This window comes from Mesoplodon mirus (genome assembly GCF_964341445.2).
Source record: "Mesoplodon mirus genome assembly, chromosome: 3".
Taxonomy (NCBI): Eukaryota; Metazoa; Chordata; class Mammalia; order Artiodactyla; family Ziphiidae; genus Mesoplodon; species Mesoplodon mirus.
This window is the reverse complement of record NC_138978.1, coordinates 124596026-124721261: the sequence shown is the minus strand read 5'-3', so window position 1 is coordinate 124721261 and position 125236 is coordinate 124596026. Positions and strand designations below refer to the sequence as shown.

The following is a 125236-nucleotide window of genomic DNA, read 5'->3' as shown; positions in this document are numbered from 1 at the left end:
TGTTTCCCTACTGTGGGCAACACATTTCAGACCTCTCTGGGTGAGTTCATGGGCAGCTCCCTTATTAGGCTTGATGAGGAGAGGGTAAACTTTCCAGAACTCCCCACTGTGAGTAAGAATTGTGATGGCGACTATTCACATGGCAAAGAAACCTTGACAGACCTTCTCTCTTCTCCATACTCTGACCCCTTTTTATCTCCTTGATGTGATTTCAGAGTCCAAAAGTCAGGGAACAGATCCTTAACCATTTCCTTTGTAAATTCTGGGTATGATGATCCGGCTTCAGAATTCCATGTCTCTTGAATCATGAAATATCACTTTTGACATCCTGTCACAAGTGCAATTGCTTAATTGTAAAAAATAAAAATAAAATTCTGCCTTCCTGCCTCATTCTCCCTGGACATACCCACCTGAGAAACAGCATTCTGTTGTGGGTCCCACATTTTAAACCAAGTATAGAGCAATTGGAGATGTGCTCAGAAAAGCCAGGATGAGGACTTTCTGGTGGCACAGTGGTTGGGAATCCGCCCGCCAATGCATGGGACACGGGTTCGAGACCTGGTCCAGGAAGATCCCACATGGCACGGAGCAACTAAGCCCATGCGCCACAACTACTGAGCCTGTGTGCCTAGAGCCCGTGTTCCACAACAAGAGAAGCCACCGCAATGAGAAGCTCACGCACCCACGCACCGCAACGAAGAGCAGCCCCTGCTCGCCACAACTAGAGAAAGCCCGCCCAGCAACGAAGACCCAACGCAGCCAAACATAAATAAATTAATTAATTAAAAAAGAAAAAAAAAGAACTCTGAATATTAAAAAAAAAAGGAAGGGCTTCCCTGGTGGTGCAGTGGTTTAGAGTCCGCCTGCCGATGCACGGGACACAGGTTCATGCCCCGGTCTGGGAAGATCCCACTGCCGCGGAGCAGCTGGGCCCGTGAGCAATGGCCACTGAGCCTGTGCGTCCGGAGCCAGTGCTCCGCAACAGGAGAGGCCACGGCAGTGAGAGGCCCTCGTACCGCAAAAAAAAAGAAAAAAAAAGAAAGAAAGAAAGAAAAGCCAGGATGGAGAAGGAACTCAAAATTAGGAACAGTTGAAAACACTGAAACAAACTCTATCTTTAAGAAAACTGAGCATAACCTAAAGAAAACTAAGCATAACCCAAGCAATGTCTTTAAACATCTAAAGCCCTGACAAGAGGACCAGGAATTAGATCTGCTCTGTGTAACCCTAGGAGGCACAATGAGTAGAAGCTATAACAAAATCATTTTGCTCATTATCCATAGGAAGAATTTTCTAATTACCAGAGCTATCCTGAGATAGAGTGGGCTGTCCTTGGGAGGTAATAAGGACCACATCCTCACAAAAAGTCAAGCGTGGCCACATGGCAGGAGAAGTTTAGAAGGTTTCAATAAGTGGTTTCTTGGTTGAACTAAACAGGCTTTAAATTCCTTTCAGATTTTTGAGAACCTCCACTTCAACTCAAAAGAAGTCCACCTTTAGTCTCAGGCTACATGTAGTGTCATATGTAACTTTTTTTCTAGACATTTTAAAATTTGCTTTCCTAGATTTGCTTTTAGGGTGCATTTCATATTTTATTAATTCTAAGAAATAATTTTCTTCAAACTACATTTAACATCTTTGAAACCACGATGCATCTTATAATTGTTGTCTTGTCATAGTTTTCATTGCTTAAAGCAAGCATGAACATTAAAGTACTGGCATCAAAATTTAAGAATGGGTGTGAGCATATTGGGAGAAATTTCTAGAGATGAAGGTGAAATATTCATAGGTTGTGAGGAGAAGTGGAGTGAGTGGTGAAGCAGACATGTTTAGCAACATTCCTGAAGTAGAAGTCAAAAGTAAGCTAACTCCAGATAATTGCAAAACCAACCTAAAAGTCTGGCAACGATAACTTACTCTTGTTATGGCTTCTTTTAAGAAACGCTGCATTACTAATGCTCTTCACAGGAAAGACTATGTTACAAGAATGGGAAAACACAGACTTGGCTAAATCTGAGTGGAAAAGTGTTTCAGAAAAGTCAGACTCTGAAAGTGAAATAGTTTTAGGAATACCTTACCCAATTTATTTCCCTTATGGTGTCCTTTTTTATGAATATTTAGAGTGATTCTGATTTTTTAATTTTCTGTTTCTAATTAAACCTAAAAGACATCGTGTGGCTACTTGGCCACAATTTCCTTTCTTTGTGTTCTCTTTAATGGTGCAACCTACAGTCAACATCATTTTAGATTCAGTGAATTACAGTCATAATAACAATTTACTGCTTCTACCAAGCAGAATCTTGCATAATCTCTTTTAATCCTTCTAGCAGTTCTGTAAGGAAGATACTATTATAATTATGCCTTGCAGATGAGGAAACACAACTTCAGAGACAGAGTATCTTGTCCAAGGCTATACAGCTGGTAAGTAGTAAAAGTGATGTTTGAACCCAAGTCTATTAACTGCTTAACCAGGGTTCTTAATTTCTATACTCTGTCACCTCTAGGTCCAAAGCTAATTAGCTTGGCTATTACAACTTAACACGCTACATTAAGAGCATATTAACTGTAAAGAAATGGGGGAGTGGTCATTTCCCACATCACTGTAATGAGATTGGCTCCTTTGAACTGAAAAAGGCTAACGTGTACTATACCAATTCTTCAGCCTCAGCTGTTAGCTGAATCAGGGATGTACAGTTACATGAGGCCTCGTTATAATTAGAATGTCAAGCATTGAAACCAATTATCTTTGCAGGTATAATGACTGGGGAATAAACTAAACCAATATGGGCAAACTGTAGTACATGTTGGGAATTTGGTGAAGAACCAGGATGACCTGGCTTGGAATAAGAGCTCTACTTGGCAGAAAGTTCTCATTTAATAAGGAAATATAGACAGGAGTACATTTCTCTTAGTTAACTGCAGACCAGCTAACAAGAATTCAGAAGACGGATGGGTTAGGATTACAAACAGGGATATTGACTCTGGAAGGACTGTACTGCTGGGCTGTTGCACAACACAAGGTTAGTAATGTTACCAAGATCCAACTGGAGGAATTCAATAGCAGATAAAGAGTCAAGAGGTTCTCTGGGTCTAATTAAGAAATATTTAAGTATGTTGATGTGCTATCCTGACTAGGGTAAGAGAAACAAGCTCTCTCATGCATAATTTGAAAATATCTATTAAAATGAAAAAAGACTCACATTCTTTGATTCAGCAATTCTACTTAAGTCTAGGAGTTTATCCCACAGATATGTTCAAATATGTGCATAAAGATATAGGTGTAAGAATATTAATTGCAGCATAATTTAAAACAGCAAAAGTTTAAAAATAATCTAAGAGCTCATCAGTAGGGACTGGCAAATGTCATCTCTCTCTCTGGTAAGTGATTTGTGAACCTCCACAGTGAACTTAATGCTCCTCCTTTGTGCTTTTAAGCACCTTAGCATCCCATGTCTTAAAACCTCTAGTAATGAAAAAGTCTGTTTATTTGTCTGTCTCTCTCTGTAAGGGTACTCTTATTTCCCTCTTTTGACAAATGAGAGATCTTGAGCTCAGAAGGCGTGTGCAGCCCACTCCCCACCAATAGAGGTTGAGGCCAAAGTATATGTAAAGGCATGAAAGAGGCTGGTGTGCTGGGGAAAGAGCAAGTGGTCAGTGTGACTGCTCTATATGTCATGATAGGGAGTTTGGACTTTAACCTAGAGGATTTGATTCACTCTTTTATGGAAAAAGTCATAAGTGTAGAACCCAAAGAGTTGAGTTCCTTCTTTCCATAGAGTTAAGTCCAGATAAGAAACTTAAGACTCAGGGAGGACAGAATGAGAGAGTAAAGCTGAGATCCAAATGAAACTTGCCAGAACCCTTTCTGCTCTCTGGTGGAGGACATTTGGGTTCCTTGCCTGGTATCTGGTATGGACTCCCACAGGTTTAGGGTCGAGGTCTGAGTCTGAGACACAGAAGTGATCAGCGAACCAGAGAGAAGCAGCTTCCTCCCCAGGCTTCTCCAGCATTTTGTTGCTACCCTTGCTGCTTGGGAATGAGCCTGAGATTCTCCTTAGGCAGCCTGGGCTAGCCCAATGTTTCCCTAAATGCATGTTGGAACCTGAAACAGGAGCTGGATGAGGACTTTTTTTTTCCCCCCAGAGGAGCATGGCCAGTAAGCTGCCTGTCTGTTATCTCTTGATATTTCCTTAGTGCAGGTCTTCCCGGGAGATCATGAACAGGTATTGTAGGGGAAGATCAACGAGAGCTGGGGGGCTTAAAGACAGTGCAGACTTGAGGGCATAAAACTCACCCTTTCCCCCGCCACACACACATCATTTAACCCATAAGTTCTTATTCTTCCCCACTCCCCATATCCCTAGCCCTAAATGGAGGTATGTGGCAGGACAGGAAGAAAGATATTGTGGCTGCTAACAAGGTGTGAATGAGCAGATACTGAAGAGATAAAACTCTCTTTTGAATGGCTATTTCACTCTTTTGCTCTCTTAAAAAATGATCAACTGAGTTTTTATATTAATTTTTATTGGAGTATAGTTCCTTTACAATGTTGTGTTAATTTCTGCCGTGCAGCAAAGTGAATCAGTTATACGTATCAACTGATTTTTTTTTTAATGACTCGATTCTTTGATTACCTAGACTCTTGATACTAATGCTGGTCACTTCCTGTCTAGTTCAGGGATGGCAGAAACTTCAGGGGCCACAGGAGTAGAGGGGGGTTAGCCAGGGAAGGCTTGCTGGGGGAGAGGTCTGAGAAGTGAGCTAAGCCTACATTAGAAAGGTGGAAATCAGGACCACAAAGACCCTTGTAAACCAGAACCCCAGTACTGGATTATAGGGCCTGGACATACCTCCTCAGGGTTAAGCAAGTGTCCACTGAGATCAGTTTATCTGATTGCTCTTTTGTAATTTTAAATTAGCTTCTCCTCCAGTAAGGCTTATTGATGCCCTGAATAAGGAATGCTTCCAAATATCCATCCCAAATATCCAACAGGTTAAAGAACCTCTTAACAAGACCTTCATGTTCTGATCCCTTCCTACTTCCCCATGTTCATCTCCTGCCACCTTCTCCCTAAAACACCCCCCCCACACACACACACATGCATAAATACACATAATTCTCCAACCACTTTCAATTATTTGCAGCTCTACAAACACACCATGGTCTTTTATGTCTCTTTGCCTTTGCACCCTCAGCCTGCATGCCCTGCCCCTCAATCTTTTCACATCTCTACTTGGTGAAATCTTGCTCTTCCTTCAAGATTCAATTTCCTCCTCTGAATTCCCAGTGTTTCATAGAGCACTTATCACATTGCACTGTAATTTATGTATGTATCCACCTGCCTTTCTCTTTTTTATAATTTCAGTGACTTTGCAGTAATAACATGGTGAAGATAATACCAAGAAGAAAAGGATGAAGTATGTTGATGTTATTCTGGTTAATTGTTCAAAAAGAAATGGGAAATTGCATTATGACTGAGTATGTATCAAGTAGAAGGATGGGAGGGTAGAGTTGTTATCAGTTCTAAGCCTTAGCAGTAAAGGTTAACTGATAAAGGGTAAGGACCCAATGAGAAATAAACCTCCTGGGAATAATTCACACCGGACTTGCAGAAAACCAATAGTTTTAGTAGGCAGACGAGGGACTTATAAAATTGAATTGTATGTTAGTGTTGGAATGGCTCTTAGGGAGGTAAGAACCTGCTAAAAACTAGAATTCAGCAATTTTGAGAATTTGTCTTAAACTTTCTTTAGAGATTTCTCGATGCTAATAGTACCAGTTGTTTAGTTAGGCTAAAGTGAGCATGGCCTGCCTGCTGCCACCAGAGCCCATCAGCCTGTCTAGCTATGTTGGTGCAGGAGGTGCGTCTGGGTGAGTCTAACAGACTCGGAGCTGACCCTTATAACCTGGAATGGAGGCCCACACGAGTCCCTTTCCCTCTCTAAAACTAGCCCAGGACTTTGAAGGTATACACTCATCAGAAACAGAAATGACAGTCTTTTAAAATTTAACATTAAAGTCACGATGAATAATCACAACTTGACCCTTAAATGTTCCAAAGAGCTTAGTACCAAATAACCTTAAGAACCAAAAAGCTGCCTGTGCTGAAATACATGTTGGGTGGATTTATATGAAAAGCTAAGGATGACTAAATTCAACTTCCAAACATATACCTCAAAGTAGTAAATAACAGGTTTCTCCTTCTTACTGAAATCTGTGAGGGGAAGGAAGCCATCAGAGGGAAGGCCTTGTGGTTACAAGGATGTGCTGTGTTAGACTGACATGGCAGCCACCACACTTGATAAGCCACAGTAAGACAGAGGGATGCAAACAGTGATGTCTTTGTAGGGTCTCCACGTGATGGGAAGCAGGAGAGACAAGGGATGGATACGCCTGGAGAGGGGGCAGTAGCCACCCCCTCCCTCAGCTCTCCACAGCAGTGGTCTCAGGGGTTCTCTGACTCACAGCAAAGTGGGAAGCGGGGGTCTCGAGTGTGTCCCTGTGCTCTGGTAAGGCCTGTGGCTCCTTTAATTCCAGGACCACCCGGCTGAGAAGGCCTTTAAGCAGCTGCATTTCTCGGAGCAGAAGGTCCACGTCGGGTTTTAGGGCTCCAGTGGTTTGTTCCAAGGGGGTCAGAGGAGCGCAGGCCGGTGGCCCAGCAGTGGGGGCTCCGCCCGCGGGGAACAGCAGCCCGGCTGAGGTGGTGTTAGGGACAGAGGTGACCGACGGGACCGATCTGGACAGCGGGGGCTTTCTGAAGGAAAGCGGCTTGTTACCGGGCGCCAAAGCCGCGGCCTGTGGGACCGGGACGGTGGTGGACGCCACGTCCAGGGGAGAACCTGTGAACGCAACACATAAAGAACCGCACGGCTGAAATCCTTCTCCCAAGGGCTGCGGGGTAAGGAGGGGGCAAGGGATGGGGGTGGTGGGCGTGGGAGAGAAGCGCCGGGCCGGGGAGGGGAGTTCGGAGAGTGAGGAGGGTGGGAACAGAGGTGGAGAGGAGGGAAGGAAGGGGGAGGCGGGCGGAGATGGGGGATGGAGATGGAAGGCGCGGGGAGAAGCGGGGGCCGGCGAGACAGGCGCTCCAGATGGGCGGACGCGGGACTACCCGCCCGGGTGGGCTTCCGGAAGGGCAGTCACTCACCCCGCCCCGGAAGCTGCAGCCAAGGGCTGCGTTTCCGAACGCTGCGGCTGGCGGTAGCAACCTCGCACCAATGCGATTCCAGCTCCTCGACCTCCGGCTCGGGGACGGTGTACTCGGCGCCCCAGTCGAAGCGGCGCACGGCGCGACTGTACTTGTAGAAGGCGAACTGCAGCGGCGTGTCGCGCTTATGAGGGTGCAGGAGCGTCTCGCACCGCAAGACCACTCCGCCGAGGGCCGCGCCGCGAGCCTCCACCCGGCCCATCACCCTCAGCACCGGCACCTGGAACAGCTCTGCGGAGAGGAGGCCCAGTGGCTAAGGATGCACTTTAGGCCGGCGCAAGGGTCCCAGGGAACCAGGTCCGGCTGGTCCACGGTCCCACGACCCCTCTCCCGGTTTCCCACAAGGGCCCGTAGCTGACCAGGGAGGAGGCTGTGTACACGTGGAGGGAGGACAGTCTTTTGAAATGTGGGGAACGAGTCCATGAGGGAGGGGAGAGCTTGAAAGGAGGCACGACCAGGTATGACGCTTCGTGTCACCTCCCGACTGACACCCAACTCGGGTTCTCCAGCCTAGAAGGGGGTCGCTGTGCCTGCTTCACAAGACGCTCAGGAGCAGTCCCCTCGCCCCAGTCCCACAGTGATCCCACCTACTGCTGCTGTCTTTCTGGCTGGGGCTGCGGAGAGAGCTGCCCCCAATATGGGGGTCTGTACCCGGAGTAAGAAACTGGATGTGTATCGGGGAGAAGGGACACCTGCCCGCACGCAGGCTACAGATCAAAGGCGACTTCACTGAGGAGGAGGAGAGGAAAACGTGTACTTGGTCCCGCAGAGAAATCCGCCATGTGCCAGCTACTGTAACCTCCGCCCCTCCTTTCCCCGCCTGGTTTCTGTCCCAGAATTTCCCAGGGCTCGTTTGCCTCCCTCCCCGGCCCCAAGTCTCCCCCACCTTGCACGGTCACGGCCACCTTGGCGGAGAACATGGGCGCGCTCTCCACCGGGATGCGCATGGTGCCGGAGCACTGGTAGCTCCCGCTATCGCTGGCGCGCGCCTGGGGCACCGTGTAGTTGGCGCTGGAGTGGAAGTAGCGCACGGGTTGGCCATCGTGGTAGTAGTGAAGTTTGTAGACGACCTTGTCGTACCAACCGCGGCAGCGCATGACCAGCGGCTCGCCCTCGAACACCGCAGCATAGGGTACTTGCAGGATCAGCCAGTCTACGACAGTTAGCACAGACAGACTCCAAGAGAAAGTCCATCCCTTGGGGTCTCCCATACTTCTCCGCCTCCCTGCTCCCCTCCTCCTTCCCCTTTCTCCTCACCAACTCCCTCCCCCCTTACTGGGCACCCCAGGAGCCTCAGAACAAGAAGCATCAGAAGGTGAGTGGGAAGGAAAGGGGAAGGCCAGCCTTTTATTAGTACTAAGAAGACAAAGATGCCTGAGACTTGGTTCCAGCCTCAAAGAGTCATGCCCATCAGAGTCCAGTTTAAACTCCTTAGGATGGTATCAGGGCCTTCCTGACCTGGCCCCCGCGTACCTTTTCAGCACCATCTCAGGATTCTCCCCTGCCCCGTGTCTCCTTTTCTCTCTCCACCTTCCATTCCTAATGCAGGCTAAGTCCGTGCATACTGGACTGCTGGGAGAACTGGCCCTGCTCTGAGCCCAGAGGCTTTGTACCTGCCAAGAAGACCCCTTCACCTGCTGTAGTTGAGGCCTACTTATCCTGCAGATCTGGGCTTAGATCCTGTCTCCTTGAGAAAACTTACCTGACCCCACCCCCAGACTTAGGCACCTCCCCCAGCACCCTTATTTACCTGATCACCATCATCATCATAGCCAGCACTTACATAGCCCTAGTGTCTGCTAGATGCCACTTTAGGTGTTTCATATCGAGAAAGAATTCCGCAAGTGATAGCCACAATCTCTGTGTTACTCACAGTTCTGCAAGCAGTGACTACCGTCTATCATATTCAATATGTTATCTGTACTCGCTATCAATTTCCAAACAAGAAACCACAGAGTATGGATGTGAAGTATAAGTGCTAATCTGAACACTGAGTGATGATCTTTAAATTCTGAATACAAAATATAGCCTACCAGGCTAAAATGGCATAATATTCCCTACAAAGTAGCCAATCCTGTGCCCTAATGAACAAATGACTGTTATTTCTCTTATCCTGTTTGGAAATCCTTTATCCCCCAGGGAATTAGTTTCTTAATTGACTCTTATGTACACATGTGTACATGTCTATAATAAAATTCTGCTGAAGTGCTTTCTTCATCTTTTTTCTTTGAAAACCTATCATAATTCATTTTTAATCTTCACAACAACCAAAGAAATAGATACTATCATTGGCCGTATTTTAGTGGTGGGAGGCGCAGAGAAGCATCACACTGGTCAAGCAGGAGTAATTCCCCCAGCTGCATGCAGCCTGCCCAGGGACCCTCACTTTTCCTGCTTTGCTTTGCCCTTTCTCTCCCTACCCAACCCCCCTCCTCAAGTTCTCTATCCAATATACCAGGTCCTTGGAGCCTCTTCTCTTCTGAGCTACTAAATGAACAGAAATAATTATTTAGTGTCCACTGTGGCAGGATGGTAAGGGGACCTTTGGGGCCACACAAGACTTACTGCATCTCTCACATAGTGCCAAGCAGGTCCCTGCCTGCCCCCAGAGACTCAATATAACCCCCTCCTTCCTGCCCCAATGGGAGTGGCCCAGTGTCCTCCCCCACAGGAGGGCCATCACTACCAGAGGACATGTGTGCTGCCCCTCCCCCATGCTCAAACACTCACCATTGGATACAGAGAGGTGGATGGGGTCACTGACAGGTGCTCCCCGTGTCTGGCATCGATACACCCCTGGTGTCTGCACCTCGATGCTCTTCTTGTGAGAGGGCAGGAGTAGGTGGCCCAAATACCAGAGAGTGCTGATGGGTCGGAGCTCCAGGAGCAGAGGGTGGTACCCATCACACCGCAAGGTTACCCTTTCCCCCTTGAAGATTGTGGTCCAGGGTGGGTGTAGAGACAATATGGGCTTCTCCAGAGTAGCTGGGAGGGTGGGGTATGGGAGGGGGTAATGTGAAAAAGAGAATCAAGGTGAGGTGCCCAAAGATGAGGTCTGAGGTTGGGAAATCTCAGAAAACGCTAGCTTCTAGGACCCATCCCTGTAAGAGGAGAGACCACATTGGGCTACAAACTAGACTGGTCAGCACCATTTCTAAGTGCCAGTGCCTACAGGCAAACTGAGTCACTGGGATTGAAGAGCCATGAGAAGAGTCACTACGCCAGAACAGCTAAGAAGTGGGGAGTACCCAACCAGGTCACTTAGGATGGTTGGAGTGGAAGTTATAGAAAATTTGGATGAAGGATGTGTAAGACTCACCAGCTTGCCCACTGCTTGGAACTGCAAAACAAGAAATGAAAGAAGCAAGAAGAAGGAGAATGTTGGAGATGAGAGGAAAGAAAGGGACTCTCTTGACCATACGAAGGATTCAACAAGTCTCAAGACCTGTTTTTCTTCTGCCTTTATTTCTCTCAGCTCTCAGCCCCTTCCTCTTTGCGTCTCCAAAAATAGATAACGAATCGAGGATTGAATATTCCCCCAACACACACACACACACACACACACACACACACACACACACACAGAGAGAGAGAGAGAGAGAAATACCCTGGCCCCCACTCTTCCCCACACCCAAAGTCCTTATGCCGCTGTTACCTCATTGAGGACTCACCCAGGAGCAGGAGGGCTGTCAGTTCCCACATGATGGATCTGGCAGCAGCAGCTGCAGACCAATGGGGATGCACTGGCATGGGATGGGGGAAGAGAGAGAGAGAAGATGGCCAGTGCTGACCACTGAGTACTTGGAGACACTGCTGCTTCTCCCACCCATTTCTAATTCCTGAAGACGGTGGACTGGAGAGAGCAGGAGACAGGCTGGATAGTGTCAACTGTCAGGTGTCCCAAGCACCAAACATTGTCCCACCTACAGCCCCTGAAGCCACCTCACATCTCAGGCCAGCCCCAACTCCTGTAGAGAAGGCCCGCTGAGCAGAGTCTGTGCCCTTTTCAGCCCATGAAAGCCACACAGAATCCCAGACTCTGGCAGGTGACCCTGCCACCTTCAGGCTCCCCAAAACATCCCACTCCCATCCCACCTCCTCCCCATCCTCCAGCAGGCTCCATAAGCCTCAATTGAGAAAGACATCTTCATGTCCTTGAGGTCTACCCAGGATGTTTATTCTGCTCACTTCCTGGTGACAGACATTGGTGTGAGGCCTAGTGAGGTTGACACTGGATTGTGTGCACCCAGCGTTCACATCCTCCCATGGGTTAATAGACAGGAAAGCATGACTCACCAACCACCTTCTCTGTCACTGTCTTACAGTGTCACAGTCAAGAATAGAAATGTTATGTTTCCCCCTTCTCCCTTCCTGAAACCTTAAACCTTTAGAAATTAGAAAACACTTCTTTCCTACCCATCGCAATGCTCTCACCCTATAGCATCTCCACTCACTTGTGCCTTCCTTCCTTTCATCTGTCCCCAACCATGCCCCAGTTCTAATAGTCCTTACCTGTGTTAGAGAAGTCACTGCATCAGCTCCTTAGAAGCTTTTCAGAACCGTCTTCCCAACTGTACTACTTGTGCTTTCCAAGCCATGTGATCATACCCTGAGCAATGGGGAACCTGAATTCTCCTGTAAATACTTAATGAATTTTCCAACCTGATAGTATGTCTCCTTGGACCGTCTTCTGTCCTCACCCGTGGCTGTTTAATACTGGGGCATCTCCTTCCCTTGGAGCTCTGGCAGGAAGGAGATCGACTATCAGACCCTGTCAACTCTCTTAAAGACAGTCCCTTCCCCTCTTCCTTGCTGATGCCCAAAGCTTCACTCGGAGAATTCCCTCATAGTTTCTCTTAATGTGCTAGTCCTTGTTGAAATGCAGGTGCCCCGTAGGGAAATGTGATTGGTCCTTTAAATTAAGCTGGTCACTTCGGATCCTGTTTTGAGAGCATGTGTTGATAAAAGAGAGATAGAGTCATATGGGTCTGAACAGTAGGGAGGTAATTGATAAGGTGCTCAGGAGTGGGGGAGGGAGAGAACTAGATACCAGGAACAGAGATTATAAACCGCCTGCTTTGGGAGGGCCCAGGCTAGGCAGTGCCCCCAGCTTCCCCACCTCCTGCCTGATGCCTCATCCGGGGCCTGTGTGGGCCTTCCCATATCATTCACAACCTGCCCCCAAAGTCTGACCTCTGCACCAGGTCACCACCTCTATGATAAGAATGTAATGCACCCATCAGCTGTCCCTTAGTCTACACAAGCCGACACTGTTTTGGCTTCTTATCACTCAGAACACAGATCTCAGCCTCTTCACCTGATTCCATAAGAAACTTTTTTTTTTTAAGTCATTGGAGGTGATTCATGTATTTAGGCAGTTGAGTTGGTTTTTTAAAAAAATATTTATTTATTTATTTGGCTGCGCTGGGTCTTAGTTGCAGCACGCAGGATCTTTTTTTTTTTTTTTTTTGAGTTGCAGTTCGCAGGATCTTTTTAGTTGCAGCATGTGGGATCTAGTTCCCTGACCAGGGATCAACCTGGGCCCTCAGCATTGGGAGCACGGACTCTTAACTACTGGACCACCAGAGATGTCCCTCCATAAGAAACTTGATTGTACTCAAAATTGGTGAGGTGTCTGATCTTCCCTGAAAATCTCTAGAATCACCCATAGGGTTCATATCATAGAGTGCTCAAATTTTGGCTTGAAGAATGTCCCACCCACACTTCTTTATTCTAGGCTTTCTTCTGAATTTTTCCCAAATTGGATCTTTTTCTCCATTCAGGACTTTTCCCTGCAGAATTTCTAACTCTTCACGCCTTTACTATGCAGAGAAATTTAACAGTTATCATTTGTTACCTGAGCAATTGTTTTAAGCCTATCATGACATAAGTTCTGGACAAGATACGCTGTCATCTGATAAGAATTCTGAGGAACAAAATGTTTTCAGTGATGGTAGTGGGATATTGCTGCTGTTGCTATTGATGATGACACCAGCTTACTTTCAGTGAGGGCTGCAGCTGTGAGCATGTCGCCTGCACCACGCTAAGTGCTTCACAGATGTTACTTTATTTAATCCCCACAAGGGCCCTTTAAGGAAGGATTATTATAATCTCCATTTTACATGCGTGGAAACTGTGGTGATAGAACTGGAATTTGAATAGAAATCTGTCTCACTCTAAACTCTGCTCTGTCTCTCATGCTCACGGCAGACTGTCATCACTAGTCTTTTCAAGTCTCCTCTCTTGTTTTAATATGATTTTTTACCTTCATTCACATTACCATTCTCTCCCCCACATGAGCACCCACTACATAATGTTTACAATCCTTTATACATGCACATACTTACGCTTGAGAAATAGTTTGTATTATTAATTTACATAAATGGTATTGTGTTTTAGATATTATTTTCTCTTTTAGAACAAAAGCCAGGGTTTAGAGGAATTTGCCTCTTTTTTTTTTTTTTTTTCCTTCCTCGATGATTGAGCTGAGACATCTCACCTCATCTTCTCCAGCCCTTGAACTGGGATTTACATCATTGACTCCCCTGGTTCTCAGGCCTTTGGATTCAGACTGAATTATCCTCTCCTAGGTCTCCAGTTTGCAGACGGCAGATCATGGGACTTCTCAGCCTCCATAATCTCGTGAGCCAATTCCTCATACTCAACTTTCTCTCTCTCTCTCTCTCTCCCCCAGCCCATGACAACCACCATTCTACTCTTTGCTTCTACAAATTTGGCTATTTCAGATCCCACACATAAATGAGATCATGCAATATTTGTCTTTCTGTGTCTGGCTTATTTCACTTGGCATAACGTCTTCCAAGTTCATCCATATTGTTGTGAATGGCAGGATTTTCTTTTTTTTTAATGGCTGAATAATATTCCATTGTATGTATAATATATATAAATATAATACATACAATATATAGTGTATATAATATAGTATATATATACATATATCACATTTTCTTTATCCATTCATTTGTTGACATTTAGGTTGTGTTCACATCTTGGCTATTGTAAATAATGCTGCAATGAACATGGGAATGCAGATGTCTCTTTGAGATACTAATTTCACTTCCTTTAGATATATATCCAGAAGTGGGATTACTGTTCATTAGGCAGTTCTATTTTTAATTTTTTGAGTAATCTCCATACTGTTTTCCATAGTGGCTGCACCAATTTGCATTCCCACCAACAGTGCACAAGTGTTCTGTTTTCTCCACAGCCTTGCCAACACTTGTTATCTTTTGTCTTTTTGATAACAGCCATTCTGACAGGTGTGGGGTGATATCCTATTGTGGTTTTAATTTGCATTTCCCTGATGATTAGTGACATAGAGCACCTTTTTATAATATATACCCATTGGCAATATGTATGTCATTTTTTGAGAAATGTCTATTCAGATTCTTTGTCCATTTTTTAATCCAGTTATTGGGTTTTTTTGCTATTAAGTTGTTTGAGTTTCTTATATATTTTGGATGTTAACCCCTTATCAGATACAGGGTTTGCAAATATTTTCTCCCATTTCACTCTGTTGATTATTTCCATTGCTGTGCAGAAGCTGTTGCTTCTTCTCATAGATGTACAAAGGAATAAAGAAACATGTAATATAACCAACTTAGACTTTTAAAAAGCATCCAATTAAAAGCATTAAAATGATTGACCTGAAGTTGAGGTCAAAATTATTTTATTACACTTAGAGAACTGATTTAGGAATAGAAAAATAAATGGGTTCTTCTCTTCAGAAATGCATAAATATTGGGATTTCTGAGAGTAGTGTCAGGCTGGGCATTAAGAATGATCTAGTTCAATAATTCTCACTTTGGTCTGTAGATACCTGGGGGGTCTAATGACCCTTTAAGGGGCCTGCAAAGTCAAAACTCTGTTTATAATAATACTAAGAGGTTTGCCTTTTTCACTAGGTTGACACTTGCATTGATAGCATAAAGCAACAGGGAATAAAACTGCTAACTCCAAAGCACAATTTAAGGCAGTGGCACCAAACTGTATTTTTCACCGTTATGTTATGCACTCACAGTAAGAAACCAAAACCAAAACAAAACCTTGATGAAATAATTTTTTAAATTAATTTTATTAAATTTTGAGCTCAAAATATACGTTTTTAATATTCTGTGTGATGAAATAGGAAGTATGCACTTCTGTACTGAAATACAAAGGCTGTCTTCATTGAGAGCTGTTACACAATTGAGTTCTGAGCTGTACCAGAACAAGCTACTCTTTTTCTTGGAATACCATTTTTAATTGAAAGAATGACTAAAAAACTATGGTCATTCAGATTTGGGTATTTCTCAGACATTTTCTCAAGAGTGAACAAAGTGAGTCTGTCACTTCAAGGAAAACATCTGACAGTAATTATTGCCAATGATAAAACTCAAGCTTTCAAATGAAAATTAGAATTTTGGAAAAATTTGTATTTATGATCATGATCTTGACAGCTTCCCAGTAATTAAAGACTTTTCTGAAGATATTGGTGGTGATATTACATTCGATTTTTAAAATATTGTATATAGTGAGATGGTATCAACATTTGAAAGGTCTGTATAACTTTGTGAACAAATATTTTCAACCAACCAATTCATGGGTGAAAGATGTGTTTAAAGTACAAGAAGGACTAATGAATTTTAATGTAACAGAGTAAGAAACACTTGTTACTATGGTTTCAGATTCCATAATGCAACTCCTGTTTAAGAAACTACCCCTTGGGCTTCCCTGGTGGTGCAGTGGTTGAGAATCTGCCTGCCAATGCAGGGGACACGGGTTCGAGCCCTGGTCTGGGAAGATCCCACATGCCGCGGAGCAACTGGGCCCGTGAGCCACAACTACTGAGCCTGCGCATTTGGAGTCTGTGCTCCGCAACAAGAGAGGCCGCGATAGTGAGAGGCCAGCGCACTGCAATGAAGAGTGGCCCCTGCTCACCGCAACTACAGAAAGCCCTCACACAGAAACGAAGACCCAACACAGCAAAGATAAATAAATAAATAAATAAATTAAAAAAAAAAAAAAAAAAAAGAAACTACCCCTTGTCGAGTTTTCAGGAAGCATCAAAGAAGAATATCCACAATTATATGAAAAGGCTCTTAAAATGCAATTACAAATCTATGAGGTGGGATTTTCTTCATAAGCTTCCATTGAACTCTCCTTTGAGGACACAGATCATGTTAAATTTGTCTTCTTTTTTTCTCATAGAACCTTGCACGTAAATGTCAAATTAAATGAAGGTGCTTCTGTACTGACAAAAATTAGCTGTCTTGTCTGGCTGGGAAAATGTGTGAAACATCTACAGTCATATCTTTAAGGTCAACAAAAAAATGTTCACCAAATCCAGCAATACTAAGGGTATACTGGGGGCAATCTTTAGTAAGTTGGGGTTACTTGGGGATCAGTAAAGGAAAGAACTACTTCATACTGTAGGTAATAAACTTGACTTCTTATTACTTCTAAGAAAAGACAATGGCAGAAAACATAAAGGAATCTGAAGATGATTTAGAGAAATATATATATATTTAAGGAGGCCTAAATTCCTACTCTGAGATTTTAAAAATTAATAATTTAGGGCTTCCCTGGTGGGGCAGTGGTTAAGAATCCGCCTGACAATGCAGGGAACACAGGTTCGAGCCCTGGTCCGGGAAGATCCCACATGCCACAGAGCAACTAAGCCCGTGCGCCACAACTACTGATCCTGCACTGCAGAGCCCACATGCCACAAATACTGAAGCCCACACACCTAAAGCCCATGCTCCACAACAAGAGAAGCCATCGCAATGAGAAGTCTGTGCACCGCAATGAAGAGTAGCCTCCTGCTCGCCGCAACTAAAAAAGCCCACGCACAGCAACGAAAACCCAATGCAGCCAAAACTAAATAAATAAAATAAATAAATATATGTATGAGTGAATGGTTAAACAATATATTCCTTTGTATAAAGGGCATCACACCATATGGTATCTTCTGGGACTTGCTTTTTTCACTGAATGTTAATATTCCTGATATTCTTTTATGTTGCTGCATTGTAGCTATGGTTCATTTATTCTACTGTTGTATAGTATTCTGTTCTGTGAAGATAGCACAACTTACCCATTTTTCCATTGAACAACTGAATTGACTCCACAACTGAACTGACTCCAAAGTTCTGATTTTACAAATAGTGCTATTATGAACATTATTCTACTTGTCTTCTGGTATACATGTACTCGGCATATATACCCAGGCATGGAATTCTGGGTTATAGGGTATGCAAGTATTTGCCTTTACAAGATAATAGATGTGCTTTGTATCTAATGTTTATTTCAGAGATAACATCCAGTGTAGCTGCATTAGGACCTCTGTGGGTTACAGAATCCTAAACTGCACAGGCCATAAACCCAATCTAGTATAACAATTCCTCTTTCCCACCCCCTCTCCAACTTCCCCAGGACAGGTAGAGACAGATAAATCTCTCTCACTCTCTCTCTCTCTGTCTCTCTCTCTCTCTCTCTCTCTCTCATTCTTTCAGTTATGTTCTTGCCTTCCTCATCCCTGATGATAGCAGATTCTCTCCCTGAGGCTTCCAAGTTCCTGACCTAATCTGGGTCCCCTGGGGAGAATCTGGAGATTTTGCTGATACCAGACATACCACTCATCCTTTAAGGTTCAGCTTAATTCCCATCTTCTTCTCGATGCCTTCCCTTATTATGCTGACCCAATTCAATTCAATGAAACAAAATTTACTGAGAGTTTAAATATGCCTCATTAAACTAGACACCAATGAGTCAATGTGGATCAGAGAGCTCAAGGAGCTCTAAAAGAGCTCACCCTCTAGTGAACAGAAATAAGATAGTAAAAAATTAAAATGCAGTGTGACGATAGAGGTCCACACAGACACATGGATGAGGAGTACAGAAGTGAGACACTTAGCCAGCTGCACCCATTTCTTCCTTCCTTGATCTCGGTTAGCTTTTGTTGTCTGTACATGACTTCCTTATTTAGCATGAGCTTGCAGGATGCGTTCATGAACGTGGTACCATTAGCTGAAATCAATTCCATGTAGAATGGTTATAACATAGTATCTTTGGAGGTCCAGCATAGTCCACTGGCAGCTGAGCTTCCACTTTGGTCATCCACCAAATGACATATCTCTGGTCATCAGTTCTTGCAACTCCCATTCATACAGTTGCTAATCGATCCTCTCATGCTGCAGTGATATTTGCGGACTTTTACCAATTTCCAGTTGCTTTCTGATCTTTCCACTTGAAGGTGTTAGGAGCCACCATAAAATTGGCATTTTAGAGGGAGCTAGGAACCACCATAAAACTCGAATTTTAACATCCAGCATGATTCTATTCCTTTATTTCTTTGTGGCATGTCTGGACCGATCACATGTACATATTTTGTAAATCACTGTGGGTCCAATCTACACACAGAATAAATGGCACAAAGAAAAAGTACACTGGATAACTTCATACCACAAGATTTAGGAGAAACATGGTAGAATGCTCTTTGGCTGAGGTCATAAAATGGTGTGCTAACTCACTGACCAAAGGTTACTGTAGAATCTGGCAGGCTAACTCTCATTGGCTGAGAATGTACAATAGCAGTCCAAGCATAGAAAAAAAAGTATTACTATGGTACCAAAATAGATTTATGTATATTTTTAAAGAAAAATATTTCAGAGATGGATTAAAACAAATAATTGCTGCTCTGGCATTGTTCTACTCGATCACATGTTGCTGAGTCCACTAGGATCTTATGGGAAATTTTTATATACCCTGCTTTAATTGTTTAATGGGTAGGAGTATTACTGCCCCTCCATCCCAAATTGTAAACTTTCTATAGACAGAGACACTGTCTTATGGGTATACTTAACATAGCATCAACTTGGGTATGTAGCAGAGGCCAACAAAATACCAGCACGTAATTAATATTTGCTGAATAAGGCTAGGAGGAGAGAATAAGTAGAAGAAGCAAAGGTCCATCCCAGAGTCCAACACCTCCATTAGGCTGGGGTTTCCCAACCTCAGCACTATTGACATTTTGGACCAGATAATCCTTTGTTGTGGAAGGCTGTTCTGTGTATTATAGGATGTTTAGCAGCATCCCCAGCTTCTACTCACTAGACACCAGTAGCACACCCTCCCCGCAATGTAACAATCAAAAATTCCTCCAGACATTGCCAAATGTCCCCTAGGGTGGGGAGGGATTGCCCTTGGTTGAGATTGCTGCATTAAATCTATCATCTCATTGCTTCTCTTTCAATCACCAGATGCTGGTCTGGGCAACAGGAGGCAACTCCTGGTCTAGATAGAGCAGGAATATGTTGTCATGTTAAGGGAGAATATACAATTATAGCTAAACTCTAATTATCACTTTGTACACATTTATTTATACTCACCTATCCCTGTTACCCTAACAAAACACTGGGCAACTTGTAAAACTACTTATGCTTAAGTATGGATGGAACGGAAAGAGGAAAAATAGAAAGAGTTGGATTTATTGGGGGTAGTTGAGCAACATGGCAGGTGAATTATTTACTCATATTTGGCAGGACCCTTTGTGGTCTGAAGCTTCAGGTGGCCAGACAAGTCCCTCAGCTCCATGACCAGGTGACCAAGGATGACCCTTATATCCTGCATTTGTTTGAGGAGAACACCCATCTGGTGATGCAGATGGGGATCTGGGAACTGCAGAGGGGAAGAGGAGCCCAGATCCTTAGAAGAAGGGGTGGGCGGTGGAGGCAGAGGCCCAGGGGGCTCCGTAGAAGTAGTTTCTGGAGCAGCTGATTTCTGAGGAGCTGGATTCAAGGTGGGAGGTGCAGCAGAGCTGGAGGGACCTGGATTATGGGATAGGAGACACAGACAAGAGTGAAGTCTGACTCTGGCCCTACCCTCATATTCCTGGTCAGTCTTTCTTATTCTCTGAAAATAGCTACGGGGCCCAATGGCAACAAAATCTTGAGGACTCTGGTCCAAATTTGAATCTGAAGCATAGTTACTTTTGCTTGAAAATCTTGCACAATGAGGCCTCATCATTAGAGGGCTATGGATATTAGCCAGTTCTTCCTCTTTCAGTCTAATTCCTTACAATATGCATGTGGTAACTGGCCCTAGGTCAACCTCTTATTGTATATGACATTAGTGTAATTCCTTATCCTTTTGCCAGCCTTCAGTGTTTTGAGGACACCTCTGCTGGCCCCTCGAGTCACCTCCTCTTCAGAATGAGCATCTCCCATTCCTCCCATTATTTTCCTTATGACATGACTCAAGTGCCCTCACTACCCTGGACACCTCCTCTGGGTATACTTCAGGTCAAATGCAGCCTTCTTAATGGGGACTCCCAGAATTGAATAGAAACTCTAGACTACTTCGTCCTCACACTAGATACTATATTCCTACCAATGCCCAGAGGTCATGTAGAGAGTGTAAAGTCTATGGGGAAGCAGCTGTGGAGTTGACTCAGGTCTTCGTTTGATGAGGTATACACCACAGTCTGAGGGAGAAGTTTCCTATTTGTGCTTTCTTCCATCACTAGGGACTCTGGCTTATTGTTCCTGTCTCCCATGTGTCCTTTCTTAACCTGCTTACACTGAACCTTAGCTCAAAAACCCAATTGTCCTATTGCCCCCCACCCCTGCCTTTTCACACACACCAGATATATACACACTAACTCACCGTGCACCCTGATCTTCAGCCTGGGGCTCTGTTTCCAAACTTGGTTGTCCTCAGTGGCTGCTTCACACCAGTAGGACCCAGAGTGTGACTCTGAAGTAGTGGGGATCTGGAATTCTGAGGAAGGGCCCCTGCTACGCACTGTCCTGCTGTCCTTGTAGAAGGAGAAGAGGAGGCGGGCAGCTGACCTCTGCAGGGGTAGCTTTGTCTGACAGCTCAGGGTTACCGGGCTTCCCTCTTGGGGCTCAGCTGAGGGTGTGGCTCTGAGAACCGGGGCTCGAAACAGTTCTGGGGGAGAGATAGGTGAGAAAGAAGAGCTCAGCCATCCTACATTCAGGTGGACCCATGACAGGCAAAGAACCCCAGTCACACTTTCCTCCCCCTATTTCTATCGGGAAGGAGTTCTCTTAGAAAAGTTCCATTTGGACCTTTCAAGTCCTATCTCTCTTCAATAGACAGGACTAGAAAAGATCTAGAGATGGGCAAATCTGACCGTAATCCAGATGCCCAGTCAGTGAACACTGGGAAGCATAGAACTGTAGGACAAAGCAGCAGGAAACATGCTAAACTTGGAGTTGGGCTAAATGACTTGAAAAGGCAATGCTAAGATGCTGCCCCTTTTGAAGCCCAACTTGGACATTTGCCAGCAACCTACTCCTTAACCCTTCAGTGACCTTACCATCTCCAATGAAAGACATTTTTGGTCCCTCTGTCTCTCCCCACCTGCCTCTGCCACAATGACACTGCCTCTAGCTCTTACCTTGAACTGTGATAGCCACGGGAGATGCCGTTTCTGGGCTCCCAGGACCAGGGCTCCTGAAGATAGCACTGCAGTGGTAGTGCCCGCTGTCTGCCTTTTGCACCACGGCGATGGAGAATTCCTTGTTAGGTCCAGGGGGACCCAGGGCTGAGCCATCTTGGTAAAAGGTGACCTGGGTCAGTGGCCAGTCTTGCCAGGCCTGGCAGCGCAGAACCAGAGGGTCTCCCTCAAATACAGGCCAGGTCGGACTTTGGAGGATCAGCCAGTCTGCGGTCCAAAGCAAGAGCTGAGTGTGACCCACTGCCTTCCTTGGGAGCTCCCTCAATGCTGCCCACAACAGACCCCTCTAATCTTTCTCTGAGGGGCCAGGTAACTTCCACCACTGGTTGGGAGTATGGAACAACTTCTCTAGGGCCTAGCACAGAGGGCACCCTGGCTTCTTGGGCTGAAGATGGGGCAGATGATATCTCATCCCATGGCCAGTGTCAGGGGGAAACTTCCTGAGTGGGCTGTGGGGCTGAAAGGAGAACTTTGGGAACTGGGAGAAAGACCTGGCCTGCACTGGTCAGTCCTTCCTGGGACCTCACCGTAGGACACAATCAGATGGAAGGGTTCACTGAAAGTGTAGCCCTTGACCTGGAAGTCGACTTCCCTTGGGTCCGTCAAGTCATCCTCAGTGTGGCAGCTGCTCTCCTGGGTGCTGACAGGTCCTTCGCACTGGAGCGCCTCAAAACTGGCACCTGAGGAGGGCGTGGTCCAAGAAGAACCAGAAAATGATGCTGTGACTGGAGAAAGAGGACAGGAATTTGCTTTCCACAAGTGTTCCTCCTTCTCCTCAGGGAATTATGTTTTTTAGAGTAGAATAGGAAGACATCAAAACATTTTTTCCAAGAGACCCATATGGATCTTTCAGAGGGATACAGCTGACTTGATTCGCTGGCTTCCAGGTGCTGTCAGTGAATGGACTGTGGTTTGAAGAAGGGGTGCGGGGGAGAGAATGGTGAACTCACCAGCATGACATCCAGCTGCAGTGCAGGAAACCAGAGGCCAAAGACAACGAGGACCCCAGGGCAGGCAGACACAGGACAGGAGGGAAAGGGAGATGATCAGATTCTAACATTTGTTGGGTGTTTACCACATACCAGACACTGCCAGGCACATTCACACCTTATCACACAAATCTTGAAAGATTTCTAGGTATGTGATTTCACTCCCATTTTATAAATCTTAACTGAAACAGGTTTAGAAAAGTCAATTCATTTACCCCAATTTAAAAAGAGAATAGGGAGCGGAGCAAGAAACTCAGGTATGTCTGAGTCCAAAATCAGTGTTCTTTTTACTTCATTGTTCAGACGTGATCTACTTTAGTCTTCAGACCGTCCTTGGGGGCTTTCTTCCAAATTTTCATTTCCCCAAATTCACTTGGTTCTTCATCCTTGAATATGTTATCTACAAACTAGCTTTTAGTATCTTCTTCCTTGCTCTCCCTTTCAGGTCTTCCTTTTTCAGCCATCTCTAACTTAACGTCCTCTGTCCCTTGAACTTTCCCTGGCAATGGTAGAGTCTATCCTGTGTCTTTCTCTCTACACCTGAACCGCTACTCCCAGTCTGTACTGGTAACTATGGAACAATTCTTTCTTTGTTTGGGGTTCAGTAGAGTTACAGATTTCGCACCATATGTCTCCTCAACCTATCTCTTAGTTCCATGGTTGACCAAGGCAAGGTAAATTTCTCCCATCTCCATGACTACTTGTTGTCCCTTGTAACGCCTCTCCTCCTTTTCTGGCTCCATGTTCATTAACATGTACTCAGTTCTTCACTCTGTCCTTTCCTATCCTACTTGCTTTTGTTCCCTTCCACTTCCAAAGGCCCAGGACTCTTCTTTGACCTTGTAACTTCCCTTAGCAAGGCCCCTATCTACTTCCTAATTCTCATTACATCAGTACCAAGTGCTTTCTTTAGATCCTCTCTCAGCTCCCTTTGACACTCTGCTACCCATTTTCAGTTCCTCCACTGTCACTCAACTAGACTCAGCCTCCTGTCTTTTTCTAAAATAAAACACTATTGGGCTATCAGGCACTTTCACTCAATAAACTATGTGGTAGTTATTATTATTCTCATTTTTTTTTTTTTTTTTTTTTTTTTTTTGCTGTACGCGGGCCTCTCACTGCTGTGGCCTCTCCCGTTGCGGAGCACAGGCTCCGGACACACAGGCTCCGCGGCCATGGCTCGCGGGCCCAGCCGCTCCGCGGCATGTGGGATCTTCCGGGATCGGGGCACGAACCCGTGTCCCCTGCATCGGCAGGCGGACTCTCAATCACTGCGCCACCAGGGAAGCCCTATTATTCTCATTTTATGGATAGGAAAACCAAATTCAGAAATACGAAAAGTGACTTTTTCAAAGTGGCATAGAGCTGGTAAATAAAAGAAGAGGGGCTTGAAAACAGAGCATGATTCCATGTCTAGAGTTCTCACAACAATATCACTGCTGTATCTTAATACAGTCACCCAGTCCTGTCTCTATGAGTTCAATAAAACAATTCAATAAAACAACTATTGTGCAGGGATAAAGCAGGTGCTGAGAATTCAAAGACAAATAAGAGAAAGTTAAAAAACAAACAAAAAGGCATTGTCCCTGCCTACAAATAACTCTCAGTTCAGTGGATGCACAGGCATGTGAAGAGATTGTTTCAGCACGAGGAAGAGAGTAATATGAAAGAATTATCTCAGGCAGCCATCAAAGCAGAGAGGAGGGTTCAAGGAAGATTTCCTGGTAAAGATGCCACCTAAGCTGAGTCTTTAGGGATGCCCAGAGTAAGTGAGAGAGGAATAGGGAGCAATGGGGAGAGCTCATTTCAGGCAGAGGTAGGCAGTATGAGCAAAACTTTGGAGATAGGTAAGAGTCTGGTGTGTGAATATAAGCAAGTTGGGATTTATTAGAGAATAAATTTCAAGGCTCAAAGGGTGAGAGAAGAGGCTGAAAAGTTTTAAAAGAGGCCAAGTTATGGTGGACCCTTAATGCCATGATAAGGAGCTTAGGCTAGCAGACTTGAATTTTAGAAATCACTCTGGCTGCAGAGTTCAGAATTTATTTCAAGGACACAAGGCTGAGACATGAAGATTAGTTAAGAAGTTGTTGGACTAGCCCAAGACAGAAATGATGAGGGCTTGTCCTAGGATACCGTTAGTTATGTTTCAGGGAAAAGACTGGCTCTAAGACCAACTTAGAAGGTAGACATTGCCAAACTTGATAATTGATCATGTGTAGAAGATGAAGGAGAAAGAGGAATCTAGGTTGTCTCCCAAGTTTTTGACCAGGATATCTGGGTGGATATCATTTACTGAGATGAGAAATAGTGAAAGATGAAATTAGGAGAATTCCCTTGTGGCCTAGTGGTTAGGATTCTGGGCTTTCACTGTCGTGGCCCGGAGTTCAATCCCTGATCAGGGAACTGAGATCCCACAAGCCCGCAAGCAGTGCAGCACAGCCAAAAAAACAAAAAAACAAAAAAAAGATGAAATTAGGAGAGGGAGGGACAAAGAGGACAGAGCTCTGGTCATACTGTGCTGAGATACCTTGAAACATACAGGTAGCTATATCTGTGCAAAGCTTGATGTTTGAATGTGAAACTCAAAAGCATGATTTGGGTTGGAGATATGACTTAGACCTCTTAATTATAGAGTTGTAGTGGTAAAAATTATACAGACGAATAGCTCACTAAGGAGACTGTAACTTAAAAAGTAGGGAGGGAAGGATGCAACTGTAGAAAACACCAGTCTTTAGGAGAAAGAGGGACTTCCCTGGTGGCGCAGCGGTTAAGAATCCGCCTGCCAATTCAGGGGACATGGGTTTAAGCCCTGGTCCGGGAAGATCCCACATGCCGCGGAGCAACGAAGCTTGTGCGCCACAACTACTGAGCCTGCATGCCACAACTACTGAAGCCCATGCACCTAGAGCCCACACTTCACAACAAGAGAAGCCAGTGCAATGAGAAGCCCGTGCGCCAGAATGAAGAGTAGCCCTCGCTCGCTACAACTAAAGAAAGCCCATGCCCAGCAATGAAGACCCAATGCAGCCAAAAAAAAAATTAATTAAATAAATTAATTAATTTAAAATAAATAAATAAAATAAAAATTTTTATTTAAAAAGAGAAAGAGAAGAGAAGCCACCAAAGGGACCAAGAGAGATATATGGAGTACAGGGAGAAGCCAGGGGAGTAGATATTGCCAAGGAAGAATAAGTGATCAGCAGTGCCCAATACAGAGAAGTCCAGCAGGATAAGATTTTAAAAATGTGCCGTGTCAATATAAAGGTCATAGCACCCTGATCAAAACTTCCAGTGGAAGTTTCCAGTGGAAGCCAGACTGCAAGCATTGAGGAGTGAGTGAAAAGTGGGGAAGTGGAGAAAGCAAGTTCAGACTACTCTTTCAAGAAATTTATCTGAGAAAAGGAAGAAAAGAACTGAGGTTGTAGCTAAAGAAGACATCATAGTCAAGGGGACTTTTAGGATGGAAAAAGTTTGAAGATTTTTATATTCAGAAAGAGCCATTCAGTCCTGCACACCAAACTTTCTTATACTATCCTTCTTATCCCACCTGAACATGGCTTCTTTGGAGGGCTGAAGTTAGTCCATGCTTCTTTCCTTTGGGTCTTTTCCCCAAAGTCAGGAATATCTCCATTTCCACACATTCAAAGATTTTACTTACCCAGTAGCATCTGGGCTGCCCAGAGCATAGCAGGAGAAAAGTAGAAGGCCCCAGCCATGAGGACACAGCCCAGCTTCATGGTGACTGTGTTTAGGTCTCCTGCAGCTTCTAACACACTGATTTTCTTCAACAAGATACCTCTCAAATTAGAAAAGAGGAAGTAAACCTAACTGTCTGATCTCCTTTCATATGGGACCTATTTTTAAATTTTATTTACTTATTTATTTATTTATTTATTTATTTTTGGCTGTGTTGGGTCCTAGTTGTGGTGCGTGGGCTCCTCTCTAGTTGTAGTGCGCAGTCTCCAGAGTGTGTGTGCTCAGTAGTTGCGACGCACGGGCTTAGTTGCCCCGAGGCATGGAGGATCTTAGTTCCCCCACCAGGGAACAGACCCTGCATCCCCTGCATTAGAAGGTGGATTCTTAACCACTGGACCACCAGGGAAATCCCTGGGGCCTATTTTCAACTTTGCAATCAGCTTTCATCCTTCAGATTGACCAGGTGGGCTCCAGCATCAACAGCACCCTTAGGGTTGTGGATGAAATGATAGCCTTCTCAATTGTTCAGAAATTCCCCCATAGAGTTCAGAGACCTTCCAAAGCACACAATTGTCTGATATCCCACCAGCCTTCACAGACTCTGGGAAAGGTCAGTACAACAATCATCCATTTCACTGATGAAATAACTGGGGACAGGAGGCAGGAAATTGCTTGAAGGCTACCCAGAAAGTCACAGGGAGAGCAATGGTGAGAATTCAAGTGTCCTGCCTTGTCCTGCTCCAAGCCTTACATGTTTCTAGTAACCAGACTGGAGCAGGACAGAACGGGGAAGAAGATTGGTAATGGCACCAAATTAGACATCAGATTAGTCCCCTGGTATAATCCTACCATCCAAAGCCCACACAAATTTGTACATAAATTTTTCTAGACTCATGCCTCAACTCTCTGTTTCTACAGTATGACTAAGGCTCTTCAGTCTCAGTGGAAATCTGAGTACAAGGCAGAGAGAGTCCCCTGGGAAAGAGCAGAAGGAAAAAGAAAGTCGATTTCCAGAGGACCTAGCAGTAAGCCCAGGCCTCAGGCGCATGGCCAAAGTACAAACCACTGATCCTGAAGAAATTAGAGACAGAAGGCATCCGATAGCTTGAGAAACCTGAGGAGGGTCAGGAATAGGGGCAATATGGAGGTCACAGCATCTCTCTTCAGTTCCAGGGTGCCTTATGGGAACCATTGTCCCTGCCTCCGAATGTTTGCTGTTTGACTGAGGTCTCTTCAATGGCAGGGCCCATGCCTTTTTTCACAGGGACCACACTCCTCTCCCCTCCCCATCATAATACCCACCAGGCCCTCAGATGGTTACTTGGGGATGAAATGAGCCATCATAAATGGGGGAAGGCAGTCCTGCCTGAAGGCAGAAGGAGGGCCAGCATGACCCTTCAACTGTGCAAAAACCACACGTCAGAACAGACATATTAGCAACGGAGGCATGAGAGAGCGGATACTTCTCAATCTAAAATAAGAATTTAGAATACATTTTCCATGATCTGAGAGACAAATGTTTTTGTGCAGGTGGCCCCGGGGAATCTGGTAAGAGTAGGGGGTGAATATGGGTTTGGGGGGAGGCAGTGAGGCAGTAAGCCTTGCAGGTGATGTGAAAGAACCAGCAGCCTCAGAAGAGGAAGAGAAGTCTGGGCCAGACCTAATGAAAATTAAGAAAATGAAATGTGTTTAGATGGACCTCCACCCCTAGCACTCCCTAAAATATAGATTCTCAGAATTAGGTCTTTAAGGGGCTTGCAAACTAACCCAAGAGATCTTTTCCATCTCATGCCACCCCTTCTCCTTAACTGTCCTTACCTTGAGGTACCTGAATAGAGGCTCTCATCTATACGTACCGTCTGCATCAACTCTCACAGGATCCTACTCTCAAAATGGAAAGCAAGAAGGTCTCTGAACATAAGGGACGAAACTATCATGTTCTTTACACTGAAATTTCTACGAAGCTTCTAGAAAATTTTACTCACTTGAAGCCTGATCCATGAGCTATTTAGAACAGATGTGCTTCACTTGGAAAAGAGCAACACTGGGTCTGTTACACGCTTATGGAGTCCAACCTCAGTTTCTTGAGTTAGTTCTGCCCCAGAATTTTCACAGGGCAATGAGGCAAGTCCCCGTCCTCATCCCATCCCAATACCAATTAGATCTTTGATATCATCCCCAAATGCTCCTGGCTTGTCACAAGTGGGCTGATGTTTATTTTTTCTTTATTTTTAATTGGGTAGATAAGAGATATTTATAAAAGATGTGAAGGTATAAAGAATAATGATGCAATGCAGACTTTTGCACCCTCGCCCACTTGAGGAAATAGAGTATTACCATTATCCTTGAAGTACTGTGTGGGTCTCTTCTGATTTCATCCTCTTCCTTCCCTGTGACAATCAACCACAATCCTGATCTTGCATTTATCCCTCCCTTTATTTTATTTTTATTTTATTTATTTTTGCTTTTTAAATTTTATTTATTTATTTTTAAAATTGAAGTATAGTTGATTTACAATGTTATGTTCATTTTCTGGTGTACAGCAAAGTATCACCCCCTTTATTTTACAGTTGTAATAAATAGAATTTTGCACTATAAACTTTAGTAAATTGAATAATATTGTATTTATTGTTCTGAACCTTACCTTCTTCTCTTTTTTCTGTGAATTTCTTTATTAGCCTTTTGGTGGGGACCAAAAGTTCTTAATTCCTTTTCTGGCACACTTCAGGTCAGATGTGTGTGTGCACGTGTGTAGGTGTTTCATGTTTGAAAACTATTTTTTAAGAGTAGTTTTAGATTCATCACAAAACTGAGGGGAAGGTACAGAGTTCCCACATCCCTCCTGCTCGCACACATGCACAGCCTCCCTCTTTCTTGCCAGCTCCCACCAGAATTGGTACCTTTGTTAAAACTGATAAACCTAGTACATCATAATCACCCAAAGTCCACAGTTCACATTAGGGTGCATTCTTGGGGTTGTACATTCTATGGGTTTAGACAAATGTATCCATAATTATAGTATCATATAAAGTATTTTCACTGCCCTACAAATCCTCTGTGCTCTGCCTACTCATCCATCTACTTCCCCAACCCCTGGAAACCACTAATCTTTTTACTGTCTCCATAGTTTTGCCTCCTCCAGAATGCCATATAGTTGAAATCATACACTGTGTAGCCCTTTCAGATTGGCTTCTTTCACTTAGCAATATGCACTTGTTTCCTCCATTTCTTTTCATGGCTTGATAGCTGATTTCTTTTTAGCCCAAAATAAGATTCCAGGGACTTCTCTGGTGGTCCAGTGGTAAAGAATCCGCCTTCCAATGCAGGGGACACAGGTCTGATCCCTGGTCAGGGAACTAAGATCCCGCATGCTGCAGGGAAATCAAGCCTGCGCACCACAACCACTGAGCTCACTCGCCTCACCTAGAGCCCGTGTGCAGCAAACTACAGAGCCCACCTGCTCTGGAGCCTGCACGCCACAACTAGAGAAGAGAAAACCCGCACGACACAACTAGAGAGAAACCCACGTGCCACAACGAAGAGCCAGCGCGCCTCAATGAGAGATCCCACATACCTCCCTCCACAAAGATCCCATGTGCCGCAACTAAGACCGGACACAGCCAAAAATAAATAAAATAATTAATTTTATTAAATAAAGCTTTAAAAAAAAAAGATTCCACTGTCTAGATATACCACAGTTTATTTTTCCATTCACCTACTGAAGGACATCTTGGTTGCTTCCAAGGATTGGCAATTATCAATAAAACTGCTATAAACATCCATGTACTAATCTTTTCATGTATTTATTTACTAACTGTATATATTCTCTTTTTTCCCCCTGTCTAACTGTATATATTCTTTAATGAAGCATTAATTCAAATCTTTTGCCCATGTTTTAAAGCTGGGTTGTTTGTTTTCTTATTATTAAGTTGTAACAGCTTGGGCTTTTTTTTATTCTAGATGTATGTCCTTCATCAGGCAATATGTTTTAGAAATATTTTCTCCCAATCTGACTTGTCATTTTTTTTTTTTTTTTTTGGCGGTATGCGGGTCTCTCACTGTTGTGGCCACTCCCATTGCGGAGCACAGGCTCCAGACGCACAGGCTCAGCAGCCATGGCTCATGGGCCCAGCTGCTCTGCGGCATGTGGATCCTCCCGGACCAGGGCACGAACCCGTGTCCCCTGCATCGGCAGGTGGACTCTCAACCACTGAGCCACCAGGGAAGCCCTGACTTGTCATTTTATTTTCTTATCATTGTCTTTCTTTTTGGAGGGGTATCATCCAAATAATTTGTGTATGTGTGTTTGTGGGGTTTGTGTGTGTGAGGTCCAGTATTTCTTTTCTTTTTTCTTTTTCTTTTTTTAAAATTGATTATTGAAGTATAATTGACCTACAACACTATGTTAGTTCCAGGTGCACAACATAGTGAGTTGATATTTCTGTGCGCTACCAAATGATCACCACTCATTGTCTTTTGAAAAGCAGACATTTAAAATTTTTATAAAGTCCAATTTATCAGTTTCTCTTTTATAGAATAATTTTTTTCTTTTGTATATAGTTTTTAAATCATATTTAATAAATCTCTGCCAAACCTAAGGTCATTAAGATTTTTTTCTGTTTTCTTCTAGTTTTATAGGCTTAGTGCTTACATTTAGATATAGGATCCATTTTAAGTAAATTTTTTATTTATAGTGTGAAATGAGGGTTGAGGTTTAATTTTTACATATGGCTATCAACTTTTCCAGCACCATCGTTGAAAAGATTATACTTTCCTCATTGAATTACCTTGGCATCTTTATCAAAAATAAATCGGCCATATGTTTGTTATTGTATGTCTCACTCTCTTTAACTTTGTTCTTTTTTCAAACTTTCAAAAGCTATTGCATATAAATTTTGCATTTCCATACAAACATTGTTGCACTTTCATATAAAATTTAAAAACAGCATGTCAACTTAAAAAAAAAAAGTGGGGGGGGACTTCCCTGGTGGTGCAGTGGTTAAGAATCCGCCTGCCAACTCAGGGAACACGGGTTCGAGCCCTGGTCCAGGAATGCCACATGCCGCAGAGCAACTAAGCCCATGAGCCACAACTACTGAAGCCCACATGCCCAGAGCCTCTGCTCTGCAACAAGAGAAGCCACCGCAATGAGAGGCCCATGCACCGCAACAAAGAGTAGCCCCTGCTCGCAGCAACTACAGAAAGCCCACGTGCAGCAACGAAGACCCAACGTAGCCAAAAATAAATAAATTTATTTCTTTAAAAAAGCCTGCTGGGACTTTGATTCCATAGATCAACTTGGAGAGAATTGACATCTTAACAATTCCAAGTCTTCTGATCCATGAACACAGCATGCTCCCCATTTAAGTCTTCCTGAATTTCCCTTAGCAGTTTTTAGTATATATATATCTTGCACATCTTTTGTCAAATGTAACCCTAAATATGGCATATTCTTCATGCTATTGTAAATGGTACTTCAAAAAATAAATTTCTGATTGTTCATTGTTGGTATATAGAAATACTAAATGGTTTTGTATATTGACTTTGTAACCTTGCTGAACTCACTCATTAGTTATAGGAGTTTTAAAATATAGATTCTTTGGGATTTTCTACATAGACCATTGGATCATTTTCAAATACAGAAAATTTTATTTCTTCCTTTCCATCTGTGCATTTAAATTTTTTCTCTTATTGCCTTATTTCACTAGCTAGAACTTCCAGGACTATGCTGAATCAGAGTAGTAAGAGCAGACATCTTCACCTTGTTTCTGATCTTGGGGAGAAAGGATGCAGTCTTTCACTATTAATGACGTTAGATGTAAGTTTTTTTATATATGCCCTTTATCAGGTTAAGGAAGTTTCCTTCTGTTCCCACTTATTATTTTTAAAAAACAATTAATGGGTGTTGAATTCTGTCAAATGCTTTTTCTGCCTCTATTGAAATGATTTTTTTTGCTCTATTAATACAGTGAATTACATTAATTGCTTTTCAAATATAAAACCAACCTTGCGTTGCTCAAGATATCCTGTCCTTTTTTATACTGTTGGGCTTGCTAAAATTTGGTTTAACATTTTTTGCATCTATGATCATGAGAAATATTGGTCTCTAGGTTTCTTTTCTTATAATGTCTTTGCCTGGATGTCTGAGTTGAGAAGTGTTCTTTCCTCTTATTTCTGGAAGACTTTGTGTAAAATTAGTATTATCTATTCCTTAAATGTTTGTTAGAATTCACCAGTGAAGCCATCTGAAGCTCGAGGTTTTTATGTGGGAAAGTTTTGATAATAATTTCAATTTCTTTAATAGATATAGGGCTATTGAGGTTTATCTATTTCTCCTTGAATAAACTTGGATCGTTTTTGTACATCCAGGAATTTGTCCATTTTGTCTAAGTTATCAAATTATTGGCATAAACTTTTATTGTCCTTTTACTGTCTAGAACAACACTGTAGCTACTGAGTGCTTGGATGACTATTTGCAAAGCTATAGGATCTATAATGGTGCCACCTGTCTTATTCCTAAGATTTGAAAAAGTATTGCAGTACACTAAGTTACTCCTCACATCTTGACTTAGCTTGTTTTTATATTTCTTTCAAGAGAAAGAAGGAACAAAGGAAGGGAGGGGAGAAATGAGAGAGAGGGAGGGAGGGAAAAAGGGAGGAAGGGGGAGGAAAAGAGAAAGAATACACTCAGGTCCAGTTTCAGGTTGCTCAGATAGAAGCTGGACATCTCCAGACATGCCAGATATGAATTGACATACCCCTCTTTGGATGCCTGTTTCACCTACAATTAGAGGGGGGATTTTAAAAATCATTTATTTATTTATTTTTGGCTGCGTTGGGTCTTCGTTGCTGCACATGGGCTTTCTGTAGTTGCGGTGAGCAGGGGCTACTCTTCGTTGCAGTAGGCAGGCTTCTCATTGCGGTGGCTTCTCTTGTTGCGGAGCACGGGCTCTAGGCGTGCAAGCTTCAGTAGTTGTGGCACGTGGGCTCAGTAGTTGTGGCTCGTGGGCTCTAGAGCACAGGCTCAGTAGTTGTGGTGCATGGGCTTAGTTGCTCCAAGGCACGTGGGATCTTCCCAGACCAGGAATCGAACCCATGTCCCCTGCATTGGGAGGCGGATTCTTAACCACTGCACCACCAGGGAAGTCCACAATTAGAGTTTTAGAACACACATTCAGAAAGCATGTACAAATATGCTCTGAGCTCCCCGAGGCACGAGACCTCTCACGCTACTTTTTCTCTTCCAGGAAGCAGTTCCCTGTTCCCAAATAAAGCCAATTCCTTACCTCCAGGAGACTAGAAGTATGAGGAAACTCACCCTGCTGCCAGGTGGACCTCATTTTCATAAAGAAAACTCACATATTCCTGGAAGATAGTGCTCAGAACTATTCCCTTAACCTGTTTGCTGGCAGCAAATAAAAGAATTAAGAGTATTTCAGAGGATAGTGCCCTGGGCTCTTTCTCCTTGAGAAAGTGAAACTGCTTGAGGTTCTTTGACCAGAGGATTAAACAATATATTTGTGTGCATTTTTACTTACTCTCTTTGTTATTTATTTATTTTTGGCTGTGTTGTGTCCTTGTTGCTGTGCGTGGGCTTTCTCTAGTTGTGGCAAGCGGGGGCTACTCTTTGTTGCGGTGCACAGGCTTCTCATTGCAGTGGCTTCTCTTGTTGCAGAACATGGGTTCTAGGCACGCGGGCTTCAGTAGTTGTGGCTCACCGGCTCTAGAGTGCAGGCTCAGTAGTTGTGGAGCACAGGCTTAGTTGCTCCACAGCATGTGGGGTCTTCCCGGACCAGGGCTTGTACCCGTGTCCTCTAAATTGGCAGGCGGATTCTTAACCACTGCACCACCAGGGAAGTCCCTTACTCTCTTTGTGATGGCTCTGCAGATTGATTCAGCAAAACAGAGTTATTCTGAGCTGGCAAGATGTACATCACAGAAGCAAGCAGGCTCTTGCTGGTGCCCAAAATAATGGTCTATCTGCCTTCTCTTTGCTGCTTTATTAGGGCCTGTCAGCACAGAGCACAGCCTTCAGCTTTCAGCCCCACATGGACTTATTAATGTAATTTGTTAATTAATTGAAATAAGTCTCTCAATGTCTTCGTTGAATGAGACTATCTAGCAGAACCATAGGCTTCTTTCCCCCGACACATGACTGAGAAAGTGCAAGTGTCAATAACTGTCTCTTCTTTTTTTTTTTTTTTCGGTACGCGGGCCTCTCACTGTTGTGGCCTCTCCCGTTGCGGAGCACAGGCTCCGGACGTGCAGGCCCAGCGGCCATGGCTCACGGGCCCAGCCGCTCCGTGGCACGTGGGATCCTCCCAGACCGGGGCACGAACCCGTGTCCCCTGCATCGGCAGGCGGACTCTCAACCACTGCGCCACCAGGGAAGCCCGTCTGTCTCTTCTTTGACAGAGCAATTTTATAAGTATTTATTCTGTGCAGGAATACAGAGATGTCAATTACATTATTGCCCAAGTAACAAATTATGAAATAAGATAACCAAATAGAATTATGCATTTCAGATCTTCTGACTTTTTTTTTTCTTTTTCGGTATGTGGGCCTCTCACTGTTGTGGCCTCTCCCGTTGCGGAGCACAGGGTCCGGACGCGCAGGCTCAGCGGCCGTGGCTCACGGGCCTAGCCGCTCCGCGGCATGTGGGATCTTCCCGGACCAGGGCACAAATCCATGTCCCCTCCATCGGCAGGCAGGCTCTCAACTACTGTGCCACCAGGGAAGCCCAGATCTTCTGATATTCTTATCAAAGTCTTCAGTTTAACAATATATCAAATTGGATTCTTTGAGCCAGCTTTATTAGGCAGAAGGGTAATGCTCCCTCTGTTGATCCAGGAGAGAGGGGACATCTCTTTCTGAGACTTCTTTTATTAGTTATGAAGATGCATTTTTCAGATTAGAACCTGCAGTTTTAATTGTTTAGCACTATAAGCAAAAAGAAGGCTTATAAAATTCTATTTTGTGGTAGAAGTGATGTAGAAATGGATAGGGTTTTACTTCACAATAATAACATAAGGCACATAGAACATCAAGCTTCCAAATATAATTTATAATGATACATGCTAATTGTAGAAAGTGTAGAAAACACAGAAAAAGGAAATAAAGGGAAAATCACACATAATTCCTCCACCTAGAGACTTTTCCTATGGAGAGTTTGGTTGGGAGTTTTTCCCCACAACAAGTTCAGGAGGAAAATATAGCCTATGATTAACTCTATATATTGATAGAAAATATAAGTTTAAGTATGCATATTAAAAATATAATGCTTCAGACATCTTCTGGGAATGTGGGTAAAAGGCACTTTTCCCTATTATTCCTACTAAGCACAAATAAAAGTCCTGGACATTACATATAATGTAATAAGATTCTTAAAAATTGGGAAGAAGAAAGTAGAACAGCTAGAGACTTTGGGACCTGAAGAATGACACAGTGGTGTGTTCCCTGGGTTTTCTCTTTGCTTTATATCTCAAATTTGGAGTTGAAAACCAGAGACCCAGAAATACCAATGACACAGCCAAAAAACGAAGGAAGCCCCAGCAGAAGTATGTTCTCTCTAGCCAAATGACTAGAAAAGGACCAGCTTAGCATTACCAAAAACATTCAGACAATGAATGCTCCACTCCAGCAATATCGCAGGGGAAAATGTGGCCCCACCTTACCCACAAAAGCATCAGATAAAGTAAACTTCAGAGCAGAGGTTATTACCAGAGACAGAGAGGGACATTATATAATGATAAAAGGATCAATCAACCAAAAAGACCCTACATTAATATGTAACAAATAGTACAGCTGTAAAATATGTGAAGCAAAAGTGATAGAATGGAAGGAGGACTTGACAAATCTACAATTACAGTTGGAGGTTTCAACGTCTCTCTTTCAACAATAGATAAACCAACTAGACAGAAAATCAACAAGGATATGGAAGAACTCAACAACACCATCAACCCACAGGATCTAATATTTGTAGAACAATTCACCCGGTGACAGTGGAACACTCATTTCTTTTCAAGTGTCCATGGAATATACACCAAACTGGATCACATCCTGGGAAAAAACAAACAAAAATCAACTCAACAAATTTGAAAGAATTGAAATCATAAAGAGCATGGTTTCCAGACATAATGAAGTCAAACAGAAAAGAACAGAAAAATCTCTAAACACTTGGAAAGTAAACAACATACTTCCAAATAATACATGGGTCAAAGAGAAAGTCTCAAAGGAAATTAAAAAATACATTGAACTGAATGAAAATGAAAATACAACATATCAAAATTTGTAAGACACAGTTAAAGTACTGCTGAGAGGGAAATTTAGAGCGTGAACCACTACATTAAAAAATAGAAAAATCTAAAAAAAAAAGAAAAAAGAAAAATCTCAAATCAATCATCTAAACTCCCACCTCAAAACCTAGAGAAAGGAGAGCAAAATAAGTCCAAAGTAAACAGAAGAAATGAAATAATGAGAAGAGCAGAAAACAATGAACACAGAGAAAAGATAGAGAAAATCAGTGAAACAAAAAAATACAGAAAGTTGATGTTTATTGAAAAGATTAAAAAGAAATGGACAAACCTCTAGCAAGCCTGACCAAAAAAAAAGGAAAGAAGACACAAATTACCAATATCTGGGTGAAACAGGGGCTATCACTACAGAACTGGCATATATCAGAAGGAAAATTTTTAAATACTACAAATAATTTTATACACATAAATTTGACAACTTAGATAAAATGGACCAATTCCTTGAAATGTACAAGCTACCACAATTCACCCAAAATGAAATAGATAATTGAATAGCTCTATAATTATAAAGGAAATTGAATTCGTAACTTTAAAATTCCCCAAAAAGAAATCTCCAGGCCCAGATGGTTTCACTGGAGAATTCTGCCAAACATTTAAAGAAGAATTAACACCAATTTTTTACAGTCCCTTCCAGAATATAGAAGATGAGGGAACACATCCCAATTCATTTTAAGAAGTTACCTGATACCAAAGCCAGACAAAGAATACACACTATTTCTAAGTGCTCATGGAACATGTACCAAGATAGACCATATCCTTGGCCCAAAACAAATACAGGTTTAACACACGTTTAAAAAGAAAATTACAGACTAATAACTCTCATGACTATAAATACAAAAATTCTTAACAAAATATTAGCAAATAGATTTAGCAACATATAAAAAAGAATTACACACCATGACAAAGTGGGATTTATTCCTGGAGTGTAAGGATGCTTAAATATTAAAAAAAATTTTTCAGTGTAATTCACTATATTAACAGGCCAAAGAAGAAAAATCAGATGATTACCAATTTTTAAAATTTTTATTTATTTATTTTCTTTATTCTTTTGGCTGCATAGGGTCTCAGTTGCCGCACGCGGGGTCTGCGTTGAGGTGTGCCGGATCTTTTGTTGTGGCATAGGCTTCTCTCTAGTTGTGGCATGCAGGCTCCAGGGCACATGGGCTCTGTAGTTTGCAGCACACAGGCTCTCTCACTGAAGCGTGCAAGCTCAGTAGTTGTGGCGCGTGGGCTTAGTCGCCCCGTGGCATGTGGGATCTTAGTTCCCCGATCAGGGATTGAACCCATGTCCCCTGCATTGGAAGGTGATTCTTTACCACTGGACCACCAGGGAAGTCCCAGATGATCATCAATTAATGCAAAAAAAAAAAGCACTTGACGAAATCAACACCCATTGAGATAAAAGGTCTCAGGGAAAAAAAAAGAGGAATAGAAAAGAACTTCCTCAACTTGATAAAGAGCATCTATAAAAGGCCTACAGCTAACATCATACTTAACAGTGAAACACAGCTTGATTTCCCGCTAAGATAGGAAACAAGTCAAAGATGTCTGCTCTCAACACTCTTACTCAACATAATGCTAAAAGTTCTAGCCAGTTTACTAAAGTAAGAAAATAAAATTAAAAGGCTTTCAGATTGGGAAGAGAGAAATAAAAATATCCCTACTTGTACATGATGATAGTCTATGTAGAAAATCTGAAGAATTCATAAAAAACTCCTAGAACTAATAAGTGAATATACAGCAAGTTTGCAAAACACAGGTAAAGAGTAAAAAATTAATTGTATTTCTATATATTTAGCAATGAACATGTGGACTCTGGAATTTAAAATGCAATACCATTTATAATCACTGAAAAGAAATAACAGGTGTAAATCTAACAAAACATGTACAGGATTTGTATGATGAAAACTACATACTACTGATGAAAAAAATTTAATATAAATAAATGGAGAGACATACCATGTTTTATGGATTAGAAAATTTAACATAGTAAAGAAGCCATTCCTCCCCAAACTAATATATTGGTTTAACACAATTCCTGTCAAAATCCTAACAAGGTAATTTTGTAGTTATAGACAATATTATTCTAAAATGCACATGGAAAGACAAAGGGACAAGAATAGTTCAAAATAATGTTGAAAAAGAATAAAGTGAGAGAAATAAATCTACAATAATCAAGACTTGATTGGCAGAGGAACAGACATATAAACTAATGGAACAGAACATAGACCCACACAAATATGTCCAACAGACTTTTGACAAAGGTGCAAAAGTAATTCAATGGGGAAAGACTTTTTAAATAGATGGTTGCTTGAGTAGTTGGTAATTCATAGCAAAAAGGGATCTAATACTAAGCAAAGAGTTCTTAGACTTGATACCAAAAGTATGTACTATTATAAAACAGAAATTTTCATTGGATATGTGGAAATAATAAATTGAAGAGTTTATTTGACTAATAGTTAAGTCTTAAGTAATCTTGTTAATATAAATACTTGTATAATTTAAATACTCTGATGAAATTGTGCTTTTCAACAAAAATAAAAAAGAAATTAAGGAATATTTAATTCCAGTGGACACAGGAATACAATAAACAAGAGACTAGTGGAGCAAATATCATAGATAGCTTTATACATATTCTTTGGTATTAAAAAATGTAAAATTAGAAATAAGAAAGGAGATATTATTCAAGAGTAAAAATTATTACAAATATGGAAGAGATTTCAATGTACAAAATAAAAAGCAAACAAAAGACTTGACCAAACAATCAAAAGTTAATTCTGTGAAAAGACCAATGAAATAGACCTTTGACAAGTCTGATTAAGATAAACAGGGGTATAAAGATGTCTCTTTAGTATTCAACCATTTAACAATAATATTTTATTTAATATCTATGAAGCAATGTTGGGATGACCACAAATCTTGGTCATGCTGTTATAGAAAATTGAGTCATAGGGAATTGACTTTATTTCCCTAATGAGGGAAATTGTATTGAGAAGCAAAACAATTTTCCTGGAATTTCCCAGAAAAGTTCAGGAATTGGAGGAATTAGGTACAACACAAGATGTGGATCAGGAATGATTTTGAAAATAGGGGATAGCTGGAAAATCTATAAAAGGAGAAGTTAAACTGTTAGAGCCTCTCTCATATCCAGGGGGAGTAGGTGTTTCCAGGTGACTAATTTTTCTTTACCTTAGTTTAATTCTCAGAAGAAATTGAACCAGCCAGGAAGTGCAGGTGAACTCAGGTGAGTTGAGTGAATATGAGGTTGGGCATCAACGGCATCTGTTATATCACTCACACACCCTTTCTCAGGACACATGGCAAACTTGCTCCAACCAAGTAAATCAAGAAATGGGAATACATAAAATTCAGGAAAAAGGGGTTTAATACAGAAGACAGATGAAGGAAAGTCCCAGAACAACAGCTGTGCAGGGGGCCTAGAGATCAAACAATCCAAATTAGTGTCAAAGAAAGAGATTTCCAGGAGAAACTTCTTGCTGATGGAAAAAGAAGAAAAAGAAGAAGAAGAAAAAAAGAAAATGAAAAACTATTTGGTGCATTTGCCCACATGGGAAATAGCATTAATCTGCTTCAGAAACTTTTCTAAAAATTTGGAAAAAGCTAACACTAGGCACATAGAAAACTAAGAATGTGACAAAAATGAAGGAGTAATTATCTCTAGATGGAAAAAAAGATTATTCAGGAGAAGAAATGTAATCAGAAAATACTATTTATCTCAGGAATGAACAGTAGCCATAAAACAGTGATAAAACTATATTGGAGCACTGAGTAAGGAAAGTGGGAACTGAGTAACCATGGTATAATAAGAACAGTCTTCATATTCTATAGTAGGAAATCAAATGAATAATATCTAACATTTAAAATCAAGAAATCATAGCATATTGTATTATTTGTAAATATGGAGATAAATTAACAGACTACATATCTGAACTTGTTGAAAATGATTGCCTCTGGGGAACAGGACTGAGGAGGTGTGAGGGAAGGTACAAGAATCAGTTATTTCTTGTTATATGCCTTGTATTCTGTTATATAATTCAAATTATGTGTGTATTACTTTAACAGATTATTTTAAATTTATTTAAAAATGAAAGAAAACATTGTCTTCACATACACATCTAAAACATTCACATGCCAAAAAATCATATGGACCACATCACTTTGCAATAAAAGTGGAAAATAACAACAAAAAAGATAGTGCTCATTCCCCTTGGAAAGAAAACAAACAAACAGAATGAAACACTCATTTAATAAACTTTGAGTTAAGAAGGAAATAAAACAAAAGTTATAGATTATTTAGAGACAAATAGCAATGACAGAAATACATATCAAAATCTAACAGATGTGGCCCAGCAATCAGAGAAGAAAAAGAAATAAAAGGAATCCAAATCAGAAAAGAAGAAGTAAAGCTGTCACTGTTTGCAGATAACATGATACTCTACATAGAGAATCCTAAAGATGCTACCAGAAAACTACTAGAGTTAATCAATGAATTTGGTAAAGTAGCAGGATACAAAATTAATGCACAGAAATCTCCGGCATTCCTATACACTAATGATGAAAAATCTGAAAGTGAAATTAAGAAAACACTCCCATTTACCATTGCAACAAAAAGAATAAAATATCTAGGAATAAACCTACCTAAGGAGACAAAAGACCTGTATACAGAAAATTATAAGACACTGATGAAAGAAATTAAAGATGATACAAATAGATGGAGAGATATACCATGTTCTTGAATTGGAAGAATCAACATTTTGAAAATGACTATACTACCCAAAGCAATCTACAGATTCAATGCAATCCCTATCAAACTACCAATAGCATTTTTCACAGAACTAGAACAAAAACTTTCACAATTTTTATGGAAACACAAAAGACCCCGAATAGCCAAAGCAATTTTGAGACAGAAAAACAGAAGTGGAGGAATCAGGCTCCCTGACTTCAGACTATACTACAAAGCTACAGTAATCAAGACAGTATGGTACTGGCACAAAAACAGAAATATAGATCAATGGAACAGGATAGAAAGCCCAGAAATAAACCCATGCACATATGGTCACCTTATTTTTTATAAAGGAGGCAAGAATATACAATGGAGAAAAGAGAGCATCTTCAATAAGTGGTGCTGGGAAAACTGGACAGGTACATGTAAAAGTATGAGATTAGAGCACTCCCTAACACCATATACAAAAATAAACTCAAATGGATTAAAGACCTAAATGTAAAGCCAGAAACTATCAAATTCTTAGAGGAAAACATAGGCAGAACACTCTAGGACATAAATCACAGCAAGATCCTTTTTGACCCACCTCCTAGAGAAATGGAAATAAAAACAAAAATAAACAAATGGGACCTAATGAAACTTCAAAGCTTTTGCACAGCAAAGGAAACCATAAACAAGACCAAAAGACAGTTCTCAGAATGGGAGAAAATATTTGCAAATGAAGCAACTGACAAAGGATTAATCTCCAAAGTTTACAAGCAGATCATGCAGCTCAATAACAAAAAAACAAACAACCCAATCCAGAAATGGGCAGAAGACCTAAATAGACATTTGTCCAAAGAAGATATACAGACTGCCAACAAACACATGAAAGAATGCTCAACATCATTAATCATTAGAGAAATGCAAATCAAAACTACAATGAGATATCATCTCACACCGGTCAGAATGGACATCATCAAAAAATCTAGAAACAATAAATGCTGGAGAGGGTGTGGAGAAAAGGGAACACTTGCACTGCTGGTGGGAATGTGAATTGGTACAGCCACTGAGGAGAACAGTATGGAGGTTCCTTAAAAAACTAAAAATAGAACTACCATATGATCCAGCAATCCCACTACTGGGCATATACCCTGAGAAAACTATAATTCAAAAAGAGTCATGTACCAAAATGTTCATTGCAGCTCTATTTACAATAGCCAGGACATGGAAGCAACCTAAGTGTCCATCGACAGATGAATGGATAAAGAAGATGTGGTACATATATACAATGGAGTATTACTCAGCCATAAAAAGAAACGAAATTGAGTTATTTGTAGTGAGGTGGATGGACCTAGAGTCTGCATACAGAGTGAAGTAAGTCAGAAAGAGAAAAATAAATACCATATGCTAACACATATATATGGAATCTAAGGGGAAAAAAAAAAAGGTCATGAAGAACCTAGGGGTAAGATGGGAATAAAGACACAGACCTACTAGAGAATGGACTTGAGGATATGGGGAGGGGGAAGGGTAAGCTGTGACAAAGTGAGAGTGGCATGGACATATATACACTACCAAATGTAAAATAGCTAGCTAGTCGGAAGCAGCCGCATAGCACAGGGAGATAAGCTCGGTGCTTTGTGACCACCTAGAGGGGTGGGATAGGGAGGGTGGGAGGGAGGGAGATGCAAAAGGGAAGAGATATGGGAACATATGTATAAGTGATTCACTTTGTTATAAAGCAGAAACTAACACACCATTGTAAAGCAATTATACTACAATAAAGATGTTAAAAAAAATCTTACAGATGTGGCCAAATAGCAATAAGAGGAAAAGTTATAGCCTTTTGTGAATTTGTTTAAAAACAGAAGTTTAGGGCTTCCCTGGTGGCGCAGTGGTTGAGAGTCTGCCTGCCAATGCAGGAGACACGGGTTCGTGCCCCAGTCTGGGAAGATCCCACATGCCGCGGAGTGGCAGGGCCCGTGAGCCATAGCTGCTGAGCCTGCGCATCTGGAGCCTGTGCTCCGCAACGGGAGAGGCCACAACAGTGAGAGGCCCGCGTACCGCAAAAAAGAACAAAACAAAACAAAAACCAGAAGCTTAGAAATAAATGAATAAGACAGTAAATCTAAATAAAGTAGAAGAGGGACTTCCCTGGTGGCCCAGTGGTAAAGAATCCTCCTTCCAATTCAGGGGATGCCAGTTCAATCCCTGGTTGGGGAACTAAGATCCCGCATACTCTGGGGCAACTAAGCCTGTGCACCACAACTACTGAGCTTGCACGCCTCAGCAAGAGAGCCCACATGCCACAAAGTACAGAGCCCACACGCCCTGGAGCCTGCACATCACAACTAGATAGAGAAAACCTGCACACCACAACTAGAGAGAAGCCTGCACACTGCAATGAAGAGCCCACGCACCACAAGGAAAGATCTTGCATGCCATGTATATCTAAGACCAGACGCAGCCAAAAAAATTAAAAGAAAATAGATAAAGAAAATAAAGAAATATTTTAAAAATAAAGAAATAAAGTGGAAGAAAGAAATACTACATTAGAAAACAAACAAAAAGGGGACTTCCCTGGTGGTCCAGTAGTTAAGACTCTACCTTCCACTGCAAGGGGCGAGGGTTTGATCCCTGTTTGGGAAAGTAAGATCCTGCATGCCACACAGTGTGGCCAAAAAAAAAAAAAAAAAGAAAAGAAAGGAAAACAAACAAAAGGCAAAGACTTGATCATTAAGTCCAAAGCTGTGACAAGACCAAAAAAGACAGACAAATATTTGGCAAGCCTGATTAAGGTAAACAGATATAATGGTCAAGGTGGTTGACTCTTCAAAAAATCATTCCACCTCAAAATGATTAAGCTAAAGTAGGTTATTCCCCTTCTAGTGATTGATTTAGAAATGGACATGTGACCCATTCCTGACCAATATGATGCGATGGGAGGATTGCTGGAGAAAGGTTTTCTCACTCTTAAGAAAGAGACAGAAGAGAGAGTTAGTTCCTTCTTCCTATAGTCCCTTCTTCCTGTAGATCTTTGGGAGTGATGCCTGGAACTGCTATAATCATCATGCTGCTAGGCCAAGGGCAATGCCCAAAGGATTGTAGAAAAGCGGATCCAGAGTCCTGATGCACTGGAGACACCCTGTCTCTGAACTTTTTGTTGTGTGAGATAATACATTTCCTTATTGTTTAAGCCAACTTGAATCAGATTTCCTGTTATTTCCAGTGGAAGTCATCTGACAAAAAAGCAAGCAAGCTCAAAAGCTAGGTATGAGAGGGGGGATGTAAGTACAGACACAAATTATTACCAAAAAATAGAAGAAAATACAGTGTACAGCTGCATACCAATAAAATGGATGATTTTCTAGGAAAGTAACATTTTTCAAAATTGACTCCAAAAGAGGTAGAAAATCCTGATCAGACAAATAATGACAGGAAAAAAAGTTTGTCAAAGGTCTATCCTAAGAAAGGTATCAAGCCCATAGGATATTATAGGAGAATTCTATCAAATCTAAATTAACTGACATAAAAGGAAGTTGAAGGATCTTAGAAACTATAAGAAACAGGGCCAATTCAGGGCTGTAGGAAGTTAGTCTCATCTGGGCAGTGCCATTGGGATGAATGAACTTCATTTGTTCTCAGTCATAGTGTCACTCTGCTCAAGATTTAAATTCCAGGGAAACAGCTCCTGATTGATCCAGTTTGGGGTGCATGCTCTCCTCTAAAATCAGGCATGAAGTCAGCCCACCTACCCACTTGGACTTAGGGGAGGTAGAGCTATTTAGTCAAAGGGAAATCAGGCTCTGTTACTGGAATCAGGGGAAATTCATGCTGGATAGGAACACTGTCCATTATAATTGGATTGGCAAAAATTAAAAACACTCAACATTGACAGGGTGTCAGGAAATGGGTACCCTAATATGTCCTCCTTTGGGAGGACATGTAAACTGCTTTCTTAAAGATAATATGAGAGTATCCTTTGAGCCAATGATTCTACTGCTAGGAATTTATCCTGCAGAAATACACGTGTAGTCAAAATAATCATCCAAGAATGTTGGTCATTGAAGTATTGTGTATAACAATGAAAAAGTGCTAATATTTAAAATGTTGGTTAAATAAAATATGGCACAGAATTTGTTCTATAGAATACTATATAAACCTTAAAAAAATACTTCCATGGAAGAGCTCCATAATAAACTATTAATCAAAATAAACCAAATGCATAAGCATATGTAAAGTGTGATCCCATTTATGGCCTTAAAAAACTATAAATATGTATTAGATGCATATCAAAAATATATATATACTCCAAATGTTCGATAGTGGTTACCCACAGAAGGGAGAACAGAATGGGGATGGGGGGCAAAGACAAAATGGAACTCTCAATTTTCCTCTTTATATTTCTGTATTATTTGAGTTTTCATGCTCACAGTGAGTATGAGTTTTTGCCTATATGTAAAAATCTAATGTGATCCATGTGTTTATACATATTGCTATAGACAGGAATGTGGATTGACATCTTTTAAACCTTAGCATTAGATGCAAGCTTTTATATACAGAATGGATAAACAACAAGGTCCTACTGTATAGCACAGAGACCGATATTCAATATCCTATGATAAACCATAAGGGAAAAAATATTAAAAAAAGAATGTATATATACGTATAACAGAATCACTTTGCTGTACAGCAGAAATTAACACAATATTGTAAATCAACTATACTTCAATAAAAAAATATTAAAACCGAAAAAGAACACTTAGCATTGATTGTTTGTGATTTGTGAATTTATAGGTAATCTTAATTATCTTTTTTGCTTATCTGTATTTTAATTTTATTTTAAAAATTAGCAGAGTAAAATAATTTACATATAAATAAGTTGCTACCATGTAATGTATAAATAAAGGGACATACATTGTTACTATAAAAATGGGCATGAGTATGTGAACAAGAAAATCGCAAAAGAAGAACTATGAATGGCTAATACTCTTAAATGCTCTAATTCTAAAGCATGTAGTTTGGCATAAAGTAAGCCCCTCAATAACCCAGTAACTGCAATTACTATTCCTTATTATTATAACAATATGTGAGTATAAATACAGTATGTGAGTATTATAGAAAGCTATGGAAACTGCCCAACAAAGGAAGCTGCTAAATCCTGATTGCAAGAATGTTGCACAGTGAAGCTCTTAGAGTCCCAAGAAAAGGAGCCCTCTCCAAGGGCACCAACCAAACTCCCAACGAAGCTTTCAGTCACGTTTCTAACCTACCGGGAACTTCTCTGAGAAGTTCACATCCTTCTGTTAACTATAATAGGAGGAGAGCAGGGCAGAGTCAGCAGTCTCCACTGAGGACTCATCTGAAGTTTGGCTTCCTGAGAACTGGTGTTTATTTGTCATGGGAGGAAGGGGAAGAAGACATGAAAACAAGAACACAAATTCATTGGAAGACGGATATTCAGTTTTTAGAAGAGGGGTACTCGTCCTACACTCCAAATCTTTTCTCTCCCTCACTTCCTACCCATTACTACCTTCCCAAGATTCTTACCATTGAAAAGAAACAGACCCCAAATCAGTCTACACTCCAACCGGTACAGCGTTTAAAAGGTAATGTTGTTAGTGTAGTATTTTATTATAAAAGTAATATATGATCTGTACAGAAAAATTAACAGAGAAAATGAAAAGCACCAATAATTCCACCACCCTGAAACAATCACTTTTAATATATTGGCATATGTTAGTCTATCTCAACATTTTTGAAATCATACATATTTATCTAATTTTTCTCATGTAACCTGTAACATAAGCATTTCTCATGTTTCTACAATCTCTTAATAAAGGTAATTTTCACTGGCTTTGTGGATGTTTAACAGAAGAGTCCTGATGGCGAGAAGTGCTGAAGCACAGAAGAAATCAGCAGTCAGTTATTTGAGACCATATCGTCTGTGGCTTTCAAAACAGGGAGCTTCAGGATTCACATAGATAACTCTGGAAGAGTCATTCTCCTTTAGAACTACAGCATCCTCTTCTCCTCCTTCAGAGGAATTCAGGACAGAAGACACCAGATCTTGGCCTCTCTGATTCTCTTCCCCAAGTCCCAGGCAAGACAATGAAAACTAAATGTGGTTCTGGTAATCCGACGACTCTGTTTCTTCCTCTGCAACTTCCGGATACGAGAGAAGTGAATAGGTGACTGTATTCTCAGCCTAGAGAAAGCAGAAAGGAGCAATGGGGATCCACAGAGAGGTCACAAGAATGAAGGCAACAGAAGAAGTGGCAGGGGAGAAGGAGAAGGAAAAGCAGGTGGCTGGGATGGCTCACCTCCATTTTTGCAGCCTCTTCAGCATCAGTGAGATTGGCTGTGGGCAAAAAGAACAGAGATCAGTGGGGCCACTGCCTACCTGCGCTGCTGCTTGAGGCCCAGACCAGGCTTGAGGCGAGGACCACTGAACCCCAACTCAGGCCTTCAGGCCAAAAGCTTCATCCCCTGGGGATCTGAGATATACTGGGGAGGAGATGGGGGTGTTGAGTATTAGAGTGAAGTAATCCAGATTTTTGCCAGCCACAGATGGTGGCCTTTCCACATTGGCCAGATGTAGTATATCTTTGTTGGAACTTTGAAGAATCTGACACTCCCTGATCTCATAAAGAAAGAAAGCATGAGAGTGAGAGTGAGCAAGGGAGGCTGGAGGGAAGGAAAGAAGGAAGCAAGCAACCCAGCCAGCACTCTCCCTGGTAAATATCTAAAACACATCCAAATGTCCTCATGTTTTTGCCAATAAACTCACTTTGCCAGTGCGAAAAGCAGCCTCAGTAACTGCAAAGCAGCATTCCTCAGGAAGTGGGGAGGGAGTCTGAGACAATGCATCTAGTGTCTTCATTCATCTCCAGGACACAATGAGTCCCTGTGTGCCATGCTCCAACTTCTGGAACAAACCACGTCCTGAATTCTCCTTCTAATGCATCCCTCAACCATCCCGGCAACTTAGCCGTGCCTTTTGGGAAACCATCAGCCCCAATGCCTTCCTGTGAAATAAATGCCTTGTGAAATATATTTATGCCAGTGTAGATAGAAGCAAACATCAAAATGGCTAATCCACTTGTGTTTGCACTTTTTCTACAGCAGTTTGGCCCTGGTGAAGACTCTGGTCCATATCCCCATTTGGCCTGGCCACAGGACATAGGGGCCTTGCTCAAAGTGCAGCCGGACAGCTGTGCCATTTTGCTCAAGCTCTCAAACCTGTTGGCTCTGCTCTGAGTCATACTCCAGCCATCTGAGGTGGAGTCCTCGAGGGCTTCTTTTTCCTGTCCGTTTCTGCTGTCTGGGAGTCCCCAGAGAAAGTTCCAGTTCCCTTCGTGCTCTGGTTTTAACTGCAGTCAGGAAGTCGCCTGGAATATTACTGCTCCTTTAACACATTCCCACTTGGGCCAGGGTTTGGATGGTCACTGACTCTCAGAATGTCAGGCCTGGAAGGGCTTAGAGATCACCCAGGCCAACCCACTCATCTCCTCAATGAGGTGGCTAAGCCCCAAGAAGGGGAATGACACTCAAGATTCCATTTTATGATAGTGACAGAGCTAGAGCCAGGCCTGCATTTTAATAAGCCTACACGAGTGGGCATTAGAACCAAGCTTTGTCCACAGAGTAAAGCCCACTAATGCACGTAGTACCCCAGAACTTTCTCAGGCCAAAATCTCCTCTTAATGTTCCACTAAGAGGTGAGCCCTGTTACCCTTACCCAATCATTCCACAGAGACAGACTCTGCAGCAAATCTAGGTTTTATTCCTTAGGGCTCGTTCCCCTTTCCTCTAGAATTTTATCCCCTTAATTCTATTTGCCTTAGTCTTACAGCGTCTAACCCCAGTCTTCTGCCAGCTCTTCCAAAGCTCCACAGAAAGACCTAAGTATCTCTGATGTCCTGCTCTGGAAAAATCCCCAGCAGTCTGGCCCCAGAAACTCGGACAAGGCCCTCGCCTCTCTATCTAGGACAGGTGTTCATCTTCTCCTTGTCTCCAGTGAGGTCCTCTTTAGGCCCAGGAGTTAGTCTCAGAACTGACCAAGAGATTTGAGCCCCTGCCCTCCTCCCACTGCCCCCTCCCTCTCCTGTGCTCCCAGCAGAACTCACACAAGCAGCTTCTTGATGCAGAAGGCAGGGTGTCATTGAGCCCCCAGAGGGGGAGCTGCACTCACCTGGTTCCTCAGGGAGGGTCTCTCCCATTTCCCTGTGCTCAGGGGTTCCTGGGAGAGCTAGGAGGGGCACATAGGAGGTTAGTAGGATCATGGGGTAGGACCTGAGTCTTCAGGACCAAGGACAACCAGAGGCAAGATTGGGTTAGAAACAACACACACCCTTCTCCCACACAGACGCCTCCTCTCCTCCCCACTGCCCAGGGACTGCCCTAGCCTGTAAAAGGGCTGGTCTAGAGAGATGTAAGTTGGCTAGGTTAACAGCAGGGACTCCTGGGACTGTCAGAAAGGCCATTCTATTGCATCTTTCTTAAGCTTGCTCTGCCTTTTAAAAAACACCTCTTTCTCCCTCTCGGTATCTCTCCCTGAATCTCTACATTTACTTAACATCAGTAACTGAGGTCTTGGCTATGAACCAACTGCAAAGTGCTTTGTGAGGTATTAGCAGTATTATTTTCTCTTTGTCAATGGCTCTGAGTCTTTTTTCCCTTTTACTTTCTCTGTATCTGGATATCTTTAGCGCTTTCTCTCACCAGCAAGCTAGCTTTTCAGTGTTATGAATCGTGACCATTTGCTGATTAGACTTGTATGGCACCTTCCCTTCTCTCGGCTTTTTTACGTTAGTACTATGGGGGAAGGAGGCTGCTTTCCAAGAGTTGAAGTTCTTCAGCTGATCAGTCAGTGAACAAATGTTTGTTGACCATCTTGCTGCGTGGCAAGCATGTGCTAGGTGCTGGCGGGGGGCGGAGGGGGGGCAGCGCAGAACAAGGAGACGTGGTTACTGCCCTCCTGTGCTCTTGCCAACCCCTTTGGAATACAGCTTAGTTCTTCAAAGGTAGCCTACGTGGATTCTGTGACCTGGAATACAACCTTCTGCCCTGCTTCATCTCTCCTTTTATTCTGCCTCGTAATTTATGGCTTCAGTGGCATCAAACTGCCTACAGCAACCTCCTTACTCTTCCATGATCCCCATCCTAGCCACAATGCTTCTCATTTCCATGTCTTGGCCCCCATGCCTCGAATGCTCTTCTAGTCCTCCTTGCCTGGTTAACTGCTACCCTCAAACATCACCTCCTCCATAACGATAACAACTCACACTATGTGACTGTTTGCTGTCTGCTAGCTGCCGACTCATTCACCCTCATAACCCTGGGAGGTAGGTTCTATTCGTGGCCTCATTTTTCAGATGAAGAAACTGAGGCACAGAGAAGGTGAATGTGATGAGAAAACAACTTGTATTTTCCTGAAAAAAACAACTTTGTTTTCCTGAGTTGCTGCCTAGGCATTTTACAGTATGATAACCTGCTTACACCCAGAATCGGAACATTTGAGATAAGGACTCGAGTTCAGGATTCCCGCCGTAAGTTCTCGCTTTGCTTTTCCTGGGGCACCTTTGAAAATAACCACTTAGCGTTAAGCCCGCAAAATAGTGTCCTCCACCCCAATCACCTTATAAGTAATAGCTGCTTGCTACACTGCTCTCTCCTGCTCACCCGTGACCGGGCACAGAGGACTGCCACCCCCTTTCCCATTTCTGGGATCTGTGAGCAGCAAGTCTTGTGACTCGACTTCCTTTGTGTGAGTGTACCAAAACTGTACTTTCAATCAAACTGACCCCGGGGTTTTCACTTCCCCAATCTGGGAAGTGAAATCAGATGCTGAGGGAGCTGCCAAGCCCATGTGGGTGGCTTGTGCCTCCCCTTTCAGCAGGTCATGACCTGCATATTCTTGAATTAATACACCAACTCCATCTTCTCAAAGTATTGCATACCTAACTCATCCAACGTTATCCAGCTGGTGAGCTGAGGGGCTGGGATTTAAACTCAGGCAGTCTGGCCCCACCAGGTGTGCTTCAGTCAGGACACAACACTGCATTCCTGTGAAGCCTTCTCTCACTGCCCCGGCCCATGCTGGGTTGCGCCAGCTCTTCTGTCCCCCATCACAGCCTTTGCATTCTCTAATACTGATCTTATCCCCTCTAAGTATACTGATCTATTTGCATTTCAGTCTTCCCCACAATATTATGAACTCCCTGAGGGCAGAGACTGAACTTCTTTATCCTGGCATAATCCACAGAGTCTATCACAGTGCTTGACACATAAGCAAGTTTGTTCAGGCCTGTTAAATGAACGAATGAATAAAATATGGGACTATATTTGAATGCTAAGGATTCTCTAGCCCAAAGATAAGGGTTCTAGCAATGTTTGGGGTTAGGGCCTTGAGTAAGTAGGAACTGATAACAAGACCAAGGGGAGGCACAAACCTGAAATCTGCTTTCGCCTGAGGTAGAACCAGGCTACTATGGCACCAGCAATAGCCACTGCAGCAATCCAAGCAACTACAGCCACCGCTATGGTCACCGACAAGGAGTTGCTCGAGCTGGACCCTGGGGAACACAGGCGTCAGAACAGGCAGTACCCGTCCCTGTCCCTGCTCCAACGCAACACTCACTTCCCCCCTCAACCTCACCAGCACAGGATTTCTGGAACTGGGCTTGTGCCTCTCCCATACCCACGTTTCTCTGCTAATCAAATGAAGGCACGCTGTTGAGTGTGTAAGGCAGAGGGAAGGGTTCCTCTTAGCCCTCGGGGATGGCAGAGAGGGTGGACCTGACGCCTCCACCACTGTACCCAGCACGGCCTTGAACTGACAAGGACATGCGATGCCTTTGAGAGTGAATGGACATATCATGAGACATGAGAAGAAATTAGGAAAAATCTCAGCTCTTAGGAATGTCCAGGCGCTTAGAGCTTCTGCACCAATGAGAGAGCTCTGTTCCGCTGCTGGGCTTGGTGTGATGGGGCCTACATTTCAAAGTGGAACAACAGCCTTGTCACCTATCACCTGGAAGCTGAGGGCTCCAAGCTCTGGCCAGTACTTAGCAAGGTGCCATGCCCCTGCCCTTTGCTCCAGAGCCCAGGTTTGCTGCTAGGGCATTTCTCAGATCTCCCTGTAGGTCCATGTGACCTTACCCCTAATTGTCTAACCCCTCCTCTCCCCTCCTTTCATCTTCACAGAGTTCCCACCTTGGACAGTGATGGTCACAGGCTGTGATGAGTGCATTGTCTGCCCGATAAATCCCGTGCAGTGGTACTCGCCACTGTGACTGAGGTTTGCTTGTGGGATAGAGAAGGTGGAACGCAGATGGGAAAACGTCTTGGATTTTCCATTCTGGAAGAATATGACCTTATGCAGAGGGCTGTTTTTCCAGCTGTGGCACCTCAGCACGATGGGCTTCCCTTCCTGGAACACGAGGCTGGGGGTCTGGAGCAGCAGCCAGTCTGAAAGACACAAAGGGACCACAGGACCCAGGAGGTCTTGACTCAAATCCGAAACCCAGACCATCCTTACTGGTGGGCCCCTGTGTGTGGAGGGAAGAGCTTAAGTCTGGAATCAGACACCCCTGGTCTGTAATTCTTGCTCCATCATGTATGAGCTCTGTGATCTTGGGCAAATAATTTAACTCTTCTGGGCCTCCATTTCCTTGTATGTGAAAAGAGTCACAATAATACCATTAGCTATCTACAGTAGTCACTGGCACATAGTAGGTGCTCAGGATATGCTTGTCTTCCTGTTTCTGTCCTGCCCAACAGGCCTCTTTCTGCAGGAAGGATACAGGAGACCCAGGAGTACAGTCCCTTCCCTGAGGGAGGGAGGGAGGGAGGGAAAGACCCAGTGTGACATAGGAGACAACATGTGAGGGGGACACAGCAGAGTCAAGTGTCTTTGGGGAAAGTCACGGACATCTAACAAATATTAGTTTATTTGGTGCATGTTAGTAAATATGGAATTTCACTTCAGCGGGGACTTTGGCAGCAGTGACACGGGTGGGCCATTAGCCTGCTGTGTACTTTTTTCCCCCGATTTTCATCCTTTTACTGAGGAAAAAGATATTTAATTTCTTTGTCATATAGGGAATAGAGGCTAAGGTGGGTACTTATAATCTGACCTCAGCCCACGCATTCCTTTTTCCTAAAGCTATAGGACAGAGTAGAGTTGGAATTGGAAAGAAAGGGTAGAAAACAATAGATACGTTGGAAGGGAGCCGGGACATGAGAAAGAAATGACAACAGCCACACGTGTGCTAGTCACCACGATTATTAGCCCCTTCAGCAGATCGGAGTGATGCCAAAAAAGGCTCTACACTGGCCGCTGAGCCTGCCACAAATGCAGGAGAAAATGTTCAATACTGAGGGAGGGAGTGACAACGAAGAGAAAACTCTGGGCCATGGCTACAGTGGGACAATCCAGAGGGAAGGTGGGGAGCACCAGATCTTGCGACTTGGGTCACACAAGCCAGAACACCCCACCTCTCCCACTGGGGAGCCACCACTGCGTTCCACCCATTTCCTCCCATCCTGTGTATTCCTCCTCTTGAGGAACTCAGGCCCTGACTAGAGATTCCACTCCAGGATTAGGTGAGCAGTCCTGGTTCCCTAGACTGCCTCTTTTTTTTTTTTGCGGTACGCGGGCCTCTCACTGTTGCGGCCTCTCCCATTGTGGAGCACAGGCTCCGGATGCGCAGGCTCAGTGGCCATGACTCACGGGCCCAGCCGCTCCGCGGCATGTGGGATCTTCCCGGACCGGGGCACGAACCCGTGTCCCCTGCATCGGCAGGCGGACTCTCAACCACTGCGCCACCAGGGAAGCCCTAGACTGCCTCTTTTATAAAGGTTGGATTGGGGTAGGTGGGAATGCTGAGAATTGTGAAGATTTTTTTAAATGAAGTAGAACCCAGAGAAAATGTCAAAGCTGCTTCCATGTAGCACCAGCAACCAATTCCCGCACTTCTCCTCCCTGTCTGGGGAATCCCCTCTACTGCAGGTGCACATCATTAGAACGGCACTTGCTTCTCAGCAAAGTCTCTACTGGTACCAGGTTGTAACCTGGACAGTGGAAGGGGCAGCCTTAGGCTGGTTTGTGCAAGAGGGCCACCTTAGGTCTCCCCGAGGACAATTTCTTGGTGCAGATCATGAGGGCAGGGCCGAGCTTCATGTTCACGGCACTCACGAGGTGATCTTTAGGTCAAAAAAGGGCCTTTCCATCCATCTCCTGGGAACAAAACTCCTCTGCAATCTCCTGGAAGCCTTGTAGAGAAGCAATAAACTCATACACCTCCTCTGCACCCCAGTGGCTAAGATTACTGGACAGGAACACAGGGTTGATGCAATGAATCCTGGTGTAGGCACAGCTGTATGGAGGTTCCCTGGGTCACATTCCCCATGTCCATCTCTCACCGATAAAGGCCCAGGGACATTGGAGAGAGTTCTTTACCATGACTGGAATTCTCTGAACCCCACCTAGAGTCCTCCTGACCCCTGTAGCACTTGCCCTGGATCTTAGCATGGGTGATGGCAGAGGAGCTGCAGCAGCGTCCACACTGGTGAACACAAGCCATAGTGGGCTTCCTGAAACTTTTTCATGTTTCTCCTCTTCAACCAGAACTGGCAGCTACAGTTCACACTGTACCTTTTAGTACAAGTCATGGAGCAGAAACTCTTGGAGTCACAGACTGTACTTCCCACAGTGCTGGAACTTCAGGAGATTCGTCTTCTTGACTACTCAGCAGATGGGCTCTCCCCTCCCCAGGGGCCACCTGACTGATTTTCATTCAGCCCTGTCGGGAGGCCAGTCTGTAGTGGCTTTTCAGTAATGGAGAACAGCACACTGGGACAGGTTCTGCTCCGTCCTGGATACCAAAGCCCTCAATCATGTGGGTGAGCATCTGGGGCTTCACAATGGCTTGTGGGGGTTTGTTTGAGTCACCATTTATCTGGACATCATGGCTAGTGTAGGAGGAGGTGCTGATGGGCAGGGGCCACGGCTGCTAATTCACTGCTTGGTGAATTAGCATTCCCACTGGTCACTAGTTCAGCTTCTTCTCCAAGCCTGCTCTCCTCCTCCGTGGCCTTGGGGCTCTCTGCTACTGGAGAAGCCCTGGCAGGAGCACGGAACCCAACGTGGAGACGTCATCGCCCTCCTCCTTGCGTTTGACAGCCAGCATCTGGGTTTGCCCGGCAGGTGCACGGACTGCATGCAGAAGACAACAGGGACCTGGACTGTGGTGGCTGAGGGGCAGTGAGGCTTGTGGCTGCTGCTGGACCAGCTGGAGGGGTGTAGCTGTGGGGAGGGCACCGGAGCTGATGGTGCTGGAGCTGTCGCCAGTGGTAGATAACAATCTGCTGCCACATCGCCACCTGTTTCTCCAAGAGCTGGATCTGTTGCTGTTGCTAAATCAGTGAATGGGGCTGGATCTGTGTGTGGTGACTGAGCTAGTAAGGGTCTGGCTGGGAGCAGGCGCAGCTGTCCTGTCTTGCTGACCACTCCCACCTGCTTCTGTCTTCTTGGCCACTGCACTAGCTGCCCTGGATCAGTCACTGTTGGGGATGCAGGCAAGGGCTCCACCACTCCTGTGCCTTTCCTGGGAGAGCTCCAAGCACCACCTATTCCTGAGGAGGGCCACTGACCCAAAGGCCCAGGTGGGTGGCCACTTCCGCCTGGACCCATGTACCTTCGAATGCTCTTCCCACTGCCCCACCAGCTGGACTAAGGCTAAAGAACTGGCCTGAGGCCCTAGAGGGAGCCTGAGCCACAGCTAGGGCCTGGCTAGAGGCCTGGGGGAGGCTAAACATGGGAATAGCTTTCTGGGTGGAGCTTTGGGCTGAGCCTGTTGTTCCTCAGTGCCAAGGTCTTTACCTAAACTGCATCTACATGGACTCCAGCAGCCTGAGCAGACAGCCCCTCCTGCTGGAGTACTGCCACTGCCCTGATAGGCAAAAGGATGAGTTGAGAAGCTAGAGGCACATTCTGGGCCAAGGTCTGCTTTACCTGGAATAGGTTTCCCAGCTGTGGTCTTAGATACATCTGGGCCTGGGACAGGTTGAGGGGGAGGAGGTGGTGTTCCCCAGTAGCACACATTGGGTCAAAGTGGTAACACTGGGAGAGTTCACTCCGGGATTGGCTGGTGAGTTGGGAGGCTGATGTTGTGGCCAGATTGACTGAGGCCTGGGTGGTGCTCAGCTGCTGCGTTGTGCTGGTGTTTGGGGGAGCTGGCCTGCTGGCTGCCAGCAGTTGTGGCCACTAGATAGCAGCCAGGCTATGCAGCTGGGCCTGCTGAGCTGCTGCTGGACACGAACTGGTGGAGATACTGAGGCCCACGGAGCTGCCCCTGCAGTGCCTGCTCTGCCTGCTGTTCATACCGTGGCACTGAGCTGTCTGGGAACGAGCGCTACCACCTGAGTAGGGACTCCCAGTGGTGCAGTCGGCGTTCTGTTGACTCTAGTCTCCATGATAGTGTTTCAGGGTCCCCAAGGCTGGTGCTCTGGCGCCAGGCCTTCACATCTAGCTCCTCACCTAGGTCCTTCAGGGTGGTGTCCACCTCATGTGCCAGGGTTCCTTGTCAACGCACCTGCTGGTCGGGTGGGAACTTGCTCAGTCTCGGGGGAGGGATCCCTCAGCTCCACCCCTTCCTATCGAGGCAGGAGCACTGAGGTTGAGGCCCTGCCAGGCCTCTGGAGCTTCCCTCCAGGACTGTCTTTTCCTGCTGAGCACAGAGGGTAGAGATTGCAGGCCTGGAGCTGCAGGCCCACCGGGCCTAGATACCTTCGAGGAGAATCTGAGAGTTGGGTGAGGGAAGGGGACTAAGTGAAGAATAGCAATGACAATATTCATCATAATCACACTGCAGCTTTTCTCTATGGAGAATGTTTTCTTGCCAGGAGCTTTGGAGGATCATTGATCTGTTCAGCAAACATCTATTAAGCCGTGTCCCGTGCCTGGGGCTGGATATAAAAGGTGGTTAAGACACAACTTTCACCTCAAGTTGCACAGAGGGCACGGGGGCAGGGAAATGCTGATTCTCACCAGAACCTGATAGGGAATAGAACCTGACAGCAGTAGTATCTCCACTGAGCTGATGAGGAAACTGAAGCTCAAAGGTAAATGAAATCATCATGTTTACATGGCTTTAATTTCCAGGGCTAGGATTCAGTTGTGGTCTGTCTCTGCACTTGACTCTGCCATAAAAATGAAAGGATTTCTATGAATTAGGGATTTCCTTCTGCTTCTCTCATACCCAGCTGACTGTCAGTGGCCTTGTCACCTTCTTGCTCAGTCAGCACCGAGACAACACAGCCCAACATATTCTGAGAAATCTCTTCCACCTCACCACACATACTAAGCAATGGGGTGCGTGAAAAGAGAAATGAGTGGACAAAAACCCCTTCAAACAACTCACAGCCATGCTTCCCAGTAAGCAGGCAATTCCCCTTTCCAAAAAACTTCTGCCATGTAACAGATTTCTTCTATCCTTGTTCTCCCAGACTCTCCCAGGCCTTCCTCCACTGACCGGAAATCACATCCAGATGCACAGGGTCGCTGAGGCTGGTCTGCTCTCTCTGGCACCTGTAGTCCCCGCTGTCATTGCTGCTGGCCTTAAAGCTATAGCTGGACTGGTTCTGGCTCTGGATGCAGCTCCCATTATGGAACCACAGGGTGAGGTTGCCTTCATACACGTTGGTCCCCTGACACATCAGCGTCACGTAATCCTCCTTGAGCACATTGATCCACGCAGGCTGAATGTTCACCACAGCCTTCGGGAGACCTGCTGAGGGCCAGAGAGAGACGGCAGCATGAGGAAAGGGACCCCAAGGGTCTAAGCAGACCCCAAATCTCAGATGATGGAAAACTGTGGCCATGCTGGAGACATCAAGAGAGGAACCCAACCCAGAACTGTTGTGCAACCAAAGGCAGCTCCTCCCACTCATGCAGCCCAAATAGGGGCCCCCAGGAACCCAGGTTCTCTCAGGGAGCTTGCTTACTCCCCAGGGGAGAGGATAAGAGGTAGGGGAATGGGAGAGGGGGCAAGCAAACACACACATACACACACATATACTACACACACATCCTTAGGGGAATCACTTTCCTCCCCTGTAAGCTGAGGCATTCGGACACTAGTGGATAAACTCTCTGCACAGCTGCAAGAAGACAAATGGGGACATCTGGTGGAGGTGCCAGGCTGAGAGTCAGACACCACGTTTCTGTTCTGACTTCTTCCATCTTTCTGTTTTTCTTTGAAATAAAAATTTTTATTCGTATCGTTGCTGTGCAATATTATATAAGTTACAGGTATACAATAAAGTGATTCACAATTTTTAAAGGTTATACTCCATTTATAGTTTTTATAACATATTGGCTATATTCTGTTGTACAATATACCCTTACAGCGTGTTTTTTTTGAATTTTATAATTTTATTTATTTTTTTATACAGCAGCTTCTTATTAGTTTCTTTTTTCCTTAAGATGTATTTATTTCTAAATAAAAAGTAATAAATACATCTTTTAAAAAAAGAATGGAAGAAGTCAGAACCAAAAAAATGATATATTTATTATTTTTTTATATTTTTGGCTGTGTCAGGTCTTAGTTGTGGCATGAGGGATATTTGTTGCAGTGTGGGATCTTTCGTTGTGGTGCACTGGCTTCTTTCTAGTTATGGCGTGTGGCCTTCTCTCTTCTCTAGTTGTGGCATGCAGGCAACAGGACATGTGGGCTCTGTAGTTTGTGGCCCGTGGGCTCTAGTTGTGTGGGCTTAGTTGCCCTACAGCATGTGGGAATCTTATTTCCCTGACCAGGGATCGAACCTGCGTCCCCTAGCATTGTAAGGCAGATTCTTTACCACTGGACCACCAGTGAAGTCCCCATTCTTTATCCTTTAGAATAGACCTGTCCTGACACCCAAGCACAGAGGAGCCTCTGTGGCCTCAGAAGAATAAGAAAGAGGAGAAAGGCTGGCAGGCCAGTCTAGGGAGCCCTGCGTTCAGTGGCCCAGGTAGAGCCCCATCCCACAACCAGTCCTGGGAGGTGGAGAGGTTAGTGGTGCAGAGAAAGCTGTGCCCAGCAGTGTTCATCCCACCAAGCTGCAGCCAGTGGTATCTCCTATTTGTGTCCAAGGGAACAGGCCCTGAAGCCTTCAGATACGTGCAAAGTAGAGGATTTATCAACCCATGGGGTTAACCTAAGCAAATCATGTGATTTTGCATGTGGCTGAAACTAAAATGGCCTGGGTTCATGATTTAGTTTGGAGAGAGGAAGGCAACTGAGATAGAAGACAGTTATCTTGTGTGACAGAATCTGTGAGGTCTCACCGGAACAGAAACAGAAAGGCTGTGCCCCGTGGCTGCCCATTCCTGGCTTCCCTGGGAGGAAGGGAAGGAGGAAGGAGAAGGGGCCAGGGCATCTTGTGGGAGAAATTACTCTCACCTGGTTCTACCTCAGTCCTGGGTTGCTGGTGCATCCAGAGCACCTCCAGAGACAGTGAAGGGAGCAGAGAGAGAGAGTAGCTGGGGGAGGGAGAGGATGTGGTGAACACTTACCAGGTTTCCCAGCAACAGGAGCTGTAAGGGAGAAAGCAAAGATCAGCCTACTTTCTCATTAGATATGATGATTCATCATTATAAATAATCACCTCCTTGCAAATCCCCTTGACTCTCTTGCCAGTCTCTGTCTGCATTACGTTCCACATGGGTTGTCCATGCCTTTACTTCTTCAGCTGTGTATTAATGAAATTACCACATAAGCAGGCAGGTTGGTATCTCTGTAAATCTACTGTCTCCATACTCAAAGGGCCACTAAACTGCCGTTCTGACACTTTTCTCTAGTACGTTTGCTCTGTGGCTCTTGGTAGGGACAATCATTTTTTCCTCACTCCTCAAATTTTCCAGTCCTCTGCCTCCAGTCCCATCTCACTCAAAGATGATGCCTTCCTTTATCCTTCACAGAGAAAACAAACGCAGTTAGACAGGAGGTCTCACATCTTCCCGCAACTAAATCTCCTAACCTATTGCATCTCTATCCATCTTCCTTTCTTGGTTTTCACTGGGGATATCTCTCCTCCTATCTGTGCTCAGTCTCTATCCTAGGTCACATTCCCTTTCACCCGCTCAAGGACTTTCCTCTCTCTGTTATTCCCTTTCTCCTCTGCCTCACCCATTTCTCCTTCTCAGCTGGACCTTTCCTATCAACATAAATATATTCCAGGATCTTTCACTGAAAGGAAAAAATCTCACTTGACACCACATATAATTCCAAAATTATTTTTCTGCTCCCTTTCCCAGCCTGATTTCTCAATTCTTTTTCTACAAAGGCTGTCGTCATCTCTTCTCTTTCCAATCACTGTTTCATTCTCTGCAATTTGAACTCTGCCCTCACCAGTCCACTAAAACTTTTCTTGTCAAAATCACCAATGATCTCAATGTCAAATCAAGTGGACACAATTCTATTTCTCTCCCAGGTTCCCCCATATAAGTGTATATCTTCACCATCTGCCCAGGTACTCGTGCCTGAAAACTGTAAGTCCTCTTTTATTCCTCTCTCTCTCCCAAACCCCATCAGCCCTTGCACCAGTCAAGCCATGATCATCCTGCTTCCAGTTAGTTCTTGAATACGACAGCTTCAGTCCATGTCCACACTATTTTAGGTCACCAGCAGCTTTCTCCCATCTCCTAATTTATCTCTTCCCTTATTTTGTTCCCCCGACAATACATTCCCCACAGAGAAGCTAGAGTTATTTTAAAAATAACAGATCAGATAATATCACTCTTCTGCTTACATGCCTTCAGTGCTCTTCCTTTGCTCTAAAAATAAAATGTAAATATGTACAAGGCCACACCTGACACAAGCCCTGCTCACCTCTCCAGCCTCATCTTGAGCCACACTTCCCCTACTCACTGAGCTCCAATAACACCAGACCTCTTCACATTCTTCAAACTTGGGGCTTTTCTGTATGCTGATCTCTATACTCTAAACCTGCTTTCTCTGTATCTTCAAATGGCTTAATCCTTATCATGTTTCAGGTCCTAGCTTAAAAGACACTTCCTCAGGGCTTCCCTTCCCTTCCCTGGTGGTGCAGTGGTTGAGGGTCTGCTTGCCGATGCAGGGGACGCGGGTTCGTGCCCCGGTCCGGGAAGATCCCACATGCCACGGAGCGGCTGGGCCCGTGAGCCATGGCTGCTGAGCCTGTGTGTCCGGAGCCCATGCTCCGCAACGGGAGAGGCCACAAGAGTGAGAGGCCCGTATACCGCAAAAAAAAAAAAAAAAAAAAGACACTTCCTCAGAAAATTCTTGCCATATCATCCTGTTAACGTAGGCTGTTCTCTCATGTCCCGCGCAACAAGTTTTCTTATCAGAGTATCCTGTTTACAGATTCATAGCCATTTTCCAATTCATATTTATGCATTTGTGTTCCTTTATTTACTGTTTATATCCCTCAGTAGAATGTAAGCTCAAAGAGGGCAGTGGCCATATTAATTTTATTTGCCAATGCTCTGGAAATCATTCATTGAGTCCATCTAGGTGGGAGATAAGAGAGCCCAGAATTGCGTTGACAATAGAACGTAAAGATGAGGACACGGGCATGAGAGAAATTTAAGAGGGAGAGAGAACATGGCACTTGAAGAGATATGAGGGTCTTGTAAATGGGTGACTAGGAAAAACATTAGTTGTGCTCACACAAATATAAATGTTAGGAGGAGAAGAACATTTGTGAGGGGAAGATGAGAGTTGGATTTTGAATGTGTTTTGTTTCTGAGCTGACAAATCAATTTGGAGGTCTCCAACCGGCAGGTGGAAATATGAAATTGTACTTGACACAAACAAGAAAAATAGGTTTGGAAATTATTGACACAGAAGTGATAGCTGAAAAGCAGAGTGTGCAGGGGTGACAATGTGGCAGTGCAGGGAATGGGTAAGGAAGCAGGACTAAGAGGAGGAGGAAGAGAAGAAACAAGTAAGAGATGAGAAAAGTAGAGAGAAGGCACCTTCCATTTATTCATTCAACAAATATTAGTGAATACTAAATATGTTCATACACAGTATAATACTGTCACTGTGAGGGAGGCAAAGACCTTGTGCTTTAGGTCAGGAAGGCTGTCTCTCTTGTTCAGTGATAAATCTCCAAGTCCTAGAACAGAGCCTGCACATAGCATTTATTTAATTTTTAAACAAGGCAGTTTGTGGAATCCTGGAAAGCAGAGAATATGTGTACACACTGCCTGGCTCTAGATGAAAATCTACTTTTAAGAGTAGAATTGGACGGCTTCCCTGGTGGCGCAGTGGGTGAGAGTCCGCCTGCCAATGCAGGGGACACGGGTTCGTGCCCCCGTCCGGGAAGATCCCACATGCCGCGGAGCTGCTGGGCCCGTGAGCCATGGCTGCTGAGCCTGCACGTCTGGAGCCTGTGCTCCACAACGGGAGAGGCCACAACAGTGAGAGGCCCGCGTATCGCAAAAAAAAAAAAAAAAAAAAAAAAAAGTGTAGAATTGGAGCTTTATAAAGTAGGCAATGGAGCAGCACTGAAGGCATTTATGAAGTACAGTGACTCAGCCATAGCTGTAGTTGAAGAAGTCATGGCCTCAGTGTGTAGCATGGATTCGGAGAACAGGAGACAGGACAGTCAAGACTGGATCAGAACGTGGTGTAAAAATTGAGTTACTGAGCAATGAAGACCTAAATATGGCTGCCCAGATGAGAATGGAAAAGATGGAGTCAATCTTTGTGACTTAGCAAAAGGGCAAATGGATAAAATTTCCAAAAGTCTCTCCCAGGAATCCTGTCTAGGCATCACATTGGTATCACTATAGCAGAGGTAGGGAAGCATGCCACTACTCCAGGCCTGAGCTTCTCCATACGAAAAGTGAGGTAGTTCAGTGCTCCTTTTTCATGCTATTCTGCTTCAATCCATTTCATCCTGCTCATGGGAGGATACTCTCTCTTCCTCTCCTCCACCTCCTGTCCCAGATACTCTCTCTTCCTCACCTCCACCTCCTGTCCCAGTATCATCCAGCATTGAGGGCCAAGGCTCCCAGAGCTGAACGGATTTTACTATCGATCATAGTACATAACTTGGAAAGTGGCTGCATGTCCTCTGGGACCATACTGAAGCAGATTTGAGGGTAGATACTCTAGAAATTGAGCTTGGGGAGACATTCCTGGCAATAAGGCTCCCCTACTTGGTCTTCCCTAGACTTCCACCCACCAGCACTATCAGTCCCTGGTCCCGAGCTCACAGCTGAGAACATGGTCAGAAAGGAGCGCTCAGTTGCAGCCTAAGATCCTGTCTTTCTATTTGATCGGTGACAGGACGTATCCCCATGTTTGTGCAGTGGAAAGAGACATGCATGATTCCTCTGGTCCCACAACTGATTCTAGAATTGCCTGGCTTATGTATTCTCTGATCCCCATCCCCTGGATAACCCACACCCTCCTGTGCTTTTTCCCAGGGGAATCTCCTTTCACATAAAGAGAATAGGCTTCTGCTGCCTGAAGTGGTTTCAGGAGCACAGAGAACAGCCACTGCCCCCAAGCACAAAGTGTTCCCCCCCACCTCCCATTGGCCTAAGACAGCATTAGCCCTCCCACCTAAGATACGGTCCCAGTGAAACACAATTTCTAAGGAAGGTAAACACCTTGGCCACTCCTTAGTCCTTCAAGTCTAGGTCACTAGACTTTGCTCGCAGCTGGCTCCGCTCTGGAGGGTGGCAGAGCACCAGGGACCTGGGTGCCCAGTGAAACTGGGCAAAAGACTTAAAAAAAAATGAACTCTGCTGGGCTTCCCTGGTGGTGCAGTGGTTAAGGATCCACCTGCCAGTGCAGGGGACACGGGTTTGAGCCCTGATCCAGGAAGATCCCACATGCCGCGGAGCAACTAAGCCCGTGTGCCACAACTACTGAGCCTGCGCTCTGGAGCCCGCGAGCTACAACTACTGAAGCCCATGCGCCACAACTACTGAACCCGCGTGCCTAGAGCCTGTGCTCCGCAACAAGAGAAGCCACCACAATGAGAAGCCCACACACCGCAACAAAGAGTCGCCCCTGCTCACTGCAACTAGAGAAAGCCCGCGTGCAGCACGAAAGATCCAACTCAGCCAAAAATAAATAAATTAACTAATTTTAAAAAAAAGGACTCTGCCAATTTCATAATTTGCCAAGGCCAGCAAGGTTGTCAGAATCTGATTTTCATCAGCCTGCCTTCACCCTCCTGACTTTCCTGACGTGCTTCACGCACCAGCCCTCATCCTTGCCCAAGCCCAGCCCCAGCCGAGATGACAGCAGCTGAGTTAGAAAAGCATGCCTGCCTCTGCCCCTGCTCCACTGCCCCTCCTGGGGACCCTGCCTCACCCAGGAATAGCAGAGCCGTCCACAGTAGCATGTGGCCCAAAGGATGGCAGGATGTGCAGTCAGCTCGGTCACTCCTGGCAGCAGGGAGGGCTAGGAATGAGGGGATCCCCATCACCTCCTGGAGCGAGCAGGTTGGCTCTGACAGCCCAGCACAGCAGGCACAGACTTCTCTCGAGGCTTGACAGATTCCACCCCAGAGAACAGACAAGTTCTGGAGTCCAAAAGAGGAAGTGAAAAGAAGTGTTGTTTTTGTCATTGGCTCCTCCCCTTCCACCCTCTTTCATCTCAACTTTTCCCTCCCAGAAGTTTCAGGGTTTCCCAGAATCAATCTGGCTGAGTGCCACTCCAAATTCACAGAAAATGTGGAAACTGGGAAACAGATTCTCCTCTTCCTTTGGGGCCACAGCTGGGCTCAGCCTCTGGGAGGAAGAGGGGAATAAATGGTCACCCAAACTCAGCTCAGAACCTCCTGTCTGTCTCTCTGCTTAGAAAAGGCGATGGAGGAGAGTGTGTCAGCAGACTCCCCATACTTCTAGATCTATTTAGAGGCGCAAACACTGGCATCAGACTCCTCCTGAGATCGAACATAGCGACTTGAGGCCAGCCCCCACCATTTGATTTTCTTTATTATCATAATCCTGACTCTGTTTTGGATTGTGGAACAAGGACAAAGACGTGTGTCTCAGTGGCAACAGGATGATCACAGCCGTCCTCCTGTTCCCATTTGTCGTTCACTCTTGTACTCATTCCTCCGACAAATATCTTTGGGCAGCAATTAGTGCCCTGGTTCTTTATCTTTCTTACCCATCACTGTTCTTATCACTATGGCATGGTCAAGAGCAGGGCTTTAGAGCTGCGTAAGTCTAATTTTGAATGACAGGTAGCTTCTCAGAACTACAGATTCCTCATCTGTATAAATGAAGATTAGCCTTCCTGTCCTTCAAGAAGGGTTTCTCAGCCTCAGTACTATTGACATTTGGGGCCAAATAATTCTCATTGTGAGGACCTGTCCTATACACTGTAGGATGTTTAGCAGCATCCCTGACCTCTACCCACTAGATGTCAGGGGCACCCCCTAGTTGTGAAAATAAAAATGTCTCTAGACATTGGCAAATGTTCTCTTGGGGGCAACATTGCCCCTGGTTGAGAACCACCGCACTCAAGGTTTTTGAAAATTAAAAGAGAATTTGCCTGCTAGCAAAGTCCCTGGTTTCGTTGTGGGTATCCAGTCAATGTTAGTTTCTCTTTTTTGCTTTCTGTTGTCACCCTCATTGACACTTGTTCACCCTCAACATCCCCAGAACATGAGTTGCTCTGGGATCTCTCTTGCGGCCCTTTGCTGGGGCCTCTCTCCCAAAAGCTCTCTGAGGAAGCAAGCTGTAATATTCAAGGAAATGACATTTTGAAACCTGTTCTTACACTTTGTGGTCTTCAGAAACCTCAACAGCCCCACTCCTTTGGCCAAGGCTTTGCTACTTGCCCCGTTCTACCCCACCTGCCAACCCCAATCTACCTCCAGCCCTTATCTGATTTTTAGGTGAAAAAATTTCTTTAACCACTGAAAAGACTTCCGTGAGCTGACATAACACCTTAAAGGTTAATTTATATAATGGGACCCACACATTGGAGCCACCCCAGTGGACCAGACCACATCATAAATCTAAACCTAAGTCAGCCTGCACTTAACAGGAAAAACCTGTCCAGGGACGTAACATACACCAATCACAATCCTCCAACTCAGCTTTACTTAGTTTACCTTACTCTAGAAATCAGGACCTGTTAGCCTTATAAGGAAATTCCCAACCTCCTAGCCAGTCATGCCCTGTTTCCACATTGCCTCTTCTAAAGCTCTATAAAACTTGGTCTTGCCCAAATCCCTTGGGAAGAGTTCTCCACTGCTTATGAGGAACTGTACTACCTCAATCCATGGCTTGTTTTCCCTTGAATAATCTCGTAACTAAATTGTTTTAGTTTTATCATTGGACAGGTCAGGCATATCTCATTTTATTGTGCTAACTTAACTGCACTTTGCAGATATTGCATTTTTTACAAATTGAAGGTTTGTGGCAACCCTCGTTGAGTAAGTCTATTGGTACCATTTTTCCCAACTGCTTTTGGCTCACCTTGTGTCTCTGTGTCATATTTTAGTAATTCTCACAATATTTTGAACTTTTTCGTTATTATTATGTGTTATAATGATCTGTGATCAGTGATCTTTGATGTTACTATTGAAATTGTTTTGGTATTTTTAGCAATAAAGTCATCTTAAATTAAGGTATGTATGTTCTTTTATAGACATGATGCTATGGCACACTTCATAGACTATGGTGTAAACGTAACTTTTATATGCACTGGGAAACCAAAAAATTTGTGTGACTCCTTTTATTGCAATATTGGCTTTATTACAGTGGTCTGGAAGCAAACCTGCAGTCTCGCCAAGGTATAGCCTCTATTGTCAATGAGGTGTGATGTGAAAACAGCCACTGAAGATTCCCGGGCTGGCTCCTAGATGAAGGTGAAGGTTCCTACAGAGCCACTTTAGTTTGCTACCTCTCCAGCTGCTCTCCAGTATCTCTGGCAATTTCTCTCAAATCGAGCTCCACCTAGTTCCCACTTGGAGCTCAAGTTTGTTTGTTCTAATCCTTTTAGGTGGAAATTTGGGGTGTGAGAGACTTCAGATATTTCATGGTGAGACCTAGTAGGCCACAACATTTGAGTTTATGCCCAGTCTCAGCTACAGTGTAAGCACCTTCAGGAGGTACTGACATATCTCAGGAACAGTGCTCAAGCAGTCAGAAACAGTAAGTCTGGTTGAACAAGGGAGAACTATTTAAATGAGGGAAAATAATAGGAGCCCCTGAAGCAAAAGAAAGCATGATGGCATCCATTAGGAAACTCACAAAGCTTGAGGTAAGTCCACAGCATGAACTGCTGAGGGACTTGGGGAATTAAATTAAGACAATACATGTGGACTGTACTGAGCGCTCAACACCTCCCTCTCAGACTCCTGGGCTAGGATAAGTTTGTCAAGGAATGGGTTAGATCAACAGTGGTCACATGCCAACCTCACAAAAATTTCCATGTAACAAGGTACACTGTTAAATACCACAAAATCGGGGCTTCCCTGGTGGCACAGTGGTTAAGAATCCACCTGCCAGTACAGGGGACACAGGTTCAAGCCCTGGTCGGGGAAGATCTCATATGCCACGGAGCAACTAAGCCTGTGTGCCACAACTACTAATCCTGTGCTCTGGAGCCCGCAAACCATAACTACTAAGCCCACGTGCCACAACTACTGGAGCTCACGCGCTTAAAGCCCATGCTCCACAACAATAGAAGCCACCACAATGAGAAGCCCACACACCGCAAGGAAGAGTAGCCCCCGCTAGCCGCAACTAGAGAAAGCCCACATGCAGCAACAAAGATCCAACACAGCCAAAAGTAAATAAATACATAAATATGTTTAAAAAAAAACACATAATCTGGTGGCACATCCCTATTAGGCCTTAATTTGGCTCTAAGAGATCCAAGGCTTAGCTACAGAAGTGGGACCCTTCAATATCAACGAATTAAGCTTGCCACCTTCTGGCACACCTGCCTACTTTATGTCTGATAAATGCGGTCCAAGAAGCTATAGATATCTACAAAAATGGCAACATCTTAGTAAGACAACCTAGAATGACAACGGCCATTATAGGGAATCTTCCGGTTAGACAAGATGGCTCATGTAAGAGTGCACTTGAAAGTAAGAGTCCTCAAATCAAACAAACAGAATGGGATACCTATTTTAATTGGTATGCCTCCAAAAGGCTTCAAGAGTCCCAGAGAGCTTCATTGAAAGATTCATTGCAAAAGGGTAATGAAAAAGTAAAGACACAAGAGGTACCTAAAACAAAAGACTACAAGACTGATGTGACTCCTACTACTCCCCTGTCCTCCTTTACCTGAGCGCCCACAGTCTGCTAATCCTCTGTCCGAACTGCCTTTCCACTCTGAAGAGACTAGAGAACTGTAAACAAAAGTCTGCCAACTTAGTGGCCTTACAGATACCCCGTATCTACCCTCAAAGGAAGGTCACCAAATGGCCCCTCTCAGGGTTGGTGAGACTCTGAGGGAGTCTCTGGTAAACTGCTACCAATTATTCCCTTAAACAGCCAAGGGGACACTAAAACTAAGATTAATGGAAACCTTGTTAAATTCTGGTAGATACCAGAGCTACACTCTAAATACCTCATGCTCCAGAGCCTCCAGAAGGGATCCTGGAAAAACTGGCAGAAGCTGGTGAAGGATGAGAATTCTTACCACAGTCAGGTCTCCCAGGTCTCTGTAGTGCCTGGTCAAGAGAGGAAAATAAAATTTCATGTTGCCCTTTCTTTTCCAAATTCAGGCTTTTTTGATTTTGGTTTTGGGGTACCTATTGGTTGTCAATTCTTCTCTCCCAGGGACAGCTCTTTTCTTCTGTTTGTCTCATTTTGTGTTGAGAACTTGACTTGGCAACCATCAGGTTGGGGCCCCCAAATTATGGCCAGGCAGAAATATGGGTTTGTAGTGTAAGCCCTGACAGTTTTCTTCTTTTTTGCAGTACAAGTGGCTGCCTTAAGCTTTGATTGCCAAGGCATCCATTTCAAGGGGCAGCCCTTTCAAAGAAGGCTATCTCAGCTAAACACAGTACCAACCACACAAGTAGATAAAGAGCCAGGCCACCTCCACTCACTGAGGCTCCTTTGTTTTAGAGATTTTGGTAGATTTAAATAACTGACGAATTGGTCTACATGGTTTTTGTTTTTTCCATCCTGTCCTTTAAATTTCTGCTCTTACATTTTAAATTCACCAATAAACAGTGAGCCCCCAAAACCCTAGGACCCACCCTTAGCCCCAGTAAAAGCAGAACCCCGGGCCCACGTGCACTCTCTGTCTCCCCATGACCTTGCTGTGTGGCCCCAGGTGTGCTGTGTAATTTCCAGGTGTTATAAGTAATAAGCCTCTATTTTTTTCAAAGTTTCCTGATGGTTATTGCTGAAGGGCATCTGGCAATCATTATAAGAACCACAAGAGCTGGTCCAACCACAACACTGGTTATTGATAGGCTGAGATCAGCACAAAACAGGGTTGCACCCCATTGGCTTCTGGGGTTCTGCTGACTTTTGCCAGCTCTCAGGGGAACTGTCTAAGTCTTCTTTCTCGTGGCTATCTCTGCAAGTCACTCTGGACCTTGGGAGGGTTCGTATCTTTTGTATCCTCTTTCAGAACACCCTTGGGTTCATGGGGTTGTTCAATACTGCCAGAAATATTTACTCTTTTTCCCAGCTGAAACCTGACAAGATATTTGAAAGGATTTTTTTAAAGTAGCACTATGGTCAGAAGTCGGTCAAATTGGAAGCTGATATTCAGAGCCTGATAGGACCTTTTTTTAAGGCCTTCTCCCCTAAGCTGAATGAAAGAAAATACTCCAAAAAAAAAAAAAAGTACAAATCTAGAACATAGAGTTCTTTTGGTTTGCATCTTAGTTAAAGATTTCCCTGATATAAAGAAGCAAAATGAAGATAATGTATAGTTGGATGGGTGGATCAACGCTTTGAGATTATTCAGGCTGCAACCCAATTCTTTGAGGAATTAAAAACAACTGTCCTGGGACTTCCCTGGTGGTGCAGTGGTTACGAATCTGCCTGCCAATGCAGGGGACACAGGTTCGAGCCCTCGTCTGGGAAGCTCCCACATGCCGCAGAGCAACTAAGCCCATGAGCCACAACTACTGACCCCTCATGCCATAACTACTGAAGCCTGTGTGCCTAGAGCCTGTGCTCCACAACAAGAAAAGCCACCACAATGAGAAGCCCGCGCGCTGCAACAAAGAGTAGCCCCCGCTCACAGCAACTAGAGAGAGCCCACGCACAGCAGGAAGACCCAACACAGCCAATAATTAATTAATTAATTAATTAGGAAAAAACTGTCCTTGTCTTGTAAGATCAGAAGTGCAGCTCTAGAAAAAATGCAAAGCCAACCTATCCTTTTTACCAATTCCCAAACCTCCCCATTCATCTCAAAAATCTTGTAGGTGTCATAAAATTCTAGATATAGAAAATAAAAGTCCTTCTTGGAGGAACTTGCACTCTTACCCTGTGCCATTTCTTTGAAATTCAAACTTCAGAGAAGTAATCCTTATTAGGAAAAAAAAAAAAAAAAAAGGAAAGGCTATTTGGAAACTACATACATGAAAAATTTTCAGTCTTCACAAATATTAGTAAAAAATTTAAGCCATCTGAGCAGGTAGTTTTAACTTATTCCACCTGCCTGAAACACAATTTTGACCCAACTGTTCTTTTATAAACCACTGAGTTTTGTATTATCATAGCTGTCTCATGGCTAAAATTTTAAAATGAAATTTGTAAGACTTCTGTTTGCATCTGTCTGTATGTTTATGTATGTCTATGTATATATGTTATAATACATACATACATAGGTTTTTTCTACCTTCAGGTGGTACTGCCAAAATTAATTTGTAACGAGCTCTACTTTATTGGCTTAAAGAAATTTAAGCATTTATATAAATCAACTATACTCTCAGTAATACAGAAATTAACCCAAATGTTTGCCAAGGTCACATGATGTAAGATAAGCTTCTGTAAAATAAAGCTAGTTTAAATTTGTTGGTTTAATTCAAACAGGCATGTCTTCAGAGTTATCAGCATTAAATACCATACTTTTATTTTACCTAGGTTTACTAAAAGTCAAATAAGCTCACTTTATCTCTGTTAGAGAATTTGTCAGCAAGAAAGTTAACTTATGACGATGGTTAGCTGTTTAATGTCTCTTAAATTGTCATGAGGAATCTAAACATAGATGTTCAGAACAAGTAAATTAAATATATGTAAATAAGATACAAGTTTGTAAGTGAACTTTTGAACAATTATTATGCTTTATGGTACATCTACTTAAAAATAGTTTCCAAAATTATTTTGGTTATTTGAATCCTAAAGTTACAGTAAGGTAGCTTAAATGATGGATATTTGTCGAATATCTAGATCATTTCCAAGTTTATATAAAATACTGAAACATTAAGTACTGAATGTAGGTTTATCCACTTTTGACTTCCTTTTACAGAGGAACTAAAGATATTTTCATCTCTTAGTAAACATGGTTTGTGTCACATTGAAAAAATGTACTATGAGGAAGAATATGTTTCCCGAAATTAAGAAATGTATTTGCAAATTTGCCAATCTGCAGAATTGGCAAGTGACAGTCCACAATTGCTTACTTTTTAGTTTTCACTAGGAATCAAGAGATTCTTAAGGATAAGAATTATAATTAATATAAAACTACTAGAAATAATAAGGGAAACATTTCTATACAAGACATGGAGATGTGTTTTTGGTGGGGAAAAAAGAGTAATTTTGTCCTAAAGTAAAATGTTTATTCTAGAATGAGAAAGAGAAAAAAAAAAGAAAAAACAGGACAAAACTAGAATGTATATAAAAAGTTGGAGAATATTTGTGGAAAAGGATTCTTGGAAAAGAAATTTTGGGTGTAGTCAAGCAGGAAGGTGTGGCTAAGATCGGAATGGATCTATTTAAATTTTTTTAATGAATTTTAATATCAAAAAGTATCCTGGGGCAAAATTAGACTTGGTCTTCTGTCTGTTAAAAAAAAACAAAGTTTTATTGTATTATTGGTCTGCTCTTAATATAAAAGGCTGTGAAAGTTTATTATCATTATTTTTTTAATCTTTCTGATAATCTACCTGGAAAGCAAATATTTTGTGTCTTACCAAAATAATTTCCTGTGCTTCATGTTGCCTTTATCAGGTCATTGACTACTTAAGAAAACACAGTCTTCTCAATATTAAAAGAGCTAAGTTTTGTTCATAACTATGCAACCTTCTGCATTTGCCTTTAAAATCTTTTATTGTCACTTTAGTTAAATAGATAATTAAGTATTATTTCATAATGATCTGTGATCTTATTTAGTCAAATGTTCAAACCTTTTGTCATTTTCACACGTTCCCAAAATCAAATTCTAAATGCAGCATTTTTTACCTCAGAGTTAACACTGAGATTTCCCAGAGACCCCCTTGGAATTCTCAAGGGATTTGGCTCTCAGCTTGTAAAGGAGAGATGTTGAACTAATTAGGTTTATTTGGTATGCTAAATTACATGGGAAGCATTGTCAAATATGGATGATAAACCTTCTTAGGTTATATGTGTATGGATATATGTTACTGATACAGGTATTCCAGAAATTGTTTAAAGATTCTAGAATTGTGTCAATACACTCAGTGTCCAATTATCATCCTAACTTATTGTATAACACAGAATTAACTACATTTCCTTATCAAATGAATTATCAGATTTTTATCCATGGGCATTTTAAGTCTTTTGTCATTAACAGACAGTTATTATTTTACTCTAATGCTTTTGCAAAAGTGAGACTCATGGAAAGGACTCTACCAAGAATCCTTGACCACTGACACTGCTACCAAATTACAAGGTATCAAACCTTGCATGCATATTTCACAACTGAAAAACGCTCCATCTGACATCTGGTCCTGTACAAATGCTCAAAATCAACTTTACTTGAATGAGAAGCTGCTGATTTCATGAAGTAGAATGCTTCCACCTGAGACTTTGGAACAAGAATCCTGGTCCTTTCACTCTCATCATGAAATACCTTCTCCCCTTTGTACCTGCTTCACCACTCTTCTTTTTCTTTCTGTCACTTGTAAAGATAATGCTAGCATCTGTATTTCTGGGGCTTTTGCAAAGGGGGAGACCTATTTGATTATTGGGTTTGCCTCCAAAGACCCCAGTTGGTCTATGATGCTGGTGATTTTGTAGTCTGCCTGTTACAAACGTCTCCCTGATTTCCAATGCCTCAGTTTCTCTGGACCAAATGAAATACCCTCTATATCCTATTAGACTCCTAACCTTGACCCTGTAAGTCAATTTCTCTGTGTCCAGTTAACAACTAATAAAAAGAGAAATCAGAACAACTAACAGAAAGAGAAATCAGAACAATACTCTGTGCAGTCTACAGACCCTTAACTCTTAAATCATAAATCATCTGACCTCCAGGGCTTGGCTGATCACTCTGCACTCCTATTCCAGTATTCTCCACCATGGAATACCTCTTTTGGTGGTGCCATCTGTGCTCCTCCCAGGTTTATCTTTTTTGTTTGTTTTTTTCTTTTGTTTTGGTTTTTGCGGTACATGGGCCTCTCACTGCTGTGGCCTCTCCTGTTGCGGAGCACAGGCTCCGGACGTGCAGGCTCAGCGGCCATGGCTCACAGGCCTAGCCACTCCGCGGCATGTGGGATCTTCCCGGACGGGGCACGAACCCATGTCCCCTGCATCGGCAGGCGGACTCTCAACCACTGCGCCACCAGGGAAGCCCCCAGGTTTATCTTTATCTGTGGAGGATAGTGCCCCTTCATGCATGGGAAGCTCAGTGTTTAAGTAATTGGGAAATGGTGGGACACTATGGTCTGAGCTAACTCTTTATGTCTCTGGCTGTCCACAATCAAACCAAGGCTTCACGTTGGGCTGCTCCTCTCAACTAAAATTACAGATCAATTGAGAATTACCAGGAGGCATTCCTGATTCAAAATTTGCTTCCTGTGGCAGATACCTACTTCCCTGATTAGCAGGAAGTGTAAATGAGGCTGTGATCAGGAGCCTCTCCTTAACTCTTAAAGTTATCACAGAAGCTACTGGCAAAGCGATAGCTGCCTGACAATAATCTGTAGACTCTCTGGCCAAAGTTGTTCTTATAATAGAATAGGCCTTGATTATCTTTTAGACCGAAAGAAGGTGTCTGTGCTCTAGCCAACACCACTTGCTGTACTTGGAGTCACACTTCTGGGGAAGTTGAAACTCAGCTACCTAAGATTATTGAAAAAGCCACCTGGCTTAAGAAAGTGTCTCCTATGACAAAAACTTGCCAGAAAGTGAGCATAGAGGGAAACTACCTCAACATAATAAAGGTCATATCTGACAAACCCACAGCAAACATCATTCTCAATGGTGAAAAACTGAAAGCATTTCCTGTAAGATCACAAGACAAGGATGTCCGCTCTTGCCACTTTTATTCAACATAGTTTTGGAAGTCCTAGCTGCAGCTAGGACTTTTTCAGAGAAGAAAAAGAAATAAAAGGAATCAAAATTGGAAGAGAAGAAGTAAAACTGTCACTGTTTGCAGGTGACATGATACTATACATAGAAAATCCTGAAGATGCTACCAGAAAGCTACTAGAACTCATCAGTTAATTTGGTAAAGATGCAGGATACAAAATTAATACACAGAAATCTCTTGCATTCCTAAACACTAACAATGAAAGATCAGAAGGAGAAACTAAGTAAACATCCCCACTTACCATCATATCAGAAAAAAAAAACCTAGGAATAAATTTACCTAAGGTGGCCAAAGATCTGTATTCAGAAAATTATAAGATACTGATGAAAGATCAAAGATGACACAAACAGAGAGATACACCATGTTCTTGGACTGGAAGAATCAATATTGTCAAAATGACTATACTACCCAAAGCACCCTACAGATTCAATGCAATCCCTATCAAATTACCAATGGCATTTTTCACAGAATTAGAACAAAAAATTTTACAATTTGTATGGAAACACAAAAGGCCCTGAATAGCCAAAGCAATCCTGAGAAAGAAAACCGGAGCTGGAGGAATCAGGTTCCCTGACTTCAGACTATACTACAAAGCTATAGTCATCAAAACAGTATGGTACTGGCACAAAACCAGAAATACAGATCAATGAGACATGCTGGGAAAACTGGAGAGCTACACGTAAAAGAATGAAATTAGAACACTTCCTAACACCATACACAAAAATAAACTCAAAATGGATTAAAGACTTAAATGTAAGGCTGGATACTATAAAACTTTAGAGGAAAACCTAGGCAGAACACTCTCTGACATACATCGCAGCCAGATCTTTTTTGATCCACCTCCTATAGTAATGAAAATAAAAACAAAAATAAACAAATGGGACTTAATTAAACTGAAAACCTTTTGCACAGCAAAGGAAACTATAAACAAAATGAAAAGACAACCCACAGAATGGGAGAAAATATTTAAAAACAAAGCAACCAACAAGGGATTAATCTCCAAAATATACAAACAGCTCATGCAGCTCAATATCAAAAAAATAAACAACCCAATCAAAAAATGCATGGAAGATCTAAATAGACATTTCTCCAAAGAAGACATAAAGATGGCCAAAAAGCACGTGAAAAGATGCCCAACATCACTAATTATTAAAGAAATGCAAATCAAAACTACAATGAGGTATCACCTCACACAAGTCAGAATGGCCATGATAAAAAAATCTACAAACAATAAGTACTGGAGAGAGTGTGGAGAAAGGGGAACCCTCCTACACTGTTGGTGGGAATATAAATTGGTACAGCCACTGTGGAGTACGAAGGTTCACACACAGTATGAAGGTTCCTTAGAAAATTAAAAATACAGCTACCATATCCTACAATCCCACTCCTGGGCATATATCCTGAGAAAACCATACTTTGAAATTATACGTGCACCCCCGAATATTCATTGCAGCACTATTTACAATAGCCAGGACATGGAAGCAACCTAAATGTCCATCAACAGAGGAATGGATAAAGAAAATGTGGTATATATATACAATGGAATATTACTCAGCCATAGAAAAGGAACAAAATAATGTCATTTGCAGCAACATGGATGGACCTAGAGATTGTCATACTTCGTGAAGTAAGTCAAACAGACAAAGACAAATATATGATATCACTTATATGTGAAATCTAAAAAAACGGTACAAAAGAACTTATTTTCAAGACAGAAATATAGTCACAGATGTAGAAAACCAACTTATGGTTACCAGGGGGAAAGTGGTGGGAGGTGCTGAGACATTGAGACTGGGACATTGGGATTGACATCTACACACTACTATATATAAAATAGATAACTAATAAGGACATACTGTATAGCACAGGGAACTCTTCTCGATATACTGTAATAACCTATATGCAAAAAGAAGCTAAAAAAGAGTGGATATATGTATATGTATAACTGATTCACTTTGCTGTAGAGCAGAAACTAACACAACATTATAAATCAACTATACTCCAATAAAACTTTTTTTTTAAATTGTCTTCTTCAATGCAGTCTTTCTTTGATCTATTTGATCTAAGTTGTTTTGGGCCATGGGGACTGTGGCTTTGGAGTGGGAATTATTCTGCATATAGTCATTTTAATAGTCTCCCTGGTGTGCTGTGTTGTCTCAAAAGCTTTAAGTGCAAATATGTAGCCACTGGCAATGAGACAAATGATCTCCCTTTGCCTAGAATGTCAAAAATGAGCTGAAGAAAACCGCCAACTAAGGGACTGAGACCTCCATATACTAACCTATGGAGAGAGTCAACCTGACTCCAACATCGACAAGAAGTGATAGCTTAGAGTGGGGATTAGAGTGGGGCTAATACCTTACATTTTGATCAATACTCTCAGTGCAACTGAAAGTTTGATCAAAATGGGGGGAATTGATACAGTTAATTAGTATACTGGGATCCACAAAAATTTCAGCTGCCCCAGTGGCCAGCCACATCACAGATTTAGACCTAAGTTAGCCTGCACTTACAGAAAACACCTATCAAGGAAACCTAAAATACATCAACTAGAATTTTCAAACTCAAATCTAACTAGCTTACCTTTTCCTAGAAAATAGGACTTTCCAGCCTTATAGGAATATACCGGCCCTCCTAGCCAATCATGCCTTGTTTTCACATTGCCTCTTATAATTCCCTATAAAACTCACTCTTGGGGGCTTCCCTGGTGGCGCAGTCATTAAGAATCTGCCTGCCAATGCAGGGGACACGGGTTCGAGCCCTGGCCCAGGAAGATCCCACATGCCACAGAGCAACTAAGCCCATGCACCACAACTACTGAGCCTGTGCTTTAGAGCCTGAGAGCCACAACTACTGAGCCCACGTGCCACAACTACTGAAGCCCGTGAGCCTAGAGACTGTGCTCCACAACAAGAGAAGCCACTGCAATGAGAAACCCGCGCACCACAACAAAGAGTAGCCCCCACTCACCGCAGCTAGAGAAAGCCCGCACGGAGCAACGAAAGCCAACGCAGCCACAATAAATAAATAAATAATAAATTTATTAAAAAAGAAAACAACTCACTCTTGCCCAAAATCCCTCAGGAAATGTGCTCCACTTCTTGTGAGGCACTATACACCCCCAATCCAAAGACTGCTTTTCCTTGAATAAAAATCATAAAACTTTTCTTCAATTGTTTTAGTTTTGTCATTTGACAAGACAAAAGCAAAGAGCAATATATAGTTTACACACTAAGAGACCAAAATTAATAGTTAGTATGTAAGCATATGAATGCTTACTATGGGGGAGGCACTTTACATATATTACCACGAATACTTACAATTTTGGAAGGTAAATTACATCATCCTCATTTGCACACAAACTACTGAGAGATAACCTGATGCGTATTAAAATTTTTTAAGAGTTTATTTGAGCAAAAATCAATTCCAATTGGGCAGTGATTAACTGAAAGTGGTTAGGAGTGCTCCACAAATAGGAACTTGGAGAAAGACTTTTATAGAGAAAAGGTGACAGCAATGCAAGGAAATTATTTGATTAGCTATAGCTTAAGCATTTGCATTATTTGGAAAAGAGTAGTTGGCTGTTTGTAACTCATTGTGAAGGTGAGCAGAATATGCCACTCCAAAATATGCTTCTTTGGCATAAGAATTATTTTGATCTGGTTATTTTTAAGAAATAGCAGACACTGGAAAAGTTCTGAAAACTGAGAAGTTACCTGTTGTAAGGGAAATTTACACTTATAAGGGAAATCTCCACTATAAGTGTGTCTATATACACCAGGAAGAGAAGGATGACTCTAAATCACAAGAAACTCTTATCAATGGAGAAGTCACAGACTTAAATCTGCATAACAACCTTACTCTTTACTGCGCTTTTCTTGATAACCTCCCAAAACTGGCTGCCCCTACTCCAAAATCTTCCTTTTGCCTTTAGCAGAAGATAGTATTTAAGGTGATGGCTTTGGCCACTTTAGGTAGTCACTCAGTTTTCCTGGGTATCTCCCATGTATACAGGAGTTATGCCTATTATTAAAATTCCGTCTGTTTTTCTCCTGTTAATCTGGTTTTTTATTAGTGTGGGGGGATGTCTCAGCCAAGACCTCAGAAGGGTGGAGGGAAAACTATTTTTCCTCCCTGGCAGAACCAAAACAGAAAGAGGAGTCTTTCTTTCCCATCAGAGATGGGGGAAAAAACAAACAAACAAACAAACAACAACAAAACTAAAGAAAGAACAAAGTACAAGATGTTTATAAAAGAAAGTGATTATAAATATAGGGGCACACAATTTATTCAAAACTGCAATATGCCAATGAGAAAGGAGAATTCTTTAAGAGGAATGGTTCAATTTAAAATGTATATGTCTGAAGTAAAAGCCTATCTAGGCACAAAATAAAAAATAAAAAACTGCTTTAAACTCAAATACAAACAAAAATTGTAAAGCAGCCAGAGGAGAAAACACATTCCTTCAAACAAGCAACAAGATTTACCCCAGACTTCTCAACAGGCAGTATGGAAGTCAAAAGACAATATAATGATATTTTTTCAGTGTTGAAAAAAAACAAAAGGGTCAACCTAGAAATTCTGTATCCAGTGAAAATATCCTTAAAAAGTGAAAGAAAAATAGAAACACCTTCATCCCCCAAAAATAAAATAAAATAAAATGTATATGTCTGGAGATAGGAAATGTATGAATAACTCAAAAGTCAGAAGAGTCCAGTGATTAAGAGTATGGACTTTGTAGACAGGCAGACACAGATCAAAAGCCTCATTCCTTACCAGCTGTGTAATTTTAGACATATTAATCTTCCCTTCTAAGCTCTATTGCCTCATCTGTAAAATGGAGATTACTATTTACCATATAATGCTGTGAAGATTAAATGAGAAAATCCATAAATTGTGCTGTTAATAAATAAACTTCAACAGAGTAAATTTAAATATCTTATTGGCTTTATTCAATAATTCATGAATCAGGCAGCATGCAATCTAGCAGATAGAAAGGAGTTCTGAGGAGCTGTACAAAATGAAAGACTTTTATAGGCAGATAGGAACAGGAACAAGGAAGTTGTACTAGGCTAAAAAAACAGATTGGTTATGGCAGGGTCACTTTCCTTTAAGGGATGGCAAGGGTCTATCAGGCAGATTACCTAACTGGTGCTTATTAGGCAATTCCTGATTGATGGGTTTAAGATTCCATTTCTGGGAGAGCCAAAACTGCAGTAAGTCTCAGTTTCATGATGTGGTATTTAGCATAAGTGATTCCATTTTGGGCCCGTTGTTTTTAACAATGTTTCATACAGAACCTGGCAAACAAATTTAGTCTTTATCATTACTGTTACAAGACTAGGAGATGATGAAAGAAATTGAAGATGACACAAACCAATGGAAAGATATACCATTCTCAGGGATTAGAAGAATCAATATTGTTAAATAGTTCATACGACCCAAGGCAATCTATGGATTCAATGCAATCCCTACTAATATATCAATGGCATTTTTCACAGAACTAGAGCAAATAATTCTAAAATTTGAATGGAAACACAAAAGACCCTGAACAGCCAAAACAATCTTAAGAAAGAAGAACAGGGCTTCCCTGGTGGTGCAGTGGTTGAGAGTCTGCCTGCCGATGCAGGGGACGCGTGTTCGTGCCCTGGTCCAGGAAGATCCCACATGCCGTGGAGTGACTAGGCCCGTGAGCCATGGCCGCTGAGCCTGCGCATCCGGAACCTGTGCTCCGCAACGGGAGAGGCCACAACAGTGAGAGGCCCGCGTACCACAAAAAAAAAAAAAAAAGAAAGAAAGAAGAACAAAGCAGGAAGCATCACACGCCCTGATTTCAAACTATACTGCAAAGCTATAGTCATCAAAACAATATGGTACCAGCACAAAAACAAACACATAAATCATTGAAACAGAATAGAGAGCCCAGAAATGAACCTATACTTACATGGTCAGTTAATCTGAGGCAAGAATATACTATAGGGAAAAGACAGCCTCTTCAGCAAATAGTGTTGGGAAAACTGGATTTCTATATGCAAAATAATCAAACTGGACTTTTTCACACCATATACAAAAAAAAAAAAAAGATGGGTTAAAGAATTAACTGTAAGACACAAACCATAAAAATTCTAGAATAAAACATAGGCGGTACACTCTTTGACATCGGTCTTAGCAATATTTTTTTTGATATGTCTCCTCAGGCAAGGGAAACAAAAGCAAAATTAAACAAATGGGACTACATCAAACTAAAATCTTTTGCACAGCAAATGAAACTATCACCAAAATGAAGAGGCTACCTACCAAATGGGAGAAGATATTTGCAAACAGTGTATCTGACAAGGGGTTAACATCCAAAGTATACAAATAACTCATGCAACCGCACAACAAAAACAAAACAAAAAAAAAACAATTAAAAAATGGCAGAGATGGGACTTCTCTGGTGCTGCAGTGGTTAAGACTCCACATTCTCAATGCAGGGGGCCCAGGTTTGATCCCTGGTCAGGGAACTAGATCCCACATGCATGCTGCAACTAAGAGTTCACATGCCACAACTAAGGAGCCAGTACAACCAAATATAAATAACTAACTAACTAAATAAATAAAAATTAAAAACGGCAGAGGACTTGAATAGACATTTTTCCCAAGAAGACTTACAGATGGCCAACAGGCACATAAAAAGATGCTCAACATCACTAATCATCAGGGAAATGCAAATCAAAACCACAATGAAATATCACCACACACCTATCAGAATGGCTATTATCAAAAGACAACAAATAACAAGTGTTGCTAAGGATGTGGAGGAAAGAAAACCCTCATACGCTGTTGGTGGTAATGCAAATTGTGCAGCCACTATGGAAAACAGTATTTGAGGAGATTCCTCAAAAAATTAAAAACAGAACTACCATATGATCCAGCAATTCCACTCCTGGGTATTTGAAGAAAATGAAAACACTGATTGAAAAGTTATATGCACCCCTACATTCATTGCAGCATTATTTACAGAGCCAAGATATGGAAGCAACATTCGTGTCCATCTATAAATGAATGGATTAAAGAAGGTATGATGTATATACACAATAGAAGATTACTCAGTCATTAAAAAAAAAGAAACCTTGCATTTGTGACACCATGGATGGACCTAGAGAATATTATGCTAAGTGAAATTAGTCAGAGGAAGACAAATACTATATAACTTCACTTATATGTGGAATCTACAAAGCAGGACAAAAGGACAAACATAATAGAGTCATAGACACAGAGAACAGACAGGTGGTTGCCAGAGGGGAGGGGGGCTGCCAAAGAGAGAAATAGATGAGGGAGACTAAGAGGTACAGACTTTCACTTGCAAAATAAATGAGTCATGGATACGAAAGGTACAGTGTGGGCCATATAGTCAGTTAAAAAAAAAAGACTAGGAGAATCTAGTCCACTGCTTCCAGTGGGGGATGGTGTTTATGGACCCACTTTGGGAAGGACAGATAAATGCTAGAAACTCAATTGACCCCACTCTAGATACTCTCAGATTCCAGCCACTTGAATTAGAAGCTGCTTTTTTCTTTGTTTCTCTGCTTGGTTGGGTTCTGTTTCTCTTCTTCTTAATACCCTGACCACCCTTTCAGCAGATCTCTGTAATTGCTTTATCAGTCCTTTCTGGGGTTTCCTTGTTACAGTCACTTCCTCAAGAGCCAAGACACCCAGGCAACACAACAATCAACCGCTGACCCTCAAAGGAGGAAGAAGTCTGAAAGGAAAGGCAACCACAGAAGGGAAGAGGGAAGAAAAAATGATGGAGCTATAGAAGCTCTGGTTTGAAGGGGCTCAGCCAGGTCCACACACTAGCATCAACTGTCCAGCCTGAAAACTTCCTTTAGGAATTCAGGTCTTTGCGTTAAAGCATTGTCACTTTTAACAACCTTTTAGAAATGCAAATACCCTAAGCTATGTTGATCGTTAACTTCAGAGTGAGGATCTGCTCACCAGTCACTCGTTTTCAGAACAGCGGAGTGCTGAAGAATTTTGATGAGAGGAGAGAGAAATAATATGAGAGAGGAAGGGCTATTTCTCAGGAAGCAAAGACCCATGACAAAGTGAGGGGCTTAGACAACAGAGGGCTATTTATCTCTGAGGACTTAGGTTAGGAAGGGAGAGATGAGACCAGATTTCAGAGCCATCTTTGCCACAGTGTGGTATTGGGCAAGGCACTTTGCTTCTCTGGACCTCAGTGAAATGAGGGGAATGGACAGGATGCTCTTTATCAGAAATGACTTTTGCAAATATTTTCTCCCAGTGTGTGGCTTGTCTTATTCTCTTGACAGTCTTTTGCAGAGCATAAGTTTTAAATTTTAATAGTCAAGTATCAATTATTGGTGTCATGAATCACACTTTTGATGTTGTATATAAAAAGTCATTGTCATACCCAAGGTCATCTAGATTTTTCTCCTTTGTTATCTATTTTCTAATATAAATTTATTTATTTATTTATTTATTTATGCTGCATTGGGTCTTTGTTGCTGCGTGCGGGCTTTCCCTAATTGCGTTGAGCGGGAACTACTCTTCGCTGTGGAGCACGGGCTCTAGGCGTGCGGCCTTTAGTAGTTGTGGCTCGCGGGCTCTAGAGCGCAGGCTCAGTAGTTGTGGAGCACAGGCTTAGTTGCTCCGCAGCATGTGGGATCTTCCCAGACCAGGGCTCGAAACTGTGTCCCCTGTCCTTTGTTATCTTATAGGAGTTTTATAGCTTTGCATTTTACATTTAAGTCTATGATCTATTTCGAGTTAATTTTTGTGAAGTGTGTAAGGTTGGTGTCTAGATTTTTCTTTTTTTTTTTTTGCTTGTGGATGTCCAGCTGTTCCAGCAACATTTGTTGAAAAGACTTGGGCTTCCCTGCTGGCGCAGTGGTTGAGAGTCTGCCTGCCGATGCAGGGGACACAGGTTCGTGCCCTGGTCTGGGAAGATCCCACATGCCGCGAAGTGGCTAGGCCCGTGAGCCATGGCCACTGAGCCTGCGCGTCCGGAGCCTGTGCTCCACAAGGGGAGAGGCCACAACAGTGAGAGGCCCGCGTACCGCAAAAAAAAAAAAAAAAAAAAAAAAGAAAAGAAAAGAAAATTCAAGCAAGAGAAACTGTATTAGAGATGATCTAGATGTTGGCACTAATTATAAGTATATGTTAAAGGCTTTGGTAGAAAACGTGGACAACATGCATGAACAGATGGGGGATTTCAATAGAGAGAAACTATAAGAAGAGTCACATGAAAATATTAGAAAATGTTAAAGCATGGTAAGAGAGAGGCAGAATATGTTCAATAGGCTCATCAGTAGACTCCATACAGCTGAGAAATAATCAGTACCTTGAAGATGGATTCACAGAAATTACCCAAACTGAAATTCAAAGGATAAAATGTGAAAAAAGAAAGAAAATAGAACATCTAAGAAGTGTGAAATAATTATAAATTGGTATAATGTATGTGTAATAGAAATCCCAAAGAAGAGAGAAAAAATGGGGCAGAAGAAACATTTTAAGAGATAATGGCCAAGAGTTTTTCAAACATAATAGAAGTTATCAAACCACAGATCCAAGAAGCTGAGAGAACTATAAGCAGACTAAATACATGCACACACACACACACACACACACACCCCACCTAAACACATCATATCCAAACTCCTGAAACCAGAGATAAAGAGAAAAATAATCAAAACACCAATAGATGTTAATTTTTAAAAATCTTAGAGAGCTATGTTATCAGTGCCACCACCATAGCCAGCCACCAAAGGCATAACTGCTGCAGAGGCTGTATTAGCATAAATGTGAAGACATTTAAATCTTTCTCTTGACCAACTCACAATTGTCTAGAAGGTTTAAAAAGAACATTTTCTTAAGAAATGGAAATGAGAAAAAGAAGAATGTCAGAACCCAGTTTCTAAGCATGCCATACAACAATGTCCTTCCAAAATAGGTGGGAACCTCAGTGGTGTCTAGACCTTGTTTTCTAGTCTTCCCTTCAAGATGAAAATTTTAGGTCATCTCCTCCGGCTCCAGGGGGCTGCTCTGCAATCCTCCTTATCTCTGGTCTTGAAGAGGAAGGACGTTTTCTTTCTGAATCTCCAAGCTTCCTCCCATGAGTTGTCCTGGATGTTGCCTTGGGTGCTGCCACATAAAACTCTCCCTTCATTCCAAGCCCAGGGAGTACTCAAAATCCTCTCGCTTCTCTAAGAAATAACTTATGAACCCCAGTGGCAGAATGTATCATTGCAGTTTGCAGAGCCAAAATACTTTGATGTTGTACAGCATCTCTTTCATCAAGACAGGGTTCTTCTGCTGCCCCTCTGATGCCTCATTACTTTCTCTGAATGCTCCTCTATCTTCACCCACCCATTAAATATTGGTGCTTGTTCATCTCTCTGTCTTCAGTGTACTTTTCTCTCCTCCAATGATTTTCTAAATGGGAAGAGACTGCCCCAGGGGGTGTATCAGAATAGGAAGGGGAAAGAGAGGTAGAAGTGTAGTTTGAAAAGATTATTCAGCATTGAGATACAATTTTATACTTGCAATTTGACAAATCAATTTTGAAACTTAAGAAAAAATTAAAAGAAGATGAAAAATTTTATGTTTATGTTTAAAAGGGTTGAGAATAAACTTTTTAAAATTGGGAAACTGTATATTTCTCATCTCTTCTAAATGATTTTACCCACACACATAGCTTCTACTAGACCAGTGGTTCTCAACTAAGGTGATTTCCCCCCGGGGATACTGACAAATGTCTGAAGATATTTTTTGTTGTTACAACTGGGGAATATTCCTCCTCGCATCTACTGGGTAGAAGCCAAGAATGCTGCTGAATATCCTCCAATGACAGAACAGTCCCCCACAACAAAGAATTATCTGACCTCAAATGTCAGCAGTGCTGAGGTGAAACAACCCTGCTCTGCTCGCTGTATGCTAATGACTCTCAAATCTTTATCTCCAGCCAACACTTTTCTTCTGAATTCTAGAAAAGTATAATCAGCTATTTATTAGGCATTTCCACTTCAATTTTTTTTTTCCGAAATGAGACTCATTTATTCCTTCCAAACTTGCACTTCCTTCTCTATGATCTGTTACCTAAGTCAAAATCCTTCAAGTTATCTTAGGTCCCTTACTCTCCTTCATCATTCCTATCCAATCGATAATTAAATTTTCTCAAACTTCTTTCCCTCCTGCCAGTTATTAGCAGTATAAAACCTTGAGCAAGTCACTTAATCTACTTGTGCCTTGGTTTTCTGATTTGTAAGATAGGGACAATAAGAGTTCAACTATCTCATAGGTTTGATATAAGGATTAAATAAGTTAATTATTTATTGCCTGGAATGCTTAGAATGGTGCCTGCACGTAGTAAGTGCTATGTAAGTACTTGCTATTATTATTATTATTAATTTCATGTCCTAATTACTCCTTGCCTAAAATATTGAAACAGAATCTTAACTAGTTTTCCTTCCTCAGTCTTGCTCCATTCTAATCCATCTTCTATAACTGTTTTCAAAAAGACTTATCAAGCTTTTGTTCATCAAAAGACAACACTTAAGAAGTGAGTGACCATAGACTAGGAGAAGATATTTGTAATAGGCATATCTAACAAAGGATTCATATCAAGAATACATAGGGGCTTCCCTGGTGGCGCAGTGGTTGAGAGCCCGCCTGCCGATGCAGGGGACACGGGTTCGTGCCCTGGTCCAGGAAGATCCCACATGCCGCGGAGCGGCTGGGCCCATGAGCCATGGCCGCTGGGCCTGCACGTCCGGAGCCTGTGCTCCGCAATGGGAGAGGCCACAACAGTGAGAGGCCCGCGTACCACAAAAAAAAAAAAAAAAAAAAAAAAAAAAGAATACATAAAGAACTCCTAAAAATCAATAAGAAGACAGACAACCCAGTTAAAATGTGAACAGAAGATTTAAACAGGCACTTCACAGGAATTCCCTGGCAGTCCAGTGGTTAGGACTCTGCACTTCCACTGCCAGGGGCCCGGGTTCGATCCCTTGTCGGGGAACTAAGATCCCCACAAGCCCTGTGGCTCAGCCAAAAGTAAGTAAATAAATAAACAGGCACTTCATGAATGAGGATATCTAAATGGCCAAATAAGCACATGAAAACATACTCAACATCATTACTTATCAGGGAAATGCAAATTGAAAACACGAGATATCAGTATACACTGTTGGGATTCAGGATACACTGTCCCAAAATATGGTAGCTTGGCATATTGAGTATTTTAAGCTGAAGCAGTTTTTTTCTTAATGGCAGAAGCTGGAAGGTCACTCTGACCTCCCAACCGCACCCTTCTTCCCTGAAAACAGGAGATAAATACCCGAAGTAAAAGATAACCTCCCTGTACCAGGAGAAAGGGAGACATTCTTATCAACAGAGATGGGGAGTTAAGGGCCAAGAAGGCTACATAAACAAACTTTGTTGGGCTTCCCTGGTGGCATAGTGGTTAAGAATCCACCTGCCAATGCCCAGGAAACAGGTTCAAGCCCTGGTTTGGGAAGATCCCGCATGCCACGGAGCAACTAAGCCCATGCACCTCAACTACTGAGCCTGCGCTCTGGAGCCTGTGAGCCACAACTACTGAGCCCGCATGCCACTACTACTGAAGCCTTTGCACCTAGAGCCTGTGCTCCGCAACAAGAGAAGCCACCACAATGAGAAGCCCCACAACAAAGAGTAGCCCCCGCTCGCTGCAACTAGAGAAAGCCCACGTGCCGCAACAAAGACCCAACGCAGCCAAAAATAAATAAATAGATTTATTAAAAACAAAAAAAAACCCTTGTTTATTCTTCACCATTTACTACCCATAGCCCAACACCCCCCCCCCTTTGTCAATTCTTCACAAAATTGTTGTTTCATTGTCTGAAAGGTATAAAAGCTTCCTGCTCTGTTTACTTCTTTGAGTCTCATGTCTTAGTGGAGCTCCCATACACACATATGAATGTACAAAATTAAATTTATTTTTCCCCTGTTAATGTGTCTTATGTCAATTTAATAATTTAATAATTAGGTTAGCCAAAGACCCTAGAGGGGAAGAAGGGGAAGATCCCTCATCCCGCACTAAAAGATCCCGCCTGCTGCAACTACGACTTGGCGCAGCCAAATAAATAAATAAATGAATATTAAAAAAACAAAAAACAAAAACTGAAAACCAAAATTTCCTAACAAATCAGGTCACTGCTCTGCTCAAAATCCTTCAGTGACTTCCCATGGCCTTCAGAATGACGTTCAGCCCTTCAAGATGACATCTAAACCCTTCAGGATGGCACATAACATCTGAGAGTGCACCTAACACTGCCATCCCCACCCCAATCCTATGTTCCACCAATACCAAATTTCTTGCTGTTCCCCAAATTTGCCATGTGTTGCCATATGTTCTCCCATGCTGTTTTCTGTGAACAGAGCTATTTTGCCAATTGGTGCTCCTTCCTCAAGACCAGACTCCTTCTCCATAAAACCATAAGTTGCACATAGCTAAACTCTTGTTTGCAAGAGGAGTCACCTAAGTTCTGCTGACTCTCCAGCAATGGCCCTGCCTCCACAAAGATCTCTCCCATTCATGAGCACATGAAGCATGATGTGCCATATTCTGGGTACCTTGACGTTGGGATAATGCTGTAGACTGACTTGTTTTATATTTTTCTCGGCTTACAAAAGCAGGCTCTTTGCTGCTCTCTACTGCCCTCTTTTGACACAAAGTGGATAATGTGAGTCTCCTCTGAAGGACGAAATACCCAAGTTTCCAAAAAAAGCTCAAGAAAGATTTCAGTGGTTTAACAGAAGAAGCAGTCAGCTAACGGGCTAGGGTAGTGGGAGTCAGGTTGAGGAGCAAGGAGAACCTGGGGATGCTCTTTTTTAAGTCACCTTCTCTGCTCTTGTGCTTGAGTGACCCCTGACCTCAGACAATGGCATCAACGTCTTGCTTTCATTCACTTGCACTCTGGCTTTAGGCCCTTAGTGGTAAGGGCACAATTTGAAGCGGGAGTAGAAAACTAGGAATTAGATCTCAACATCTAGGGTCTGCTACTCAAATGGCTTAGAAGCTCCCCCTCAGGCCTGCCTTGCCCTCTAACTGTATCAAATGCATGGTCTCCAGCAAGGGTAAAGATTCAGGAGGGTAGAAACACTGTCTTAAGCCAAACATGCTGAGAGTTGCTGGAATCTGTTCCTTGGGAGGGCTGAAACTGCCCTGCTCAGTAGCAAGTAAATATTTGATACGAACATTTGAAGAACTATAAATGAGGTTCTAAGTGACTCAAAATTATCATCTTGTCACTGGAAATAGACCTACCTCAAGGTCTTAGCAAATAAAGGAATCATTTCTATGGCTTCCAGTTAATTTCCTAAAGCACAGTTCAGCTTGAGGCCATGTCTCTAGTTCTAGCCCATACTTCTCCTTCCAGATATCCAACTGATCCTGACCACTCCACTGGTATGTCCCACAGGCACCTCAAACTCAGAAGAGCCACACCTGAACTGTATATCCCCACTCCATCCCACCTAAACTTCTCATCATATTTCCCACTTCAAGGAATGGCACCTCCTAAGCCAGAAATCTAGATATCATTGTGGTTTCCTTATTCTCTTTCATAACCCACATCCAGTTTTGCCAGTTCTCCTTGCTAAATATCCAAACCCGACTACCATTACCTTGGTCCCAAGCCATCTTCATCTGCCACCAGGACTATTGCAAGAGCCTAACTCATCTTTCTACTCCCAGTCTTACTCCCTCCAACCTCTTTATAAGCTGCAACCAGAGTAATGTTCAGACACACTAGAAATCAAAGAAATGCAAGTTAAAATATCGAGACCCGATTTTTCGTCTATTAATTGCCTAAGATTAAGAAAAAGAATGTGATTAAGTGGATTCTCATTGATTTCTTTTCTTTTCTTTTTTTTTTTTGGCTGCGTTGTGTTTTCTTTGCTGCGTGCGGGTTTTCTCTAGTTGCGGTGAACAGGGGATACTCTTCATAGTGGTGCGCGGGCTTCTCTTTGCAGTGGCTTCTCTTGTTGCGGAACATGGGCTCTAGGTGCGCGGGCTTCAGTAGTTGTGGCTCGCAGGCTTAGTTGCTCCGTGGCGTGTGGGATCTTCCTGAACCAGGGCTTGAACCATGTCCCCTGCATTGGCAGGTGGATTCTTAACCACTGCACCACCAGGCAAGTCCCTCTCACAGATTTCTGAATGCAGTGTAAACTAAAACAATTGTTTTGGAAAGAAATGTGGAAGTACTATCAAAAGCTGAGAAATATGCATGCCTATGACATCATAATTTCACTTCTGGGAAAATGGCCTTTGGAAAAATGCCAAAATATTTTCAAAAAAGAAGAAGAAAAACTGTTGTTCTTTGCAGCACTATTGAAAATAATGAAAATTAGAAAAAACCTAAAAATGTCCAAAATCTGACTAGGTAAATTGCTCTGCAACTACATCACCTGGAGTCTCCCTGGGCACTGAGAGAGGTGTATGTATCAGTTAGGTGACTTTCTGCAGCAAGTACCAGGAAAATCCTCTCAGATGGCTTAAACAAGAAATATTTTTCTATGTCACATATCAAGTTTTCTGAAGATAGGGTAGTTCGAGGGTTGCTTAATCTATAACTCAATAATGTCACCAGTCACCCAGCTTTTTCTCTTTGTTTTGCTATCATTAGCATGTTAGCCACTTCCCTCATGTAAGCAAGATGGCTGCAGCAGCTCCCAGCATCACATCCTTAAACATCACCATCTTCAAAGACTGACAGAGAATTTATTACTTCTTATGCCCCAGAATCCCCCCCAAGCAGATTGCCTCTGAGGGTTCATTGTCTAGAGCTGTATTACATGTTCAGTCCTAAGTCAATCACTGGCAAGGGAACTGGTTCTCAAAATGTGACCAGCAGTATTAACATCATAATCTGTTAGAAATGCTAATTCTGGGGCCCCACCAGAATCAGAAAATCTGACAGTGGGGCCCACTAATTTGTGTTTTAACAAGTCCTCCAGATGATTCTGATGCAGCTCAGATATGAGAACCACTGACTTAGACTAACCAAAAACCACCTCCTGGGGCTAGGAAAAGGTCTACTTCTCTAAAGCTCATGGCCACCATATATCTGAACAAAATCAGGTTCTGTCAGCCCGGAAGAAAGGGAGAAGTAGGCAAGGTCTGTACAGGAGAAAGCCCTGTTCTAGGGTTGATAATGAGTCTCTTAAGGATACAAGAAAGTCAATGGAGTAACACTGTCTCTTCCTTTCCACACACTCCTCAAAAATACATATTTTTAAAGTATGTTTTCTTCAATTAAAAAATGTGAGGGAGGGACTTCCCCGGTGGTCCAGTGGTAAAGAATCTGCCTTCCAATGCAGGGGACGTGGGTTCGATCCCTGGTCAGGGAACTAAGATCCCACATGCTGCAGGGCGACTAAGCCCGCGCACCACAACTACTGAGCTCGCGTGCCTCAATGAGAGAGCCCATGTGCCGCAAACTACAGAGCCCAGGTGCCCTGGAGCCCACGTGCCACAACTAGAGAGAAGCACACGCGCTGCAACTAAGACCCGACGCAGCCAAAAAAAAAAAAAATGTAAGGAAATTTCCTGGCGGCCCATTTGTTACCAACCAGGGTTCTTGGCCTTCCCCAATCAATAGAAATTAGAGGCCAGACAAGAAATTCAAGCAAGGCTTAATTGGGGTCCCTGCTGCAGCAGGAGGGAGCAAGAACAAAGCCCGAGTGGGGGCGAGCTCGTTCCTTATATGGGGTGAGGGTAGGTATGCGTCCAGGGGTCAGACCAAAGGGGTGGCTTAGGTGTTTTGCCCACCTCCTAGGTGGTGTTGTGTGCAAGGAGCGTGCTCAGTACCCTGTTTTTGCTCCAGGCTCTTCAAAAGTGGCAGTTGGACTTTTTGGTCTCTTTGTACATTTTGGGTCCAGAATTTGCCCCAACTGTGCATTCACAGAGTTATTTTTAATCCCATACAGTTTCTTTGTATTTTGTTGCTTGACGAGAGGTGTGTCCAGGTGCAAGCCTTGCAGCACTGCAGCAAAGGTCCCAGGTCCCAGCAAAGGGTCCTAAGTCCCAGCCTGTCTCATTCCCCCCTGAGAGATTCTACACCCTTATTCTTAAGGGGTAAGGGGCCAGAGTTCTCTTCTTCTGAAACTTCTTCCTGCTGGACAGGGGCCACAGACCTTAGCCTACCCTAGAGGTGTAGAAGTCCCTCAGTGACTGTTCCAAGGACCTGTAGGGACCTGGGCCACTTTCCGCTGGAATGGGCTGAACTCCTTGAGCCATCATGAGCCTTACTTCAAACTGTTGGAGGCTAAATGACACAAACTTAACCAAAAGGTTAAACAAACAAGGGCTAAAAAGGAGGAGAACATTGACAGCCATTAAAGGGCCTAGTAAGAGAAGGAACCAGGGTTAACTTTGGGCTTCCTTAACTGCTGGCCAGACAAGGGAGGCAAAATCACCCAGCTAAAATCATGAAGCCGCTCTGCCTTGTTCGGCCAGAAAGTAATCAAGGTCCAGACAATCGTCAAGAACCACATCAGCCAAGGAAACAAGAGAGGTCCCAAGTCTCATTAAGGCTTCACATAGGAGCCAACCCACTACATCATTTTACTTATCTGTTGATGGTGCCTGTCTTTTGAATAGGTATCTCTGATCTTCCACTGGCTCTCAGGTGTATTGTTCTGTTGTGACCTGAGGGGTTTCTGAAGGTAAAAGCTTTAGTCTGGACAAATGTACCCAACTAGATACCCGTTGCAGTTTGACAGCAGTGGGGGTGGTTAAAGTTACTTTTTAGGGGCCCTTCCATTTTGGCAATAGTTGGTCTTCAAGGGGACCCTCCTTTCCAGGTTTTAAGAAGAACTTGGTTCCCAGGGTTTATTTGTGAAGGAACTGTTCCTTCCTCTGTAGTTTTAGTGGGAGCTGGCAGTGCCTTGTGGGCATAGTCCTGGATTGCCTTCTGAACTTGTCCTAGATTAATAATATATCTCAGGGCCTGGTTCACTTCCTCATCCAGTAGAATGTCAGTAGTAAGAAAAGGCCTCCCATAGGTCATTTTAAATGGGCTAAGCCTCAGACCACTCCTCGGGGTTGGTCCAGGGTTCATGAGTTTTTTGGCAGAGGTTTGCTAAGGTTTTCTTTAAAGTATGGTTCATTTTCTCTACCTTCCCTGAAGACTGGGGGTGCCAAGAGGTGTGTAGCTCATAGATCCTATCCCTAGGGCCTTTGTGAGTCCCTGGGTGATTTTGGCTATAAAAGAGGGCCCGTTATCACTCTGGAAGGACTTTGGAAGTCCAAACCGAGGAATTATTTCCTTTAAAAGGGACTTACAGACTTCCATAACCTTTTCAGATCAGGTGGGGAAGGCTTCAACCCATCCTGTGAAAGTATCAACAAACACAAGAAGATATTTATATCCTGATCGTGGGGGCATTTGGGTGAAATCTAACTGCCAGTCTTCCCCTGGATATGTCCCTCGGTGTGCGTTGGCTTGAGTAACGAAAGGGGAATTGGATGGGTCTGTGGGTTATTACGGGCACATAAATCACAGGCAAGTGTTACTTGTTTTTCTGTTCTTTTAAGCCCCATCCCTGAAAAAGCCTTTTGCATCAAGTCCCACAGTGCATCCCTCCCATAGTGGGAGGCATCATGTAAGCTCTTAGTGAGTTTCCATTGTTGGGCCTCAGGGATTAGAACCTTATCCTCCTTTTTATACCAGCCTGTGCTTCCCTTCTCATAGCCCCGTTTCTCAGCATTTTCCTGTTCCTGTGGGGAATACTGGGGAAGGCTAGGGAGTTCAGGGGGGGCCAGTCAGTAGAGCCATAACTTGTTCAGGTTCCTGCAGTCGAGCTGCCTGTTTTGCTATTTGATCAGCTTTGCTGTTCCCTTGGCTCACAAAAGATCCATCCCTCTGATGGCCCCTACAGTGGACTACTGTTACCTGGGTCAGAAGCTGCACTGCTTCTAAAAGAGCCAGAATCACATCTTTAAGTTTTATGGGGGAATTTTTAGCAGTTAACATTCCTCTTTCTTTCCAAATGGCAGCATGAGCATGTAGCATGTGTAACCCATATTTAGAGTCAATAAAAATATTTAATTTCTTATCCTTCCCTAATTGCAAAGCTCTCATTAATGCAATTAGTTCAGCCTTCTGGGCTGATGTCTGGGGTGGCAGGGCCTTGGCTTCTATGACTTCATCTAGACTAGCTATGGCATACCCTGCCTATCGGGTTCCCATTTCTACAAAACTGCTCCCATCAGTAAACCATCTGACCTCAGGGCTGTCAAGAGGCTCATCTAGAAGATCAGTCCTGCTGGAGTAAGTCTGTTCTATGGTCTCCATACACTGATGCAGCAAGTCTCCACTCTCGACTGCTGGAAGCAGAGTTGCTGGGTTCAGGGTTTGGCACCCCTTTAAGGTAATGTCTGGGGTGTCCGTTAGGAGGATATCTTGTTAACCTTCCTCCAGTCAACCAATGATGTCCTTTGACTTCCAGCACAGATTGTACCTGATGAGGGCTTAACACATCTAAGTGTTGTCCCAGGGTGAGCTTGGAAGCATCATTAACCAACAGGGCTGTGGCTGCTACTGCCCTAAGGCAGCTTGGCCATCCCAGCCCCACTGAGTCCAGCTGTTTTGAAAAGTAAGCCACTGATCTCTGATCCGGTCCCAGCTTTTGGGTCAGGACTCCTAGTGCTATCCCTGACTTCTCATGAACATATAGGGAGAAGGGCTTGTCCAAATTTGGAAGCCCCAGTGCTGGTGCTCCACTCACCTCAGTCTTTAGAATCTCAAAGGCCTGCTGGTGGTCCCTATTCTGTGGAAGGGGTTCCCTTTCTCCTCCCTTTAGAGCCTCATATAGGGGTTTTGCTATAAGGCCATAATTTGGAATCCAGATACAACAGAACTCAGCCATCCTGAGAAAGCCTCGGAGTTGCCTCCTTGTGGTTGGAGATGGTAAAGCACTAACTGCTGGTTTTTGATCTATGGCCAGGGCTCGTGCCCCTAGGGTCAAAACAAATCCTAAATATTGAACCTGTTGCTGTGAGATCTGAGCCTTGGTTGGAGACACTTTATATCCCCTTTTTGCCAGAAAATTTAGGACCCTAACAGTATTTTGATCTGAATCTTGTTTGGTCTCACTACTTATCAATAAATCATCAACATATTGTAGCAGAGTCCCGTTCTCAAGGCTCAGTTCCCTCAGTTCCCTTGCTAACGCATTTCCAAAAAGATGGCGGCTGTCCCGAAAACCCTGCGGAAGCACTGTCCGGGTATACTGGGTAGCCTCCAGGGTGTCAGGGTCCCTCCATTCAAAGGCAAGAAGGTACTGAGAGTCTGGATGTAGGAGAATACAGAAAAGTGCATCTTTGAGGTCCAAAACAGAGAAATACTGAGCGCTCCCTGGCACTTGGGTGAGGGGGGTGTATGGATTTGGCACCAGTGTGTGAATAGAGGTGACTGCCTCATTCACTGCTCATAATTCTTGCACAAACCAATACTCCTCATTAGGCTTCTGAACAGGGAGGATCAGCGTGCTGCAAGGGGATTGGCAGGGCCTAATGAGTCTGTGTTTTAGGAATCTGCTGAGCAGCGATTGGATTCCCCTCAGGGCCTCAGGCTTTAAAGGACAAGGATATTGTCTCTTCCAGGGGTATTTTCCCCAGGTTTAACCTTATTTTTATAGGGGGAACACATTTTGCCCTTCCCGGCACCGAGGTATCCCAAACTGTAGGATCTACCTGTTCTCTAATTCCTTGGGGGAATATTTTGATGCCCAACAGGTGGGTCATCTGGGGCTACTAATAGACACATTCTCTGTTTGAATTATTTACCTCCTTGGACTTCACCCTGTCCTAAGAATATAGTAGCTCCTAACTTATTTAAAAAATCTCTCCCCAGGAGAGGGACAGGGCATTCTGGCATATACAAAAATGAGTGAGTAATAATAATGGACCTGATTCTGCAGGCAAGGAGAGACGTAAATCACCTTACCTTTGGCTGTCCACCAACTCCTGTCACAGTACAAGTACAGTCATGGTTGGAGAGGGGGCAGGCTGGCCAAGTCAGAACAGAGCAGGTGCCTCCAGTGTCTACAAGAAATTCAGTTCTCCTACCTGCCACATCAAGGGTGACCCGAGGCTCCGCTGGAGTAATGAGGATGGATCAAGTGGGATCTGGAGGCTGGCAGGCGCTCAGGCCTTATCAGTCAGCGTGCGGGCATCTCTCATCCGAGAGATTCACAAGGAACTGGGACTTGCTGGGGTTGCCCCTCGGGCATCCCACAGGAGGGTGCTCAGGACATTCCCCCTTTCCAGTGCCCCCCTTCTGATAAAAGTCACACTGGTTCGGGCCAGGCAGCTTCTTGGTGGTCTGTCCAGCCTTCTCAGCCCTCCAGGTCGCCTCGAGGTGGTGGGTGAATCAGAGCAGCCAAAAGCTGCGTTTTATTAGCCTCTTATCCTTATTGGCCACCTCCATTAAGCCTCAGTTGTTATAGACCATGAAGGCCTGCTCTACCAAGGTTGACAATGGGGTTTGGGGCCCAGCCTCAAGCTTTTGCAATTTTCTCCAGATATCAGGAGTAGCCTGGGTGATAAAATGCATGACCAATAATGTCCTCCCTTCTGTGGTCTTAGGGTCTGTATTGGTGTACTTCCTGAATGCCTCTGTCACCCAGCTCAGGAAGACTGCCGGGTCTTCATCTTTTTCCTCTCAGACCTTATCATAATTTACAGGCTTCACCATACACCTTTGCATTCCTTCTGACAGACAAGTAACATAATGTCTCATCCTAGCCTGGCCTACACATTCTTCATAGTCCCACCGTGGGTCATGTTCTGGGATTGCATCCCCACCCGATAAATTTGGTGGTGTGGATTGGTGGCCAGCAGGCCATCTGCGTGTTCCCTGGCCTTTCTCAGTATACGCTCCTTTTCATCCAGGGTGCAACAGTGGGCCAGAATATCCGTGATGTCCTGCCAGGTGAGAGAGAATGTCAACCCCAGCGTGATAAATTCATCCCTAAACTTGTCAGGGTTCTCTGAGAACCTGCCAAACCTCGCCTTACAGATTAACCCAATTAGTTTAGGATCTCTCTTTGGGATGTTCCAGGGGTCCCCTGAAACACCCCAAAGTTAACTGGAAGTCAAGAGAATTTCAATTAGAATTTGATATTTGGGAATTCTGTCAAAAACTTGAAAAACATTTAAAACACCTGGTCAGAAAGAATCACAGGTCACTGTGAAACCATTATTCCTTGAGCTAAGGTGGGAAAAACAATATCAAAAGTAAACACAGATCACTTAAAGGCAGAGAAACTCACACAATCTGATACCAAAAGGAGTATTCCAGGAAAACTTTGTTCTCTTATGAGAGAGAAAAACCAAATCCAGTCCTGTATCAGCCTACTCTTTATAAAATCCATTTACCTAATTAAATTTAATGCAACCTTAGAAGACTCTGACTACATACAAAATTCTTTTCTCAATGTTCCCCTTCCGCAAACCTTCTATAACTTTCTGTACCCATATTTTGTCCCTTATTCTTTCCATTCAGAAATAACCAGCTCAGACTTCCCTGCTGGTGCAGCGGTTAAGAATCCATCTGCCAAGGGGTTCGAGCCCTGGTCCGGGAAGATTCCACATGCCACGGAGCAAATAAGCCCATGGACCACAACTACTGAGCCTGTGCTCTAGAGCCCGCGAACCACAACTACTGAGCCTGCGTGCCACAACTACTGAAGCCCGTGCACCTAGAGCCTGCCCTCCGCAACAAGAGAAGCCACCGCAGTGAGAAGCCCATGCACCACAACGAAGAGTAGCCCCTGCTCGCTGCAACTAGAGAAAGCCTGCGTGCAGCAATGAAGACCCAACACAGCCATAAATAAATGAATAAATAAATAAATAATTTTTTAAAAAGAAAAAACTTAAAAGACACAAACAAGAAGTTTTCAAGATAAAGGGGACGGGGGTGCAGGTGTGAGGACCAAGGGAGAGGTAAAGGGAGGAGGGACAGAAAAGACTGAAAAAGAGAAAGAGACAGAAAGAGATTGCCTTTTCAACCTGCCCCCTGCTGGTGTCTCTTCAGGCACCAACCTGCGCGCTTCCAGAAAGGGCCAGTGAAGGAAGCAGCACGCTGTCCACTGCCCACCGGGGTGTCAAGCCCAGAAACCAGCCAGTTGTACATCGTCTGCAGAACTGCAACCCACAGATGGGACTCTCACCCATGCACACAATTTGTACGTTGTCTTGTACGAGATGGATGGGCACCTGGGCCGGACAGCTGGTGTTTGTCACGTGGAGTAAAACTGAAGCTTTGTTCTCACCCAGACACTCCAAGGACAAAGCCAGTGGCAGAGCTGAGCTCTGCTGAAGTAAAGGGATAAGGTGCCCACTCCTGAGGTCAAGAAAAACCTCCCTGTCTGCACATGCGCAGGAAGGCTCCTTGGGGGTCAAAAATGGAGGGGGCACCGCCCCATAATAAGTGTGGACATGCACCCACACGCCTCTGGGGTGGGATCCATCTTAGCAAAAAGTTGCACACGCATGTTGGGGAGGGTCTTGGGACCAGTCAGGTGTGAAAAAAGAAACGAGATAATTGGCCAAAGGTAAACGGAGACCCGGAAGAACTGTCCTATACAAGGGATTTAAATCACCTCTTTACTGCGCTCCTCCTCATTAAAGAGGATGCCCATACCCTTTCTCTCTGGGCGTGTATTTCTGCCTTGCTTCTGTCTTAGATAAACAAACTGCTTCTCTGTGTGCTCTCCCATTCCTTGTGCTGTGTCTTTAATAATAAACTTTGTAACTGTTTTAACAGTTTTTGCCTCCTTGAAACATTCTTGCTTTCAAATTGGGGAAAGAGCTAGGGCCACTTCACTTCTAACCTCTAGCGCCTGGTGGCCTAGCAGTTAGGATTCCTGGTTTTCATCCAGGCTACTCAGATTCAATTCCTGGGCAGGGAACTAAGATTTCTCTTCAGGACCGCTCACCGATGTCCCTCCGAGATCAGTCTGTGGGTCCCCAACCCACAGGTGGGACTCTCACCCACACGTACCCCAGTATATAGAAATCTGCCACTTCAGCCCGTTCCCAATGGGACTTCTCTTGGTGGCAGGAAAATAAAGGGGAGAATATTGGGACAATCGGACTTCCATCCACTACACGAGATGAGGTTTCAACCTCTATCACGCTCATAAATCTCCGCTCAGGGAGAGGCCGCTGGACCAAGGTTTGCATGGTATGAGGCGAGCCTCTCGCACCTCTGCTCGTCCCCCGTTGCTGGTCAGAGGGAGCAGGTCTCACAAGCTGAGAGGAGTGACACTGTAGCTGTCCTATGTCCACTCTCTCAGAAGGATAGGACAGAAGTAAGAGATGACAGAGAGAGGAGAAGACACAGAGAGAAGTAGATATCAGGGGAGGGAAAAGGGGAAATGGTGAGGGGGAAAAGGACAAAGGGGAGGGGGAAAGCGTTTCCTGAATGAGGGTACTGAGGCCCCCAGGGGCCAGGAAGGCAGACTTACCAAATGCGGTGACGCTGAAACAAGAGGTTCAGATGGCCACTTGTCACCCACGGGGAAGCTGTGTTCGTGGTCCTGGAGGGGCCCAGATCCTCTCCCCAGAAGGGGACAAGCCCCCACTGCAGGTCACAGAATATGTTACCAACCAGGGTTCTTGACCTTTCCCAAGCAATAGAAATTGACTAGAGATCAGACAAGAAATTCAGGCAAGGTTTTATTGGGGCCCCTGCTGCAGCAGGGGGTAGCGGGAACAAACAACAGTTTCCCTTGCTTGCTCACTCCCTGAAGGAGGAGGCAAGCTTGTTCCTTATGTGGGGGGAGGGTAGGTGTGTGTCCAGGGGGTCAGAACAGAGGGGTGGCTTAGGTGTTTTGCCCACCTCTTAGGTGGGGTTGTGTGCAGGGAGCATGCTCAGTACCCTGCTTTTGCTCAGGACACCCTGTTTTTGCTCCAAGCTCTTCAAAAGTTGCAGTTGGGTTTTTTGGTCTCTTTGCGTCTTTTGGGTCCAGAATTTGTGCCAACTGTGCACGCACACAGTTATTTTTAGTCCCATACAGTTTCTTTGTATTTTGTTGCTTGAGGAGAGGTGTGTCCAGGTGCAAGCCTTGCAACACTGCAGCAAAGGGTCCCAGGTCCCAGCCTGTCTCACAGTGGTTAGGACTCCAAGCTTTCACTGCCGGGGCCCGGGTTCAATCCCTGGTCTAGGAACTAAGATCCCACAAGCTGCACGGCCAAAAAAAAAAAAAAAAGTGAAAATATTGAGTGGTGTGTGCATTTGTGTGCCTATGTGTATGTGGAATTGTAAAAAAGCAAGTTGCAGAACAATTATGTGATGTGATATGTAAACAATAACAACAAAAATGAACAAAATATAAATATGTAAGGGTAGATGTGTGTTTACATGAATATAAATGTATAGGGAAAGTTCTGGAAGGACAACAAATTTCTCAGTGGTTATCCTTGAAGAGGGGAGTGAAATTGGGGGAGAGAGGTATCACTGTCATTTTTACTTTATTTACTTCTGAATTAGAAGAATATAGAAACAGAAAGAATATATTATAGATAATGTGTGTATTTTCCAAAAACATTGTTTAAAGCACCAACACAAAATATAGGTGAGAGGAACAAGGGCTGAATCTCTAGGAATGGTTCTGAGCTCTGCTCACATTCCCACTGATGAAGGGATAGCACTAATGAAAAACCAAAACAAAACAGTATTTCCATTTCCCTTTCAAAATTAAGGTTTCTTTTCAGTGTCACTTTTATTTTTCTAGTAGGTTTATCTGGTTTGCATGGAAGAGAAAGCATTCCTTTGCTTTCTAGCTCTGTTAGAAAATTTGCTAGCTCTGTTAGAAAATTCCCTGGGCTCTCAAAAATAGCCCAGTGGCCTTCATTAGGATTTTCAAAAGCCAAAGTTTACTACTTTTGATACCGAAAAAGCTTTATCAAAAGTCCAGGCTCTTGTTCAGCTCATCCAAAAGAATTTGGGCAAGGGACACATAACACAAAGAAAAACACACAGAGATTGAGGAGCAAAGAGAACAAAGAAGCAGTTTATTTAGGGCAGAAGCGAAAGTTACACACTTGGAGAAGAAGAGTGTGGGAGTCCTCCCAAGTGAGGCCAGCCCCACAGAATTTTTTATCTCCTTTTAAATCTTATTTTTAGGCTCTTGAATGGGTGGGGGTCTTTTTGATTAAAGGTGGAATATTCATTGAGGGGAGGGTTGAAGTGTGGCCTGGATGCACCAGGTTGCATCAGCTCCTGGTCCTGTGCACTTGTCTCCTGAAGCCACCTTACATGCACTCCTGGTCCTGTGCACTTGTCTCCTGAAGCCACCTTACATGCACTCTAAGAGTTGTTTTCCCTTAAATTTTTCCGTACTAGTCGAGTGAAGCTCCTACGGGGTCATCAGGCAACCTGTGCATTTTTTTTGCGCATGCTCCTCGGTTTTCATGGTGAGAGTTTCTCATTCAGATGCTACAATGTTCCTGTTTTAGAAGTCATTCCTCCATGCATCATGGCCTCATTAAGTGCAAAACAAGGAAGTGTCTTTGCCTTCTCCCTAATGCGTATACATGAGGAGGCTGTCCTTGGGCTCGGCCCTGTCTTTCCTGCCTCACTTTCTGCAATGCCTAGAAATTACAAGTGGAAGCCAGCATTCAAAATGATAGAATATTAAAATGGAAAGAACTAGACATACTCTAGCTCAATTGCCTCAATTACAGATGAGGAAATAGAACTTTAGGAAAGAGAAGTGGCTTGACAGCTAGCCTCTGTCAGACTGAAACCAAAACCTGGATTTCCTTCCTCCTCAACCAGTATGTTTACCATAACACATCACCAACTTAAAATTCTTCAAGTTTGGGAGGAGTCTAAGTGTGTTCTGATGTGAGATAACAAGGTAGGGCATTTGCATAGAACATCAAATTTCTGTAAAGCTCTTACCTGTCAATAGGCTATATTACTTCAGTGACCACTGCTAAAGTACAGGCTGTGGTTTAAGGTTACACCACAAAATCTATTTCAATTCCTTGTAGTTTTCTTCCCTTGTGTCTGTCTCTTCCTATTTTTGGAGTTGTTCTCTCATCTTGACTGCTTTTCTGTGTTTCTGTATTCACATCTGTTTCCAGACCTCTGTGTGTGTGTCTTATTCTGTGTGCATTTTCCATCTATGTTTGAGATTCAGTGTCTGTGAACCTGGGTATCTTTCTTAGTATTTTTTACTTTCCGAGTGCCTTTGTCTTTCTCAGTTTTCCCCCATTTTTTAATGAAAAAGCCTACAGATGATACTAGCCCCTAGCTGTTTGATTCTTCCCAGGGGAGGCCCCAGATATGGTGGAGCAGATATAAGCCATCCCTACCATGCCCTGTCTGAATTCCTGACCCATATAATCCATGAGAACAATAAAATAGTTATTTTACACCATAATGATTATTATTTTAAATTTTGGGATGGTTTGTTACACAGCAATCGATAGCTGGAATTCTTGTCCTGGGCTATGCCAAAGATGACCAGGCCAGCCTGCCTCGCACACACCCTCTCCTGACTCTGTGTGTTGGATGACTTCACTGAACTTCTACCTGCCTTCATTCTAGTATTTCTGCAATCCAAATGCACTGCTTTGGAGGTTCTACAGGTGGCATAATCTACCTGCATTCCTGCTCAGGACTGCTCTCGGCAAGCTAGCCAGAGAGCCGTTGGCCTGAATACTACTGAAGAAAAGTTACCAACACTGAGGATTGGCCTAGCTACAAATCCATAAACTTCAACCTCTGCTGGGCCCTTGGCATTGCTTGGCAATCCTTTTACATGTAAACTGTCAGCTCCTTCTCCTATTCACTGTAATGGTCATTCTAAACCTTCTCTGGTATCTTTAAGCCCCCTACTATCATCACCTTCACCCCCTCTTTCTCAACAGATGACCGACTCCTTACCCAAGAAAATCAAGGCTAGCAGATATAAACTACTTTAACGTTCTTACTCAATTCTGAAAATAGATTTGCATATGCATCTTTCTCACCTCCTGCTTTTAGCTCAGAGTGAGAGGTGTTCCATACCCAGTTCAGAACCAACACTCTAACCATGTTCTATTCTCATGTCTTTAGGATCTGCACCTGCTTCATCAGGTGTTCCCTCCTTATCATGCATCCAACTTCTCCCACTCTGCTGACTTCTTCCCAAAGACCCGTAAACAAGTTCAAATCTTTACTTAAACAAAACAAAATCTCCCTTTTTTTCCTTGACCCCCTCTAGTTACCATCTTCTTCTTTTTTTTTTTTTTTTTGGCTGTGTTGGGTTTTCGTTGCTGCACGCAGGCTTTCTCTAGTTGCGGCGAGCAGGGGCTACTCTTCGTTGCGGTGTGCAGGCTTCTCATTGTGGTGGCTCCTCTTGTTGCTGAGCACAGGCTGTAGGCACGCAGGCTTCAGTAGTTGTGGCGCATGGGCTTAATTGCTCCACGGAATGTGAGATCTTCGTGGACCAGGGCTCGAACCTGTGTCCCCTGCATTGGCAGGTGGATTCTTAGCCACTGTGCCAACAGGGAAGTTCAGAAGTACCATCTTCTAATTCTCCTTTCTTACTGTATCACCCAGGGCTCTTGATAATAAGCAACTGTATCAGATTCTGGATATATTCAGTTTAAAGAAAGGAAATTATCGTGGGGGGGAAGCTGGAGGTAGATCGGCCTATCCCACTGTTGTGGTGAATGGGACCCAACCATCTCCCTCTCTTCTAAGTGAATCTCGCTTATAAGTGAATACGTCTCACTTATTCAGAATTCAACATCCCAGAAAAGACAAACTGGCCAAGCCTAGATCACAGGCCTGCTCTGGCTTTCTGTATTAGTCAACTCAGGCTGCCATAACAAAGTACCCCAGACTGGGGAGCTTAAACCACAGAAATTTATTTTCCCACAGTTCTGGGTGCTAGAAATCAGAGATCAAGGTGTTGTCAGGGTTTTATTTTCCTGTGGCCTCTCTCCTTGGCTTATAGATAGCCATCTTTTATAAAGTATTTATTTATTTTTTTTTTTTGCTTCATTGGGTCTTAGTTGCGGCACACAGGATCTTTCGCTGCAGCGCACGGGCTCCAGAGGATATGGGCTCTGTAGTTGCGGCACTCAGGCGCTCTAGTTGTGGCACGCTGGCTTAGTTGCCCCGCAGCATGTGGGATCTTAGTTCCCTGACCAGGGATTGAACCGGTGTCCCTTGCATTACAAGGTGGATTCTTAACCAGTGGACCACCAGGGAAGTCCTGATAGCCATCTTCTTCTTTTTCTTTTTTTTTTTTTTTTTTTTGGCTGCATTGGGCCTTCATTGCTTCACGTGGGCTTTCTCTAGTTGCAGCGAGCAGGGGCTACTCTTTGTTGCAGTACGCGGGCTTCTTATTGTGGTGACTTCTCTTGTTGCAGAGCACGGGCTCTAAGCACACGGGCTTCAGTAGTTGTGGCACACAGGCTCAGTAGTTGTGGCTCGCGGGCTCTAGAGTGCAGGTTCTGTAGTTGTGGTGCACAGGCTTGTTGCTGCGAGGCATGTGGGATCTTCCCCAACCGGGGCTCGAACCCGTGTCCCCTGCATTGGCAGGCGGATTTTTAACCACTGCGCCACCAGGGAAGCCCACGATAGCCATCTTCTTGTGTCTTCACATGGTCTTCCTTCTGTGCATGTCTGTGTCCTAATCTCCTCTTGTTATAACTGTTCCAGTCATACTGGGTTAGGGTCCACCATAATGACCTCATTTTAACTTTAAAGTCCCTATCTCAAAATATGGCCACATTCTGAGGTACTGGGGATTAGGACTTCAACATATAAATTTAGGGGAGACACAATTTAGCCCATAACACGAGCCCAAGGTGACGGAAGGGGAGATCTGACTCCTTTGGCTTCTGTAGTAAAAAGCAGTTACCACTTTCTATCGACTACTCACAGTGGAGGCTTCCCCCAGGGATACTGAGGTGCTGATAAAAAGGGGGAGAGGAGTGGATCCCCTCTGTTATGCTTTCTCTGTTATGAAAGCATAACAGAGATTCTTAAAAGGAGTAGTAACTCATTAAAACACTATTTCATTTCTACTCAGTCTTCAACCAAAAGTTATCAAGCTCCTGTCCCCCAATCCCAGCCCCTAACATTGCTCAGGCAAAGGTCATGAATTGTTCCCAGATTGCCACATTGAAAGAACCCTTTCTTGAACTTTTCTACAGCATTTTATACTGTTAACTTCTCCCTCATTGAAGATCCGTCCTCCCTGGGCTGTCCTGTTCTCCTCACTTCTTTAGCCCCTCCTACCCAATCTCCTTTGTCAGCTATTCTTCCTTTATACACCCCATCAAAGTTGCTGAGTGTCAAGTTTCTGTCATTGGTCCTCTCCTCTCTCCCTCCCCACCTCTCCCCTCATTTCCCCTTCCTTTCCCTCACTGTTCCCCTTTTTTCTCACTCAATACTCTTATAATCAGAGAGATGATATTTATACTTCATCTTAACCTAGGATCTTTGGATGGGCTTCACATGCAGCTTCTTAAATTATAGGGAAAATGATGTGTTTGTGTGCATTTTTTCTTGGGAGAGGGCCTAAAGCTTTTATCAAAAGTTTAAAACATCAACCATGTTGGTGCCTCCTAAATCTTCTTTTGTCCAGACCCTTCTGAGTTCCACAGCCATACGTCCAACTGCCTACTTGGCATCTCCACCTAAAATCACCACCAACCTCCAACTCAGTGTCAAAAGCTGAGATCATTATCTCCCTCTCCCAATGTCTGCTCCTCTTCCTCTATTTCTTATGTCCAGGAAATATGTCACCATCCTCCTGATCACCCAAATCAGAAAGTTGAGCATCACCTAGCCCCTCCTTCTCCATCATTCCTCATTGCCAATTACTCAGCCAAATCCCATCCGTTCTATTTACTTAACATCTCTCCTAGACGCTTCCATTGCATTTTCACTTTTTTATCAGAGAATCTCCTATCTTTCAGCTAAACTGTTAAAATAACTTCCCAAATTTTCCCTCCACCTTCAATCTTTCTCCCCTCCAACCTGTTTCTTGGACTGTGTCATTCCCCAGCTTAAAACCTTGATGATCAGTTTTACATTTTGTAAAAACTACTGTGATAGCAGTTCCAGAACGTACAAGTTGTTCACCGTGACATACAAAGTCCTTTATGATCACCCAATAAATATTAATTGAATGACTAGTCTATTCCAGGCACTGTGCAATATGCTGCGGATACAATGATGAACAAGAGGAACAGATTCCCTACCCTCAAAGAACTTATAGTCCACAAATGTGATGAGTACTACAAAGGAGAAGCACGAGCTCCTGAAGGAGTACAGGGGATGGGAGTGTCACAACTTAAGTCAGAAAACGAGAGAAGGCCTCAACCTCCTGTGTTGCACTTCTAATAGTCATCAACCGGTATGGTTCCAGATGTGGAACCAACAACTTTATATGCATTATTTCATTTAAACCTCACAACAACTCCTTGGGGTTAGTACCATTTTTGTTAGCCCAAGTTTAGAGATATGGAAACTGAGACCTCGACAGGTTAAATAAGTGGTGGAGTTGGAATTCCATCCCACACTCACCTGAAACACAGCCCTCTTAACCCTTTAAGAGCCTGTGCTTCTCCTTTGTAGTACTCACGAATCCTGTGGAGCTATACCCAGCTCTGTAAACATGCCAGCCTATTTCACTCCAAGTCTCTGCTGATGCTGCTCCTTTTGCCTGAAATGACTATTTCCCTCAAAAGCCTTCCTGCTGAACACATAATTATCTTCTGTGATCCAATTAAAGTGTTCTCTCTTCCACGCGGAGTCCTCCCCCAGACAGAATTAGCCACTGGCTTCTTTGTGCATACACAGAATTTCAGAAATACTCTCATAGTCCCTAAAGCACTTCAGATGCTCATCTGGTAGTCTCCCCTTAAGGAACTATAAATCCCAGGGGATGATAACTGATGAACTCTGTAATCTCAGAACCTTGTGCTGTGGCTGTCATTTCAACATTAGGGAAGAGAAGAAGGGAGGGAGTAAAGAAAAGGATGAGGGAGAAAAGAAAAAGCAAGCGTGAAGACAAACACTCCAGCCTAAAATATGCCAAGGGGGCTTCCCTGGTGGCGCAGTGGTTGAGAGTCCGCCTGCCAATGCAGGGGACACGGGTTCGTGCCCCAGTCCGCGAGGATCCCACATGCTGCCGAGCGGCTGGGCCCGTGAGCCATGGCCGCTGAGCCTGTGTGTCTGGAGCCTGTGCTCCGCACAGGAGAGGCCCCAACAGTGAGAGGCCCGCGTACCACAAAAAATAAAAAAATAAAATAAAATATGCCAAGACCATCTGTCTTTCTTTTAAAACTTTGCATTTTACCTATCACTGTAAAATTAACCCATACCACCCCAACACACTCAACTGGAGGATTGTTCAGGAAAACCTGCAGAACGTTTCCCATTCTTCTGCTGTCCTCCTGTGCTCTCCCTCCTCTCCTTCCTGTCTAGCCCACCCTCTCGGCAGCTGACAATTCCTCCCTCCATTTGAAGGCCACAGACAGAAAACGAGTCAACGAGAAAATAAAACCTCAAAGAAGGAAAACTAAAGTGAATGCCTTGCACCACATCACGTTGCAGAAAGCCACTTCAGTAACAATGAACAACAGAGAGCGCTGAGGTGGGGTTAGCCACCTTTCACCTCAGAAACCGCAGAAAGCCCTGAAGGTACTCTTTCTGTTTTAGGTTTCCCAGATAAGGATCTGAAGTACTATATCATAGAGCCTGAGGCTTTCAGATACTAGTCTGGATTTTGGAAGGTGTAAACAAATCACTTAAGAAGGAGCACTAGAATGCCATCTTAGACAGACATCTAATCCAAGGGCCTGTGGGGGAGGGTTGCTGCAGGAACATGCTGGGGGAGGATGGGGATGGTGGAGGATCAATGAACGCTACTCAGGAGCAAAACAAAACAGAAATCAAAACCTGTGAAGCAGTTTTTATTTGACTCTGGAGTGGAGAGGGGCGTGAGTCCAAAGCAGTGCTCAGCAGACCCTTGTGCCAGCCCCTGCGTCCACTCTACCCCCTGCCAAACATCACTGGCTCACTTCTGTCTGCTGCTCACCTCCTGGGCTTTTCCAAGGCTTTTCCAAGTGAGACCTGCCCCAGATGTCCAGGAATCTGCTGGGGGCATGATATGGCCAAGCAGAGCCATTTGATTTTCTGTCTGAGACCTGGACTGATGTGAGAGCAAAACAAAGTAGGGGTGAGGGTGGGGGAGGGTATGGGTGTGTATGTGTTGGCAGGAGGAATGTTGAGAAAAGAGAAGAGGTTAGCAACCTTACCACTTCCTAACCACTGCGCCTACACTTTTTCTGGTAAGAAGCCCTGGAACTCAGGCTGCTAGGCTCACAGACCAGCTGAGGCCCAGTGGGTCCCTGAGGGGCCCAAGCTAACCTGAACTACTGTGGCCCAGCACAGCCCTAATAACACTGGGGTGAAGGTAAAATGCTCTAGTCCTCGCCTCACCCTGCCCCCTTCCCCCCCCACCCCGTTTCCACCTTTTCTGTGTTCCTTCCAACCTTTCAGTGGTAACTCCTCCTCCCAGAGCCCATTTCTCTCCCACTGCCTGTGTTTCTTTTAATAGAGGATGTAAATCTCATGATCGAATTCACACTAAGGGGTTAGTAAGAGATCCCAGAGGCATATGCATTTCCAATTTTGAAAGAAAATGTTGGTGGAGATAATATTGGGGTGAGGGACACTTCTAATGACCTGATGATTTAAATGACTGCTTTCTGTATGCAGGCCCTGGCTGGGTGGAGATGGGTCTGGGCCAAGCAGGAGAGTGAGAAGTTTTGAGGTAGAACAAGAGACCCCCTCAGGGAATGTCCTCCTTACTGAGTCTCATTCCCAGGGTCCTGTTGTCCTGTTCGTGTCACCGGGTGGATCCAAACCAGAGAGGTGGGGTTTCATTTGTCAGAGTTCAGATTCAGGAATCAAATGACATTTCCAGAAAAGGAAACTGATGAGTAATAGGCTTGAGGGGTGGAGAGAAAGGCTGTTTATTTCCTCTCTTCAAGTCAACTAGGTCCCCTTAGGGCTCTGATATCTGTGGTGACTTGTCTACGCTAATGCACAGCATGTGGCAGCTGCTACCACCAACGGCTCTGCTGCTTCTAGGTAAGTCAGAATCACCCTGCCTGGCAGCTGAGCTCAAGATGCCCTGGGTTCAGCAGACATCCCTTTTCAGGCAAGGGATGAGACCCCTACCAAGGGATAGGACCCCTTACCATGTCTATAGATCTAGATTTAGCTTCTAGGACAAAGCTTCAAGTGTTAGAGATGTGGAGAATTGCTGGCCCTGATTTGGGCATAATCAGGAGATGAAGGGGGACGTGAGGTCTCCGTTACTTCACCCCTCTGGGTCTCAGTTTGTCTATCTATAAACTGAAGAGTATGGACTAGATGGTCCTGAAGGTCTGTCTCTTCCATTCTCACATTCCAGTGTTCCTAAGTCTTTTAATTTCCTCCCTTTCCAGGGGACTTGGGGTGAGGTTGTTTTTATGGCTTGATTCAGGGATATTTGATCTGTACCCTTAATCTGGGAGTTCGAATGGGGACCACAGAGTAAGGGAATGGCGTTGAAAATTGGCTTGGGTGGACAAGGTAGTAGGAGGCACAGACATTGGAGACCAGAGGACAGGCAATGGGAGAGCTATCCACTATATTTATCTTGATTCTTGGGAACACAGGCCTCCCAGGGCAGAGGTGGGCAGGGGAGTTTAAACTCACTCCACACTCCAGTCACCCTGATCTCAGCTGCTACTCAATATTCGTTTCACTCTTTTTTCTTACAGTTTCAGCTGGCACGCAAGCTGGTGAGTTTCCTTTGTGGTCTTGGATGGGTCAAGTGAGGAATGTAAATGTGCAATAGCCACAGGGTATTAGGAAATGTTCTTTGCATAGGAAATTGCTGATGTGGGGTTGGCAGGGGTAATTCCCCCAACACAGTAGGGCTTGGCCCTATGCTTCTCTGGCCAATTTTGCTCAAGATAAAGAGAGACCAAGAAGGAGGCCAAGCCTCTCCAAGCCAATATGCTCAGACTGAGTGCTATGCTAAGGCTGACTTGCCAACTCTCGGTTCGCAATGGGTTTTGAGCCTCCCTGGGAATGCCATTGTAGGGTTGGCTCGTTTCCCTGCCCTTATCTACATTCTCTTGACTCCTCGGCAGATCTCCCAAAGGCTGTGGTACTCCTAGACCCTCAATGGGACCGGGTGCTCACGAATGACCAAGTGACTCTAAAGTGCCAGGGGGACTACCCTCTTGGAGACAATTCCACACAGTGGTGGCACAATGGGACTCTCATCTCAAACCAGGCCTCCAGCTACTTCATCACAGATGCCAAAGTTGAGGATAGTGGAGACTACAAGTGTCAGACAGGCCTCTCCACACTCAGTGACCCGGTGAAGCTAAAAGTCTACATGGGTGAGTAGGTGAAGGGGAAAAGGGAAATCACCAATAAATGGTAAAACAAGAGGCCCTGAAAGACTTGGGAAGCACCAGAAGATGATGTTCCTGGGGCTTAAAACTAAGATGAGATGATCTGTAGTCCTACTGAATTATATCAGAATTGTAGTCCTAGCTATAAGTAGGCCTTAGGTAAAAAGTCAAAGCCTGGCATATACTACAGGGCTGCTGCACTGCACAATTCCAGGAATCAACATTCGCATAGAATACATACAGCATGAATGGTGTTATCTGAAGGTCAGGACATGACACTGATGCTCAATAATAGTTATTGAATAAATTAATGAATCCATTTTAGGACCTCAGTCTCCTCACTCTCAGACACACAATGCCCTAAGCTACCCCACAAGCCATCCCTAATTTACCATAATATCTATCTCTCTCTTCCCATTAATGCCACACTCAAAATATACACTTCAGCATAAATTTGGCCATGTGATATCTCTCCTAATAGAGATATATATACACATTCAGCCTGCATATTCATCATGGAATCAAAGTCTTTGTGTATTAACAGAATCCACTCATTAGATGCAAGTAGAAGAAGTATTTTGGAGGCAGAGATCTCTCCTGGTGTTCCTGAAATCACACCACATAGCCCGGTACCTGCAGCGTCACCTTGTAAGCCTGACTCTATTTTCATGGCTGCCCCATCTGTATATTGTATGTGAGTGGAACAAGTCTGGAGGGGAAGGAGGGCCTAATGAAGGTGGACCTGCAACAGAATTCCACGGAATCTGAAGCTGATTTTCTTGGCTTCTTTGCCTGACTGTGTCACTTAGCTGACATGGTTCTCAGTCTACAGAGCTACAAAGAGGAATGTCTATTATCTAGCTAGGTGAGAGATAGATGGCCACCTATGACCAAATAAAATGGGGAATTACCAACAGGAAGCAACACACAAGTCATATCTGGTAGTTATTAGTTTGTCTTAAACTTGGCTCTACAAACTGACTTTAGAAGTCTAATCAGTGAGAACTGTTTTAAACTGTGACCAAGAGCATTAACTTCAGCAGGCAAACTCCTGATCATTCTTTAGGACCCATTTCACTTATCTACTTCTCTGAGAAGCTTTCCTTACTTTCTTTGGGCAGAATTTCTTTGTTCCGTTCTCTTTGGTCCTTCAGCCCTTTGTTCTTAGCCTGTTGTAGCACTTATCACACTGTATTGTAATTAGTTCTATGTCTAGATCACAGATTCTTTGATCTGTCTTAGTCATCTGGGTATCCCCAGTCTGCACAACATAGTAAGTGCTCAATGAAATGTTAGTTTAATGAATGTACATACGGACATTCACTGAGTCCATGACAGCCAGAATGGAACAAGAATGTTCCCCCCAAAGAAACCAGACCATATATATACATATATGATTACATAGGTAACCCCTGTTAATATTTAAGTCCATGTTTTTTCTTTTTTTCTGAGCATACATACTTTTTGTATTCTGTCTTTTTAACTTAACATTGTCTGATGAATGTTTTCTCATGTCACTTTAAAATTTCTATGCAATATCATTTTAAATTATTCAGGCCAACTTCCTGACCACAATTTCAAGTTCTCTCTGCGTGTGTGGAGGCTGGTTACTTGGCAAGGCAGTTGTGAAAACAAGTATCTTGGTGACATAACATTCTCTCTCTCAGAGGCTGTGCTCAGTAATGAAGATGGCCTTGCTGAGACGCTGTGGCCCTTCAGAAACCACAAATTACCATCAGCACTACCACGCATGCTTTTTTTCCCCCTCCCTGACTTTTTTTTTTTTAAGATTTAATTTAATTTTGTTCTTTTTTGGCTTCACACAGGCTTTCACTAGATGTGGCAAGCGGAGGCTACTCTTTGTTGCGCTGCACAGACTTCTCATTGCAGTGGCTTCTCTTGTTACGGAGCACAGGCTCTAGGCACACGGGCTTCAGTAGTTGTGCCACCCGGGCTTCAGTAGTTATGGCTTGCAGGCTCTAGAGCGCAGGCTCAGTAGTTGTGGCGCACGGGGTTAATTGCTCCATGGCATGTGGGGTCTTTCCAGACCAGGGATCAAACCCATGTCCCCTGCATTGGCAAGCGGATTCTTACCCACTGCACCACCCAGGAAGTCCCCCCTCCCTGACTTTTATATTGAGTTCTCCTTCATGATTTCTGCAGCCACTCCTGTGGCCACTGAGTAACCTTCTTCCTGACTGGCTGCAACAGTCTTCCAATATTCCTACAACTATCCATTCCTTCTGAAGTCTACCTTTCCTTTAATTGGGCAAATCATCATTTTCTAATACAATTTTTACTCTTTGATCTAGAACTTACAATGGCTCCTTATCACCTGCCATAGCAAATCGAAGTGTAGCCATTAAGGATATTGCAAATTGCTTCTCACCTGCCTCATCACTTAGACCCTATGCTCTAACCTTATGTTTTGACCATGTGTGTGTCTCTCCCTCTCCACCATTAGACAAAAGTTCTTGGTGTGACTTGAGTTCTCTTGCAGGGCCCAGTTGGCTTTTTCCCAAAAAAAGCTATGTAAGGATGGCTCCCAGTCTGGCTTTCTATCATCCCCCAGGATCTGGGTTGTGAGCATCCCCTCCCTTCACAAAAGCTTTGCACTGAATGCTGAGGCTTCCTGGGCCTGTGTTCTCTTTGTGTCTTTCAGGCTGGCTGTTGCTCCAGGCCCCTCGGTGGGTGGTCCAGGAGGGGGAGCCCATTGAGCTGAAGTGTCACAGTTGGAAGAAAACTACTGTACAAAAGGTTCAATATTTCCAGAATGGCAAAGGCAAGAAGTTTTCTTATCAGAATTCTGACTTCTACATTCCAGAAGCAAAACTTGAACACAGTGGCTCCTACTTCTGCAGGGGGATTATCGGGAGTAAAAACGAGTCTTCAGAGGCTATGAACGTCACTGTTCAAGGTAAGAGATGTACAGAGCACATCTAAAGGGCCCAGAGCACCATGTGTGGGGACTCTGCATTCACACTGGGAAGATGAGTTGGGAGGAGATTGCTGACCATTCCACAGACTTCTTTACAAGGGTCATTCACTCTGCAATGTGACAGCAGGTGCAGAAGTCACATTTCCTCCCCCATAAATATGCCTGTCCTTACTCACCTCATTCAAACTATATCCATAATGTTATCTGTCTCTATCATGCTGGCCCATCATTACCTGTTCTCCTTTCCCCTCCAAACCTCAAGTCATAGCCAAAAGCGAAGCTGGCAGTAGCGCCTCACTTTCTCACAGAAAAACCCATAACCTGTGTTCTGGCTCTGCTGCTAATTAACCATGTAACTGTGGCCAGTTAGACTCTCTAAACCTCAGTTTCCACTTCTGTAACAAAGACATGCTGACATTTATCGGGCATCTTTCAATGTGCTGGACACTGTGCTGAGTGCTTATTTACATGCAACTAGTCTGATGATCATAGTAATCCCTCACAACAACATTAAGAGATCGGTAATATTAACTCTACAGATGAAGTAACTGAGGTGGAAAAAAGGGAGGGGGGTAATTAATGTGTCTCCAAGGGCACACCAAAGATTCAAAGCCTGTATACTGAACCACTAGATAAAATGAAAGGATTGGACAGGCGCCAATGTCCTATGACAGAATTTTGAATTCCACTAAGTCACTTAGAAAACATCTGCAGTTTCTGTAGTACCATCCTCCAGGGTCAGAGATCCCCTGCCACGGTGCTCCTGGACTTCCTAATTTCACAAAACTTCCACCTATAATCAGACTAAGATGTTTGTTGTAAGCAATTTACATGTAGTAAGACAGCAAGATAGCCACACATCTTCTGAGATTTTAACAAAACAGTGCCATAATTTGTATAAAAAATAACTTTATCACAATTTAAATTGAAAATAAATACTCTCAAATAGAGAATGAGAAAGCAAATAATAAAGAAAATAGGGGCAAAATGCCAACAATTAGTAAATCTAGGTAAAGAATATATGAGAGTTATTTATACTTTACTGGTAACCTTTTTTTAAGTTTGAAATTAAATCAAAATTAAGAGTTAAAAAAATTAAGACTAAAAATCCACTCTAATGTTACCAGTTTATAGACTACAGTGAGGAATGACTTTAAAATAACAATATTAAGGGCTAAGAGGTTGAGAACAAGCAAATTCTACCTCTTTCCATTTTGGGTTATTAGTTACTGAGCCGTGATAAAGAAATATTATCAATTTTCTGATGGTAAGTAGCAGATTTCAATGGTTCACTTTTTTTTTTTTTTTTTTTTTTTTTTTTTAGATTTCCTTTAGCGGGGTAAAAACAATGAGTATTATTTTGAGACATAACAGAAAGTTACTGAATTAAGAAATAGTGTTCTCACACCAACTTAAACTTTGACTACTTTCATAATTTCACACAAAACCCAGCTACAACCTACCTTGCTCAACACTATGTCACATACCTCCATCAAACATGAAAACACTTTTGCTCAGGTAGCATTAAGACCCAGACTCAGTGGGAGGAAGCTATGGCTTTCCGCCAGACTCCCCCATATTCCTTAGAATCTGTCTCTTATCAGGTGTCAGAAAGACTTTCCACTGATGACCTCACTGTTTATTCCAAATTTCTGCCTCAACAAATGTCATTTTATTTTCATCCCTCTGCTTCTCCTATTAGGTCAAGAAAGTCCACCATCCAGCTCATCATTCTTTCCACCTTGGCACCAAATCACTTTCCTCCTGGTGATGGGACTCCTGTTTGCAGTGGACACGGGGCTGTATTTTTCTATGAAGAGAGACCTTCGAAACTCAAAGGAGGACTGGAGGAATGGCAAAGTCACATGGACTCAGGGCCCTCAGGGCAAATGAGGGTAATAAAAGCAGCATCCCCATCCCATGGTAGTGATAAAAGAAGCATCTCTGAACCTCTTTCTAAATTCACAGCCCCACCATGCCCAACAGGCATCTCTGGGAGCAGCAGGAAAATTACACCTCAGACTCTAGGCTGAGGGTTCTTCACCCAAGTCTGTTTTCTCTTGGTCTCCTATGGAAAGGAAGGGACTGTGATCTTCAAGTGCCAACAGTGAAGCCCCAGTAAGCAGCTGCATTACCAGGAATAGAAGTCTCAGAGCGACATGGATGCTTTCTCTATTCTAACCATTCTGTCCCAGCAAAGCAACAATACAGACTCTTGATGATTACCCTTGATGTATGAATATTGTCCTTAAATAAATGGATACGTAAATAAGAGAATTCATGGTTGAGAACCAGCTGGATAGTAGTCTGCATCTGTTGCTGCAGGGCTGGCTGCCTTCAAAGCATCCTAAAACTCTTTCTAGACAGACTGTGGGTACGTCTGGGGGGTCTAAGGGAGACAGCAGAACCAATGAAGGGGGTGGCTAAGGAAGAGCAGTGTAGTCCAGGAAAGACCAGAGAAGACCACCACCTGGGCTGTCTTCCTAGAATATGAGCCATGGTAGAGGTAAAAGAAAATCACAGAGGTGATGTAGAATAGAGTTTTTCAGGGGAGCCCATGTCAGAATTGGGATGGTCTGCAAGTATACAATGATCAACCCTCTTAATGTCATGAGTAGGAAATGGTCCAGGAAGCGGTGTAGGGGTTGGAGGATTTAGAAAAGAAAGCACAGAATAAAGCCATTGGAAGGAGAGCAACATTGTTGTCCCATATTAAGCTCAGTGAACAGAGATACCTCCGCACCCAAACAGAGAAAGCATGAGAAGAAGTCAACCACAACTGCACAGGAAGGAATGGGTAGGAGGTGAGAATGCTTTTACTGGGCACAATAGTGAGAATTAGAGAGCAGTGGCAGGGACTATAAAACCAGCTTTTCCGTTTTAGTATCTAATTCAGATACAGCTTTGATCACATCATCCTTTAAACAAATGTTGGATAACCAATATTAAATGTACTGAACTCTACTGAGTTAAATTATGAAATTTTGAAATCCCTCAGCATGTCAGTAACAATGGAGTAGAGGTGGAGAAGGCAATCACTGCGTATAGAAGAAAGCTTTAGCTATCTCTCTTTGTGTTTCAGAAGTTTTAAATAGAACCATTTCTTGATTTCAGTAAGGCATTTTACATGATCCTGCTTCCACTGTCAGACAGAAGATGGAAAAGCCATGGTAATAAAACAAGAATGAAAAAATCTTTTTTTCCTCCCATTGTCCAAAATTCTATCAGTGAAACGGAGCAGGACCCTATGGTACTTGTCCCCCATGTCCTCTGCCTGCCTTTTGTCTGTGGAAAAACTTTAGCCAAAGAATAAGTTTAATCAGAGAAGTGAAAAAATGCAGAAACGAAGGAAAACAGTCAAAGGAGACCAAATTATAATAGTTTAGTCATTAAGCATAGTCAAGGACCTTTAGTTCCTTCTCAAAGGCTATAGATAATATTCTGAGCCATTTCCTGTGAGCTGTCTTATAGATACTGAAACCTGACCAGGTGGAAAGAGTTACCTACATGATGTCCAGATTGTAGCCATGACAAAAGCTGCCACAATTCCAAGAATTGGCCTCAAGGAAATGGGAACAAACTGATCCTCAAACTGAAGAGTAACTGTACTTAAAACAATCAAGATGACGCTGCTTAGACCACCCGTGACCAATTGGTCAAGATGACTGTCAGAGCTGACTGTGCTGTTTCTGCATGTAGCCCTCCCGCAGCCTATAAAATCTCTTGCCCACTGATTGTCAGTGAGGGGAGTCGGCCTTTGGACAGGGTCCACCCCTCCCCCCAGGTTGCCGGCATCCAAAATAAAGCAAACTTTCCTTTCCACCAGCCTTGCCTCTTTACTAGCTTTTGTGTGGCGAGCAGCCCGACCCCACTTTCGGTTACATAAGGATTAGTTTGGGTTGATGAGGAACCCCTCTCGTCTCAGCAACCATCTCACCACAATTCATATGAATTAGTCATCTTGTTAATTCACCAAATCTTGTTGGGACAACGGGGTAAAGGGAAAATTTCATAGGTGGTATTGGATAGGAGGATGAATGAGAATTAGAGATAGTTTTAGAGCATGGGGCAGGAAAGAGCTAGGAAGGAGGTGGGGCCTGGGCAGAGGTATCTGGCCAGCCTAATTGTGTCAATTATAACCTTTATGCCAAGACAATTCAAGCTTGGTATAGGAATATTAGATGAGATTCAGACATCGGACAAGCGCATTTGGAAATGCTGAACATTCAGCTCACATTTATTTAGTATTTACAATGTGCCAAGCTTGAGTTTAGGTGCTGAAGATACCAAGATGAACGACCCAGGGTCTTTCCCTGGAGGAACTTTCATTCTTAGTGAGAAAAAACAGAAACATAAACACGTAAATAAAAAGAGAATGGGGCTTCCCTGGTGGCGCGGTGGTTGAGAGTTTGTTTGCCGATACAGCGGACACGGGTACGTGCCCCGATCTGGGAAGCCTTCTACATGCCGCGGAGCGGCTGGGCCTGTGAGCCATGACCGCTGAGCATGCGCGTCCAGAAAAAAAAGAGAGAGAGAATGAAGATAGGGCTGCAGAAAAGAGGCTTAATTTTTGGTGTTGTGGTGATGGATGACTAGGAGTTTGCCAGGCAAAAAGGAGAAGCGCTGAAGGCCCATATGGGCAAAGATTCAAAAGCCAGAGAAGGGGGTCAAGAAAGTAGTTTGGTTCTGTTCAAGTCTAAAGAGTCAGTGAAGAAGAGGAGAGAGTTCAGGGGCCAGATTATGAAAGGCACTGCCTTCCAAGCTAAGGAGGTTGTAGTCTACCCTGCAGGCCATTGAGGGATTTTTAAACAGGTCTCTTCTAAAGAAAGCCTCTCTGGCAGCTACCTGGAGGCTGGAAAGGAGAGGACAGCCGAAGACAGGAAACTGCCTAGGTGGCTAGGTAGTTATTGCAGTAACCGAAGGGATAAGTAATGAAGAAGTAAATGTCAGCAGGCTGAAGAGGAAGATGGTTATTCAAATATTTAGAAGGTAGGTTCTCCAAAAATTGGTAACCAGTAGGACGTAGCATGACTAAGGGCCCAGGGTCTGGAAACGCCCGTTTCACGAGTTAGAAAATACAAGTACAAAGGCAAGGCAGGCAGATGTTGGGTAAAAGATTTCAGTTTGGGATTACGAATACTCACTTCCTCTGGCTGGTAAGTATTTTTAAAGCATCAGTTTCATGATGCAATTTTAGTAGAACCTTACTCGAGCAAGTAAAAATTGTATTACTAGTTGCAACCTTAATCACGTAGACTCGAAACTTTTAGCAAAACACGTGGTAGGATGGACGGAGCCCGAGTGGAGTGACACTGACACGTCCCGGGATTCAAAAGGGAGGTATCTCCGTCCCTGGGTGGGCTCGAACCACCAACCTTTCGGTTAACAGCCGAACGCGCTAACCGATTGCGCCACAGAGACAGACAGTAAAGTACTTTTTTACCAACTTAGTTCACTGACACATAACCCCGTTGTGTTCTCTGCGTCTTCGAAGAACTCTAGTTAAGGCTGGCATAGGAACCGGTGGAGCCATCACGTTCCCGCGCACCAGGACAGTTAGTAGCCCCGAGAGAAGCAGGTCTTTTTCCCTAGGACCTGCTCTAGCACCTGCTTAGATCTGGGACAGAACTCACTTTCTACCCGGAAGATGCTAAGAAAACGAGAGCAGCCGAGAACGAATGAACGAAGGGTCTTTGGGGAACCCAAAATGAATGAATGCTCTCTGTGGGTTCACGAGTTCACTTGGTTTTGCTCTGAGAAGTATATCAATATACTTTTTTGCTGATCTAGACAATTTATGCATTCATGTGTCCGTGCGCGAGTGTTAACTTATAATAAACTTATTATTGTGAAATTTTAAAATACTGCGTCACATGTCCAATCATGTCCGGCAAAATGTTATATCTAAGTAAGGGAGCGTAACATAACAAAATTAATCTTCAACCCCAGCTGTTTTGAAAGGTTTCTACTAGCATATTAGGCACCCAGACAGGACACAGGATTTATAAATGCCTGTAATTTAAGGACTTTCACTCTGACATAATCCACATCCAACTACCCGAGGCCCTTTATCCAACATAATCAACCTAGGGATCCTGGTCAGTGCTGGGCCTAATAAGTTTCTCCTCTTCTTTCCAGTTTAGAGAGAAGCTCCTCTCTTTGTTCTTGGGCCATTTAACAGTCACGGGCTTCGTGAATCACATCACCTCCACCCCAGGCATATCCAACCCGGCTACCACACCGGTTCCTCGCTGCACCCAAGCACACATAAGCAGCCATTTTCTCTGTTGCCCAAGCCCCAGGGCACCTCTGAACCCTCCACATAGAATCTTCTTCTTCCTTCTGCACCACCATCCTCTTAATTAGTGGGTTCCAGTTTAGGTGCAGGTCAAAGTTTTCAATGATTTCCAGTGAAATGAGAATACACACAAACATAGAGATGTATGTGCATAAATTATATATATGTGTGTGTGTGTGTGTATCTCAGATAAGTTTGCTAAATGACCTCTAAGCTGGCATTGCTTTTTCACACTTTAAATTTTTGTTTTTAAATGTCCTTTCTTTTATAAAATTATGATGAGGATAGATGATAGTTGATGTGGCTCTGATTGTTTTATCAATTTCCTAACTTGGCAAAATAAAAAGTTGGCAACCCTATATTGGTCACCAGCGTTTGGGGGAAATTTTTACTCCTCTGTGAAGTCCAAGTTTGGGAGTCACTACTCTCATCTTCATCTCCTTTATTGGATTGGATGCAAAAATTAAAAATAACTTTCAAGTTTATTCTAAATATACATATATTTCCTATGCTTCACTTTGCATGTACACATTACAGCAAGTACAAAATGGGGTGGTAAATAAATCCAAAATAGATCAGTAATCACAACAAATATAACTGGAGAAAACTTACCAGTTAAAGACAAAAGTGGATTTTTAAAATACATTTTATTTTGTTTAGAAGAATGACATTAAAACATAAACAGAAAGACTGAATGTAAAAGAATTGTTAAAGATATGCCAGGAATATTCTAACAAAAAGAAAGTTGGTAGTTGGTATATAGCTATATATCAATAATATCAGACAAAATAAAGTTTAAGAAATAATGCCGTACTAGGGATGAAGATGGTCACCATATGCTAATAAAAGATTAAACTCACGATGAACATATAATAATTCTAAACACATATGTATCTATTAAAATAGCATTAAAATATAAAAGCAAGAATTATTATGCTAAGAGGAAAATTGACAAATCCATCACCACAGTGGGAGAATTCAACATACTTCTCTCAGCATTTGATAGGTCAAGCAGAAGGGGAATAAAAGCATATAAACACATTTAACAAGCTTGATTTAATAGATATATACATAGAGAGAGAACTCTGCAACCAATAATTATTGGTTATACTTTCTTCTCAAATGCACCTGGAATATTTATGGAAATTGACTTCATATGAGTCCATAAAACAAGTCTTAACGTACTCATGGAATTGGCACTACTACATATGTATCTTTGAACAGAATGAAGTTTAACTCAGAAAGCAATTACTGTACAAAAATAACTTTTGAAGACCTCACATATTTGGAAACTTTAAAAACACCTGTTTTTAAATAACTCATGGATCAAAGAGAAATTGAATGAAAATTGAAAAATACTTAGAGAGTAGTAATAAAAATATAACATACCAGAATTATCAAATGCTCAAGGTTTTACATGTGCACTTGGGAAAAGGAATAAATACTGTACTAACCATCAATGTTCAGCATATGAGTTAAACAGTATTTTCTGTCAAATCTGTTAGAAAAAAAACAACAGAAAACTTCTGAAATGCAATTAATCCTGTTACAATGAGGGAAATATATAGCTAGTAACTATTCTGAGTGGTCAGTGCCATACCAATTAACGCCTCAGAAAGAATCATCCTCTGGGTTCTGCTTTGGCTCTCCCTAGACACCCCAGAAACCCACCCCATACCACTGCTGGCCAACTCTAAGTGACTGTAGGCAGTCACTTCCAAGGAGGCCACTCATTGCCTCCCAACCTGCAGGTCTAATTTAAGCCAGCCTACTGCAGGTCCTGGATATAGGTCCCTGTCCCTGTACGTCTCCCAGGACAGGGCTGCCTGAACCATGGTCCAGTTAATGTGTCCAGTGTTTGGCCCCACAAGACAGTGGCTACCCACCACTACTCAGTACAGCTCTGTAGTCACCCTTGTTTGTGGCCACTTGTGGGAACTGCAGCCTCCACGAAATCTTGGCACCAAGAGATTCAGGGAATAACAGAGAGAGCAGGCAGGCAGTAATAGGTCACAATGAAGGCATCAGCCAGGTGTTGTGGCCCCTGCTGGCACTGTGGCACTGGAGCATAAGAAAAATCGGGGGCTAAGGGATGACTGAGGTGCAGTTGTTCTCTTTTTCCATCCATGTTTTATTTCACCTTCCTTTCCTGTGACGAGGTTTTGTTTTTGTTTTTGTTTTTTAATCCCAAACATCCTCCCACCATGGGCATTAAAATTTGTTTTAGTAATAAAATGAATAATTAATGCTGTGCATTGCCAGGCACCATTCTAAACATTTATTAACTCATTCGGGAATTGTAATTATCATCATTATCCCCTTTTACAGATGAAGAAACTGAGACAGAGAGCCAAGATTCAAACACAGGAAGTACAACAGAGCCCATGTGTTTAACCACCACATTATGTTGCCTCATCCAGCCTGAATGGCTGAGGTAAACCTAATTATACATGTCATTCCAATAAATGATTTTTGTATAATACGGGTAACAGATATATAAAACCTTAGACAATATTTTAAAGGCTAGAAAAAAATGTCAATAAAATTGCTGTTAGTTCCACAGAAGATGACAAGGGATTCAGTATCAACACCCATCCCTTCCTAATTTTAATAAAAAGTTTTCTGCTTATTGAGACAAGTTACCTAATGACTATCAATTTATTGGAAAGGAATTGGAGGAATTTGATGGATTTCCACTATGTTAAACCAGGGCTCAGGTAGCGGCATCATTTAGCTAGTGACAGCTGTATAAAACAAAACCAACAATTATTAAAAATCAGCTAATTTGGAGATGAGTAGAAATATTTGACATAGTATTTGCCCTTACATTACCCGGAAATCCGTTTTATAAGATACATAAACACACTTGTCTATATATATAATTAAAGAATAATAGAGAATATTTGAAACGTATATTCTTGTAACTGTTTTAAATCTTCAGAATACCATTTCTAGCTTGGTGTTTCAACATAAATGAATTCCATAAAAATAATATTTAGTGGAAAAAATGCTAGTTGCAAAAGAATACATACCACCTGATACCAGTTGTATAAACTTTAAAAGTGTGAAAATACAAATAATATATTATTTGATAACACATACACATGTAGTGAAATTTATAAAAGCCAAAGAAATAATAAATATAAAATCCAAAATAAGACTCCTTATTGGGAAGGAGAGAAATGCATCAAAGAGAGAAACATAGAAGGCTTCTTCTGTTTCTTTCTTGAGCAGGGTATTGAAATACAGGGATGCTCATTTTATTATTTTCTACATTTTATATTTATAATGTGCTGTTTTGTGTGAATTGTTTTGTTAAAATTTAATCTTTGTTAATGCAAACTAGCTTTTCTGCTTAAGATCTGGGAGGAAAACAATAGCATTTAAGTGGACAATGAGGGAGAAGCAAAAAGCCTCTATCCCCATATTTATGGACAAACACCAGATCTAGATAGATTACTTAGATTACTTCTCATTCAAAGATGAGCACAGAGAGTTCTTAATCGCAAACAAGATAATCTACTCTAGCTTGTTTAAATACAAAGTATTTATTGAGGGGTACAGATAATTAATGAGGCATTGGGAAAACTGAAAAAACAGACTCCAGGCCGACTTCCAGGAATAACTCCCCCAAAACTACTCTGTATATTGGACTACCACACTATACAGTAAAAACTGCTGCAAAATAAATTTAAAAGCTTTCACAATCTCTAGTACTATAACAAAACAGTATTAGCCACTATTTATATCAGCAAAATTATATTCCTGCCTCTCTCCCATGTAACTCGGCTCCAAATCAAAATCTCACTAAAGTGTATCTGGTTGGTGAAAGTAAATCATATCCGGAACCCCAGTTGCAGAGGAATCTAGAAAATATAGTTCGGTTTTCCAGCCACTACAGCACAGGCCACTACAACAATGCCAGAATGCCATTGGAATAGGTGTTGAACAAACCAATCCACATATCCACTGCAGTGAGTAAACTGAAAAAGCAAAAATAAAATAAGATCAACACCAAATTAAAATAAAAGCAAACAGACTTCCCATCTCCACCCTCAGTATGGGACTTATAGGGTATGAGGGGATCGAAAGCTCTAAAGAACTAGGTAGTAGTGGGCTACGGATGTGATTATGGTGTGATAAGCTGTGGCAAGGGTCTGTGCATGTTTTTGTTCATAAATGACAACTTGTGGGGGGTGGGGAAAGGGCTCCAAGTCCTTGTGTTGGACTCCTCCTCCCAAATTCCTGTGGAAAAGATCCAAGCAGTGTAATAGAAAAAAGTTTGTGCCATCCCAATCATCCTCAATATCTAAGAGAAAGCTTGAAATCTCGTGGATTCATGATTAACATCTCATGATCCAAGGTGGGTCTGCTGTCAAACTGTTTTGGAAATCAGAGTGGGACATCACTCACATAGCTGAATATCAAAAAGCATGTTCAGGAAATGACACAAAGGACAGCAGAGTAAAAGAGTGTAAGCCTTTGACTCACAATCAGCTACAATATCCAAAAGGAAGCTCGATATCTTCTAGTTTCACCACTGTTTCATGGATCCAAGCTGGGGCTGGAGTCAAGGATGTCCCAGAGTTTTTGTTTTGCTTTGTTTGAGGAGCATGGATGTGTTAGTACACATCAACGATGTCAAATCACTGATTTCAAATCAGTGATTGGGGGGTGGGCTATCGGATAAATTGAACAGAGAACCATCAGGTGGAGGGATGGGTAGAGGTATGGACTTACGTTATGTTATATCTCAAAATAATTTCAAAAAGAATTAAAGAGGGCTTCCCTGGTGGCGCAGTGGTTGAGAGTCCGCCTGCCGATGCAGGGGACACGGGTTCATGCCCCGGTCCAGGAAGATCCCACATGCTGCAGAGCAGCTGGGCCCGCGAGCCATGGCCGCTGAGCCTGCGGGTCCGGAGCCTGTGCTCCGCAACGGGAGAGGCCACAGCAGTGAGAGGCCCGCGTACTGCAAAAAAAAAAAAAAAAAAACAGAATTAAAGAGATAATGCCAAAAAGTAAAAACGAACAAAATTACTATGAGAAAATAAAGGTTAAAAACTGATCTGATATCAGGGTGGGAAAGAGTTTTCTATGTATATAAAAAGTTAAGAAAGAAACTACTAGGAAAAATATTTGACTACATGAAATTAGAAACTTCTGAACTTCAAACATTATGAATAAAATTTAAAAGCAATTCCAGTTTTCATAATGGAAGAATAGTTTTCATAGGACTAACCATTCCACAGATAACAGTGATAAATTCTGGATAAAATATTTTAAAAAAATCTGTTTGAAGGCACTGAAGAGCAATTAAATTAGATAGAAAATAAAGAGAATTCAAGCCTTGGAAGAAGTAGCCACAATGTGTAATATCTTCATTCTGAGGGCACTCACCAGTCAAACCCTCAGGCATATAAACTCATGCTGAAAACCAGTCTTATACCTCATGCACCAAGGTAGAGTTTAGAGCTGCTAAATTGGCTGGAAATTAAAGGAGTAAATCTGAGAAAGGAGGGAGCATCATTAGGGAAAAGCAATTCCGCAAATGAATCACCTGTCATATCTTTGGCTCATCCTTGAACCTGATATGTACTGATTTGAGGGAGG

At 43.2% G+C, this 125236-nt stretch overlaps 4 protein-coding genes and 1 pseudogene across 12 annotated transcripts; 1 reads left to right on the top strand and 4 right to left on the bottom strand.

Moving 5' to 3' along the window:
• Window positions 1–4536: 4536 nt before the first annotated feature.
• FCRLB (Fc receptor like B) lies at window positions 4537–10907 on the bottom strand (the record flags this gene model as incomplete). Of its 5 annotated transcripts, none has more annotated exons than XM_082614728.1 (6): window positions 4537–6840; window positions 7146–7436; window positions 8092–8358; window positions 9936–10190; window positions 10525–10545; window positions 10877–10907. In XM_082614728.1, 6 exons carry the CDS (start codon window positions 10905–10907, stop codon window positions 6425–6427), a joined length of 1281 nt encoding a protein of 426 aa, XP_082470854.1. In that variant the 3' UTR covers window positions 4537–6424. The 5 variants fall into 5 exon arrangements, with proteins under 5 accessions (XP_082470854.1, XP_082470855.1, XP_082470856.1 ...); XM_082614729.1 differs by having other exon boundaries at window positions 6551–6840; window positions 7146–7291; XM_082614731.1 differs by having other exon boundaries at window positions 6678–6840; window positions 7146–7329.
• Window positions 10908–19730: 8823 nt separating this feature from the next.
• On the bottom strand, window positions 19731–26413 carry FCRLA (Fc receptor like A; the record flags this gene model as incomplete). 2 transcript variants are annotated; one of them, XM_082612978.1, is made up of 6 exons in its annotated part: window positions 19731–20032; window positions 20871–21155; window positions 21628–21894; window positions 22215–22367; window positions 22638–22652; window positions 26335–26413. In XM_082612978.1, the coding sequence occupies 6 exons, from the start codon at window positions 26411–26413 to the stop codon at window positions 19731–19733; spliced, it is 1101 nt and encodes a 366-aa protein (XP_082469104.1). The 2 variants fall into 2 exon arrangements, with proteins under 2 accessions (XP_082469104.1, XP_082469105.1); XM_082612979.1 differs by lacking the exon at window positions 22638–22652.
• A 20366-nt stretch (window positions 26414–46779) lies between these two features.
• Window positions 46780–65089, bottom strand: FCGR2B (Fc gamma receptor IIb). 3 transcript variants are annotated; one of them, XM_082614209.1, is made up of 8 exons: window positions 64775–65089; window positions 59974–59994; window positions 57950–58207; window positions 52629–52883; window positions 51866–51988; window positions 49606–49662; window positions 47735–47772; window positions 46780–47619 (listed from the first exon to the last, which is right to left on the bottom strand). In XM_082614209.1, exons 1-8 carry the CDS (start codon window positions 65028–65030, stop codon window positions 47530–47532), a joined length of 1098 nt encoding a protein of 365 aa, XP_082470335.1. In that variant the 5' UTR covers window positions 65031–65089; the 3' UTR covers window positions 46780–47529. The 3 variants fall into 3 exon arrangements, with proteins under 3 accessions (XP_082470335.1, XP_082470336.1, XP_082470337.1); XM_082614210.1 differs by having other exon boundaries at window positions 57950–58204; XM_082614211.1 differs by lacking the exon at window positions 49606–49662.
• Window positions 54628–57776, bottom strand: LOC309800860 (polyhomeotic-like protein 1; annotated as a pseudogene). The gene is made up of 2 exons: window positions 57677–57776; window positions 54628–56817 (listed from the first exon to the last, which is right to left on the bottom strand). The product of its transcript is annotated as a polyhomeotic-like protein 1 (transcript).
• Window positions 65090–108951: 43862 nt separating the features above from the next.
• LOC309800223 (low affinity immunoglobulin gamma Fc region receptor III-A-like) lies at window positions 108952–115605 on the top strand. The gene is made up of 5 exons (XM_082614213.1): window positions 108952–109068; window positions 109746–109766; window positions 110121–110375; window positions 113053–113307; window positions 115031–115605. The coding sequence occupies exons 1-5, from the start codon at window positions 109020–109022 to the stop codon at window positions 115219–115221; spliced, it is 771 nt and encodes a 256-aa protein (XP_082470339.1). The 5' UTR covers window positions 108952–109019; the 3' UTR covers window positions 115222–115605.
• The last annotated feature ends 9631 nt before the right edge of the window (window positions 115606–125236 follow it).

Bases quoted from the DNA above. Each gene is read 5' to 3' on its own strand.
- FCGR2B (XM_082614209.1), bottom strand. From the start codon at position 65,030: ATGACAAAAACAACACTTCTTTTCACTTCCTCTTTTGGACTCCAGAAC. The intron at 58,208-59,973 runs GTAAGTGTTCAC...TCTGGCCCTCAG, and splicing joins TCCTGTTGCTGGGAAACCTG to CAGGTCTCCCGAAGGCTGTG. The intron at 52,884-57,949 runs GTCAGTGGAGGA...TGTGTCTTTCAG, and splicing joins GCATCTGGATGTGATTTCCG to ACTGGCTGCTGCTCCAGACC.
- LOC309800223 (XM_082614213.1), top strand. From the start codon at position 109,020: ATGCACAGCATGTGGCAGCTGCTACCACCAACGGCTCTGCTGCTTCTA. The intron at 109,069-109,745 runs GTAAGTCAGAAT...TTTTTCTTACAG, and splicing joins AACGGCTCTGCTGCTTCTAG to TTTCAGCTGGCACGCAAGCT. The intron at 110,376-113,052 runs GTGAGTAGGTGA...TGTGTCTTTCAG, and splicing joins GAAGCTAAAAGTCTACATGG to GCTGGCTGTTGCTCCAGGCC.